This window comes from Oncorhynchus nerka, linkage group LG15 (genome assembly GCF_034236695.1).
Source record: "Oncorhynchus nerka isolate Pitt River linkage group LG15, Oner_Uvic_2.0, whole genome shotgun sequence".
Lineage (NCBI taxonomy): Eukaryota > Metazoa > Chordata > Actinopteri > Salmoniformes > Salmonidae > Oncorhynchus > Oncorhynchus nerka.
Genome location: NC_088410.1, coordinates 46,128,785 through 46,272,963, shown reverse-complemented (window position 1 = coordinate 46,272,963; position 144,179 = coordinate 46,128,785). Strand labels below are relative to the sequence as shown.

Below are 144,179 nucleotides of genomic sequence, written 5' to 3'. Positions count from 1 at the left end.
GAAATGTATTTATATTATATAATGATTGTGATATAGAGTGCCTTCAGAAAGTAATCACACCTCTTGACATATTCCACATTTTCAAAATTGATTAAATAGATGTTTTTCTCACCCATCTACACACAATACCCCATAATGACAAAGTGAAAACATGTTGAGACATTTTTTGTTAATTTATTGAAAATGAAATACAGAAATATCTCATTTACAAAAATATTCACACCCCTGAGTCAATACTTTGTAAAAGCACACCTGGATTGTACAACATTTGCCCATTGTTATTTTCAAAACTATTCAAGCTCTGTAAAATTGATTGTTGATCATCACTAGACAACCATATTCAGGTCTTGCCATAGATTTCCAAGAAGATTTAAGTCAAAACGGCCACTCAGGAATATTCCGTCTTCTTGGTAAGCAACTCCAGTGTAGATTTGGCCATGTGTTTTAGATTATTGTCCTGCTGAAAGGTGAATTCATCTCCCAGTGTCTGGAGGAAAGCAGACTGAACCAGGTTTTGCTCTAGGATTTTGCCTGTGCTTAGCGCCATTACGTAAATATATATTTTTTTTAATCGCCAATCCTTAACGATAAGGATGCATGTTTCGGAATATTTGTTTTATTGTGTACAGGCTTCCTTCTTTTCACTCTGTCAATTAGGTTAATATTGTGGAGTAACTACAATGTTGTTGATCCATTCTCAGTTTTCTCCCATTACAGCCATTAAACTCTTAACTGTTTTAAAGTCAACATTGGCCTCGTGGTGAAATTTCTGAGCGGTTTCCTTCATCTCCGGCAACTGAGTTAGGAAGGACGTCTGTATCTTTGTAGTGACTGGGTGTATTGATACAGCATCCAAAGTGTAATTAATAACTTCATCATGTTCAGAGGAATATTCAATGTCTGCTTTTTTATTTTTACCCATCTACCAATAGGTGGCCTTCTTCACGAGACATTGGAAAACCTCCCTGGTCTTTGTGTTTGAAATTCACTGCTCAACTGAGGGACCTTACAGATGTGTGTGGTACAGAGATGAGGGAGTCATTAAAAAATCATGTCAAACACTATTATTGCACACAGATTGAGTCCATGCAACTTATTATGTGACTTGTTAAGAAAGGTTTTACTCCTGAACTTATTTAGGTTTGCCATAACAAAGGTGTTGAATACTTATTGACTGAAGACATTTCAGGTTTTCTTTTCATTTTGTTGTGTTAATTTGTAAAAATTCTGCAAAACACAATTCCACTTTGACATTATGGGGTTTGTGTGTAGCCAAGTAACAAAATAATCTCAAATGAATCCATTTTCAATTCTGGCTGTAACACAACAAAATGTGGAAAATGTCAAGGGGTGTGAATACTTTGAAGGCAACGTATCACTTTTGCATCAAACTGTCAAAATGAAGACCAGAATTGACGTGTTTCACTATAACGAAGCCAAACAGTTTTTTCATGAAAGTTACACTTTAAAGGCCCAATGCAGTCAAAACCTTGACTTTCCTATGTTTTATATATATTTCCACACTATGAGTTTGGAAAAACACTATGAAATTGTGAACGCGATGATAATGCCATTTTACTGTAAGAGCTGTTTGAAAAGGCCGCCTGAAATGTCCCCATGCGGTAAATGAGTTAATAGACCAATAAGAAAGAGAATTCCAAACCTCTCTGGCAATAAAAGCTCATTTCTCATTTTCCCCTGCACTCTCAGACCACTTCTAGACAGTCCTAGCAAAATTCTTGCTTGAGGAATTGCTCTTTGCTAAGAAACTATTTTGGTTTCTTTTTGGCAATTTCTATTAAAAACAATCACAGTAAGGTACTTAATTGTTACCCAGAAATTATTTGATATTGACATAAAAAAAAACAGCTGCATTGAACCTTTAAAAACAGCTTATAACAAATTCCCAAAACACCATTCCTTGTGTTTCGATGTGTAACATATGCAAAACTTTCTAGCCTATTGTTTTTATTGTTTTTTACTTTCCTAAAACTATAATTTTCCACATCACGATTCAGCTGTCGGAGATTTGAGCACTAAATGTCCTAAATCAGGGGAATTGCATGCATAGGCCTATAGGCTTTCACTGTATGCTATTAACATTTAAAAAACCAATATAAAGGAAGAGAAGCTTAGGCTTTAGCCCCAGAGAGATAGAGAGAGAGATATGCCGGCAGATATGCATTTCCTCATCCTTGTCAGATAGGCTACTGCATCTGCTACACAGATATAGGCATACAGAAGAGGCTAATTCGTGAATTTCCTATCAGAATATATTTTTTTATAAAGATAAGCAATATATTGTTACGTTATAGGTGTAAGTCTGCTCGGCCTAAAACATTTTTTCCTCACCTCAAGTTCAACTGTCGGAGTCAGTTGGAGAGGCAGGGCGCACTGCCTTCACATCATAGCCCTGCAGTAGCTAAAGCTTAATAATTGCCACACCAAACCTTAACAAAAGTGTCTACACTTTATTAGGATAATGTAAAAATAAGTCAAGCCATTGATTATAGTGAAAATACAAACAGACTAAATATTGCGGCAAACACTTCACAAAAAATGTAAACAGGCTATATTGCAGAAATTACCAAGAAAGGCTAGTGCCTACCGTACCCAACAAATAACAGCAATAGGCTAATGATTTTTTTCCCCAGACACCTTGAAGGCCCTGAAAGAACTTCACTGGATTCAATGTAAACTGGAATCCATATATCCTGAGGCTGCATTTAGTGTAGCTGGCGATTTTAACAAAGCTAATCTGAGAACAAGGCTACCTCAATTCTACCAGCATGTTGATTGTTGTACCCACTCGAGCGAAACATTGGACCACTGCTACTCTAACTTCCGCGATGCATACAAGACCCTCCTCCGCCATCCCTTAACTCTATCCAACGCTGGTCTGACCAATCGGATTACACGCTTCAAGATTGCTTCGATCACGTGAACTGGGATATGTTCCGGGTAGCTTCAGACAATAACATTGACGTATACGCTGACTTGGTGAGTGAGTTTATTAGGAAGTGCATTGGAGATATTGTACCCACTGTGACTATTAAAACCTTCCCTAAGCAGAAACCATGGATTGATGGCAGCATTCGCGCAAAATTGAACGCACGAACCACCGCATTTAATCATGGCAAGGCGACTGGAAACATGACCGAATACAAATAGTGTAGCTAATCCTTCCACAAGGCAATGAAACAAGCAAAGCGTCAGTATAGAGACAAAGTAGAGTTGCAATTCAACGGCTCAAACCCGAGACGTGTGTGGCAGCGTCTACAGACAATCACGTATTACAAAAAGAAAACCAGCCCCGTTGCGGACATCGACGTCTTGCTCCCAGACAAATTAAACAACTTCTTTGCGTGCTTTGAGGACAATACAGTGCCACCGACATGGCCCGCAACCAAAGACTGTGGGCTCTCCTTCTCCGTGGCCAACGTGAGTAAAACATTTAAATGTGTTAGCCCTCGCAAGGCTGCCGGCCCAGATGGCATTCCTAGCCGCGTCATCAGAGCATGCGCAGACCAGCTGGCAAGTGTGTTTCTGGACATATTCAATCAATCCCTATCCCAGTGTGCTGTCCCCACATGCTTCAAGATGGCCACCATTGTTCCTGTTCCCAAGAAAGCTAAGGTAACTGAACTAAATGACTATCGCCCCGTAGCACTCACTTCTGTTATCATGAAGTGCTTTGAGTGCATTGAGAGACTAGTCAAGGATCCATTTGCTTACCAATAGGTCCACAGACGATGCAATCGCCATCACACTGCACAATCCCATCTGGACAAGAGGAATACCTATGTAAGAATGCTGTTCATTGACTACAGCTCAGCATTCAACACCATAGTACCCTCCAAACTCGTCATTAAGCTTGAGAATCTGGGTCTCGAACCCGTCCTGTGCAACTGGGTCCTGTGGTGAAGGTAGGAAACAACATCTTACACCCAGCTGATCCTCAACACTGGGGCCCCACAAGGGTGCATTCTCAGCCCTCTCCTGTACTCCCTGTTCACCCATGACTACGTGGCCAAGCACGCCTCCAACTCAATCATCAAGTTTGCAGACGACACTACAGTGGTAGTCTTGATTACCAACAACAACGAGACAGCTTACAGGGAGGAGGTGAGAGCCCTCAGAGTGTGGTGTCAGGAAAATAATCTCTCACTCAACGTCAACAATACAAAGGAGAGGATCGTGGACTTCAAGAAACAACAGAGGGAGCACCCCCCTATCCACATCGACGGGACAGCAGTGGAGAATGTGGAAAGTTTTAAATTCCTCGGCGTACACATCATGGACAAACTGAAATGGTCCACCGACACAGCCAGCATGGTGAAGAAGGCACAACAGTGCGAGCCTCAGGAGGCTGAAGAAATTTGTCTTGTCACCTAGAACCCTCACAAACTTTTACAGATGCACAATCGAGAGCATCCTGTCGGGCTGTATCACCTCCTGGTTAAGGCAACTGCACCACCCTCAACCACAAGGCTCTCCAGAGGGTAGTGCGGTCTGCCCAACGCATCACCGGGGGAAAACTACCTGCCCTCCAGGACACCTACAGCATCCGATGTCAAAGGAATGCCAAAAAGATCATCAAGGACAACAACAACCCGAGCCACTGTCTGTTCACCCCGCTATCATCCAGAAGGCAGTACAGGTGTATCAAAGATGAGATCGAGAGACTGAAAAACAGCTTCTATCTCAAAGCCATCAGACTGTTAAACAGCCATCACTAACATAGACAGTCGGCTGCCAACATACAGACTCAAATCACTGGCCAATTTTATAAATTGATTTAATAATGGTATCACTAGTCACTTTACATAATGCCACTTTAATAATGTTTACATATCCTACATTACTCATCTCATTTGTATTTACTGTATTCTATACCATCTACTGCATCTTGCCTATGCCGCACAGCCATCGCACATCCATATATTTATATGTACCTATTCTGATTCCATCCACTTACATTGCTTGTATAAGGTAGTCGTTGTGAATTTGTTAGATTACTTGTTAGATATCACTGCGCGGTCGGAACTAGAAGCACAAGCATTTAGCTACGCTCGCATTAACATCTGCTAACCACATGTATGTGACCAATACAATTTGAACTATCCCTTTAAAACTAATGCAATCCCTTTAAAATGGTGTACTAATATAATATAAGCTTGGTGTGGGATGAATGCACACGAAGACATTCGATGAAAGGGTACAGGTACATGCACTCCCACAATTCCATCCAACTCAACACAGTCAATAAATCAGGAGTACATGGTTAGAATTTTGTACCGAGGGTGTATACATTTCCACACTTTGTTGCGGTATGCTGTATCTCCTATCTTCTACCCACAGTCAGTTGGCACTGTTACAAGCTCTTATTGCAAAGAGGACAGAGGTGCAGTTGTGGTACGTCCACAAACTGACCTTGGCAGTGTTGCAACCCTCACAAAATACCTCCTTTCCTTGCTTCCTTTTTGTTACTGACCATATAATAGTGGACAGGTAGGGAAACTAACCATTGGTTTCACCTATCCAGTTGTTTCAGGCTTGTGGTGAGGCAGAAAAGGAGACAAGGAAACAGGGGGCCATGCAAAAAGTTTGGAACTCGACTTCCATGAACGCCAATAGAGGCCGGGCATCCCACCAACCTGATTAGGTGGTGATGTTAGAAACCTAGCATTACGGCTAAGTAAAGGGTGATTATGGAATACCGTAATAGAGGGAGGGGAAGAAGGTTAGGAGGGGGGAAGGAGGATGCAGACGGGATTTTCTAAAAGTGATCATTTGCCTTAACTGCGCACAGACACGCAGGAAAGTGGAAGAAAAAAAAAACGTCTCGGCATCATGCCTCAAGAATGTCAGCAATGAGCTTACAGACCACATCCCTGACACACAAGAGTCGGAGCCGGAATCACATCCAGACCTATAACAAAGCTGGAAAAATGAGAGGGGACGGAACATCGGTGGAGCGAGAGAGAAGGGGGCCTTCTCCAAAACGACAGAGCCCAATGAGCGGCTCCCTACCGCATCACATGACGCAATCCTAGAAATGGCTTGGAAATCACTCCCGACTGCCAAGATTTTCCCAAAAGGAAAAAAAAGAGAGAGAGAGGAGAAAACACAAGGCGATGTGTTTTACTGCATACCTCTGGCTGGGTCACTACGAGTACAGAACAGACATAAAACAAATCAGACCTGGAATGACCCTCGCCATAGAGAGAGAGAGAAAGAGGGATAGAGAGAGAAAGAGGGATAGAGAGAGAAAGAGGGATAGAGAGCGAGAGCGAGATAGAGAGAGGGGGGAGGTAGCGAGTGAGAGAGGGGGATAGAGAGGGAGAGAGAGAGCAAGAGAGAGAGCGAGAGAGAGCGAGAGAGAGAGCGAGAGAGAGAGCGAGAGCAAGAGAGAGAGCGAGAGAGAGAGCCAGAGAGAGAGAGAGAGAGAGGGATAGAGAGCGAGATAGAGAGAGAGGAGGGGGAGGTAGAGAGTGAGAGAGGGGGATAGAGGGAGAGAGAGAGCAAGAGTGAGAGTGTGAGAGAGAGAGAGGAGAGAGAGAGAGAGAGAGCAAGAGGGAGAGAGAGCGAGAGGGAACTAACTGGCCTATATGGAAATACACTGGCCATACACTCCACATCCACACACAGCGAGATCAACTCAAATCTGCAGAGAGGAGGAGGGAGGGAGAAACGAGCAACTTTACGAGGCGAAGAAAAGTGGGGGGAGGAGGGGGAGAAAGGGAGAGAAAGAAAGAGTCAGAAACACAGGCAAACAGAGCAAAAAATAAGAAAGGGATATAGAAAAACAGGGAGAGAAGTGTCAGAAGAGATAGGAAATGCAGTAATGAAACCCTTAAAAGACGGTGATCGACTGATGGAAAAAAAAAGAGAGCGAAAAGAACAATAGACAGAGAGACAATGGGAGAGAGAGAGAGAGAGAACGTGGAACAACAGAATAGGCCCCGATAGACAGGAGTGAGTAACTGACAGAGCAGACTAGTCCAGTCCTGTCATTCCATTTGCCCTTCTCTCTCTCCCGCTTTCTTTCCCTCCGTCTTACTCCCTGCCTCGTGTTCTATTTTCTTCCCTGCATTCACAGAGAAGCATGCAGCGGCAGCACATGACGAGGTGACCTGTGCCCCACAGGATGGGCTGGACTGGGGGGGGTAACCATGTTCTGTGACCAATCCCCATGGTCTCCACACAGAACACACACACACACACACACACCCCTCTCCAGGCCCCATTGCGAGGGGAGAGAGGCAGTAGCGGCCTGCCCTTTCGCTGGGCCCCTCGCTAGACTCTGGAGAGGGGAGAGAGGACGAGGCAGGGAGAGGCCCGCTTGGACACAAACAGACGAAACACACACAGACAGGCAGCCCCGTCTCTGCAGAGCTCGGCAGCAATTGAGTGCTCTCGCTCTCTCGCAAACACACACACACACAGTCACACACTCTGAACTAGCAAGGACAGGAACGGATAGACAACAGACATGTGGGTGATGTGGGTGCATAAGCACTTTAGCTCTGGTCCCAGTTACATAACCTCAACCCAAAAAGCACAAACCTCGGCGACGTGTACTATGCCCAAAGTCAATCGTCAAGTCATTCCAATTCCAGGAAATAATGCCATGCTGACTTTGTATCATCAGTATGGGTGGATAGTAAAGCATTCTATTTCCACACTACTAACTCATAGTAAATCATACCAACTCACTCATACTAACTAAATCATACTAACTCTTAAAGGTCATGAACAGTCAAAATCATGTTTTTTATTCAATTTGATGATATTTGAAGGAAAACAGATCAAAAAATGACTGTTGCTTATACATTGATAAAGTTACATTTTAGAGTTACTGGTCGCCTCCCCCATGTCTAACACTTGGATTATTTATTAAGGTGACAAGGTGGCATGACCTTAACTCTCATTTTAACACACCAATTGTAACATGATATTCTTTTACTTCATTTAAATATGTACCGCCTTCTAACCAACATCGGAGAAAGAGTGGTTTATATAGCTACAGTGCCTTCAGAAAGTATTTATACACAGGCTTTTTACAATTTTGTTACAAAAGTATTGATAATGAAATACAGAATTTACATAAGTATCCACACCCCTCAGTCAACACATGTTAGAATCACCTTTGACAGTGATATTTCTGGGTAAGTCTCAGAGCTTTGCACACCTGGATTGTACAATATTTGTACATCATTCTTTTCAGAAATTCTTCAAGCTCTGTCAAAGTTGATTGTTAATCGCTAGACAGTCATTTTCAAGTTTTGCCATAGATTTTCAAGCCGACTATAGTCAAAACTAGAACTACGCCACTCAGGAACATTCTATGTCGTCTTGGTAAGCAACACCAGTCTATATTTTCCTGCTGAAAGGTGAATTTGTCTCCCAGTGTCTGTTGGAAAGCAAACTGAACCAGGTTTTCCTCTAGGATTTTTCCTGTGCTTAGCTCTATTCCATTTATTTTTATCCTAAAAAACTCCCTAGTCCTTGACGATGACAAGCATACACATAACATGAGGCAACCACTATCGTGCTTGAAAATATGAGGAGAGGTGCTCAATGATGTGTTGTGTTGGATTTGCCACAAACATAACACTTTGTATTCAGGACAAAGTTCATGCCACATTTTTTTGCAGTTTTCCTTCAGTGCCTTATTACAAACATAATACATGTTTTGGAATATTTTTCATTGTGTACAGGCTTCCTTCTTTTCACTCTGTCAATTAGGTTAGTATTGTTGAGTAACTACAATGTTGTTGATCCATCCTCAGTTTTCTCCTATCACAGCCATTAAACTCTGTAACCGTTTTAATGTCACAATTGGCCTCATAGTGAAATGCCTGAGTGGTTTCCTTCCTCTCTGGCAACTGAGTTAGGAAGGACGCCTGTAACTTTGTAGTGACTGGGTGTATTGATACACCAACCAAAGTGGAGTTCATAATTTTGCCATGCTCAAAAGATGTTCAATGTCTGCTTTTTACCCATCTACCAATAGGTACCTTTCTTTGCTAGGCATTGGGAAATCTCCCTGGTGTTTGTGGTTGAATCTGTGTTTGAAATTCACTGCTCGGCCAATGAACTTAACAGATAATTGTATGTGTGTGTGTGTTATTTTTTAATTAATTTGTCAAAATTTCTAAAAACATAATTCCACTTTGACATTATGGGCTACTGTGTGTAGCAGGCCTGTAACACAAAATCTCAATTCAATCCATTTTAAATTCCAACTGTAACACAACAACATTTAGAAAAAGTCAAAGGGTGTGAATACTTGCTGAAGGCTCTGTAGATAGCTCTTCTACTGGTGCCAAAATTTGACTGGAGGGTGTCAGAAAATATATTTGACAGTTTACCATAATCATCTATGGCAAAGTCAACACATCCGTCAGTGCTGCTGTGAACCACATCACAAGAGACATGCCAAGATGTATAAAGATGTATAAAGATGTATAAAAAAAACATATCATTGTGCAATTTTAATGTTGTTTGAGTTTCTTTGTGTATCCCCACATTTGCTCGAGATGATTTTACTGCAACCCTGCTCACTGCATACAAGTTGCTTGACATGGGCGTTTCAAAGAGCTGTTTGTTAATTAAGGCGAGCTAAGCTCCCCGCCCAATCAGCCTGTCTTTTCAAGAGAAAAAAGTGCTTTTCAGAATATCTTTTCAGGACCTTTAACAACTCACTCATACCAACTCTGCCATACCAACTCCCTCCTACTAACTTATAGTAACTCATACAGGAACCAAACAAAGCCCACTGGGTTTCTCCTTTGCTCACGTTCCCAAGAAGTCGTATTATTCGACATGACTACTGCCTGCCTATACTTAAAACAGTAAAAAATTATATGTGACGCATCGAGCGTAAGAACCAGCAATCACTGGAAGTTTCAACTTGGACCCAACACTAAAGGGCTATTTATACCCTACGGTGCGTAGCGCAGTGTCACAATGTCGTTTTTTGACACAAAAGGGGTGGCTCTTTGTAGTGCGCTCCGACATTATATGTACTCTCTCGATTGTAACGCGCCGTATCATTCCTTGAGTAGTCATGCAGTGTAAGCAATGAAGTTCGCTTGGTTCCTTGATCTGATCTAGAGGCAATGCATCAAAGTAACCTATTTTGCATTGATAAGTAAATATACTCTCAGCGGCTGTTCAAATAACAAACCAAACAACATTGTAGCCTTATTAGAATCTCCACCAAAATGTATTTTGTTTGGAAGTAATAACTATTGATTCCAGGCTATTGGTTAAAACAGCTGTGAGATATGTGCTTTTTCTCTGTCCAAAACATGATGACAGTCAATTTGAAGCTGACATTTGAAGCAGCATATCAAAATTGGGATAATATTGAAGGTTACACTGGCCAGTATAAGAATATTTGCGAGGGCATATTATTTCATTATAAATCTAATTATTTCACATGGCGATGTGGGAAGCTAATCAACTTCAAAATCGCATTATTAGAATCTCTCCAAAAATGTGTTTTGTTTAGAAGTGACTATTGATTATTGATTCCAGGCTACTATTGATTCCAGGCTACTGGTAAAAACAGCTGTGAGATATTTGTTTAGAAGTGATAACGTTATTCTAGGCCATTTGGAAACGTAAAAAAATATAGACGCGCTTTTTTTGCCTGTGAATAAAAATTAAGACATTGTATTTTAAACTGATATGGGAACGAATACACTGAAGCAGCATATCAAATTGGGAACATGTTTTCAGGTAAACGAGCAAGTATAAGAATATTTGCCAGGGCATAATATTTAATTATAAATCTAATTATTTCACATGGCGATGTGGGAAGCGAAAAGGCTAGCTAGCTTGAAGTGTTTAGCCAACTTGCTAGCAAGGGAAGACAAGTGACTCTTCTTTTACTTTAACAACAAATGAGAAGACAACAAGAAAGCCTCTGTCGCCCCCTTGTGAATGTTGCTATTTGGGAGTCTGGATTGGCGCGGTATCTTGTTAACCCCCAAAAAATCTAACTCCCCCAGCGCACGCATGCACATAGGTTTACGCACGTTGAAACCTTAACAGGTGGAACTTAACACTCATTTTTTTTTTTTTAAATTGTACCTTTATTTAACTAGGCAAGTCAGTTAAGAACAAATTCTTATTTTCAATGACAGCCTAGGAACAGTGGGTTAACTGCCTGTTCAGGGGCAGAACAACAGAACAGAACAACAGATTTGTACCTTGTCAGCTCGGGGATTTGAACTTGCAACCTTTCGGTTACTAGTCCAATGCTCTAACCACTAGGCTACCCTGCCACTCCCAAAAACAACTTCAAATGAGCCCTATATACACCTATATGGCACACACTCACACAAAAGCCCATCTTGTGGTGCCTAGTAAAGACCAGCTCTATAGGAGGCCTATACTGTTACATGTGGGAGAGGAGGAAGCAACCAATTAGTGGTCACGGCAGAGGTGGGGTGGGTATGACGACTGTACTGCTGTCGCAGAGTGGACAAAAAGCTAATGGACTATACCAACACGACTGATTGGCCCTCGTACACAACCTGCCATTGTTGTAGCAGTGACTGGCCGGAGCTGAACATGAGCCTACATTACAATGCCCTCGGCTACTGTTCTAGGTTCAGCTCTTGTTGTGCAGCTCCTAGCGGGATAAGAGTTTGGAGTAATGCGGGAGGGCTGTTCCAAAGTCAGTTGTTAAGGGCACAAAGTAATCACTGTGTGTCAGTGAAGCTTGGTCTGAAATGAAAACAACCCCCTACGCCTCTGTTGTTTCAGATCGGAAGGAACTGGATAGGTGTAAGAAGAGGTAAGCAATAGGGGGGGGGAGCTCCACTGAGACCATTGAAAAAGACTAGGTGGAACCGTCACCATCACATTGCTGACTTACACTTATCCGCTCAGTCAGATATGAAATCACCGAAGAAGTGGGGGCTAGGGGAAGTGAATACGAGTTTGTTTTCTTTCAACCGAGAAGGACTTCTGCTTTCTTTAGATCGTATCACGTGTATCCAAGTTCTCCAAATCTCTCGACCCAGTGGTGGAAAAATACGTCTCTTTTGCAACTTGTGGATCAAATCTTTACAGCCCACAACAATGAATATGTTCTTGGCATCTTTTTAGTTTTATCCAAAGCTTTTGACACAGTTGATCATGAAATATTACTTTCTAAATTGCATTATTACGGTTTTCATGAATATACATATAAAATCGGCAGTGGTGAAAAAAGTACCCAATTGTCATACTTGAGTAAAAGAAAAGATATCTTAATAGAAAATTACTCAAGTAAAAGTCACCTAGTAAAATTCTACTTGATTAAAAGTCTAAGAGTATTTGGTTTAAAATATACTTAAGTATCAAAAGTAAAAGTGTAAATAAATTCAAATCCCTTATATTAAGCAAACCAGATTTTTCAGATTTTTTCGTTTTCTTGTTTTTTTTTAATGGATAGGCAGGGGTACACTCCAATACTCAGACATAATTTACAAACGAAGCATGTTTGTTTAGTGACTCCGCCAGATCGGAGGCAGTAGGGATGACCAGAGATGTTCTGTTGATAAGTGCGTGAATTGGACAATTGTCCTGCCTTTATTGAGTAAAAGTAGTTAAAAATATGAACATTAAAGTACGGATAACCCCCCAAAAATGACTTAAGTAGTATTTCAAAGTATTTTTACACCACTGACTAGACCAGTGGTTCTCAAACTTGGGCCTGGGGACCCAAATGGGGGCACATTTTAGTTTTTGCCTTAACACTACAGAGCTGGTTCAAATCATCAACTTATCATCAAGCTTTGGTGATTTGAATCAGCTGTGTAGTGTTAAGGCAAAAACAGAAATGTGCAGGACCAGGTTTGAGAACCACTGGTCTAGACTCTAGAGGTGAACGCGCTGTACGTCAATTTCTACGGGCCTCTAAACATGTCCCCTTGGCTAACTTGACTTCACCATTTCTCTCATCGTCCCCTCTTTGGCAGAGGAAGTGTGATTGAGCAAGGGAGTGTGTTGGGGAGAAATTTGGCACCCCGACCAGGTTCAGATAATCTTATTACACGGTCCTGTACATAGCAACCAGGAACTGCACGTTCCACAACAAGAGGGACTTAATTAGGGGTGCTGCAGTGTACACTGCAACTTATCAGTACATTGTCATCTGCTTATAAATGCTCTCGAGTCCCATCTGAGGTGATGGCAGCCGGTGGCAGGAGAACCGTAACATTAAGACAATAGCTCTTTATTGTCCCTAAGAAGGAAATTGTCTTGGACACACAGTACTGCTGTAGGCTATAAAACATAAACACTACACATTACAAACTTGACAAATACATAGTACAGGCCTACATTGCATTGCCCTGTCATATACATCATACAGATCTATCCTTAGTGGGTTACATAGTTCTTTTGTCCGCGGTAGGCCTATCCCTGGAATGACGCCACTATAATATTGTGTGTCAAGAAAACAAAGGGGGAGTTACACTTCACATTACAGTGCTCTTATGACTCTTATGTATTAATGTTCATAGTAAGTGTCCTCGAGTATCCTCAAGTACAGACTATTGTCATGACTTATTGTACTTACACTGTACGTAGGATTAGGATATGGGTTAAGGGTAGGGCTATAGTCTACAATTGTAAAACAGTAGAACACTGTGATATTTACACAGGAATAAGAACACTGTGGTGTAAAGTGTTAATTAAACAACACGGCTATTCTTTTTTTTTTTGCCCCTTTTTCTGCCCAATTTCGTGGTATCCAATTGCTAGTAGTTACTGTCTTGTCTCATCGCAACAACTCCCGTACGGGCTCGGGAGAGACGAAGGTCGAGAGCCATGCGACCTCCGAAACACAACCCAACCAAGCCGCACTGCTTCTTAACACAGGGCGCATACAACCTGGAAGCCAGCCGCACCAATGTGTCGGAGGAAACACCGTACACCTAGCGACCTGGTCAGCGCGCACTGCGTCCGGCACGCCACAGGAGTCGCTAGTGCGCGACTAGACAAGGATATCCCAACCAGCCAAACCCTCCCTAACCCGGACGACGCTGGGGCAATTGTGCGTGGCCCCATGGACCCCCCGGTCACGGCCGGCTGCGACAGAGCCTGGGCTCGAACCCAGAGTCTCTGGTGGCACAGCTAGGTGCGCCACCCGGGAGGCCACTGCGCCACCCGGGAGGCCCACAACAAGGCTATTCTAATGTAATTGAATGGTTTATTGGTTGAAACCTTTTCAATTCTTCAATCATCTAGGCCTGAGTAAAGATCTATCAGAGGCCGTATGAGAGGAATAACGTACCAATAACACAGAGAGCACTGATATCAATTCACAATTCTTAATAGCTCGAGGACTATCAAATGAACATTTTTGTTGGATTCATTAGAGCCAACCAAAGCATGATTCCTACAACAACATGACCAGTTGCCCCAGGTCACTTATGACTAATCAATGACATTTAACTCAGCATTGTGAGTAGCACTTAGAGAGGCAGTGTTTTGAATTCTCATCATTCCAAATAGTGAAATCTCATATGGAATCACTCATCAACACCTTCAGCTACAAAGGCTGCGAGGTAAAACAAAGGACACTCCCCAGTTCTAAATGGAAACCGGGTCATGTTCAGTAGGAGCAAATGGTAGACAAAATGTTGAAGCAGAGAAGGGGCTGCATGTGAACGTGTCTAACAAGAGCACTGATTTGTTTTCTGTTTGACATTGTGTCCTACACGCTTAGAAAAAAAGGGCTGTGAAAAGGTTCTTAGGCTGTCCCCATGGGAAAACCCTTTTTGGTTCCCAGTAGAACCCTTTTTTGTTTCGGGTAGAACCCTTTTGGGTTCCATGTAGAACCCTCTGTGGAAAGGGTTCTACATGGAACCAAAAAGGATTCTTCAAAGGGTTCTCCTTTTTTCCCAAAAGATGAACATAACTATTGACTAAAATAAGAATGTGAGGTAGCATAAGTTTACTTGCACGCAGAAAGTAAGGCGGTACCGTCCATTACAGCACCCCGGCAAAATAAAATAGTGGAGGTACGCCGTACCGTTAAAACATGATCCATTCACAATAATTAAAACCAAATGCCCCCCAAAAATGTCACTATTACACCACTATGTATCCTTAACGCATGTCAGAGGCATGAAAAATGAGCGAATTGACTCGAAAACAGGTGGTAGCCTATAGCCCACGCTCCAAAATGTGATGTGGTTCGATGAGAACATTGACATTTTGCCAAAGTAGAGATTAGTAGCCGAGACGCGCACTGACAGCAGTGGACACATCAATTCTGGCCTAATGACAATTGCCAAATGTCATTACACTTATTTTTATTTTGTGTAACAGATGTCTCTTTCAATTCACCACTGTTTGGAGGATGGAAATATATTGCGAGTTGATTAATGTGCGCGGGTAGCCTAGTAAAGGAAACCTTTGAAGTGATTGTTTGACAAGCGCGTGCACACATAGGTGGTCACACACCGGGAAAAATGTATTCTACTTTCATGTCACCTACTTCCATGATAGCTCACAGAACAGGCCCAACACTCACTACCAAGTTCCAAACGCCCTCCGGAAGCAACATCAGCACAAGAACTGTTCGTCGGGAGCTTCATGAAATGGATTACTTTGGCCAAGCAGCCACACACTGGTGTAGTGTACAGCTCGCCACCATTGGACTCTGGGTCAAGGGAAATCGTTCTCTGGAGTGATGAATCACGCTTCACCATCTGGCAGTCCGATGGGTGAATCTGGGTTTGGCTGATGCCAGGAGAACGCTACATGCCCAAATGCATGTTGCCAACTGTAAAGTTTGATGGAAGAGGAATAATGGTCTGGAGCGGTTTTCATTGGTTCGGACTAGACCCCCTTCCAGTGAAGGGAAATCTTAACACTACAGCATACAATGACATTCTAGGCGATTCTGTGCTTCCAACTTTGTGGCAACAGTTTGGGGAAGGCCCTTTTCTGTTTCAGCATGACAATGCCCCCGTGCAAAAAGCGAGGTCCATACAGAAATGGTTTGTCGAGATCAGAGTAGAAGAACTTGACTGGCCTGCACAGAGCCCTGACCTCAACCCCATCGAAAACCTTTGGGATGAATTGGAACGCCGACTGTTAGCCAGGCCTAATCGCCCGACCTCACTAATGCTCTTGTGGCTGAATGGAAGCAAGTCACCACAGCATTGTTCCAGTGGAAAGCCTTCCCAAAAGAGTGGAGGCTTAATGCCCATGATTGTGGAATGAGATGTTCGAGCAGGTGTGCACCTACTTTTGGTCATGTACTGTATATTTGATTTAACCTACGTATTGAACCCATTAAGACGAAAAGTTAATGTGAGACATCACAAGAGGCCTATTTTCATCCTTTTATGGTCTAGTAGCAGAAGCCTAAAATGTCATTCCTGTTATGTAAAATAGTAGTGGTCTGTCACATTTGGGGCAAGGGTGTCTGCAATTCACTCAAGCTTTTAATAAGCCTATCGGTCACACTTTCTTTGAATAGTCCGGATTATCCAAATAACAGATGGTCACACTATTAAACTATCTGTTGATAAGCAACTGCTTGCTAAGGTTACGGTTAGGTTTAGAATAAGGGTTAGAGTAGGGGATAAAGTTAGGGTTAAGTTTAGGGTTAGTAGATAGTTAGTTGAAATGTTATTCGATGGTCTGTAGAGATAAAATACCAGGAAAATATTCAACCATAGTCGGTAGAGTAGGGATTATCAACTAGATTCAGCCGCAGAATAATTTTTCTTGAGCGGATGGTTACGGGGCCAGAACATTAATTAACAATAATTTGTAGACTGCAAAAAGAAGGCCAAACAAATATATTTGATTAAAGTGTAATAATTTCAAACCTTGCTTCCATTTGTATTCGACCACATCTCTATTATGCCTGGGAATACTTTGGAACAAATTTCCAAAATGTATGTTTGAAAAAATTATAGTGAAGACATCAAAACTATGAAATAATGCATATGGAATCATGTAGTAACCACCAAAGTGAAGACAGCTTTGCACACTCCTGGCATTCTCTCAACCAGCTTCAAGAGGAATGCTTTTCCAACGGTCTTGAAGGAGTTCCCACACTTGTTGAGCACTTGTTAGCTACTTTTCCTTCACTCTGCGGTCCAATTCATCCCAAACCATCTCAATTGGGTTGTGGTCGGGTGATTTTGTAGACCAGGTCATCTGGTGCAGCACTCCATCACTGTCCTTCTTGGTCAAATAGCCCTTACACAGCCTAGAGGTGTGTTGGGTCATTGTCCTGTTGAAAAACAAATTATAGTCCCACTAAGCGCAAACCAGATGGGATGGCGTATCGCTGCAGAATGCTGTGGTAGCCATGCTAGTTAAGTGAGTCTTGAATTCTAAATAAATCACTGACAGTGTCACCAGCAAAGCACCCCCACACCATCACACCTCATCCTCCATGCTTCACGGTGGGAACCACACCTGCGGAGATCATCCATTCACCTACTCTGCATCTCACAAAGACGATTGGAACCAAAAATCTCAAATTTGGACTCATCAGACCCAAGCACAGATTTCCACCGGTCTAATGTACATTGCTTGAGTTTCTTGGCCCTAGCAAGTCTCTTCTTCTTATTGGTGTCATTTAGTAGTGGTTTCTTTGCAGCAATTTGGCATGAAAGTCTTGATTCTCGCAGTCTCCTCTGAACAGTTGATGTTGAGATGTGTCTGTTACTTGAACTCTATGAAGCATTTATTTGAACTGCAATTTCTGAGGCTGGTAACTCTAATGAACTTATCCTCTGCAGCAGAGGTAACTCTGGGTTCTTCCTTTCCTGTGGCGGTCCTCATGAGAGCCAGTTTCATCATAGCGCTTGATGGTTTTTGCGACGGCACTTGAAGAAAGTTTGAAAGTTCTTGACATTTTCCAGATTGACTGACCTTCATGTCTTAAAGTAATGATGGTTTGCTGATTTGAGCTGTTCTTGCTATAATATGGACTTTGGTGGTCCATATTATGGTCTTTTACCAAATAGGGCTATCTTCTGTATACCACCTCTACCTTGTCACAACACAACTGATTGGCTCAAACGCATTAAGGAAAGAAATTGAGTAAAACACTTTCTAGAAATCAAAAGTAATCTTATGGGTAGTTTGTGCACGCCTCCATGTTTGTTTTTTGCATCAACCAAATATAATAAGCAGAGACAAGATGAGTTTGGTCTTTTCGCAGTATGCATGTTGAAGGGGGTGTGTTGTCTACGATCATTCACTTCCCTTCATTCACTTCCGGAAGTTTACCCGAAAGAGGAGTGAACCATTCCTTCACCTCATTATAACATCTTTGGTCTGACAGACATTTACGTGACACCCAAAATGCATTGTATGATGTCAACAAACATGGCGCGACACATAGCTGGCAAATAGCATTAGCTCATTATATTCAGTACAACCTTCAAAAAGGTATTTTACACCCATCATAGGTGTCCATTACAATCTATGCAATAATCAGAATGCATTATTCGTCACCGGTACTTGAAAACATGTGAATAAAACTGTTAATACATTATGCTCCATACATACATACTTCATGCTACAGTAACAATGACAGCATGATATGCAGAAAATAAGGCACTTACTTTGATAGGAACGCACACATGTCCAAAGTCATTATTTGTATGGAAAACAACAATGGAGGCATTGGGTAAGGGCTCTCCTCGAAGAGGGAAGTTTGTCCGGCTCAGTAAAGCCTCAAACATAAATTGTCAGCAACACCGAAATGGGCTACTTCCATGTGAATTAACGAGGCGGAACACACCTCAATTCAAACTTTTGTTAGAAAATAAAACTTGTTGAAAAAATTATTTGAAATTGACAAGTTGAAACATAGATAATTAGCAGGCAGCGCATGTTAACTGCCCTGTTGTGTAACAATCACATTTTGGAACAACGAGTGCATTCTGACATCACGTGCATAAAACAACTCACGCTGGGCGACTGTTAGAGATATTTGTAACTCGCGTATGAAAAGGTTAATTGAAATGCATTCCAGGTGACAAACTCATGCAGCTGTTTGACAGAATGCCAAGAGTGTACAAAGCAGTCATCAAGGCAAAGGGTGGCTACTTTGAAGAATCTCAAATACAAAATATATTTTGATTTGTTTAACACTTTTTTGGTTATTACATGATTCCATATGTGTAATTTCATAGTTGTGAAGTCTTCGCTATTATTTTACAATGTAGAAAATTGTCAAAACAAAGGAAAACCCTGGAATGATTATGTGTGTCCAAACTTTTAACATATATATATATATATATACACTCAGAAAAAAAAGAAATGTCCCTTTTTCAGGACCCTGTCGTTCAAAGATCATTTGTAAAAATCAAAATAACTTAGCAGATCTTCATTGTAAAGGGTTTAAACACTGTTTCCCATACTTCAATGAACCATAAACAATGAACGAACATGCACCTGTGGAACAGTCGTTAAGACACTAACAGCTTACAGAGTAGGCAATTAAGGTCACAGTGATGAAAACTTAGGACACAAAAGAGGCCTTTCTACTGACTCTGAAAAACACCAAAAGAAAGATGCCCAGGGTCCCTGCTCATCTGCGTGAACGTGCCTGTGGGACAGGTACAGGATGGCAACAACAACTGCCCGAGTTACGCCAGGATTGCACAATCCCTCCGTCAGTGCTCAGACTGTCCTCAATAGGCTGAGAGAGGCTGGACTGAGGGCTTGTAGGCCTGTTGTAAGGCAGGTCCTCACCAAACATCACCGGCAACAACATCCCTTATGGGCACAAACCCACCGTCGCTGGACCAGACAGGACTGGCAAAAAGTGCTCTTCACTGATGAGTCGCGGATTTGTCTCACCAGGGATTATGGTCGGTTTCGTGTTCATCGTCGAAGGAATGGAGGGTCCGTCATGGTCTGGGGCGGTGTGTCACAGTATGATCGTACTGAGCTTGTTGTCATTGCAGACAATCTCAACACTGTGCATTACAGGGAAGACATCCTCTCCCCTCATGTGGTACCCTTCCTGCAGGCTCATCCTGACATGACCCTCCAGCATGACAATGCCACCAGCCATACTGCTCGTTCTGTGCGTAATTTCCTGAAAGACAGGAAAGTCAGTGTTCTGCCATGGCCAGCGAAGAGCCGGATCTCAATTCCATTGAGCACGTCTGGGACCTGTTGGATTGGATGGTGAGGGCTAGGGCCATTTCCCCCAGAAATGTCTGGGAACTTGCAGGTGCCTTGGTGGAAGAGAAGTGGTAACATCTAAAAGCAAGAACTGGCAAATCTGGTGCAGTCCATGAGGAGATGCACTGCAGTACTTAATGCAGCTGGTGGCCACACCAGATACTGACTGCTACTTTTGACCCCCCCCGCTTTGTTCAGGGACACATTGAATTTCTGTTAGTCACATGCCTGTGGAACTTGTTCAGTTTATGTCTGTTGTTGAATCTTATGTTCATACAAATATTTACACATGATAAGTTTGCTGAAAATAAATGCAGTTGACAACAAGATTACTTTCTTTTTTTTTGCTGAGATATATATATATATATATATATATTTATTACAATTGCTTGGAAAAATGGGAGGGCAAAATCCAGTCTGCTGGTTGGAGAATCCTGCTGTAGAGCATCTATAGATGGACTATCCAAATAAAGTCTATAATAAAGGCTATTATTTACAAATTGTGACAGATAATACATATTTGGAAATATCCAGTTGAGATTAAATGCATGCATTTTATACAGATGTAGATTGGCTATGAATGCAAGTATTTAAAACAGATCAAATTAATTTACCTGGGATTTTGGCATGCCCTTTTTTGTAGATGGGAGATAAGGACTTGGAAACTCTCTTCTTAACCATAAAGATATCTTTAATCCTGAAAAATAAGAAATATGCTTAATCAATTCTGACCTTGTTTCAAACAGTTTGGTTGTTTGAATAATAGTCTTATAATATATTCCCTTTAAAGAAAAGCATGACAATTATTTGAGCAACATGCGTGCAATGGTTTGATTGTAAAGATTATTTTGGTCAACTGACAGCCTTGTAACGCTGCGTTTGTTTTGAGCTCGAGCCGCAGAATAGTTTCAGCTTTCACATTCCTTCTCTGGATGCGAGTTTCATACCTGCGTACAACTTTTTCCAAGACCAAATTGCCCTTAATCCGTTTTATCGTCGTCAATCTCTTGAAAATAAAATCATTCCCATGTTGACTTGTGGTATGAGATACTGTGTAATAACTGCGTTATACAAATATCCGCATGTGACCGACTCGAAACGTCCAAACTATCACGCCCAAGGAAGGTTCTAAATGTTGGCTGGTGAGCTGATACTGATAGCTAGCGTGGCTAGATGGCTGGTTAACCCTAAATTGGTGTATCAAGTTCAGGCGATATATCAACTATATTCAGACCGAACGCGACTGCAATTAACGAATACGGCTAGTAATACTGGTTACGATGTTTACCTTGTTCGCTCTACAAACGGCGAATTCTATAGAATAGCTATGATAGACGAGAAATCCCCTGGCCAGACCCTAAATAGATGGCCATTACTTTTTGGTATGCCCCGCCCCCGGACTTCGACAAAATGGGATATTTTCTCCAAGCCTCTCCAATAACCAATCAAAGGTGTAATCTGCGTGTATCCCGTGTATCCCGTGTTTTGGTTGGTGACGGTTTACACCAGCCCTGCTTTGCTTGGTCAGATCCAATGCTCGTAACGTGTGTGAGCGACTCCCCTTCCCCCAAACACAGGGGTGTGTCATGACGTCAGAGGTAACGAAGAGGTAAACAACTTTGACCGCGTGAGGTTTAAAGCAACATTGTTTCTTCGCAGGCACTGATACAGTGCTTCAATAACACTGTAACAATATGACAATAGATGCGCTGAAAAGAAAAGTATAGTATTATATACCACAAGTATGTGCAGCGCACTCTCCTTTGTTATGTGGCCACACAGGTGGCAGCATTGCAATAAAATGTGGAGTTGCAGAGAGGCTCTGAATTAAACATTGCAGCGACATATTCACCGATATTCTCATAGTCTCAGAGTTCATATTATTACTATTATTTTAATTTTAGGATTGTGCGTATGCGGAAGCGCGTGTGTGAGAGAGACAGGGAGAAATAAAAGAACAGAGAGATAGAGGGGTGTGTCTGCGGTGTGCTGCAGATGGCGTGTCAGCTGCCTAACGTTGCATAAACGTGCTTTGTTGCTATGTTTGTTATGCAATGTACTTGTGGAACAAACTATAGAGTACCATGATCCTCCCTTCCTCTCCTTTTAGACACAGACCGGGATACCCACTGAAGAATGGTAAGTGGTGACATTAAGTGGTGATATATTGGTGATATTGATAGTTTACATAGGTGGTTTCAGTTCGGTTCACATGTTTTTGCATGATTTATTAAAGGATTAGTGCATATTGTATGTTGTGTCAGTGACATACACGTTGTGTTGGAATTCATGCCATGGTGTATGTGTGTGTGTGTGTGACAGGATTGGGGGATGGGGGTTCGGGTGAAGGGCAGGGGTGTGTCGACAGTGTAACCATAGTAAATGCGACAGAAATGAAGGAAAGATGGAGAGAGGGGCTCCATCCCTGCCCATACAAAGTCACAGGAAAGGGCATGGAATTTTGGAATGTTGATTATGTTGCCTTTCAATGACAATTACATTTCTTAAATGCCTGGTCAATGTCACAATAGTAATACATTGAAGCTTTCGTGGCCTAATCAATCTGGTTTAATCTTTCTATTCTGGGGGCTATTTTATTGACCTATTCACATATTCTGTTAAATAATCTAGTGTGTCTTCCTATTGTTTGTTTAGAAATAAAATTCAATTTATTTTAAGATGTACATTTTTTTTAAATGCTCAAATTCACTATGCTAGAAGCCAGTGGTAGGTTTTTTTTTCATCCAGAGAGAACAAAATGCAACGATATCTCCTTTCAAATCTACTCATACCATGTTGTGTTTATCAAACGTATATTGCAGTCTCATCACCTCTCCAGTTATCCCTGGATCGATCCAGCCATCAGCACAAGGTTAGCACAATGCTGGGGGCCGCTGTCTGTCCCCTCCTCTTCTTCTCCCCCTTGCTGTTTCAGCACCACTGACTGAAGGTTCCACTTCCACCCGGAACCTGGAACATTTTCTGCAACATAACAAATTCCATTAGGTTCCACAGTTTCAGCCCCTCGTCTGTGTGGTTTAAGTGATGAGACACCACATCAATTCAAATCATACAATAGAATAACTATATCGATAGATTCAATTTACCATATGCCACGTGCAAAATGCCTGTTACAAATAGGAACCGTGTCTAGGCTTACCTATGAATGCATTTTTTTTTTTTTACCTCATCCAAAACCCTAGAAATACTGCATTTGAGTGTGTTGATATATTGGATTTTATCTCATAATTAAGTGTGAGAGTTAACTTTAGAAGCCATGGCTGTGTGTAGTGGAGAGTTGATCCTTGTCCTGAGGCTTGGGTTGCCTTCAAACTGGCTCCAACTCAGGATCAAGCTGTTCTGTTAATGAGGATTTATTTGGCTCCATGACACCTCTGTCAGATCCGTTTTCCGGCGCGGCCATTTTGTGTCCTCAAATGCTCACCCAGTAGCCAGGTTGGACGGTAACCAGGTTGGCAGGGAGTGATGAAATAAGCACTAGCTGGCCAGAGTTGAGTGAGTGAGTGGGTGGGGATAGGGCCGGGGCACGTGTGTGGGGGGGGAATACAGGCAACGTCAAGAAGTCAGTTTCTTTAACTCACTTCAGACATCTACAAACATTTGTATAAATGATTCACAGAAAGTAGAAAAAAAGGTTTCAAAGAGTGGTAAGCATGTTATATCATGTTTTGTTTTCTTCTTATTTTAAAGCCCGTCTAGGTGCTGATGCTGGAAAGTAACATATGCTCATTTTAGAACGTCATTTTAATCTAGGGACTGAAAAATGTGTACAAAAGCTTGGTGATATGCTATGTTATTATTCAACGTGTCAATGTTTTAATTGTATCTGTTCCTATTCAAATACACGTTGTAAATAAATACAGTATTAGGCCTATAGAAGTCATAATATGACATAATAATATAGAGTTATTCGTTAACATAGGACATGGCAAGTATGAGAATATAGAGCTCTGTGATGTGTTGAGTCTCGTTTCTATAGGTTTACCAATCATACAGAATTGTAAAGCTACAGTACAACCTCGGTCTTGAATTGAACGTTGTCAGACCCTCGGAAGAGGGGAATAATTATCACATTGATGAACTGTATGATTTTAAGATCTCTATCCTCCTTGGCAAGAACATGTATATGTATTCATTGATCTGTCAACACTTGCAAAAAACATGAGCACATTACTAGGTATCCCTCCGGGCTAATATCATTATGATATATGGATATCTTTCGGGGGAAAATATTTAAAACGTGACATAGCAGAATGTTAAACACATACACTGTGTACAAAACATTAGGAACACCTGCTCTTTCCTTGACGTAGACTGGACAGTAGAGGTCGACCGATTAAGATTTTTCAACGCCAATACCGATTATTGGAGGACCCCCCCCAAAAAAAACGATACCGATTAATCGGCCGATTTAAAAAAAAAAGGTATTTGTAATAATGACAATTACAACAATACTGAATGAACACTTATTTTAACTTAATATAATACATCAATAAAATCAATTTAGCCTCAAATAAATAATGAAACATGTTCAATTTGGTTTAAATCATGCAAAAACAAAGTGTTGGAGAAGAAAGTAAAAGTGCAATATGTGCCATGTAAGAAAGCTAACGTTTAAGTTCCTTGCTTAGAACATGAGAACATATGAAAGCTGGTGGTTCCTTTTAACATGAGTCTTCAATATTCCCAGGTAAGAAGTTTTAGGTTGTAGTTATTATAGGAATTATAGGACAATTTTTCTCTATACCATTTGTATTTCATTAACCATTGACTATTGGATGTTCTTATAGGCACTTTAGTATTGCCAGTGTAACAGTATAGCTTCCGTCCCTCTCCTCACTCCTACCTGGGCTCAAACCAGGAACACGTCGACAACAGCCACCCTCGAAGCAGCGTTACCCATGCAGAGCAAGGGGAACAACCACTCCAAGTCTCAGAGCGAGTGATGTTTCAAACGCTATTAGCGCACATCGGTTCACATCGGTTACACCAGCCTAATCTCGGGAGTTGATAGGCTTGAAGTCATAAACAGCTGCTGGCAAACGCACGAAAGTGCTATTTGAATGAATGCTTACGAGCCTGCTGCTGCCTACCATCGCTCAGTCAGCCTGCTCTATCAAATCATAGACTTAGTTATAACATGATAACACACAGAAATACGAGCCTTAGGTCATTAATATGGTAGAATCCAGAAACTATCATCTCGAAAACAAGACGTTTATTCTTTCAGTGAAATACGGAACCGTTCTGTATTTTATCTAACGGGTGGCATCCGTAAATCTAAATATTCCTGTTACATTGCACAACCTTCAATGTTATGTCATAATTACGTAAAATTCTGGCAAATTAGGCAGCCCAAACTGTTGCATATACCCTGACTCTGCATGCAATGAACGCAAGAGAAGTGACAATTTCACCTGGTTAATATTGCCTGCTAACCTTTATTTTAGCTAAATATGCAGGTTTAAAAATATATACTTCTGTGTATTGATTTTAAGAAAGGCATTGATGTTTATGGTTAGGTACACATTGGAGCAACGATACGCACCGCATCGATTATATGCAATGCAGGACACGCTAGATAAACTAGTAATATCATCAACCATGTGTAGTTAACTAGTGATTATGACTGATTGATTGATTGTTTTTTATAAGATAAGTTTAATGCTAGCTAGCAGCTTACCTTGGCTTACTGCATTCACGTAACAGGCAGTCTCCTCGTGGAGTGCAATGTAAATCAGGTGGTTAGAGCGTTGGACTAGTTAACTGAAAGGTTGCAAGATTGAATCCCCCGAGCTGAATCCCCCAAGCTGACAAGGTAAAAATCTGTCGTTCTGCCCCTGAACGAGGCAGTTAACCCACTGTTCCTAGGCCGTCATTGAAAATAAGAATGTGTTTTTACATTTACATTTACATTTAAGTCATTTAGCAGACGCTCTTATCCAGAGCGACTTACAAATTGGTGCGTTCACCTTAAGACATCCAGTGGAACAGCCACTTTACAATAGTGCATCTAAATATTTTAAGGGGGGTGAGAAGGATTACTTTATCCTATCCTAGGTATTCCTGAAAGAGGTGGGGTTTCAGGTGTCTCCGGAAGGTGGTGATTGACTCCGCTGTCCTGGCGTCGTGAGGGAGTTTGTTCCACCATTGGGGGGCCAGAGCAGCGAACAGTTTTGACTGGGCTGCGCAGGAACTGTACTTCCTCAGTGGTAGGGAGGCGAGCAGGCCAGAGGTGGATGAACGCAGTGCCCTTGTTTGGGTGTAGGGCCTGATCAGAGCCTGGAGGTACTGAGGTGCCGTTCCCCTCACAGCTCCGTAGGCAAGCACCATGGTCTTGTAGCGGATGCGAGCTTCAACTGGAAGCCAGTGGAGAGAGCGGAGGAGCGGGGTGACGTGGAGAGAACTTGGGAAGGTTGAACACCAGACGGGCTGCGGCGTTCTGGATGAGTTGTAGGGGTTTAATGGCACAGGCAGGGAGCCCAGCCAACAGCGAGTTGCAGTAATCCAGACGGGAGATGACAAGTGCCTGGATTAGGACCTGCGCTGCTTCCTGTGTGAGGCAGGGTCGTACTCTGCGGATGTTGTAGAGCATGAACCTACAAGAACGGGCCACCGCCTTGATGTTAGTTGAGAACGACAGGGTGTTGTCCAGGATCACGCCAAGGTTCTTAGCGCTCTGGGAGGAGGACACAATGGAGTTGTCAACCGTGATGGCGAGATCATGGAATGGGCAGTCCTTCCCCGGGAGGAAGAGCAGCTCCGTCTTGCCGAGGTTCAGCTTGAGGTGGTGATCCGTCATCCACACTGATATGTCTGCCAGACATGCAGAGATGCGATTCGCCACCTGGTCATCAGAAGGGGGAAAGGAGAAGATTAATTGTGTGTTCTTAACTGACTTGCCTAGTTAAATAACGATTAAATAATGGTGTAAAAAAAATATTCACTTCAATCAGTGTAGATGAAGGGGAGGAGACAGGTTAAAGAAGGATTTTTAAATCTTGAGACAATTGAGACACGGATTGTGTATGTGTGCCATTCAGAGGGTGAATGGGCAAGACAAAATATTTAAGTGCTTTTGAACGGGGTACGGTAGTAGGTGCCAGGCGCACCGGTTTGAGTGAACTGCAATGCTAATGGGTTTTTCACATTCAAGGGTTTCCCATGTGTATCAAGAATGGTCCACCACCCAAAGGACATCCAGCAAACTTGACACAACTGTGGGAAGCACTGGAGTCAACATAGGCCAGCATCCCTTTTGAACACTTTCAACACTTTTTAGTCCACGACCCGATGAATTGAGGCTGTTCTGATGGCAAAACTCAATATTAGGAAGGTATTCCAACTATATCATCAACTATATTGAACAAAAATATAAATGCAACATGCAACAATTTAATTGATTTTACAGTTTATACGAGGAAATCAGTCAATTGAAATAAATTCATTAGATCCTAATCTATGGATTTCACATGACTGGGAGTACAGAAATTCATCTGTTGGTCATAGATACCTAAAAATAAAAGGGTCTCACAATGGGCCTCTGGATCACATCACAGCATTTTTGTTTATTCAAATTGCCATCGATAAAATGCAATTGTGTTCATTGTCCATAGCTCATGCCTACCCATATCATATTCCCACTGCCACCATGGGGAACTCTGTTCACAACGTTAACATCAGCAAATCGCTTGGCCACACGACGCCATACAGACGAACCATCAAACAGGAAAAGCGTCAATACAGGACTAAGATTGAATCCTACTACACCGGCTCTGACGCTCTATTACAGACTACAAAGAGAAACACAGCCTCGAGCTACCCAGTGGCACGAGCCTACCAGATGAGCTGAATACTTTTTATTGTCGCTTCGCGGCAAGCAACACTGAAGCATGCATGAGAGCACCAGCTGTTCCGGACAACTGTGTGAGCAAGACCTTTAAACATTCACAAAGCCGTAGGACCAGACAGATTACCAGCACGTGTACTCAAAGTATGCACGGACCAACTGGCAAGTGTCTTTACTGACATTTTCAACTTCTCCCTGATCGAGTCTGTAATACCTACATGTTTCAAGCAGACCACCATAGTCCCTGTGCCCAAGGAAGCGAAGGTAACCTGCCTAAAAGATTACCACCCCGTAGCACTCACATCGGTAGCCATGAAGTGCTTTGAAAGGCTGGTCATGGCTCACATTAACAGCATCATATCCTAGACCCACTCCAATTCGCATACCGCCTCAACAGATCCACAGATGACGTAATCTCAAACGCACTCCACACTGCCCTTTCCCACCTCGACAAAAGGAACACTTATGTGAGACTGCTGTTCATTGACTACAGCTCAGCGTTCAACACCATAGTGCCCACAAAGCTTATAACTAAGCTAAGGACCCTGGGACTAAACACCTCCCTCTGGATCCTGGACTTCCTGACGGGCATGTGGTAAGGGTAGGTGGTAAGAGTAGGCGGGTGGTAAGGGTAGGCGGTAAGGGTAGGTGACAACATGTCTGCCACGCTGATCCTCAACACTGGGACCTCTCAGGGGTGCGTGCTTAGTCCCCTCCTGTACTCCCTATTCACCCACGATTGCATGGCCAAATACAACTCCAACACCATCATTAAGTTTGCTGACGACACAACAGTGATCACCGACAACAATAAGACGGCCTATAGGGAGGAGGTCAGAGACCTGGCAGTGTTGTGCCAGGACAACAACTTCTTCCTCAATGTGAGCAAGACAAAGGTGATTGTGGACTACAGGAAAAAGCGGGCTGAACAGGCCACCATTAACATCGATGGGGCTGTAGTGGAGCGGGTCGAGAGTTTCAAGTTCCTTGGTGTCCACTTCAACAACAAACTAACATGGTTCAAGCACACTAGGACAGTCGTGAAGAGGGCACAACAAAACCGATTCCCCTTCAGGAGACAAACGTTTTGGCATGGGTCCTCAGATCCTCAAAAGGTTCTACAGCTGCACCATCGAGAGCATTGAATCCAGGCATCACTGCCTGGTATTGCAAATGCTCGGCCTCCATCCGCAAGGCACTACAGAGGGTAGTGCAAACGGCCGAGTACATCACTGGAGCCAAGCTTCCTGCCACCCAGGACCTATAAACTAGGCGGTGTCAGAGGAAAGCCCCAAAAATTGTCGAAGACTCCAGTCACACAAGACATTGACTGTTCTCTCTACTACCACACGGCAAGTGGTACCGGAGCGTGAAATCTAGGACCAAAAGGCCCCTTAACAGCTTCTACCCCCAAGCCATAAGACTGCTGAACAATTAATCAAATGGCCACCCGGACTATTTACATTGACCTCCCCCTCCCTCCTTGTTTTTACACTGCTGCTACCCGCTGTTTATTATCAATGCATAGTCACTTTACAAATTACCTCGCTTAACCTGTACCCTCGCACATTGACTCTGTACCGACTCTGTATTTGATTAGATTTTTTAAAACTTTTGTTTTTTTTTGTAAATATTTTCTTAACCCCATTTCCTGAACTGCATTGTTGGTTAAGGGCTTTTTGTATTTCGCGCATGTGACAAATACAATTTGATGGTCTGCGGTTGAGACCCGTTGGACGTACTGCCAAATTCTCTAAAACAACATTGCAGGTGGCTTAAGGTAGAAATTAACATTCAGTTCTCTGGCAACAGATCTGGTGGACATTCCTGCAGTCAGCATGCCAATTGCACGCTCCCTCAACTTGAGACATCTGTGGCATTGTGTTGTGTGACAAAACTGCACATTTTATAGTGGCCTTTTATTGTCCCCAGCAAAAGGTGCACCTGTTTAATCAGCTTCTTGATATGCCACACCTGTCAGGTGGATGGGTTATCTTGGCAAAGGTTAAATGCTCACTAACAGGGATATAAACAAATTTGTGTACAAAATTTGAGAGAAATAAGCTTTTTGTGCAATTTCAGAGAAATTTTGTTTCAGCTCATGAAACATGGCACCAACACTTTAAATGTTGCATTTATATATATGAAAACTTATATATAGGAAAACTTGAGGCCCCCCCCCAAAAAAAAAACTGCCAGTTGTGGAACCCTGACATGTAGACTTCACAGAAAGGCATAGTCTTCCCTTTCAAAACAAAGATGAATTAACACAGCCACAATATAATACCTCCTTTATTGTGTTGCATGTGTTAAGTGAACTTGGGAGTGAAGAAACTTCAACCGCAGATGGAGATAGGCAGGATGTATCTGTAGCCTATTAAGTTTCTCGTTAACTCCTTACATTGGACTTGAACTTGAATTTAGAGTGAAACCAAAGAGACATCTATTTTGTCATAAACTGTCATAACTTCTTTTTTTTTTTTTTTTTTTACCTCACTCCAGCAATATCATTAGATTTTTTTTACATTTAGCTGTTGAATTAATAATGATTCGTAATATGCAGTGGTGTAAAGTACTTAAGTAAAAATACTTCTTATGTAGTTTAAGGTATCTGTACTACTATCTATATTTTGGAAAAATTCTACTTTTACTTCATTACATTCCTAAAGAAAATAATGTACTTTTTACTCCATACATATTACCTGACACCCAAAAGTACTTGTTACATTTTGAATGCTTTGCAGGAATGGAAAATTGTCCAATTCAAGAGAACATCCCCTGTCATTCCTACTGCCTCTGATCTGGCGGACTCACTAAACACACATGCTTTGTTTGTAAATGATGTCTGAGTGTTGGAGTGTGTCCCTGGCTATCCATCTGTAATGATGTCTGAGTGTTGGAGTGTGTCCCTGGCTATCTATCTGTAATGATGTCTGAGTGTTGGAGTGTGTCCCTGGCTATCCATCTGTAATGATGTCTGAGTGTTGGAGTGTGTCCCTGGCTATCTATCTGTAATGATGTCTGAGTGTTGGAGTGTGTCCCTGGCTATCCATCTGTAATGATGTCTGAGTGTTGGAGTGTGTCCCTGGCTATCTATCTGTAATGATGTCTGAGTGTTGGAGTGTGTCCCTGGCTATCTATCTGTAATGATGTCTGAGTGTTGGAGTGTGTCCCTGGCTATCTATCTGTAATGATGTCTGAGTGTTGGAGTGTGTCCCTGGCTATCTATCTGTAATGATGTCTGAGTGTTGGAGTGTGTCCCTGGCTATCTGTAAAGATGTCTGAGTGTTGGAGTGTGTCCCTGGCTATCTATCTGTAATGATGTCTGAGTGTTGGAGTGTGTCCCTGGCTATCTATCTGTAATGATGTCTGAGTGTTGGAGTGTGTCCCTGGCTATCTATCTGTAATGATGTCTGAGTGTTGGAGTGTGTCCCTGGCTATCTATCTGTAATGATGTCTGAGTGTTGGAGTGTGTCCCTGGCTATCTATCTGTAATGATGTCTGAGTGTTGGAGTGTGTCCCTGGCTATCCGTACATTTGAAAAAAGACCAGAAAATGGTTCAGTCTGGCATGTTTAATATAAGGAATTTGAAATGATTTATAGTTTTTCTTTTGATACTTAAGTATATTTTAGCTATTAAATTTACTTTTGATGCTTAAGTATATTTAAAACAAAATACTTTGACTCAATTAGGATTTTACTGGGTGACTCACTTTTAATTGAGTAATTTTCTATCAAGTTATCTTTACTTTTACTCAAGTATGACAAATAAGTACTTTTTCAACCATTGGTAATATGATACAATTAGTAAATGTACTATCCATTTTCATACTAGAAAGACAGACCCTTATTGTCTTATGCAATTGTTTGCATCAAATCCTTAACACTTAACATTGTTGAGATTCTTCAACTTGGAGAATGTATATATTGACCACATGATAGAAAACCATAAGTGGGTTAAGCATTGATTACTGCTGGGCTATTGGCTCTGACCCCTGGCCTGCGACTCCATCTCCCCTCTACAGGCTCCATCTACATAATGTACCTACAACACAGCACTTCTGAAGAAACATCGTATGCTTGCAACAGTTCTGTTTCACTATTGAGAGAACATGAAATAATGGGGTTGTCATAGTGGGTTAGGATTGTAGGTTGATGTGATGCTTTGGTAAGACACATGACCATATACTGCTGTTCCATTGATAGGCAGAAGACATTTTAGCATGAAGTTCAAATGAATAAAACTAGTAAGAGACATTATCCACTCTTTGTGCTGTTATTTTATAGAGGCCATGGCAAGATCTTTAGAGGCTGGCATTCACAGACATGAGAAAAGCAGGGAAAGACAGTCTCGGTTAAAGTTTCTGTGAATGTGTGTTTTTAATAGGGTCTTTCTTCTGTCCCTGTCCAGCTGCACTCTGATCCTCTGTGGTGTCTGTCTGGCTTTGGTGGGGATTCTTCTGAGTAGTCAGAAAAAGCTCCATTATAATATAAACACGAATCTACTGGGTATGACTCCTTTCCTCGGGGCAGACTCTGTGATCACACCCAGGAACCAGCATAAACTGGCCCCAACCTCAACATCTCCGTTGTTTGTCCCGGAGTTAAAGCCCTCAGTGCCCAGAACCATTCTGCATTGTTAAGAAGCTGATATGTCCCATGCCCAAGTCTCACACTGGTCAAATCCTAAAACAAATTTAGAGATGGGTGGCCAGTCTTGGAGTCCAGAACAGTAGAGGTGTGTGGGTAAAATCACTGGGGAAGAAGAAAAAAAAGCCATATTACAACTTATGTGTTGTGATAATTGCGTCGTTTTCTCTATAACCTGTTAGTTCATATGCCTTGCAACCGGGATATATATATATAGTCCTCAAGCTGAGACAATAAGAAGACAGTGGCAGAATACATTCAACCATACTTTTGTTTTAGCACAAAACTGGATAGCAACCTCTGTCCAAAGCATATTGCATGTAACAAAGAACCGGACAAGCTTTGTTCAACTACAGTAGGTGTAATTGATACACACCCACTACTATAATACATGTTGAATGTGTTGGGTATTGGGTAACAACTGGTTTGGACAACAGCTAGTGAGCTAGTAAGTTCCCTCCATGTGTAACCAAGAACGAACAAATGGGGGGGATGGGGTTTTCACTGGAGCAACAAAGGGATGGAGCCCTTCTCAAAAGCATACTATAGTCCTTCTCCAGATTAAGACCTTTGGGGACTAAAATATCTAAGGGATGGAGCCCTTCTCAAAAGCATTACTATAGTCCTTCTCCAGATTAAGACCTTTGGGGACTAAAATATCTAAGGGATGGAGCCCTTCTCAAAAGCATTACTATAGTCCTTCTCCAGATTAAGACCTTTGGGGACTAAAATATCTAAGGGATGGAGCCCTTCTCAAAAGCATACTATAGTCCTTCTCCAGATTAAGACCTTTGGGGACTAAAATATCTAAGGAATGGATCCAGAACATCTCTCTGGATCTTTGGTGTTTGTAAACATCACCACCGCGTCAGTTGGCCCATTGCCACCGCATCAATACCACCACAAGTCAATTGGCCCTTTCCTAAATAAGCCATGGGTGGCGATAGGGATTTGGACTTGTGTTTTTACTGAATTCTCCTTACTGGCCAATGATAATAACAATGTTTACACATGGAGGGAACTTACTAGCTGTTGTCCAAACCAGTTGGTACCCAATACCCAACAAATTCAACATGTATTATAGTAGTGGGTGTGTATCAATTACACCTACTGTAGTTGAAAAAAAGCTTGTCCGGTTTTCCCCAATTGTTGTTTATTGGTTTCACTCCTGTATTTTATCACTAGGTGGAGACATTGACCACAGCACACCAGTACTATCCTGTATGGTCTCTCATTAGCACCACCAGCTGAAGAGTTTTATCCCCAATTATCTTCCCCATGCCCTATATGAACTTGTCCATTCCCTTTGATTATTCTGAAGAAGGCCATTGAAGGCCGAAACGTCAATCTTTTAAACTTGTCTAATAAAACAATGTATTTTTAATGTTGAGCGAGTTCTGCACCTTTTCCTGTCCAATGATGTCTACACATTTTTAGGTTGCACCTCTCACGTCTGGCGGACATTCCTGCAGTCAGCATTCCAATTGCACGCTCCCTCAAAACTTGAGACATCTGTGGAATTGTGTTGTGTGACAAAACTGTACATTTTAGTGGCCTTTTATTGTCCCCAGCACAAGGTGCACCTGTTTCATGATCACGCTGTTCAATCAGCTTCTTGATATGCCACACCTATCAGGTGGATGGATTGTCTTGGCAAAAGTGAAATGCTTACTAAGAGGGATGTAAACAAATGTGTCTATAACATTTGAGAAATAAGCTTTTTGTGCATATGAAAAATGTATGGGATCTTTTATTTCATCTCATGAAACATTGGTTCAACACTTCATATGTTGAGTTTGGAGTTGATTTGGCGATCACTCACATAGATTTTTAGCTAGCGGTGGCTAAAGTCAGTACATTTTATATACAAATGTATGTGGACACCCCTTTAAATGAATGGATCCGGCTATTTCAGCCACACCCATTGCTGATAGGTGTATTAAAGCTAACACACAGCCATGCAATCGCCATAGACAAACATTGGAAGTAGAATGGCCTTACTGAAAAGCTCAGTGACTTTCAATGTGGCACCGTTATAGGATGCCTCCTTTCCAACAAGTCAGTTCATCTAATTTCTGCCCTGCTAGAGCTGCCCCGGTCAACTGTAGGTGCTGTTATTGTGAAGTGGAAACGTCTAGGAGCAACAAGCTCACAGAACGGGACTGCAGAGTGCTGAAGCACATAGCGCATAACAATCTTCTGTCAATCTTCTGTCTTCAGTTGTAACACTTACTACAGAGTTCCAAATTTCCTCTGGAAGCAACATCAGCACAATAACTGTTTGTTAGGGGGCTTTATGAAATGGGTTTCCATGGCTGAGCAGCTGCACACAAGCCTAAGATCACCATGCGCAATGCCAAGTGTCGGCTGGAGTGGTTTAAAGCTCACCGCCATTGGACTCTGGAGCAGTGGAAACTAAAAATGATATACTTTTCACTCCATACATTTTCCCTGACACCCAAAAGTACTCGTTACATTTTGAATGCTAAGCAGGACAGGAAAATTGTCTGATTCACACTCTTATCAAGAGAACATCCCTGGTCATCCCTACTGCCTCTGATCTGGCGGACTCACTAAACACATGCTTTGTTTGTAAAGGATGTCTGAGTGTTGGTGTGCCCCTGGCAATCCGTAAATAAATAAATAAACACGAAAATGGTGCCGTCTGGTTTGCTTAATATAAGGAATTTGAAATTATTTATATTTTTACTTTTGATATTTAAGTATATTTTAAAACAAATACTTTTAGACTTATACTCAAGTAGGATTTTACTGGGTGACTTTCACTTTTACTTGAGTCATGACCATGATTTTGGAATGAGATGATCGACGAGCAGGTGTCCACACTTTTGGTCATTTAGTGTAAGTTATACTAACCCACTGGGCACAGACGTCAGTTCAACGCCTAGTTTTGATATGCATTTGGTTGTCGACTAACGTGAATTCAACGTGAAATCACCATGTCTTTGGATCTACTGTAGGTTAAAAGTTGGGTGAAAAAAAGACGAAATGCCCTTACATGTATGACTTTTTACAAATCCAATCAGTTTTCCACGTTGATTCAACATCACAGCTGTTTAAAGAAAACCGAGCCATGGATTACAGTTCCTCCTGGTCAATATACTACGTTCAGGGTGAGCAACCATCTAACATCATGTTGTCAAATTCTGAACTTACCCTTTAATGTTGTCATTTAACTATGCTCAATCAAACATTGAGGTCTGTTTATGCCCTTGTTTTTCGTTTTTTTTTGGTAAATGAATGTATTATCTTCAGTTAGTAAATTAACGTGTTTATTGATTCTTATGTCACTGTATTGAGCAAACACACACTTTTCCCACAGAATCAGGTTGTCAAGGTGCTTGGCCACATGGATCAGTGCTCCTGAAACTCTCTCTGGATCCGGCAGTGTGCACTGGACTCTGGAAGAATATTCAGGAGTCAGTTCAAATGTGGGGTTGGGTTAAGAATAACCTAGGTCAAAAACCAGGGATAAGAGACAGACAAGTGGCAGATCACTTACCTTGCTTTCACTGTAGGTGAAAGATTAGTGGAATCTGTGTGGGTAGCTGGACAGGTAGGATGACTGACAGTGAAGGTGAACAGGTGATCACGTGTCAGACTTCACAAAGGAAACAAATAACATGTATCCAATCAAATTCATAATCAAAGATCAAATCATATTATTCATTATTAACATAATTTAGGGAATTCAACAGTACAGTTCATTAAGAAGTCAATAGTAATCATCCGTGAGTTTTTTTAACCTTTATTTTACTAGGCAATCAGTTAAGAACACATTCTTATTTTCAATGACGGCCTAGGAACAGTGGCAGAACGACAGATTTGTACCATGTTAGCTCGGGGATTGAACTTGCAACCTTCCGGTTACTAGTCCAACGCTCTAACCACTAGGCTACCCTACCGAGTCATTTAGGCTCGTAACTATTTATCATAAATCATGAAATAATACAAACAGTGAATGGTTATTCAATCTATAGTCCCCATTAGTTTGATATCAAAGTCGATCAGTTCAGCAAACAATGACGTTAATCATTTCACCCTTTCAATTGTCTTCATGTGTACATATAATTAATTTCATTACATATTAACCATATCGATTGTATAATTGGCCTATGAGGATCCGTAGGGCCATGATCATTGACAATTCACATTACACAATATGTTTGAAGCGTGCGCTCCAAGCTCGCTACGCGGTAATAACTATAAGCAATAAATGATGGCCCACTCCCTCGATCGCCACAGATAGTTCAGATGAAAGGTAACAGAGTCGGTGGATTCATGGACCCACAAAACTTCTTGATCAGACGGAGTTAAGGAAGAGAAAGCAGTGAGATCAGGCGATGGCAATGTCCTCCTTTTATGGAGTTGAGATCTGTCGGACATTTCCACCTGACCTAATTAAAGCGCCCCTGGCCCAGCTGAGTAAGTGGCAATGAATTAAAGGATTATTCCACCAACTCCATGGGCCTTTTCTACAGTAGGTCTTATAGTTCTGTAGGAGCACAAAGACCAACTGAGTAATATATCCTCATAATACATGAGATGAAATCAGTTCATCGATAAATGTATCTCAAATAATATCTTCTTGTCACAGAACTGTTGGTTCTTACCTGCAAGAATGGGATCCCTTCTGCTTTCAGCTCCTCTACGGCTCTGACTGTGTCTGAAGGGAGCAGTATACTTCAGTCTTGTTTAGCCAGGTGTGCTTTCAAATCTCATATTGATGCAGTTTTATCTTTCTCTTGGGAGTTGCTATCTTGTAGTCATAAAACAAAAGTTAGAATAACTTTGATTCCTATATCGTATACAATGTCGAACACAGCAGGTAAATTACACCTGCAGCTGATACAAGCTGAATTCTACAGTGTGAGAGCCTTTACCCAGGACAGAATTCACAGTTCTACAAAGCCAGTCCCATGTATTGTTTAGTATTTTATGCCTTGATGACTTATCACTTGCCATATACAAACACATCAGAGGTGGAAATAAACGTTGGGACATTCCAATGCAACATCCTTGAATTCAGCACAGTTAGGTTGAGCCAAATATTCTTTATTTACTGAATATTCCTCTCTAACTGAGAGTTATTGGTGACCCTTGCCTGACCCTGGCCAGTGACTCTCCATCTCCCTCTGCAAGCTGTAGACTTTCCTACCACCACCGGTCTAAACTGGAAAAGCACATATTTCTGAAGAAACTTTGTGTCGATAAGTATGCTATACTAGTTTTGAGAAGATGGAATCGTGGAAGTGGGTTAGGCTAGTGGGTGAATGAAACGTTACGGTAAAACAGCATCAACTTTAACTGTGTTTATTCCACTCTCATAGACCAAACAAAACAAAACAATAGAATGTATTTGGTTGAATCATGTAATAGGGAATGACAGTTACAGTGTGGCTCTGTGTTTCCATGGAATTGGTCATATACTTAAAGGCAATAAGAGCAAATAATTAACAAATCAATCTTATAAAATACAAATAAGAAACGTGATTATACTCGACTACATTTGGGACTAGGTGTCAGTTTTAGTCTCGTGCTTTATCAACAGTTTAAGCATTAAGTTCAAATCAGTCAAGTCTTTGATAATATCAGTAGGCGCTCGATTTAAAGGCGCAAAGTGCAGAAATCGCTCTCCCATTTCCTAGTTGCCAAAATTCGAATATTTCGCCTAATTTCAGTTTATGTGACAAAACAAGCAATGTACAGTGTAGAGAATAATTGTACCATCTCAACCGCTGTGAAATATCTTTTCATAACCAAAGAGATTGTGTTTTCAGCTGTTTGAAGCTGGTGTACAAGACCGAAAGTAAAAGATACAAAAACGAAACTTAGGAACAGGAAGCATAGAAGTAGCGCACAAAGATCAGCTCTTCCGCTTCTTAGACTTTCCTTCAATGAGAATTGCAGATCTAACACTTACCATTCTATGTGAAGTTGGTCAGGTCGCCCAATAGGTTACATATTTCACCTTTAAAGTTGTGATATGAGACATTATAACTTCCTTATCAGCTCTAACTGTGCTGTTCCTAGACAAGAGGCCTATCAGCTCTAACTATGTTGTTCCACTGTTACAGAGGCCATGGCAAGGTCTTTAGAGGCTGGTGTTTACATTGATTACCAAGGCAGGGAAAAACTCTCTCAGCGAAAGTGTGTGTGAATGTGTGTAGGTGTGAGTTATTTAAAGGGTCATAGAATGACAGCTTTCCTCTTTCCCAGTCCAGCTGCACTGGATCCTCTAGGGTCTCTGGCCCAACGTGAATGGTTGAATTTGCTAGGGAATATGCCCTGTATTCGCCTGATTTATAATTTAGACCCCAGAGTCCACTGCGTATTCCTCCCTCCCTCCGGACAGTCTCTGTAAACACACCCAGGGTCCAGTCTACACTGTTCCCAACCTCAACATCCCAGATGTGTGTCCCTGAGTTAAAGCCGTCAGAGCCCAGGACCATTCTATTGTTATAAAACCTCTCTGGGTTGTCAGGATGCTTCTGCGTCCCATCACCAAGTCTCACAGTGGTCAGATCATCAGACAAGATGAGAGATGGGTGGGCAGTCTTGGGATCCAGAGTCACGGTAGCTAAACAATGAGAACAACAGAGATTTTGAATGGGGATTTGCAAACTGCACATTTGGGGCTTAGACCAGGGCCAAGCAACGTTTCACACTTGCATCAAGTAGCATTATGTATTAACTATGGCTAGTAACTGAACATCTTGTCAATTGCAGCAATACAATTATACTTACTATAGTGAGCAAACACTTCAACAATGTCCTGCATCTTCCCACAAAATCTGTGCAGGTTGTCAAGGTGCTTGGCCACATGGATCCGTGCTCCTGAAACCCTCTCTGGATCCGGCAGTGTGCACTGGGCTCTGGAAGAATATTCAGGAGTTAGTTCAACCGTGGGGTTGGGTTAAGAACATCCTTGGCACCCTAGGTTAAGAACCTCAGAGAAGAGAGAGCGAAGAGGCAGGTCACTTACCTTTTCACTGTGACCTTGTAGTTATGCAGAAGAATAAAATACCAAATAAAAAATAAATAATGATAATACATGACATGTAATCCAGCCTGGCCTCAGAGGCATTGCGTATGATACGTTACAAATGGTCGGATTACTTAAAACAGACCCGAAAGTGGCATCTTGTCTAATTAGCAACTTTAGCTAACCACCACCATAGCGTTTTGCAACTACTGAGCATGTTATCTAACCCTCACCCCTATCCCGTACACCTAACCTAGCTAACCTTAGTGACAAATGCTGAAGCATCAGTGACTGTTGTTTAAGACGTATTTTACTGTATCATATGGATTGGAAGGATGTAACAAATAATACATATTGGAGGGACCCCAAAATAAAGTGCCAAATCCTACATGTGATTGTGAGATGACATTGTGCAATCAGTTCATCAATAAATACACTCAGCAAAAAAATAAACGTCCTCTCACTGTCAACTGCATTTATTAAACTTAACATGTAAATATTTGTATGAACATAAGATTCAACAACTGAGACATAAACTAAACAGGTTCCACAGACATGTGACAAACAGAAATGGAATAATGTGTCCCTGAACAAAGGGGGGGGGGGGGTCTAAATCAAAAGTAACAGTCAGTATCTGGTGTGGCCACCAGCTGCATTAAGTACTGCAGTGCATCTCCTCCTCATGGACTGCACCAGGTTTGCCCGTTCTTGCTGAGAGATGTTAACCCACTCTTCCACCAAGGCACCTGCGAGTTCCCGGACATTTCTGGGGGGAATGGCCCTATTCCTCACCCTCAGATCCAACAGGTCCTAGACGTGCTCATTGGGATTGAGATCCAGGCTCTTTGCTGGCCATGGCAGAACACTGACATTCCACCTCCAAATCGATCAAGCTCCAGAGTACAGGCCTCGGTGTAACGCTCATTCCTTTGACAATAAATGCAAATCCGACCATCACCCCTGGTGAGGATCATTTTTTGCCAGTCCTGTCTGGTCCAGCGACGGTGGGTTTGTGCCCATAGGCGACGTTGTTGCCGGTGATGTCTGGTGAGGACCTGGTGAGGACCTGCCTTTACAACAGGCCTACAAGCCCTCAGTCCAGCCTCTCAGCCTATTGCAGACAGTCTGAGCAATGATGGAGGGATTGTGCGTTCCTGGTGTAACTTGGGCAGTTGTTGTTGCCATCCTGTAGCTGTCCCGCAGGTGTGATGTTCGGATGTACCGATCCTGTGCAAGTGTTGTTACACGTGGTCTGCCACTGCGAGGATGATCAGCTGTCTGTCCTGTCTCCCTGTAGCGCTGTCTTAGGCGTCTCACAGTACAGACATTGTAATTTATTGCCCTGGCCATATCTGCAGTCCTCATGCCTCCTTGCAGCATGCCTAAGTCACATTCACGCAGATGAGCACGGAACCTTTGCATCTTTCTTTTGGTGTTTTTCAGAGTCAGTAGAAAGGCCTCTTTAGTGTCCTAAGTTTTCATAACTGTAACCTTAATTGCCTACCGTCTGTAAGCTGTTAGTGCCTTAACGACCGTTCCATAGGTGCATGTTCATTAATTGTTTATGGTTCATTGAACAAGGGGAAACAGTGTTTAAACCCTTTACAATGAAGATCTGTTTATTTATTTGGATTTGTACGAATAATCTTTGAAAGACAGGGTCCTGAAAAAGGGACGTTTCTTTTTTTGCTGAGTTTATATCTCAAATCATTTCTGCTTATTATTGAGTTATTGGTTTTTCCTGAAGGAATGAGATATCTTCTGCTTTCAGCTCCTCCTCTATTGCTTTGATTGTGTCTGAAAGTGATGTAACCCTCCGATCATCTCATCAATCTTCTTCTTCATCAAGTCACTCTTCTGCTCCTCTTCTTCCTTCAGAGTAGCTAACCTGGCCTCCTCGTCCTCTCGAAGCAACTGGTGTATCTTCTCAAACTCCCCTTTAATCTGCCTTTCTGTGTCCTCTGCTTGTAGCTGCAGACAGCGGGAGGAATATGTAAAATACTATTATTACCACAGCAATTCTCACAATTAATCCACAAATGCACAAAGCCATTCAGCTACAGTTAAATTGCACTGTGGCATTAGACAACATAAGTCAACATTCTCACCTTTAATATGGGTTACTGTTTGATGGCAGGCTAGTTTCACTTTATGGAAGATCTCAAACTTCTTCTGTAAGGGCATCAATAAAGTCTTGAGTTCCTCCTAGAATATGAAAATTGACGCTGCATTGAAGACGGTCAACCTGCTATTATTATTTTGTATGAATCGGATTACTGATTATTAGTTTGTAGTTACTTTCAACAGCATTAAAAGTGACATAAGAGCTTAGAATAGACGTGCGATATACACCTACAGGAGTGGGGAATGAAACACTCACCAATTCTACAATGCAAACATGCTGTCCATAAGGACACCAGAGTTTGTAGGTATGATGAGAAAGTAAACACTAACATTTCTTTTTCTTCTGGTGTAAAATGTCAGCAGAATTATGTTGTGGTAATGTTATTATAAGCCCCCTACCTTCAAATCCTGTGCAGCTTCATCCATGGGACAGAAATTGTGGTTTGCATGTTTTTTTTTAGAAGTATGACACACAAAACACACTGGCTGTTTATCATTCAGACAGAAGAGTTTGAGTTTATCGTGGTGCAGAAAGCAGAGCCCCTCAGGCCCTGCTGAATCTCTCCGATTCTTCTCCTCTAAGAAGGCCTCACACAGTTCCTTTACAATTAGGTTACGATGAGGTTCTTCCTTTGAGGATATTCTGCTGCAAATTGGACATTCCAGAGAATCCTTTTGTTTCCAGATTTCACTGAGACAGACTTTACAAAAGCTGTGGCTACATGACAGGATTACAGGATCCCGGAAGATTACTGCACACGGGACAGGAGAAATCCTTTTCTCGGAGAGAATGTTTGGAAGCCATTTTCTTGAAGAAATCGCTGTCACGATCTTCTGTCATGGCTTCTGAAGGGAGCAGCATACTTCAGTTGTGTTTGGTCAGATGTGCTTTCAAAATCTGAGGATGCAGTTTCCTCCTGCTCTTTGGAGCTGCGATCTTGCAGTTGTAGAAAGTTAGAACAAGTTTGAGTCCTATATTGTATCCAATGTCGAACACAGCAGGTGAATTACACCTGTAGCTGATACAAGCAGAATACTAATGTGATGGACTTTACCCAAGACAGAGTTATAAAGAATCCAGTCTCTCACTCACTCACTCTCCCACACACACACAAAGGAGTGTTATCAAGTTCCATATTAGCCAGTGAGCTGGTCCTCTGTCCTGTTCAACCCCTTATGTATTTATACAAGGGCCAACAGCTTTTTTCACCCCAAATCCCAGCTTTAAAAAATATTTTCATACTGACCATATAAAAAAGAAGCACTGTATGTGGGCCTAGTTAGGTGCCAAAAAGTATTTATTTAATAAATATTCCTCTTTGGTTGAGCATTAAAGTAATTATTGGTGACCCTGGCCCTTGACTCTCTATCGCCCTCTGCAGGCTGTAACCACAACACCAGGATAAACTGGAAAAGTTTGTCGCCTATAGTGAGATTGATTGTCTATTTGAAAAAAGTAAAAGTAAATGCTACAGCCCACCTTTAGTGGTTTCATGTGACAGAGATGAAAATATGGACTTGAAATTTAGAGGAGAAATGTAATATTACTATTATGCCTTTGGCTACTGGACAATGAAAGGAAGTGGAATCGCAATAGAACATGAGAGAAATGCTGGTTTCAATGGCATATGAGGAAGTGTTTATAAAATAAATATGGTCAGATTTTTCTTAGGTAACGTTGAAACAAGGAAAGACTTGGCTCATAATTTTTTTTTTTAAAAAAAAAACCCATCTAGGTAAAAAATTAAATAAAACAATATTTGTTTACATGCTGACTGCCTCTGCTCAGATTGCAAGGTGTGCGATGTTAATGTTAATTATCCTACATTATATCTGTGAAATATGACTGGTGTTTGGCCTATATATATATATATATATAGGCCAAACACCATATATATATAATTAAACGTCTCATTAAAGTTTGGCTACATTTTCTATCGCCTCTCATGTCAGCATCGGTGTGGTATGGACATGAAAGGCTGTAGCTAATATACATAGTCTAGCACTTACACTTTGATAAGTATGCTAATTATTTATGTACATTTACATCGCTTGTGTTTTTCTAAACAAATAGCTTGTGTTTTTTGGTGTGTTTTTTGGTTTTTTAATCAATTTAATTGTCTATTTTAATTAATGGCCTTGGTGCCCTTGCAGATGATCTTGGTGCCCTGGCAGATGATCTTGGTGCCTGGCAGATGATCTTTGTGCCCATACCCCATTCTGTACATATCCCATTCTGTACATATCCCATTCTGTACACAACCCATTCTGTACATATCCCATTCTGTACATAACCCATTCTGTACATTTTTATTTTTTATTTTTTTTATTTCACCTTTATTTAACCAGGTAGGCTAGTTGAGAACAAGTTCTCATTTGCAACTGCGACCTGGCCAAGATAAAGCATAGCAAACAAAAGCTCAAACAGTAAGTACCAGTGAATCGCTCAGAATGGAAGTAGTCTGATGAAGTACAGAATGGGATGTGTACAGAATATGTACATATCCCATTCTGTACATATCCCATTCTGTACATAACCCATTCTGTACATATCCCATTCTGTACATATCCCATTCTGTACACAACCCATTCTGTACATATCCCATTCTGTACATAACCCATTCTGTACATATCCCATTCTGTACATATCCCATTCTGTACATATCCCATTCTGTACACATCCCATTCTGTACTTCATCAGACTACTTCCATTCTGAGCGATTCACTGGTACTTACTGTTTGAGCTTTTGTTTGTAATCAGGAAGCAGGAGGATAGAGTCTTGGTCTGATTTGCCGAAGGGAGGTCAAGGGAGGACCTTGTATGTGTTTCTGTGGGTAGAATAAAAGTGGTCCATAGTTTTGGCGCCCCTTGTGGCACATGGAGACATGTTGGTAGAAGTTAGGTAGAATGGATCTTAGTCTTTCCTCGTTAAAATTTCTGCCCACAAGAAACGCCACCTCTGGGTGTGCGGTTTCTTGTTTGTTTATGGGCCCATACAGTTCATTTAATGGCAGGTGGTGTTTGCTTTTTGTGGGATGTAGGCAACAGTGATAATTACAGATGAGATCGATCTTGGTAGATAAAAAGTTCTGCAGTTTACCATGAGGTATTCTATGTCAAGTGAGAAAAATCTTCAGATTTTCTTCTCACTGGAAGCCGCGCACCAGTTATTGTATACACCTCTCCCCCTTTGGACTTGCCCAAAGCCACCATCTGATCATGATGCTGCATGGAGAAACCACTGAGTTGTATATCCATAGATTCAGTCAGCTAAGACTCTGTAAAGCACAGAATATTGCAGCTTTCAAGCCTCTTTAATAGGAGACTCCCGAACGAAGCTCATCCATCTTATTCTCGAGTGACTGGACATTTGCCAATAAAACGTAGGGGAGTGCCGTTAGATTTTCTCTCCGTCTCAGTCTCACCAGGACGCCAGCATGCCTTCTGCATCTATGCCTACGGCGCTTAGGTATCCCAAACAACTGGGTAAGATCCGGTGTAAGTTTGTACTTCAGGAAGATCACAGGATGGACCACCGCCAGGTAGCGCTCGACAGATACAGGACTGGAACACGGGCCGGCCAGTGTAGATGAGACGTGATGAAAACTTAGTCATGTATCGAAGAACATGTCCCAGAACATAATGGTCCAGATAGTACAAGGCCGTACAGAGGCAGTAGAGGATTTCAGACACGGACAGATTGAGAGTGGAGAAGTTCTGAGGCCCCAAGGCCTTCCCCTCCTGTCACTACCGGCCACAGGAAATAGACATTGTTTGGGACACTTAGAATGATGTTGGATACTGCAGGCACAAGGTAGAGCAATGTGATTCATGCAAAAGCAGGATCCAAAGGGACAGGTGGAAGCAGTAGTGAAGTTATTTGCTTTGAATGTATTAATTTCCTTGATATGTCTGTGGTTTCAGTGGACACTGCAAAAAGAGACAAAATAAAAATAACAGTCGGGATTTTCCATTGTAGAGGGAGCAGTTTCGGTACCGGATGACCCAAAAACGAAATAGAAAATGTTCAATTAATTTCCCAAAGTGACTGAATCAGGCTGGAATTGACATCAACCCTTCAAAGCATACAAAAAGAGACCATAATGTTTGAAATCCCAAAATTGGACGTTTCTAAAATACAAAGTAGTCAGGCTAAAAGAACACTTCACTACATCTGATGGTTGATAACAAATGTTACAATTGCCTAACTTATAAAAAGCCACACCTTGGTTGAAGGAGTTCTGTCTGCATTCATGGGGTGGATGTTGCGTGTCAGTCTGAAGAATCAGTGCTTGATGAATCTAAACTTCCATAAACAAATTTTGCAAACAAATACAGCCCATCATCTGGAGCACGGTATGCACATGTAGAGGAAAATCAGCACTCATTGTTCCATCCCTGGTTAAAGGGAGCGGGTTATTTTTGCTCTAGGAAGGAAAACGACAGTGTATAGGAGTGCATCATGAATAAGACGGTTTATTTTAATATTGAAAGAGGAGAAGACATGGCTGTTTCCAGGGATCTCTCCATCTGCCTGCTCAAAGGGTAGTATTATTACACAGGCCATCCACCAACGAGGACCATCAATTGAGATGTTATTAACCAATGAGGAGGATGGATTATGTGATCAGTGCACGCACCTTTAAACAAAGGCATTGTGTACATAATAACATTCTGCTGTCTATTCTCATACACAACATTCATGACCACTCATCAGTCCATTATTGCATTTTACATTCTGTTCACACTCAGGTTGTACATTGTCTAGCTAAGGATTCTCCAACCCTGTTCCTGGAGAGCCACTGTCCTGTTGATTTTCACTCCAACCCTAATCTAGCGCACCTGATTCTAATAAATAGCTCGTTGATGAACTGAATCAAGTTAGTTACAACTGGGGTTGGAGCAAAAACCTATAGGAGGGTAATTCTCCTGGAACAGGGATGGAGAACCATCTAGCTCATCATGTTCTTATTAAATAGATTGCCAAGATACGTTGTAAGTAAACAAAAGTCTATGAGCTAAATTATATTGAAAATATACAAGGATAGTACAGCGGCCTCTGGTAAGACTAAGGGTGACGGTCTATGTATATTTGTAAACAACAGCTGGTGCACGAAATCTAAGGAAGTCTCAAGGTTTTGCTCGCCTGAGGTAGAGTATCTCATGATAAGCTGTAGACCACACTATTTACCAAGAGAGTTTTCATCTGTATTAGCTGGTGGTGATATGTAGCTGTCTACATACCACCAAAAAACGATGCTGGTACTAAGACCACATTCAATAAGCTGCATAGGGCCATAAGTAAACAGGAAAATGCTCACCCAGAGGCGGCGCTCCTAGTGGCCGGGGACTTTAATGCAGGAAAACTCAAATAAGTTTTACCTCATTTCTAACATCATGTTAAATGTGCAACCAGAGGGGAAAAAACTCTAGACAACCTTTACTCCACACACAGAGACACGGACAAAGCTCTCCCTCGCCCTACATTTGGCAAATCTGGCCATAATTATATCCTCCTTTATTCCAGCTTACAAGCAAAAACTAAAGCAGGAAGCACCAGTGACTCAGTCAGTAAAAAAGTGGTCAGATGAAGCAGATGCTAAACTACAGGACTGTTTTGCTAGCACAGACTGGAATATGTTCCAGGATTCTTCCGATGACGTTGAGGAGTACATCACATCAGTCACTGGCTTCATCAATAAGTGCATCAATGACGTTGTTCCCACAGTGACAGTACGTACATACCCCAACCAGAAGCCATGGATAAAGACAAAATCTACAATGAGCTAAAGGGTAGAGCTGCCACTTTCAAGGAGCGGGATTCTAACCCGGAAGCTTATAAGAAGTTCCGCTATGCCCTCCTGACGAACCATCAAACAGGCAATACATCAATACAGGACTAAGATTGAATCGTACTACACTGGCTCCGACACTTGTCGGATGTGGCATAGCTTTCAAACTATTACAGTCTACAAAGGGAAACAGCTGTGAGCTGCCCAGTGACACGAGCCTACCACACTAGCTAAATTACTTCTATGCTCGCTTTGAGACAAGCAACAATGAAGCATGCATGAGAGCACCAGCTGTTCTGGACAACTGTGTGATCACGCACTCCGCAGCCGATGTGAGTAAGGCCTTTGAACAGGTCAACATTCACAAGGCTGCAGGGTCAGTTGGATTACCAGGACGTGCACTCCGAGCATGCGCTGACCAACAGGCAAAGTGTCTTCACTGACATTTTCAACCTCTCCCTGTCTGAGTCTGTAATACCAACATGTTTCAAGCAGACAACCATAGTCCCTGTGCCCAAGAACACTAAGGTAACCTGCCTAAATGACTACCGACCCATAGCACTCACGTCTGTAGCCATGAAGTGCTTCCAAAAGCTGGTCATGGCTCACATCAACACCATCATCCAGGAAACCCTAGACCCACTACAATTTGCATACCGCCCCAACAGAGCCACAGATGATGCAATCTCTATTGCACTCCACACTGCCCTTTCACACCTGGACAAAAGGAACACCTATGTGAGAATGCTAGTCATTGACTACAGCTCAGCATTCAACACCATAGTGCCCTCAGCTCACCACTAAGCTAAGGACCCTGGGACTAAACACCTCCCTCTGCAACTGGATCCTGGACTTCCTGATGGGCCACCCCCAGGTGGTAAAGGTAGGTAACAACACATCCGCCACGCTGATCCTCAACACGGGGGCCCCTCAGGAGTGTGTGCTCAGTCCCCTCCTGTACTCCCTGTTCACTCATGACTGCATGGCCAGGCACGACCACGCCATCATTAAGTTTGCAGAGGACACAACAGTGGTAGACCTAATCACAGACAATGACGAGATAGCCTATGGGGAGGAGGTCAGAGACCTGGCTGTGTGGTGCCAGGACAACAACCTCTCCCTAAACATGATCAAGACAAAGGAGATGATTGTGGACTACAGGAAAAGTAGGATCGAACACGCCCCCATTTTAATTGACGGGGCTGTAGTGGAGCAGGTTGAGCACTTCAAGTTCCTTGGTGTCCACATCACCAACAAACTAACACGGTCCAAGAACACCAAGACAGTTGTGAAGAGGCCACTACATAACCTATACCCCCTCAGGAGACTGAAAATAGTAGTTATGGCGCCGACAGAGATGTTTGCCTCGCGTCAGGTCCTTAGGAAACTATGCAGTAATATGTTTTTGTATGTATTATTTCTTACATTGTTAGCCCAGAAAATCTCAAGTGTTATTAAATACAGCCGGGAAGAACTACTGGATATAAAAGTGATGTCAACTTTCCTGAAGCAAATCTTTGATCGGACCTCCACCCTGGACATGGGATCTTATTCCAGAGGCTGGCCCAAAACAATGTGGTCGCCGCAGGAGAGGCAGACGGAGTGGCCTCCTGGTCAGACTTAGAAGGCTAGCACACCATGCACCGCTTCCGAACAAATTACTTGCCAATGTCCAATCTCTAGACAACAAGGTGGACGAAATTAGGGCACGAGTTGCAATCCAGTGAGACATCCAAGATTGCAACATTCTGTTTCACTGAAACATGCACACTCGGAATATGTTGTCAGAATCGGTACAGCCAGCCGGTTTCTTCACGCATCACGCCAAGAGAAACTAACATCTCTCTGGTAAGAAGAAGGGCGGGTGTGTATCTCTCATGATTCCCCCCCCCCCCCCCAAGCAGACACCTTGAAAGCCCTGAAAGAACTTCACTGGATTCTATGTAAACTGGCAACAATTGATCCTGAGGCTGCATTTATTGTAGCTGGGGATTTTAACAAAGCTAATCTGAGAACGACTGAGAAGTCTTCGTAAATTCTAACAGCATATCGAATGCATGACACAAGCTGGTAGCATTCTGGACCATTGCTACTCCAATTTCCACAATGCATACAAAGTCCTCCCCCGCCCTCACTTCAGCATATCTGACCATGACTCCATTTTGTTGCTCCCAGCCTATAGACAGAAACTCAAACAGGAAACACCCGTGCTCAGGTCTATCCAATGTTGGTCTGACCAATCGCATTCCACGCTTCAAGATTGCTTTGATCACGTGGACTGGGATATGTTCCGGGTAGCCTCAGCCAACAACATTGACGTATATGCTGACTCAAGTGAGCGAGTTTATTAGCAAGTGCATCGGTGATATTGTACCCACTGTGACTATTAAAACCTTCCCTAACCATAAACCGTGGATTGATGGCAGCATTCGTGCAAAACTGAAAGCGCGAACCACCGCTTTTAATCATGGCAAGATGACTGGAAACATGACCGAATACAAACAGTGTAGCTATTCCCTCCACAAGGCAATCAAACAAGCAAAGCTTAAGTATAGAGACAAAGTAGAGTCGCAAATCAACGACACAAACACAAGACACATGTGGCAGGGTCTACAGTCAATCACGGATTGCAAATAGAAAACCAGCCCCGTCGCGGACATCGACGTCTTGGACATTCTGACAGGTTGCCCCCAGGTGGTGAGGGTAGAAAACATCATCACCACTCAGCTGATCCTCAACACTGTGGGGTCCCACAAGGGTGCATTCTCAGCCCCTTCCTGTACTCCCTGTTCACTCATGACTGCGTGGCCATGCACACCTCCAACTCAATCATCAAGTTTGCAGACGACACTACAGTGGTAGTCTTGATTACCAACAACGACGAGACGGCCAACAGGGAGGTGGTGAGGGCCCTCGGAGTGTGGTGTCAGGAAAACAACCTCTCACGCAATGTCAACAAAACAAAGGAGATGATCATGGACTTCAGGAATCAGTAGAGCAAACACCCCCCTATCCCCATTGACGGTATAGTACTAGAGAAGGTGAAAGTTTTAAGTTCCTCAGCGTACACATCACGGACAAACTAAAATAGTCCACCCACACAGACAGCATGGTGAAGAAGGTGCAATAGCGCCTCTTCAACCTCAGGAGGCTGAAGAAATGTGGCTTGTCACCTAAAACACTTACACTTTTACAGATGCACAATCGAGAGCATCCAGTCGGGCTATATCACCGCCTGGTACGGCAACTGCTCCACCCACAACCGCAAGGCTCTCCAGAGGGTAGTGCGGTCTACACAATGCATCACCGGGGGCAAACTACCTGCCCTCTAGGACACCTATAGCACCCGATGTCACAGGAAGGCCAAAAAGATCATCAAGGACAACAACCACCAGAGCCACTGCATGTTCACCCCGCTATCATCCAGAAGGCGAGGTCAGTACAGGTGCATCAAAGCTGGGACCAAGAGACAAAAAAAAAGCTTCTATCTCAAAGCCATCAGACGGTTAAACAGCCACCACTAACATTGAGTGGCTGCTGCCAACATACAGACTCAAATCTCTGGCCACTTTAATAAATGTAATAAACTGATTTAATAAAAGGTATCAATAGTCAATTTAAATAACGCCACTTTAATAATGTCTACATATCCTACATTACTCATCTCATTTGTATTTACTGTATTCTATACCATCTACTGCATCTTGCCTATGCCGCACGGTCGTCGCTCATCCATATATTTATATGCACATATTCTTATTCCTCCCTTTACATTTGTGTGTATAATGTAGTCATTGTGAATGTATTAGATTACTTGTTAGATATTACTGCACTGTCGGAACTAGAAGCACAAGCATTGCCACACTCGCAATAACATCTACTAATCATGTGTGTGTGACCAATAAAATTGGATTTGATTTGAAATATTTGGCATGAGTCCTCAGATTCTCAAAGGTTTCTACAGCTCCACCATCGAGAGCATCCTGACTGATTGCATCACTTCCTGGTATTGCAACTGCTCGGCCTCCGACCGTAAGGCACTACAGAGGGTTGTGTGTACAGCCCAGTACATCACTGGGGCCAACCTTTCTGTCATCCAGAATCTCTATACCAGGCGGTGTCAGAGGAAGGCCCTAAAAATTGTCAAAGACTCCAGCCACCCTAGTCATAGACTGTTCTCTCTGCTACTGCACAGCATACAGTACCAGAGCGCCAAGTCTATGTCCAAGAGACTTCTATTCAGCTTCTAATCCCAAGTCATAAGACTCCTGAACATCTAATCAAATGGCTACCCAGACTATTTGCATTGTCCCGCCCCCTTTTAACACTGCTGCTACTATCTGTTTGTTATCTTTGCATAGTCACTTCAATAACTCTACCTACATATACATATTACTTCAATTATCCCGACAAACTGGTGCCCCCGCACATTGACTCTGTACCAGTACCCCCTGTATATAGCCTCACTATTGTTATTTTACTGCTGCTCTTTAATTATTAGTAAAAATTTAAAAAAATGTTTTTAAGATATTGGTATTTATTTTTTTATGTATTTTTTCTTCACACCTTGTTGTTTAAGGGCTTGTAAGCATTTACCTGTTGTATTCAGCACATTTGACACATTTTTATTTGATTTGAAATCAAAGATATTCAGTGCCTGTCCGACAATGCAAATAGTCTGAGTAGCCATATGATTAGATGTTCAGGAGTCTTATAGCTTGGGGGTAGAAGATGTTGAATAAACAACAAGAGGTTAACTAAAAGGTTTCAGCATTCTATACATCATTTTGTAAACAAATACAGGCCATCACCTGGCATACGGCCCAGTATGAAAAATTAGAGTACATTGAGCTTTTATGCTCTTTTCACACTCAGGTTGTACAATGTATTTGACACAATGAGATACATCTGATATTTGTCTGCACAAACATGTTTATGCAACTGTTATTTATTGTCAGTTACAAAAACAATCTGTTAAAGTATCGAAAGAAGGCAACATCATAAGGAAGAAATACTTTTTCTTCCCACACACGACTGTATACAAAGGTGTATACAAAGACAACTTTCCTCTGCTCACTGATTGGACATTGCATAGTCAGTTGCGTGAAAAATGATTGATTTCTATCTCGTACTATGCAATGCAACTGAGATTCAGGCTATTTTTGGGGGTTGACATACAAATCAACTCAGAAAGAACTTTGTTGCGAGTAACTGAAACTGCATCCAGATCATTTCATTTGACGTCAGTTTAAGGGCTCCTTCAATGTAGCCTTGAGTTCCTCCATGGAATGAAACATGACACTTAAATTTGAGGAAAGTCTCTCTATTCCTGCTTTAATTACTTTTGATATTTATACTGCTGTAAAATGTATAAATTTCAGCAAAATTAGATCGTAGTCATATATTTATTACCGGTATGTCTTATAAGAGTGGGCTTTGCTTATACCTTATAATCCTGTGCAGCTTCATCTATGGGACATAACTTGTGGTTTGCATGTTTTTTTGTTGTTGTTTGACAACTCACAGGCTGTTTATCATTTGGACAGTACAGTTTGAGTTTTACTCTGTGCAGAATACAGAGCACCCCAGACCTGCTGAAGCTCTCTGACACCTCCCGTGAGAAAGCCTCACACAGTTTCTTTAAAATCAGATTACAAGGAGGTTGTCCTGCTGAGGATCTTCTAGAAATGGGAATGTCCAGAATTCATTGAGACAGGCTTTACATAAGCTATGGCTACACGCCAGGTGGTCAGGATCCCTTAAGATGTTACAGCACACAGGACAGGATAAATCCTTTTCTTGGAGAGAATGTTTGGAAGACATGAAAAAAAAAATTCTAGTCACAATCCTCTGTAATGGCCTCTGAAGGGAGGAGAAATGCCTAACATTAGGCTACTTCATGTTTGTTTAGTCAGACGTGCTTTCAAATTTCAGTATTGATGCCATTTCCTCCTACTCTTCGGGGGTTGATTTCTTGTAGTCGTTGGAGTACGTTTGAGTCCTGTATCGTATTATATGTCGAACATAGATAGCAGGTAAATTACACCTGTAGCTGATACAAGATTAATGTTAGTGTGAGCCGGGGGACTTTGTCCTGGAAAGTTGTCATGAGTTCACATGAGTCAGTCACATGAATTGTTAAGAATTTTATGTCTTGATGATGACTTATCACTGGCCAGAACCCTCCCCAAACACACACACATAAAGCACATACACATATTATGGGATTTTCCAGTCATAACATACTTTTCTGTCAATGGGAAAGGATGCAATTAACAAGTCTTTGTTTGGAATGTTCACAAGGCCCAACAAGTATTTTTATTCACAATTCCCAGCTTTAACAAATTCATAAATACTGCCCATATAAAACATAAGTAGTTTGTAAGCCTAATTAGACCCAAAGATGTATTATTTACTGAATATTCCTCTGGTTGAGCATTATATTACTGGTGACCCAGGCCTAACCCTGGGCCGTAACTCTCTTGCCCCCTCTACAGACTATTTACAATTTAAGCCGCAATATTATAGCCAGGGCTAAGAAAGCAATCCCATCATGTACATGCAGCAAAACCACACTTACAGCAGAGCTAGCTAGCTAAGCTAATGGGACGAAAAGGACGGCGATTAGAACGTTTTGCCTGCTATAGTATGTCATGCAGAATCTGAGATTCTTCTACATTTAGGGACCTGCTTGTGGGATTGCCTTTTTTGGTTACATTTAGCTAACAGCCAGCATAAATATGCTAGCGTTAGCTGGCTAGCTAATAGCTAGCTAGTGACTTTCGCTAGTTAGGACGAATATCAACACCCTCAGCTAGCTGTTGAAAGCAGAAGCGAAAACGACAAATACATGCCTATTATCGGACTTATTATTTGTTAGCAAGCTACGTAGGAAAGCACTTCGGGAAAAGCTAGCTGCCATGCTTCTCTAATATATGCAGTACGCTAGCTGTTCAACTAAGCTAGCTGATTAATTAGCTTGTTTGGTAGCAATGTCTTTCTTTTGCCTAGCATTTCGGCATGCATGTTTTTGCAATTCCACGTTTAATGTCTGTTGGCAAAATTGCTACTGAATTGCATTACCGACGCACGAGTAGTTATAACAGCATCTTGTAAAGAGTTTGACGGCACGTGCATGTACCGGATAAGAACCCAGGTTTTAGCTCTTTCTCTTGCGAGTGGTCCTATGGTGTAATGGTTAGCACTCTGGACTTTGAATCCAGCGATCCGAGTTCAAATCTCGGTAGGACCTCGTCATTTTGATTGAAAATATCCTACAGTTACACAAATATTATGGACAGTGAAATTATTGGTAGTTATCTCAGATGTGGATTTGTTGTCTCCTGTCAAAAGGTAAAATACAACAGTTGGTGGGTCTTCCGTACTAGGGCCCCCCAAGTTTTTTAAGCAAAAAAAATTGAATAAAAACTACTTTTTAGAATCATTTGTATTTTCATTGCTGGACATAATAGACTGTAAAACAGGCAATCTGCTCCAATTGATTTTATTTTAATAAATCTTCTAAAGTATTCCCAAACATAATAGACGTGATCGTATACAAACGTAAGCAAGGTTTGAAATTATGTTTTAGTCAAGCATATTTTGGTTTTGCGGTCAAATTTGCAGTCTCCAAATGATTTGTTATTATGTTCCAGCCCCCGTCCATCCCCTCAAGAAAAAAAATAGGCCCGCAGTTGAATCTAGTTGATGATCCCTGCCATAGATACAGTGCCTTCAGAAAGTATTCATACCCCTTGATTTATTTCACATTTTGTGTTACAGCCTGGATTCAATGTAGATTTTTTTCCTCACCCATCAACACACAATACCCCATAATGATTAAAGTAAAAAAGCATGTTTTAAGAAATCCTAAATACAGAAATATCTATTTTACGTAGGTATTCACACCCCAAGTCAATACATGTTAGAATCATCTTCGGCAGCAATTACAGCTGAGTTTCTGGGTAAGTCTAAGACATTTGCACATCTGGATTGTACAATATTTGTACATTATAATTTTTTTAATTCTAATGAGCCATTTTCAAGTCTTGCCATAGATTTTCAGGCTGATTTAAGTCAAAACTGTAACTAGGCCACTCTGGAACATTTAATGTCACCTGGGTAAGCAATTTCAGTGTATTTGGCCTCATTTTAAGTTATTGTCCTGCTGAAATGTGAATTTGTAACCGTGTCTGTTGGAAAGCAGACAACCACGTTTTCCTCTAGGATCTTGTCTGTGCTTGGCTCTATTCCATAGTTTTTGTAATCCTTAAAAACTCCCTAGTCCTTCCTGATGACAAGCATACCCATAACATTGTGGCCACCACCATGCTTGAAAATATGAAAAGTGGTACTCAGTTATGTGTACCCCCAACATAACTCTTTGTATTCAGGACAAAGTTCATTGCTTTGGCACATTTTATTCCCAGTTTTACTTTAGTGCCTTATTGCAAACAGGATGCATGTGTTGGAATATTTTTATTCTGTACAGGCTTCCTTCTTTTCACTGTCATTTAGGTTAGGATTGTGGAGTAAATACAATGTTGTTGATCCATCCTGTTTTTTCCTATCACAGCCATTAATCTTTGTAAATGTTTTAAAATCACCTTTGGCCTCATGGTGAATTCCCTGAACGGTTTCCTTCCTCTCTGGCAATTGAGTGAAGACGCCTGTATCTTTGATGGGACTGGATGTATTGATACACCATCCAACTTTAAGAATCCGCTATCTGAGCAGCTTACCGATCGCTGCAGCTGTACACATCCCATCTGTAAATAGCCCATCCAACTAAATAACTTATCCCCATATTGTTTAAAAAAAAATCATTTGCACACCAGTATTTCTATTTGCACATTATCATCTGCACATCTATCACTCGTGTTAATTTGACAAATTGTAATTACTTCGCTACTATTGACCTATTCATTGCCTTACCTCCTTACCACATTTGCATACACTGTATACAGATTTTTCTATTGTGTTGTTGACTATACTTTTGTTTATCCCATGTGTAACTGTGTTTTTTGTCGCACTGCTTTGCTTTATCTTGGCCAGGTCGCAGCTGTAAATGAGAACTTGTTCTCGACTGGCCTACCTGGTTAAATAAAAATGTTTAAAATGTGACTTGTTGAGCAAATCTCTACTCTTTAACATATTTAAGCTTTCCTTAACAAAGGGGTGAATACTTATTGACAAGACGTTTTTGATTAATTCGTCAACATTTCTAAAAACATAATTCCACCTTGACATTATGGGTTATTGTGTGTAGGACAGTGACACAAAATCTTGATTTAATCCATTTTAAATTCAGGCTGTAATAAAATGGGGGTGTGAATAGGGTGTGAATACTTTCTGTAGGCACTGTACATGGTTTACCACCACTAAACATAGCTCTAGTATGTTTTGATTGGTTCTGAAGGCCTATTAGTATTTAGGTGCATCTACTAAAATCGCTTGGAAATATCACAACATTTTTGTGAGGTAATTGCAATTAAGGCAGACAGAACACATTTTCCCCCAACCTTTTATTTACTACATTTCCAGTTTAAAATATCAATGTTTTTCATATACTGCTTTGTTATAAACTTTATCAGAGACTGAAAATATATCATAAACTCCATATGAAAAATACAAACAATAAATCATTAATCTAAATACTGCAACGATTGTCATGTAAAACACTCGATATCAAAACAGCACAAAAAAGTATACAGGAATCAAACCTCAATAATAAAATATTCCTTTACAAAACAAAATATGAGTGCTTGGTTGTCTATGGCTTCAGCGTTATATATGGCTATACAGTATGTTTGGTTTAATACAAAGCAAATTGCAGGTCCAGGAAATTGGATCATAAAACATGTGGCCCAAAATAATCTCTAGTTCAATCTATTCTGTCATGGGTTTCTTTTATCTTGCTGTAGGATGTTCAGCTACGACTCATCTTAAGTTACAGTTGACTGCAAGGTTCACTAGCAGGTTGATTTAGTTTACATACAGTATTAAATATATTTAGATGTTTGAAAAATACATTTTAGGGGGAAAATAAGAGTATTTTCTGATTCTTAATGTAAGGCCCATATCACTTTGGACATGGTGTGCTATGCTCACATTTATTAATTGCTACATTGAAGTGCATAACGCACCATTGTTAAATAAATACATAAACATAGTGTAGGAAAGTTCTTCTATGGTTTTGGAAAATATTCTTTGGGATATGGTGTGTAAATGTAATCTTTAATTAAAAAACATCAGAGTTCATATCAATATAGCATTTAATCAACTCTTCAAATAGCTCTCTTCATATTCCTCTCCATGGGATCACTTGCTTATCCTCTCTTTGGCATGACAGCCCAATGTAACCACCTCAGTACTGGCATGATAGAAAAAAACATAATAAAGGCCATGGTCATGTTCATAAGGGCACGCAGGGGAAAACATTTTAAAAAGGTTTCGTAACAGAAAATGAAAATGAGTAAGTCCATGGTTATCCTTTGTTTCAATACATAGTGAACACGACCCAGGATATGTTGCCATTCCAGGTCAACTATAAACGCAATAAAAATGACTCCGATTCCATTTCTGACATTCCATTACACTCACACATTTACTATAACCAGCTTCTGTGCTGTTTTGTCCAACTCGTCAAAGAGGTTGACTATACAGAAATTGGGTAACATAATACTGACCAATAAAAAGTGATCTTCCAAATCTGCTTGTGTGCAAACGGGGTAGTCATTGACATTGTACAGGCTTTTTTATAAGGCTAGCCTATTTAAAATTACACATACTTCATAGTCATACAAACATGATTAAATGAAAGGTGATGGCAAACAGTAACTGAATGGACCCCCCAAAATAATATATATAAAGCTCACCCGGTAGAGGTGGTGTTAATCGACTCACTTAACTGTAGAGGAAAAGCTTAACTCTGTATCACCTCAAAATATATTCTCTAACATACCGTCTTGATGGACATGATGCATGTCCAATCCTGTTCCTCTCCTGGACCAGTGGACAGCTATCTTCAATCATGAACACACACAAACACACACCAATTTGCAGACCCATACCCACCAATTTGTACACGCACTCACCAATTTGTACACACAAACATATCGACAAATTTGCAGAAACATATACCCAACCATTATCGCCCACCAATTTACACACTGTGAACCACACACTGTTATCCCCTGTTGTGGCTCTTGCTCTGGGGAGCCCTAGCTCATCTGCGTTGCTGCTGGGGGCCCTAGCTCATCTGCGTTGCTGCTGGGGCCCCAGCATGACCTTGTTGATAAAGTTGACGATGGCCACAGCTGGCTGCTCCGGGTCCATCTCAGCGAACAGGTGACACACGTTCTCGGATGCGCTGCCAGTCCGCCTGGCCACAAAACCAAACACCCTACAGGAGAGAGGGATGATGAGAGAGAAAGAGGGGGGGGGGGGGGGGGGGGGGGGGTGAAAAGAGGTGATGAAAGGGGACCAGAAAAAGGATGGCGTAGGAGATTAGTTCAACAGACAGGTGAATCAAAGAGAACAGGTTTTCTGGTTGTTGTTTTAAGATCTATGATGGTAGCAGAGTTCCCTTTTTCAGTGCACTCATTGTGTTCTTCTAATGAGAATCACAGATATGAGAAGAACCGTGGGGCATCACTTGACTTTAATTCACTTTAAATGATATTTTAAGGATCATTCAATGTAAGGATCAATTTGATAAAAAGTAATATTTTCTAAAAGATGATACTGTTGGATAAATTGCCATGCACACACACAATGCTATCCACACACACAGACAAGCAGAGACACACACATGCACTTACTTGCTTGACTTATCAAAATTAGTCCACCTGAAGCAGACAGACAGGCAGAGAGACAGGGACATAAAGACAAGGCTTAGATAATCACATGGATGCACGAGACAGATAGAGCTTCTCAAATACACCAAAAAAGCAGTCATACAGTTACAGCTGTTGTACTTAACCAGAAAAAAATTATACTATAGTTGCACATTGCACAAACAGGTTTATACTGTACCAGTATTTAGAAACATTAATAGAAGTCCCTTCAAGCTGTAGCAGTCATAATAGCTCAATACAGGGTTAATACTGTTATTAACCCTACAAGATTTAGCCAGGGTTGGGATCAATTAGATTTGAAATAACAATGAACGAGATGAATTGACCCCAACCCTAAACTACATTGCAATATCTGTTTACCAAATGAAGCAGTGTTTAGAAATGACAAAACACAAGGTCAACTTCGCTACATAGCTAAAGACCCTTATGGTCTGTATTTGCTCAAACACATAATTTGTTACTGTTCATTCGGTGGTATTCACATAGAAACACGATCTAGTGGTTGCATATAGGCATAAAGCCAGTGTCAGAACCTATCATTCCATGTGTTGTCTAAAGGTTACTCTAACGTTTGCCTGACGTTGGGCCCACCTCTGGTCCTGAGGCTCCACGCTGCTGAAGGTCACACTGTTGATGGGGTAGTGTCTCCTGAAAAATAGTCTGCATAGAGGAAAAGATAGGAAACGTGGGTAAAAAGAGATGGGGGGACAGTCAGAGGATGATAGTGTGCATACCTAAACAAGAAGATAGCTTTACGGAGGTAAAGTTACAATAAAAATAAATATAAAGAATTTGGTTAGTTATGGGAATAGGCGCCAGCAATGATAAACATAAGTTATTCTGTACACTCAAAGAAATTCCATGTGACAGAAATATATCATGTAAAAGTATTTTGACACTATGTTTAAAATCACTTTAAATTGTTTTAAACGTATAAAAAGTTGGATAAGATTTGAAACACAGGAAACAAGACATCTATCTACATACGATAGCCATAGGACCTGGAATGGTGTTGGATGGAATAGTGGTCGTTTTACAGGCTCGAGACTATCCTATCAACGTGATCTGAATAACTGTAACGTCAGGGAAACTCAAGGGAGGGTGTGTGTGTCACTTAATAACAAGCTGGTGCGCGATCTCTAATCTGAAGGATGTCTTGAGGCTCTGCTCTCCTGAGTTAGAATAGCTCATGATAAGCTGTAGACCATGCTATTTACCAAGAGAGTTTTCATCTATTTAACACCACAAACCGATTCTGGCACTAAGACCACACTCAACGAGCTGTATAGCGCTACATGCAAACAAGAAAATGCTCACGCAGAGGTGGCGCTCATACTGGCCGGTGATTTTAATGCAGGAAAAATGAAAAACGTTTGAGTTAGTTTCGACCAGCATGCCACCTGTGCAACAAGAGGTGAAAAAACTCTAGAACACCTTCACTCCACACAAAGAGACACATACAAAGTTCTCCCTCACCCTCCATTTGGCAAATCTGACAATAAATCTATCCTCCTGATTCCTGCTCACAAGCAAAAATTCAAACAGGAAGTAACAGTGACATGCTCAATAAGGAAGTGGTCCGATGAAGCGGATGCTAAGCTACAGGACTGTTTTTCTAGCACAGAATGGAATATGTTCCAGGATTCATCCTATGGCATTGAGGTTTGAGTTGAGTTTACCACATCAGTCACCGGTTAATAAGTGCATTGATGACGTTGTCCCCACAGTGACCATACGTACATATCCCAACTAGAAGCCATGGATTACAGGCAACATCCGCAATGAGCTAAAGGCTAGAGCTGCCGCTTTCAAGGAACAGGACACTAACACGGATGCTTATAAGAAATCCTGCTATGCCTTGCGACGAACCATCAAACGGGCAAAGCGTCAATACAGGACCAAGATTGAATCATACTACATCGGCTTTGACGCTCGTCGGATGTGGCAGGGCAAGCAAACTACCAGATTACAAAGGGAAACCCAGCCATGAGCTTTCCAGTGAAGGGAGCCTACAATACGAGCTAAATCCCTTCTATGCTCATTTCCAGGCTAGCAACACTGAACCATGCATGAGAGCACCAGCTGTTACGGACGACTGCATGATCAGCCAATGTGAGTAAGTCCTTTAAACGGGTTAACATTTACAAGCCCGCAGACGGATTACCAGGACACGTACTCAGAGCATGAGCTGGCCAGCTGGCAAGTGTCTTCAACATTTTCAACCTCTCACTGACCCAGTCTAATACCTACATGTTTCAAGCAGACCACCTTAGTCCCTGTGCCCAAGAATTCCAAAGTACCCTGTCTAAATGCCTATCGTCCCATAGCACTCACATCTGTAGCCATGAAATGCTTTGAAAGGCTGGCCATGGCTCACATCAACCCACTCCAATTTGCATACCGCCCCAACAGGTCCACAGATGACGCAATCTCTATTGCGTACCCTTTCCCACCTTGGACAAGAGGAACACCTACGTGATATTGCTGTTCACTGACTACAGTTCAGTGTTCAACACCAAAGTGCCCTCCAAACTCAACACTAAACTAAGGACACTTTCCTGCTACCACACGGAAAGTGATACTGATGCACCAAGTCTGGAACCAATGGGACCCTGAACAGCTTCTAACCCAAGTCATACGACTGCTAAATAGTTAGTTAAATAGTTAACCAATAGCTACCTGGAATATATGCATTGACCCTTTTCACTAACTCTTGACTCATCACATAATCTGCTGTTACTGTGGACACCCCATCAAATGAGTGGATTCGGCTATTTCAGCCACACCTGTGCAATCGCCATAGACAAACATTGGCAGTAGAATGGCCTTACTGAAGAGCTCAGTGACTTTCAATGTGGTACCGTCATAGGATGCCACCTTTCCAACAAGTTAGTTTGTCAAATTTCTGCCCTGCTAGAGCTGCTCTGGTCAACTGTAAGTGCTGTTGTTGTGAAGAGGAAACATCTAAGAGCAACAACAAGCTCACAGGACGGGATCGCAGAGTGCTGAAGCGCGCAGGACGTAAAAATTGTCCGTCCTCGGTTGCAACACTCACTACCAAGTTCCAAACTACCTCTGGAAGCAACGCCTGCACAATAAACTGTTCGTTGGGAGCTTCATGTTATGGGTTTCTATGGCCGAGCAGCCGCACACAAGCCTAAGATCACCATGTGCAATTTCAAGCGTCGGCTGGAGTGGTGTAAAGAACTCTACCATTGGACTCTGGAGCAGTGGACAAGTTCTCTCTGGAGTGATGAATGAAGCTTCATCCTCTGGCAGTCGGACGGGCGAATCTGGGTTTGGCAGATGCCAGGAGAATGCTACCTGCCCCAAAGCATAGTGCCAACTGTAAAGTTTGGTCGAGGAGGAATAATGGTCTGGAGCTGTTTTTCATGGTTCGGTCTAGTTCCCTTAATTCTATTGAAGGAAAAACGCTACAGCATACAATGAAATTCTAGACGATTCTGTGCTTCCAACTTTGTGGCAACAGTTTGGGGAAGGCCCTTTCCTGTTTCAGCATGACAATGCCCCCATGCACAAAGCGAGGTCCATACATAAATTGTTTGCCGAGATCGGTGTGGAAGACCTTGACTGGCCTGCAGAGCCCTGACCTCAACCCCAATGAACACCTTTGGGATGAATTGGAACGCCGACTGTGAGCCAGGCCCAATTACCCAACATCGGTGCCTGACCTCACTAATGCTCTAGTGGCTGAATGGAAGCAAGCCCCCACAGCAATACTCCATCTAGTGGAAAGCCTTCCCAGAAGAGTGGAGGCTGTTATGGCAGCAAAGAGGGGATCAACTCCATATTAATGCCCGTGATTTTGGAATGAGATGTTTGAGAAGCAGGTGCCCACTTACTTTTGGTCATGTAGTGTATGTACTTATCTACCTAAATTACTTCGTACCCCTGCACGTCGTTACTGGTCCCCCGTGTATATAGCAAAGTTATAGGTACTAATTTTGTATTTATTCCTTGTGTTATTCTTTTTCTAATTTTCTATTACTTATATATTTTTTTCTCTGCATTGCTGGTAAGGACGCCTTAGTAAGCATTTCCCTGTTAGTCTACATCTGTTGTTTCCAAAGCATGTGACACATTTTTTTAACTTGATTTTGGATGTAAACAGACTAGGTTAGGCAGGTGTAGGCCTAATCTTAAGCCAGGTAGTACACACCTTCTCTGGCTGTCGGTCAGCGTGATACCCTGAGTGGACACTTTGAAGTGGACCACTGTGGCTGTGGGCCGAGGACTCTGGGTCAGAGTGCACCTGGTCGCCTTGGAGACAGCTTGAGGCCCGGTCAGTGACTCTGTCTCCACAGAGTTCAGGTAGAGTACGTTACAGGCTGGAGGGAGATGGGGATGGAGAGGGGGAGAGAGAAAGAGAGGGAGAGTCAGAGAGATGGGGGGGGGGGGGGTGAGAGATGGAGGGAGGGAGAGGTTAGGGAGAGAGAAAGAGAGGGAGGGAGGGAGATTAGGAATGATGGATTTCCATGGATTAACATGAGCAGTATTTAGAGATGGAATTAGGTCGTGTCACACCTACACAAGGCAAACCTAATTTGAGAGGAGATTGCCGAGCTTAATGCAATGATAGACAGTGAGTGTGGATTGACGTAAATGGGGTGGGTATATTTGCTAAATCATGCTAGCATTCCACACTGTTTTCCTATCTCTCTGTGGTGATTCAGGTACCTAGAGCCACCACTACTGGCGAAAACCTGCATTGCAGCTGTATTTGACCCATGAACTTTTAACTCTCTCACCTGCGCCCTGTTTGAGGAGGTCTGCTGCAGTACTGGTGTTGCTGGCACTATGCATCTCCTGCAGCTCTCCAACCAGATCTGGAAAACAGTGATGTTAGGACAACATTGTCCCATGACTCACCTTAAAACCATGCAAACACTGTGTACATACATACACAACACAAACACACACATAACACACTCCCAATACACACTTCACATGCACTTTCTGTAAATTGTATATCGTGTATTGCACACATATAGCTTATGCACTATTGATATACACATGTAGTATCTGCCCCATATTGTTAGATAAAAAGTGACTCCTTTGAAACATATAGGGATTTACCTTTCTCTGGGATGCACAAGGCACATGGCAGGGAGATAGGAGTGATGGAGTGCTGGTACACTAAGGCAGATAAACTTCCTAAAACACATACGCATATCAGATCAGCACAGGTATAGGAGGCGAGGAAGGGAAGTTCCCATTTTCACAATAAATCAAATCAAATTTGTCACATGCTCCGAATACAGCAGGTGTAGACCTTACCGTGAAATGCATACTTACAAGCCCTTATCCAACCATGCAGTTCAAGAAAGAGTTAAGAAAATATTTACTAAAAAAACGAAAGTAAATATAAAATAAAAAGTGACAATAAAAATGAGCCTTTATACAGGGGGTACCGATACCGAGTCATTCTGCGGGGGTACAGGTTAGTTGAGTTATTTTGTACATTTAGGTAGGGGCAAAGTGACTATGCATAGATAATAAACAGCGAGTAGCAGCAGTGTAAAAACAAAGGGAGGAGGCGGGTGTCAATGTAAATGGACGGATGATCCATTTGATGAATTGTTCTGCAGTCTATTTGGCTTGGGGGAAGGAGCTGTTAAAATGGCTTGACGCACCCATCCCGTTAGCGGGATCATTTTCATCAATACCCGCTGAATTGCAGCGCACCAAATTCAAATTAAATTACTAAACATACTTAATTTTCATGAAATCACAAGTGCAATATAGCAAAACACAGCTTAGCTTGTTGTTAATCCACCTGGTGTGTCAGATTTCAATACAGCTTTTCCGCGAAAGCATAACAAGCGTTTATGTAAGAACATCTCTCTCAGTAGACAAAATATTACAAACACCTAGCAGGCAAGTAGATTGGTCACGAAAGTCAGAAAAGCAATAGATTAAATCGCTTAAATTTGATGATCTTCGGATGTTTGCACTCACGAGACTCCCAGTTACACAATAAATGTTCCTTTTGTTCCATAAAGATTATTTTTATATCCAAAATACCTCCATTTGTTTGGCGCATTATGTTCAGAAATCCACAGGCTCGAGCGGTCACGACATCGCAAACGAAAATTCCAAATAATATCCGTAATGTCCACAGAAACATGTCAAACGTTTTTTATAATCAATCCTCCGGTTGTTTTTAAAATATATAATCGATAATATATAAACCGTGACTGTCGCTTTTTCAATAGGAGAGGGAGAGACAATGCCTGCCCCACTCTGTTGCGCAAGCAAAACTCTGCGAACACCCAGGTATCCACTGACAGGATGTTATCTTTCTCGCTCATTTTTCAAAATAAAAGCCTGAAACTATGTTTAAAGACTGTTGACACCTTGAGGAAGCCATAGGAAAAGGAATCTGGTTGATATCCCTTTAAATGGAGGCAAGGCATCCAATGGAACAGAGAGCTTTCAGGAAATACAGCACTTCCTGGTTTGATTTTCCTCAGGTTTTCGCCTGCAATATCAGTTCTGATATACTCAGACAATATTTGGACCGTTTTGGAAACTTTAGGGTGTTTTCTATCCTAAGCTGACAATTATATGCATATTCTAGTTTCTGGGCCTGAGAAATAGGCAGTTTCAAATGGGTATGTTTTTTAGCCAAAAAATGAAAATCCTGCCCCCTACACTCAAGAAGTTTTTAAGGAGCCGGTACCGCTTGCCGTGCGGTAACTACATACTTAATGAGTATATATACTACATATCATTAGTTCATTTTAGTATACTGTAAACGGAACAGTATCCTTTCAGTTGAGCGTACTAGCTTTTCGCCAGTCTCACAGAAGTTGATGCTGTTGCTATGCAACATCTTGCTAGCTAATTAGCATAACACATTACTAGTTAGACATTTTACGACTTCGTGTGTGTTCTTAAATTCAATCTGGAGTGCCAGAGTGCGCTCGTTGTCAGATTGTCCGTTTGTAAATTCAGAGCGCACACTGGACACTCGGGCCGAGGAGTAGGGTTGATTTGAGCATTCTGACCTTACAACGGCAGTCAAGCACCCAAGCTAACGTTGGCTAGAGTGACCACTCTGACCATTTTACTCGCCTTAGCAGAGCTGGTTAGGCTGTTTTCATGTTATACAGAGCTTTACTGACTGTTGCTGGCAACAATTTAATTACGCATTTTTGCCGACGTTAACTAAACACCAGCCATATCCAACCGGTGTTGGGCACTCGTAAATTCATTAATCTGGCTCTGGTACACTCAGACAAGAGTGCTCTGAAATCGGAGAAGATAGCCAAAGCGAATTTATGAAAGCACCCGATTGTCCATTGAGAACCCACAACGACTTTACAATTTAGCTAAACTAAGAATGGAGGGAATAATAAAGTCAATAAACGTTGGATAGTTAGATAGCATGTAGTTTATATACTGGCAAGTTTGATTTTAAGTAGCCAATTTACGTTAGGTAACTAGCTAACATACCGGTACATACTGCTGTAATGATATGCTATGTGGTTCGTAAGGACAGCGTAGCTAAAAAATTGTCATCAAACATAATGTGCAAGGTAACTTATTTGAAAAGTAATAACTTGATTACATTGCTCAACATTTGGTTAACATTTGTCATAATGAGTTAAAGCAATGAATTTGTAAACACTATCGTTGGCTGCATTTTTACAGCTATTTTCTTAAAATCTGAAACGATGTGAAGCCACGCCCATTTCCTGAATAATTGCATTATTTATTTTTTGTATTTCACCTTTATTTAACCAGGTAGTCAAGTTGAGAACAAGTTGTCATTTACAAGTGCGATCTGGCCAAGATAAAGCAAAGCAGTTCGACACATACAACAACACAGAGTTACACATGGAGTAAAACAAACATACAGTCAATAATACAGTAGAAAAATAAGTCTATATACAATGTGAGCAAATTAGGTGAGATAAGGGAGTAAAAGGTCATGGTGGTGAAGTAAATACAATATAGCAAGTAAAACACTGGAATGGTAGATTTGCAGTGGAAGAATGTGCAAAGTAGAGATAGAAATAATGGGGTGCAAATGAGCTAAATAAATAAATACAGTAGTGGGAGAGGTAGTTGTTTGGGCTAAATTATAGATGGGCTATGTACAGGTGCAGTAATCTGTGAGCTGCTCTGACAGCTGGTGCTTAAAGCTAGTGAGGGAGAAAAGTGTTTCCAGTTTCAGAGATTTTTGTAGTTCGTTCCAGTCATTGGCAGCAGAGAACTGGAAGGAGAGGCGGCCAAAGGAAGAATTGGTTTTGGGGGTGACCAGAGAGAAATACCTACTGGAGCGCGTGATACAGGTGGGTGCTGCTATGGTGACCAGCGAGCTGAGATAATGGGGGACTTTACCTAGCAGGGTCTTGTAGATGACCTGGAGCCAGTGGGTTTGGCAACGAGTATGAAGCGAGGGCCAGCCAACGAGAGCGTACAGGTCGCAGTGGTGGGTAGTATATGGGGCTTTGGTGACAAAACGGATGGCACTGTGATAGACTGCATTAAATTTATTGAGTAGGGTATTGGAGGCTATTTTCTAAATGACATCGCCGAAGTCGAGGATCGGTAGGATGGTCAGTTTTACAAGTATATGTTTGGCAGCATTTTTTATTTAAAAAAAAAACATTTTACATTTTTTTATTCTATTTTTTTTTTTTTTTTTAACCTTTATTTAACCAGGCAAGTCAGTTAAGAACACATTCTTATTTTCAATGACGGCCTGGGAACAGTGGGTTAACTGCCTGTTCAGGGGCAGAACGACAGATTTGTACCTTGTCAGCTCGGGGGTTTGAACTCGCAACCGGTTACTAGTCCAACGCTCTAACCACTAGGCTACGCTGCCGCCCCATGAGTGAAGGGTGCTTTGTTGCGAAATATGAAACAAATTCTAGATTCAACTTTGGATTGGAGATGTTTGATGTGAGTCTGGAAGGAGAGTTTACAGTCTAAACAGACACCTAGGTAGTGATGTTAGACGGGCGGGCAGGTGCAGGCAGCGATCGGTTGAAGAGCTTGCATTTAATTTTACTTGTATTTAAGAGCAATTGGAGGCCACGGGAGGAGAGTTGTATGGCATTGAAGCTCATCTGGAGGGTTGTTAACACAGTGTCCAAAGAAGGGCCAGAAGTATACAGAATGGTGTCGTCTGCGTAGAGGTGGACTCACCAGCAGCAAGAGCGACATCATTGATGTATACAGAGAAGAGAGTCCGTCCAAGAATTGAACCCTGTGGCACCCCCATAGAGACTGCCAGAGACCTGGACAACAGGCCCTCCGATTTGACACACTGAACTCTATCAGAGAAGTAGTTGGTGAACTAGGCGAGGCAATCATTTGAGAAACCAAGGCTATCAGGTCTGCCGATGAGGATGTGGTGATTGACAGAGTCGAAATCCTTGGCCAGGTCAATGAATACGGCTGCACAGTATTGTTTCTTATCGATGGCGGTTAAGATATCATTTAAGACCTTGAGCGTGGCTGAGGTGCACCCATGACCAGCTCTGAAACCAGATTGCATAGTGGAGAAGGTATGGTGGGATTCGAAATGGTCTGTAATCTGTTTGTTGACTTGGCTTTCGAAGACCTTAGAAAGGCAGGGTAGGATGGATATAGGTCTGCAGCAGTTTGGGTCAAGAGTGTCTCCCCTTTTGAAGAGGGGGATGACCGCAGCTGCTTTCCAATCTTTGGGAATCTCAGACGACACGAGAGGTTGAACAAGCTAGTAATAGGGGTTGCAACAAATTTGGCAGATACTTTTAGAAAGAAAGGGTCCAGATTGTCTATAGCCCGGCTGATTTGTAGGGGTCCAGATTTTGCAGCTCTTTCAGATCATCAGCTGACTGGATTTGGGAGAAGGAGAAATGGGAAAGGCTTGGGAGAGTTGCTGTGGGGGGTGCAGTGCTGTTGACCGGGGTAGGGGTAACCAGGTGGAAAGCATGGCCAGCCGTAGAAAAATGCTTATTGAAAATTCTCAATTATAGTGGATTTATCGGTGGTGACAGTGTTTCCTATCCTCAGTGCAGTGGGCAGCTGGGAGGAGGTGTTCTTATTCTCCATGGACTTTAGTGTCCCAGAATTTTTTTGAGTTTTTGTTGCAGGAAGCAAATTTCTGCTTGAAAAAGCTAGCCTTGGTTTTTCTAACTGCCTGTGTATATTGGTTTCTAGCTTCCCTGAAAAGTTGCATATCAAGGGGGCTGTTCGATGCTAATGCAGAACGCCATAGGGTGTTTTTGTGTTGGTTAAGGGCAGTCAGGTCTGGAGAGAACCAAGGGATATCTGTTCCTGGTTCTAAATTTCTTGAATGCTCATTTAAGATGGGGAGGAAGGCATTTAAAAAAAAAAAAAAACAGGCATCCTCAATATTCTTCCAGGATACCCCGGCCAGGTCGATTAGATAGGCCTGCTCGCTGAAGTGTTTCAGGGAGCGTTCGACAGTGATGAGTGGAGGTCGTTTGACTGCTGACCCATTACGGATGCAGGCAATGAGGCAGTGATCGCTGAGATCTTGGTTGAAAACAGCAGAGGTGTATTTAGAGGGCAAGTTGGTTAGGATATCTATGAGGGTGCACGTGTTTACGGCTTTGGGGTGGTACCTGGTCATTGATCATTTGTGTGAGATTGAGGGCATCAAGCTTAGATTGTAGGATGGCTGGGGTGTTAAGCACGTTCCAGTTTAGGTCGCCTAGCTGCACGAGCTCTGAAGATAGATGGGGGGCAATCAGTTCACATATGGTATCCAGAGCACAGCTGGGGGCAGAGGCTGGTCTATAGCATTATGGGCCCTAAAGTATGGAAATCTGCGTGTGTACTTCATATTTTGCAGAATGACATCCAGGAACCTTTGGCATACTACATACATACATTTGGCATACTATATCCATACTATAACCAATAAGCATAATATATACTAAATTCACATCACAAATAGTATGGGTAATATGAGTATTCAAACACAGATTATGATTTGGTTTACAGAATTTTTTGGCCTTCCTCTGACATTGCCTAGTACATAGGTCCTGGATAGTAGGAAGCTTGGACCCAGTGATATACTGGGCCGTACGCACTACCCTCTGTATCGCCTTACGGTCAGATGCCGAGCAGTTTCCATACCAGGCGGTGATGCAACCGGTCAGGATGCTCTCGATGGTGCACGCTGTAGAACTTTTTGAGGATCTGGGGAGCCATGCCAAATCTTTTAAATCTCCCGAGGAGGAAAAGGTGTTGTCATGCCCTCTTCACGACTGTCTTGGGTTGTGGTTGGACCATGATAGTTCGTTGGTGGACACCAAGGAACTTGAAACCCCCTCCACTGCAGTCCGCCAATTTTAATGGGGGCCTGTTTGGCCCGCATTTTCCTGTAGTCCATGATCAGCTCTTTTGTCTTGCTCACATTGAGGGAGAGGTTGTTGTCCTGGCACCACTGCCAGGTCTCTGACCTCCTCCCTATAGGCTGTCTCATCGTTGTCGATGATCAGGCCTACCACTGTTGTGTCGTCAGAAAACGTATTGATGGTGTTGGCCACACAGTTGTGGGTGAAAAGGGAGTACAGGCGGGGACTAAGCACGCAACCCTGAGGGGTCCCGATGTTGAGGATCAGTGTGGCAGATGTGTTGTTGCCTACCTGTCAGGAAGTCCTGGATCCAGTTGCAGAGGGAGGTGTTTTGTCCCATGGTCCTTAGCTTAGTGATGAGCTTTGTGGGCACTATGGTGTTGAACGCTGAGCTTTAGTCAATGAATAGCATTCTCACGTAGGTATTCCTTTTGTCCAGGTGGGAAAGGGCAGTGTGGAGTGCAATTGAGATTGCATCATCTGTGGATCTGTTGGGGTGGTATGTGAATTGGAGTGGGTCTAGGGTTTCCTGGATGATGGTGTCAAAGCACTTCATGGCTACCGACGTGAGTGGTAGGCAGGTTACCTTGGGCACAGAGACTATGGTGGTCTGTTTGAAACATATAGGTATTACAGACTCGGTCAGGGAGATGTGGAAAATGTCGGTGAAGACACTTGCCAGTGGGTCCACGCATGCTTTGAGTACAAGTACCTGGTAGTTTGTCTGGTCCCGCGGCTTTGTGAATGTCTACCTGTTTAAAGGTCTTGCTCACATCGACTACCGAGAGCATGATCAAGCAGTCGTCCGGAAAGGCTGGTGCTCTCATGCATGCTTCAGCATTGCTTGCCTCGAAGCGAGCATAAAAGGCCTTTAGCTCGTCTGGTAGGCTCACGTCACTGGGCAGCTCGCGTCCCTTTGTAGTCTAATAATTTGCAAGTCCTGCCACATCCAACGAGCGTCAGAGCTCGTTTAGTGGGATTCAATCTTAGTCCTGTATTGATGCTTTGCATTTGATGGTGTAGTGGTATTTCTTCTATAAGCGCCCAGATTAGTGTCTCTAGCCTAAAGCTCGGAGCGGATGTTCCCTGTAATCGATGGCTTCTGGTTGGGATATGAACGTATGGTCACTGTGGGGACAATGTCGTCGATGCACTTATTAATGAAGCCGGTGACTGAGGTGGTATACTCCTCAATGCCATTGGATGAATCCCGGAACATATTCCAGTCTTGGTTAGCAAAACAGTCCTGTAGCGTAGCATCCTTGTCATCTGACCACTTCCGTATTGAGCGAGTCACTGGTACTTCCTGCTTTAGTTTTTGCTTGTAATCAGGAATAGGGGTGGATAGAATTATGGTCAGATTTGCCAAATGGAGGGTGAGGGAGAGCTTTGTATGTGTCTCGGTGTGTGGAGTAAAGGTAGTCTTGAGTTTTTTTCCCCCTCTGGTTGCACGTGACATGCTGGTAGAAATTTGGTAAAACGGATTTAAGTTTGCCTGCATTAAAGTCCCCGGCCACTAGGAGCGCAGCTTCTGGATGAGCATTTTCTTGTTTGCTTATGGCCTTATACAGCTCGTTGAGTGCTGTCTTAGTGCCAGCATCGGTTTGTGGTGGCAAATAGACGGCTACGAATAATAGATGATAACTCTCTGGTAGATAGTGTGGTCTACAGCTTATCATGAAGTACTCTACCTCAGGTGGGCAATATCGCAAGACTTCTTTTATTTTAGAAATAGCGCACCAGCTGTTATTTACAAATAGACACACACCCTACCCTGCCCCTCGTCTTACCAGACGTAGCTTCTCTGTCCGGCCGATGCACAGAATACCCAGTCAGCTCTATAGTGTCGTCGTTCAGGCACGACTCTGTGAAATTTAGGATATTCTTAAATCGTAGATTATCCATTTTATTTTCCAGTGATTGCATGTTGGACAATAGTACTGATGGTAGTGGAAGTTTACTCACTCGCCTGCGAATTCTCAGAAGGCAGCCCTACCTCCACCCCCCTTTTCTCCATTCTTCACGTAAATGACGGGGGTTTGAGCTTGGTCTCGAGAAAGCAGTATATCCTTTGCATCGGACTCGTTAAAGTAAAAATCTTTGTCCAGTTCGAGGTGAGTAATCGCTGTTCTGATGTCCAGAAGCTCTTTTTGGTCATAGGAAACGGTAGCAGCAACATTATGTACAAAATACATTTTAAAAATCAGTTTTCAAACAATGCAAAAAAAAACAAGCAAAATAGCACAGTTGGTTAGGAGCCCGTAAAACATCAGCCATCCCCTCCAGCGCCATTATACACTAGAGTCGAGTAGAGCTGTAATGCGCTGGCCTGGTTATGCAGCCACCATAGTTGCTGGAACCATGCTGTGAAGACAATGTCAACTAAAAATATCTGAGCCAGCTCAGTAGCTCTACGGTTTGGGTCTGCAGTGTATGATAGTGTGAAAAGGTCATTAGAGCAATGATTGACGTAAATGTGAGGCCAACAGCGACATCTGCAGGATGGAAATAGGACTCACCGAAATAGGACTCGTTCTGACAGCCCTTTATCTTGACCCCCCGCGAGCCCGTCTCTATGAGGAAATGTCTGACTAGCTGCGCCTGAGAATCGACTGAGACAGACAGAGAAAAGAAGGGAGGAAGAGAGACAGAATGCGAGGAGGGAGAGAGAAGAGAGAGAATGAGACCTCAATGAATTCTAGGTAGTTTTAGAAGACAACACCTTTCCATAGTATCAAGAAAAACTATGCTGGTCATAGTAGTGAACAATTGGCTTTTGCCCAATAAGAACGATCTCCCTTTCTTTTGCTTAATCTTCCAACAAAATTAAATGATGATAAAGCAAAACAGTACAAAGTTAGTAAACTGTTACATGAACCAAAATCATGACCTTTGCCTTTTGGGAACAATAAATATGAATTGAATTTACGGCAAGCGTTGTTGACGTTGTTTGAAGGATGGCTGGCCACCTTGAGGGCCAGGCCGTAGGCCCCTTGGAAGGAGTTACTGTCCCGGATCAGGAAGGACCCTGGCTCCTTGTCCTTCAACACAGCGATGGCTACATGGAGGGAGAAGAAACACGTATTATGGAAGAAATTTGTTACTAAGACTTATAAATATACACTACAACAGTGTTTCTCAACTCAATATAGTACCAGATGTTTCCATATAAACACAGTTGCAATTGACATTAGATCATGTGTTGGGGACTGTCCAAATTAAGTGAGACCCTTTAAAACCTCAGAAGAGGCCTGTGCCCTTACCTTGGTCTCTTGAGATGCTAGGCTTGTACCAGAACTTGGAGCTGTCCTGGACAAACTTGGCATTGACCTTGCTGCTCTCCACCACCTCCTCTCTGACACCAGGGTGTGCCAGTCCTCGTCTGACAGATGGGGGCAGCTAGCTCCCCACCGAGGGTGAGAAAGTGACCTGGAGGAGGCTGGACTGAGGAGAGACCCCCATGGGTCCTATAGCACCCAGAGAGGCCCTGAGAAGAGACTGTGAACCATAACCATTGGGGGACCCTGGCATGGACGACAGGCGCCTCTTTTCGGGGAGGGGGGGCTGGGCGGCGGGGATGGTGACGGCGGTGTAGCCCGTGTAGGGGACGTGTGGCACGTTGAGTAGAGGGTAGTAATAGGACGCCAGGGGAAAGGTTGGGGTGTTGTACCCATCTGGGACAGGCGATGGGGGTTTGGGGTCGCTGTCACTCACATGGGTCAGTCTTCGCCCAGCTGGGTCCGTGGCCAATGGAGAGGGCTGAGGGGAGGGGCGTCGCTCTGGGGAACCCATGTAAAGGTGCGGAGAGGGAGGGACAGAGCTGGGGCTGGAACAAGGGGTCAGGGATGTGCCACTGCCCTTTTCTGACAGGAGGGAGTCACTAGGGAGAGCGGTGCCATTGAGTTGCACTTGGACTGGGCCGAATGAATTCTTTGGGCTCGGGACGGAGGCAGCCTGAGTGGACATCTCAGTTCCGCTAGACCCCTTTGTTTCACTCTCTCCGACCTCCAATTCTCCGTCTTCAGCTGTAGTTGGAGGTGGATGTACACTTACAGTGTGCACTTGCGTTGAGCCAGTACGGTTTACGCGTTCATTCGGCATCTGTATGTTCTCTTTAGAAGAAGAGATGTCATCTTGGTTTTGTGTCTCCACCAACGTTGGTGGTGTCGAGGAGTGTCCATTCGGCAGTGTCCATTCGGTTTCTGGTGTGCTACTGTTGCTGTTAGGCTCCCGCGTGGTGGAGTGGGAGGCTGAGGCTTCAGACATTGGGGCCACACTGAGGGACTCTATCAGCTGGGGCCCATGACTTGGCTTCTGGGGGCCTGCTGGAGGACTCCGGGTGGAACCCTCGGTGGGGTCACACATCTTCTCTTCATCTGGTTTCTTCTCACTAGAGCAGAGACATTAGAATGTTAGTTTCTACTCATTGACACATTTAAAAAGTACTAAAGCCAACGTAGAAGAGGTACGTGATGACACAGTACAGGGAAATGCCAACAGTACAGGGAACATAGTATTTGTAAATACAAAAAATGTGTTTTGTGATAAAACCGAATTTAAAGAGAAAGACTGAAAAGGTTTGTATTCTTTAATTATTATATAAGGTGAAATGTATTTCAAGGACAAGTGGCATTGCCAGTTGTAATTGTATTGACTTCAAAGTCACAGTAATCATTAAATGCCCGTCCAGCATACAGTACATCACGTTATCACATAACAGTCAGTTCAAAATATATTGGCACCCTTGATAAAGATGAGCAAAACATACTGTATAAAATAAATAAAATACTGGCCTTTTTTGTATGGTCAAAAACATTTGGAAATGATGTTGTTTTATACTACTACAATTGCACAGAGAAAGAGATTGTGTTTAACAAGTAATATTTATTTCTCTCAAAAACATATGGGTAAAAATGATTGGCACCCCTGTTATCAACACCTCACCTTGAGAGGATAACACAGAGTATTTTTCTCAAATGTTATATGAGATTGGAGAACACGTTGGGAGGGATCTTAGACCATTCCTCCATACAGAATCTTCCCAGATCCTTGATATCTTCCATCTATGCTTATGGACTGCCCGCTTCAATTCAAACCACAGGGTTTCAATGGGGTTCCAGTCCAGAGACATTGCAAAATGTTTATTTTGTAGTCAATTTCTTTGTGGCTTTTGATGTGTGCTTGGGGCTATTGTCTTGCTGGAAGATCCACTTGCGGCCAAGTTTCAGCCTCTTGGCAGAGGCAACCAGATTTTTGGGCTAAAATGTCCTGGTACTGGACATGATTCCATTGACCTTAACAAGGGCCCCAGGACCAGTGAAGTCAATTAAAATAGAGCTCTTTAGCCACGTACACCAGTGGTGGGTTTTGCATCGAAAGAAAGATGCATATGCAGAAAAGAACCCAATCCCTACTGTAAAATATGGTGGTGGATCTTTGATGTTATGGGGCTATTTTTTCTTCCACTGTTCCTGGGGTCCTTGTTAACCCAGTATCAGACATTTTTGCTAAAAATCTCCCGCTACCATAACATTATTTATTTTTTGACAGCTGAAGAAAGCGCACACATTTCCTTCAGAAAATGTACTTGTTGTGGTTTAGTAATTTTTCTTAGATGTAAGTGTTCACTGCAGGCTGACTAGCATCTATTAAGTTACAAATGTCGAACAAATTAAATGCCCAAATCAACTTAAAAAAACAACAACAACCGTTTTGTAGATACTTTAAGCTGTAAAATAAAATGTTTTGGTTGTTGATTTTTTGAAAAATGTGAAGCGGGGCATCCGTTATACAGTAAATAAAATGTGTATGGCCTTTGTAGGGAAAATGCTAAATTGACCAAAGATCAGCAACTAGAGGCAACTTCAGCCTATACCTGGATACATAACAGGAGGTTAAGGGTTACCCACCTGTCTTCACTGTGTGCAGGGCTGCTGGTGATAGTTGTGTAGTCTGGATCAGAGTCTGATAAGGGGGTGGGGCAAGCGGGCTGTCCATCAATCTCTGCTTGCCCCAATGACCCCTGGGAAGAAGAGTCCTCCATGCCCACACTGTTCTGCACCACCTCTGACACACCTATAATGAGTGAGAGAGAGAAAATGAGGGAGGGAGAGTAAACGAGAGAGGGGAGAGTAAGAGAAAGAAGGTCCAGTTAGATCTGATCCATCTAGTGTAAACAGGTGCATAATACAGTACATGTATTATGCACTTACCAGTGTGTCCATCAGTCTGTTGCTGCCGGTCGGTGGGTGGTTCCGAGGGGGAGGCACCAGAGTTTGTGCCACCAGGGGGCAGGGGCGAGGCAGACCCGGACTGGTACCCCGAGGCGTACCCCCGGCTCCCGTGACTCTCCGAGGGGGAGACCTGCTGGTAGGGCTCGCAGGGGCAGGAGTGTAGGGGGGGTTGAGGGGTGTGGTACCCACTGCTGCCACGGGGGCTGTCCAGGAGGGGGTGGGGGCTGGGATACCTAGGCAGGTTAGGGCCTAGCAGGAAAACAGAAGGGTCGTGACCTTGACCCAGAGGGGAGTGATGGCCTCTATAGGACGACATCCCTCCCACTGAACGCTGCCAAATCTCTGCCTCTCGCTCCGCCTCCCATAGATTCTCCGCCTCCCAAAGCTGAGAAGGCCCCTCCCTCCCCCGCCTCAACCCGGCCTCCCTGTCCCACAGCTCAGAGTCCCGCCCTCGAGCCCAATGTGGGCTCTGTGGTTGGTCCGGGCGCAGCGGGTGGAAGGCTCTGGCTGAAGCCGATTGGTGCCCTCGCCTGCAGGTGCAGTCCCGACATGGGCAGCCACCAGGGGGAGGAGCCGCCGGTCTGAAAAACATCTCCCTATATGGACTGGAGGGCAGCGATTGGTGGGAGACACGAGGGGAAAGGGGGGCGTGGGCGGGGTAATGAAAGAGCTGACATTCCTCCCCGCCGCAGAAGACCCTATTGGAGGCTGGGAGAGTGTGGGCGTGTGGGTGGACGTGTTCAGGGGCGAGGTAGGGGTAGCAGGGGTGATGGAGACAGGGTAAGGGGGGCGGGGGTGGTTCCCACGGCAACTCGGGCAGGGGATGGGCGCTATGGCGATGGCACAAGTCCAGGTGGGGCGAGAGAGGGCGAGGAGACGCAGGCTGCTGGGAGGGTAAGGCGGGAAGCGTTCGGCTCTTTGGATTCCCCTTGGTTCTGTTACAGCGTTCCATGTAATGTCCATTTGCAAGGCATGGCTCCCTCTCTCTCACCCTCTCCCAACCCGGTGCCTCCCCACACCTCTGACATCTCGGACCGTGGCCAGCTTGAACACAACATGACCGCTGCTCCCGCCTTGACCCTCCATCCAGCACAGACTCTCTGTCATCCAAAATGGCCGTCTCCCTGTCCCTCTGCCTCACCCATTCCCTCTCTTCACCTTCCCCCTCTATCCTCCTCAGAAAACAGTCCATCTCTTCCTTCTCTTTCTCCAGACGGGGCAGGGGGCGAGGGGGGGGTTCCTCGAGGGTGGAGGAGTGCCCCGAGTCGGAGCTGAGGGAAAGGGGCTGGGTTTGAGGCTGGGCCTGGAAAGGGGGCTTGTTTGTGGGGTTGCTTGGGGGGCATCCGTTGGGAGAGGCCCCAGAGGCACCGACAGAGCCCGGGCCCCGACGCTTCTTCACCTGGGCGTACAGACTGCCATCCAGGGGGCCCCGCGTGTGGGAGATGTCTGACAATTAGAGAATGATACAGGGTTAGCTGTGAGTGTGTGTGTTCTCTCTGAGGTGTCCTGGTGGTATAGGTTTGTGTGTGTGTGTGTGATAAAGCGTGTGCACGCGTGTTTCACCCTTACCCTCAATGCTATCCTGGTGGTGAAGGTTGAAGTTCTCATATGAGTCCCAGCGCACCACAGGGTCTGAAGTGCTGTAGTCCACTGTAACAGAGGGGTCATTCTTACGGTACTCTCGCCCTGTGAAGAGAGAGACATAAGATATAACACACACGCACGCACGTATATAAAAACAATAAGTATGTTGTGTGCACACAAACGAGCAGAACCTTTCATTTTCTCTGGGCCGTAGGAGAAGATAAACTCCACTGTGGCATCTGGAGGGAACCGGTCATCTACAGAGAGATAAACATCACAGAAATCTCTCTCATTTCCGGGTTTTAGTGGCATGGGAAACATATGTTAACATTGTCAAAGCAAGTGAACTAGAAAATAAACAAAAGTGAAATTAACAAAAATGTACAGTAAACATTACACTCACAAAAGTTCCAAAAGAATGCAGACATTACAAATGTTATGGTATGTGCAAATAGTTAAAGTAGAAAAAGGAAAATAAATCAACATAAATATGCGTTGTATTTACAATGTTGTTTGTTCACTGGTTGCCCTTTTCTTGTGGCAACAGGTCACACATCTTGCTGCTGTGATGGCACACTGGTATTTCACCCAATAGATATGGGAGTTTATCTAAATTGGGTTTGTTTTCAAATTCGTTGTGGATCTGTGTAATCTGAGGGAAATGTGTCTCTGATATGGTCATACATTTGGCAGGAGGTTAGAAAGTGCATCTCAGTTTCCACTTCATTTTGTGGGCAGTGTGCACATAGCATGTCTTCTCTTGAGAGCCAGGTCTGCCTATGGCGGCCTTTCTCGATAGCAAGGCTATGCTCACTGAGTCTGTCCATAGTCAAAGCTTTCCTTAAGTTTGGGTCAGTCACAGTGGTCAGGTATTCTGTCACTGTGTGTTCTGTTTTTTTGTTAATTCTTTCCAATGTGTCAAGTAATTATCTTTTTGTTTTGTCATGATTTGGTTGGGTCTAATTGTGTTGCTGTCCTGGGGCTCTGTGGGGTCTGTTTGTGAACAGAGCCCCAGTACCAGCTTGCTTAGGGAACTCTTCTCAAGGTTCATCTCTCTGTAGGTGATGGCTTTGTTATGGAAGGTTTGAGAATCACTTCATTTTAGGTGGTTGTAGAATTTAACAGTCTCTTTTCTGGATTTTGATCATTAGTGGGTATCGGCTTACATTATTTGATGTTTTACACAGTCTCAATTTGGTGTTTGTCCCATTTTTTAAATTCTTCGTTTTAGCCAGATCCTGATTGGTATGTCAAATTTGATGTTCCTTTTGATGGCATAGAAGGCTCTTCTTGCCTTGTTTTTCAGCTCGTTGACAGCTTTGTGGAAGTTACCTGTGGCGCTGATGTTTAGGCCGAGGTATTTATAGTTTATGTGCTCTAGGGCAACGGTGTCTAGATAGAATTTGTATTTGTGGTCCTGTCAACTGGACCTTGTTTAGAACACCATTATTTTTTGTCTTACTGTGATTTACTGTCAGGGCCCAAGTCTGACAGAATCTGTGCAGAATATCTTGCTCCCAAGTGGCGCAGCGGTCTAAGGCACTGCATCTCAGTGCTAGCGGCGTCATTACACACCCTGGTTCGATCCCAGGCTGTATCACAACCGCCGTGATCGGGAGTTCTTAGTTTTGTTCTTAACTAACTTGCCTAGTTAGATAAAGTTAAATATAAAATAAAAAATCTAGATGCTGCTGTAGGCCCTCTTTGGTTGGGGACAGAAGCACCAGATCATCAGCAGACTTTTGACTTCAGATTCTAGTAGGGTGAGGCTCGGGTGCTGCAGACTGTTCTAGTGCCCTCGCCAATTTGTTGATTTATATGCTGACGAGGGTGGGGCTTAAGCTGCATCCCGGTCTCACCCCATGGCCCTGTTGAAAGAAATGTTGTTGTTTTTTTGCCAATTTTAACCGCACACTTGTTGTTCGTGTAGATGGATTTTATAATGTTGTATGTTTTTCCCCAACACCACTTTCCATCAATTTGTATAGCAGACCCTCAAGCCACATTGAGTCAAAAGCTTTTTTGAAATCAACAAATCATGAGAAGACTTTGCCTTTCTTTTGGTTTGTATGTTTTTTAATTCGAGTTTGCAGGGTGAATACATGGTCTGTCGTGTGGTAATTTGGTAAAAAGCCATTTGAAATTTGCCCAGTACATTGTTTTCACTGAGGAAATGTATGAGTCGGTTGTTAATGATAATGCAGAGGATTTTCCCAATGTTGCTGTTGACACATATTCCACGGTAGTTATTGGGGTCAAATATGTCTCCACTTTTGTGGATTGGGGTAATCAGTTCTTGGTTCCAAAAATTGGGGTAGATGCCAGAGCTAAAGGTTGATGTTAAAAGAGTTTAAGTATAGCCAACTGGCATTTGTGGTCTGTATATTTTATCATTTCATTTCGGATACCATCAACCCCACAGGCCATTTTGGGTTGGAGGGTTTGTATTTTGTCCTGTAGTTCATTCAATGTAATTCGATAATCCAGTGGTTCTGGTAGTCTTTAATAGTTGATTCTAAGATTTGTATTTGATCAGGCATATGTTTTTGCTGTTTGTTCTTTGTTATAGGGCCAAAAAGAATGGAGTAGTGGTTCATCCATACGTGTCCGTTTTGGATAGATAACGCTAACTGATAACTGTTCCATAAAGTGTCCAATGTTGTTAGTCGTGTGGTTTGGCCTCAGACCACTAAGTGTGAGCAGAGCCTGCTGAGCATCTGGTACATGCCATTGGCTTGGGCTAGTGGAAGAGTGGGGGTTGAGCCTGTAGGCCTGCTCACGGCCTGGGCTTCAGCAGGCTATAGCCTATGTCATGTATGCTTTTCTTTTCATCTTAAACGCATGTATGATGATTTCATTCACCTATGGCTATATTTCATGTGTATATCTATTTCTTAGTGCATTAGCGTGGCGGAGCTCTTGAATTATTTGGAGGTAGACGATGTGAATTGAACCATTTCAAGGAAACAGATTCTGGCGGAACGCAGATATTTATCATAATTTATTTTTTTAGAACAAGTAATTTTATCTGTTGGAATAAACAACATGTTACAAGATAAAACATGTTTTGAAATATGTACTCTTGAATTATATTTAAAATACGTCAACTTGAAATGAAAACAGGGCTTGCTTTTAAAAATCTGTAATGACTAATGACAAATTTAATTCTATTGTTAGAATGTTAAGACATCCTAATCGAAGATGGCAGCTCAAGCCATTTAATTTCGATTTGAAAGTCCATGCCCATTCTATTTCATTGAATCAATCATTTTTTCCCCCACATTTAATTTTCTCCATTTAGTTTTTCCATGCCTCCGTTTTTCCCAGTTTTCTCTCTTAAAATCACACATTTTTAACAGAAACTTTTAATTACCAGTCAAAGGTTTGGACACACCTACTCATTCAAGGGGTTTTCTTTATTTTTACTATTTTCTTTATTGTAGAATAATAGTGAAGATATTAAAATCATGAAACAACACAAATAGAATCATGTAGTAATAAAAATAAAATGTTAATCAAATCCAAATATATTTTATATTTTACATTCTTCAAAGTAGCCACCCTTTGCCTTGACATCTTTGCACACTCTTGGCATTCTCTCAACCAGCTTCAAGAGGAATGCTATTCCAACAGTCTTGAAGGAGTTCTCACATATGCTGAGCACTTGTTGGCTGCTTTTCCTTCACTCTGCGGTCCAACTCATCCTAAACCATTTCAATTGGGTTGAGATTGGGTGATTGTGGAGGCCAGGTCATCCGATGCAGCACTCCATCACTCTCTTTCTTGGTCAAATAGCCCTTACATAGCCTGGAAGTGTGTTGGGTCATTGCCCTGTTGAAAAACAAATAGACAGTCCCACTAAGTACAAACCAGATGGGTTGGCGCATCGCTGCAGAATGCTGTGGTAGCCATGCTGGTAAGTTGCCTTGAATTCTAAATATATCATTGACAGTGTCACCAGCAAAGCACCCCCACACCAACTCCTCCATGCTTCACGGTGGGAACTACACATGCAGAGATAATCCGTTCACCCACTCTGCGCCTCATAAAGACAGCGGTTGGAACCAAAAATCTCAAATTTGGACTGATCAGACCAAAAAGGACAGATTTTCACCGGTCTAACGTCCATTGCTCATCTTGGCCCAAGCAAGACTCTTTTTCTTATTGGTGTCCTTTAGTAGTGGTTTCATGGCAGCAATTCGACCATGAAGGACTGATTCACACAGTCTCCTCTGAACAGTTGATGTTGAGATGTGTCTGTACTTGAACTCTGTGAAGCATTTATTTTGGCTGCAATCTGAGTTGCAGTTAACTCTAATGAACTTATCCTCTGCAGTAGAGGTAACTCTGGGTCTTCCTTTTCTGTGGCGGTCCTCAAGAGAGCCAGTTTCATCATAGCGCTTGATGGTTTTTGTGACTGCACTTGAAGAAACTTTCAAAGTTCATGACATTTTCCAGATTGACTGACCTTCATGTCTTAAAGTAATGATGGACTGTCATTTCTCTTTGCTTATTTGTGCTGTTCTTGCCATAATATGGTCTTTTACCAAAAAAGGGCTATCTTCTGTATACCACCCCTACCTTGTCACAACATAACTGATTGGCTCAAATGCATTAATTTCACAAATACACTTTTTACAAGGCACACCTGTTATTTAATTGAAATGAATTCCAGGTGACTACCTCATGAAGGTGGTTGAGAGAATGCCAAGAGTGTGCAAAGCGATCATCAAGGCAAAGGGTGGCTACTTTGAAGAATCTAAAATATAACACTGTTTTGGTTGCTACATGATTCCATTTATGCCTTCTCTATTATTCGACATTGTAGAAAACAGTAAAAATAAAGAAAAACCCTTGAATGAGTAGGTATGTCCAAACTTTTGACTGGTACTGTACATTGGGATGATTCACCCGCCTGCTGCCTCAGATGTTGAGGAGGTCTCATATCTACAGTACAGACCTTCAGTCTCCCTTCTAGCCCCAGGCCCCCGCCGAGTCCAGTTCAGACAGTCTTTGCTGCATGGGAGGGAGACTGTTGTGCAACTCAGCACGTGTTCAACAGCTCAGTTAGTGCGTCCAGCTACCTCTCCCTTGCTCTATTCTGTACCAGTGCAGGCAGCCACCCCAGTCTCCCAGGGTTTTACATGGAGCAGTACCAGGACTTCTGGTACACATACAGTTGAAGTATGACTTTTACATACACTTAGGCGTGAGTCATTAAAACTCGTTTTTCAACCACTCCACAAATTTCTTGTTAACAAAGTTTTGGCAAGTCGGTTATGACATCTACTTTGTGCATGACACGTAATTTTTCAAACAGTTGTTTACAGACAGACTATTTCACTTATAATTGACTGTATCACAATTCCAGTGGGTCAGAAGTTTACATACACTAAGCTGACTGTGCCAATAAACAGCTTGGAAAATTCCAGAAAATTATGTCATGGCATTAGAAGGTTCTGATAGGCTAATTGACATAATTTTAGTCAATTGGAGGTGTACCTGTGGATGTATTTCAAGGCCTACCTTCAAACTCAGTGCCTCTTGCTTGACATCATGGGAAAATCAAAAGAAATCAGCCAAGACCAAGAATTGTAGACCTCCACAAGTCTGGTTCATCCTTGGGAGCAATTTCCAAATGCCTGAAGGTACCATGTACATCTGTACAAACAATAGTATGCAAGTATAAACACCATGGGACCATGCAGCTGTCATACCGCTCAGGAAGGAGACGCGTTCTGTCTCCTAGAGATGAACACACTACGGTGCGTAAAGTGCAAATGACTCCCAGAACAACAGCAAAGGACCTTGTGAAGATGCTTGAAGAAACAGGTACAAAATTATCTATATCCACAGTAAAACGAGTCCTATATCGACATAACCTGAAAGGCCGCTCAGCAAGGAAGAAGCCACTGCTCCAAAACCGCCATAAAAAAGCCAGACTACGGTTTGCAAGTGCACATGGGGACAAAGATCGTACTATTTGGAGAAATGTCCTCTTGTCTGATGAAACAAAAATAGAACTGTTTGGCCATAATGACCATCATACTGTTTGAAGGATAAAAGGGGAGGCTTGCAAGCCATAGAACACCATCCCAACCGTGAAGCACAGGGGTGGCTGCATCATGTTGTGGGGGTGCTTTGCTGCAGGAGGGACTGGTGCACTTCACAAAATAGATGGCATCATGAGGTAGGAAAATTATGTGGATATATTGAAGCAACATCTCAAGAAATCAGTCAGGAAGTTAAAGCTTAGTCGCAAATGGGACTTCCAAATGGACAATGACCCCAAGCATACTTCCAAAGTTGTGGCAAAATGAGGTTAAGGACAACAAAGTCAAGGTATTGGAGTGGCCATCACAAAGCTCTGACCTCAACCCTATAGAAAAGTTGTGGGCAGAACTGAAAAAATGTGTGCGAGCAAGGAGGCCTACAACCCTGATTCAGTTACACCAGCTCTGTCAGGAGGAATGGGCCAAAATTCACCCAATTTATTGTGGGAAGCATGTGGAAGGCTACCTGAAATGTTTGACCCATGTTAAACAATTTAAAGGCAATGCTACCAAATACTAATTGAGTGTATGTAAACTACTGACCCACTGGGAATGGGATGAAAGAAATAAAAGCTTAAATAAATGATTCTCTACTATTATTCTGACATTTCACATTCTTAAAATAAAGTGGTGATCCTAACTGACCTAAGCCAGGGATTTTTTTTTACAAGAATTCAATGTCAGGATTTGTGTAAAAAAAAATAGTTTAAATGTATTTGGCTAAGGTGTATGTAAACTTCCGACTTCAGCAGTATCCACATACTCCAGTACAACATCCAGTGCTTTTACGAGTACTTCTGACAGTGTCAATCCTTCTACTACAGGGAGCTGATGCCTGACTTGGAGAGAGGCCCCTTGTCTGACTGAGGAAGTAGTAGTGGAAGAGGCAGCATGGGAGCTTTGACGAGCAGTGGCTCTTTTCTGATGAGGAGATGGAGAAACTGGAGGCCATACCGGGAGTGTTGGAGTTGGCAGTGGAGATGGGCTTCCTCTCTGCTTCTGAGGTATAAGTTAGAATATTGGTAGGTATACGTTTGCTGATACATTGTTAATTTTTATGGCAATATGCAATAAGAAAATATTTGTTAATCCTAACAATTTCGCATTTTCTGAGTCAGATTTCTGTGTGGGTGTGTCTGTGTGAGTGTGCGAGCTAGTGAGAATTTGCGCTTGTGTGTGTCTGTCTGACTGCTTCAGATAATGAGCTATTGCACTTCGTCCTGAAACACAACCATTCCCTTCTCTCTAAACTCCCAGACATTCACCTCTTATTTTATTTACTTTTATTTCAATCTTATTTTACCAGGTAAGATGACTGAGACTACATTCTTATTTGCAGCAACAACCTGGGGAATAGTTACAGGGGAGAGGAAGGGGGATGAATGAGCCAAATGGAAGCTGGGGATGATTAAGTGGCCATGATGGTATGAGGGCCAGATTGGGAATTTAGCCAGGACACCCTACAAGTGCCATTGGAACTTTAGTGACCAGAGAGTCAGGACACCCGTTTAATGTCCCATCCGAAAGACGGCACCATACACAGGGCAATGTCCCCAATCACTGCCCTGGGGCATTGGTATATTTTTTTAGACCAGAGGAAAGATTGCCTCTTACTGGCCCCCCAACACCACTTCCAGGAGCATCTGGTCTTCCATCCAGGGACAGAGAACGACCAACCCTGCTTACCTTCAGAGGAAGGCCATCAGTGGGATTCTGGGTGGTATACTGCTGACCAATCCAACCCCTGGTACCTACCTGCACAGGCCAGGTCTAGCTCTCCCTTGCCGAACCACAGCTGAGCTCCGTGCACCGTACAGGTGTGGAACTGCAGCCTGAACACAACCTCCCTCTCTGAGCCACGCGGCCGCCGGTGATAGCACTTCACCTGGAGACAGAGACAAGGAAGAGAAACACAGAGAGCGATTAAGTGGCCACACTATTATTTACACAGACACTGTGTTTGAGACTTAGGCAATTACATTCTAGTTCAAATTACGTTATTGTCATGGAATATTTGGTGGCAACATGGAGGATAATATGCCTGAAAGTGGATCCATGGCTGAAGCTTTACAGATTCTAGCTGTTGAAAGGGTCAAAGAGAAAAGGAGACGGGACTGGTAGATGAAGACGGAGAGGAGTTGAGTTGGCTAGTTGACTAGTTGAGTGATGACTAGTGTGTCCATTTTGTTAAACACTCACCACGATGTCCCCCTTCAGCAGTAGCGCCGGCTCGAGTGTCACACACAGCTTTCTCGCCCTGGAGCCCTGGGGGTCGCTACACAGAGAGAGACGTGAACATAGTCAAAACACACCCCCAAGGTAGTAAAACACAGGCAAACAATGTTCAGTTGGAATAAACACAGACCAGCACACATGTAAACACAGGCGGTAGCACATATGAATAAAGTCCCAACAAAGGTACCCAAGTACCTACTGTGTCTGAAGGTGGAAAGGGAGCACAGTGAGAGATATACTGACCATATGGTATTAACAACATAATTAACTCACTAGATGCCTGATGTGTAGACCAGCTGTAGAGACTGGTAGATCTTCAGGAAAGGATAGTAACCTGCACAGAAAGCGAGTAGGCATAGGAATGAAGGATAGGAGAGACCGCAGGGGGAGAAAGATTATGCTGATGTGAGGTCATTAAAAGAAGAAGTGGAGGTAATCTATCCCCCCCCAAAGTGGTTTGAAGTGAAAGGAATTGTAGTTGCAAATTCTAAAAATACTAATGTTAGTACTCCTTAAAAGGCGTCCGCATGGTTCCCAACCGAAACAGTTCGGAAGAGATAGTGCATATATTATGACAACATTTGTTAAAGTTTTTGTTCGTTTTGGACTTCGGTAAGGGTTTTTCCAGCACAAAAAAATGTCTTGCCGAAGTCGGTAGCCGAAGTCAACGCCCCATCGTCGGTTGTTTAACATTAGGGATTTCATCAAAGTCTTTGTTGTCATTCAGTGAGAGACGACAAGTTCATGCACATTTCTTTTGTTGAGAAATAATGCACCCAACATCTTAGTTGGATGTAAAATCGCAGGACGGCAAAATGACCTCGGCAAAATTAATGACAGATTTCTTGAGTTTCTTAATCTTACATTAATTCTGACTATTTTGAGGAAGTGTATACTGGCTACAGACTTGAAACAACTCAGATTTGACAGTGTAGTGAACACTGCTACATCACATTGTACAGGAGGTGGGACACTGACCTCCTCCTGCTGCCTGGAAGTTGGGCAGGCTGGGGATGAGGACCTGGTGGAGGAACAGAGGTCTGCTGTTCATCCTGATCGCCCCCGACAGCAGACCCCCAAAGTAGTAGATATACCTGGGGAGGAGGAGAGAGAGCGAGATTGAGGCGTTTAGAATTAAGAGGGATGGTGCATACTCAAACAGGTGACAACCTAGCTGCAACATACAAAGAGAAGGAGAAAAGTTGGGAAGATGGCATGACATAAAAGTGGCATGACATTAAAAAAAAGAGCGATTCTCCTGCCTGTTTTGAGAGGGCTGCAGCGAGGACGACACTTTGTCTTCGCAGAACTTCCTCATGGCCAGAGTGGTCAGGGCCTGGTCCACCCTGCATAGACACAAACATAGCATCAAGAACTCTCTGTACAAGTGTACCCACGTGCGGCATCAACATGACTGACAGTATGCATGTGCACACAAACGCCCGCGCACACAGTCATCGCATACCCTGCGGAGATCTTGCTGTAGTGCATGTAGGCCGCCACGATGACCCCCGTCCTCCCCTTGTTTCCCTGTGAGAGAGAAGAGGAGGAAAGATAAAAAAAGAGAGCTATGTAGGGCAACTGGACATATTTGACCAGAACAAACAATACAAACAATGCAAACAGCAGCAACGCAACAGTACAGCCTCTCCCCTGACCTTGCAGTGCAGGACGACCACGTTGCAGGGGTCAGAGGTGAGCCAGGTCTCCATGGCCTTACACATGGCACAGATCTTGTCCAGGGGTGGGGCGTGCAGGTCTGGCCAACCAAAGTCTTCAACCTGAGTTTGGCACACACAGTGGAGTTATCCATCTCTGGATAAATCTTCTATGGGAAGCAGTGATCGTAACCAGGATTTGAGAGCACTTTACTAGTGGCACTCTGGAGTGCGGTCCTCACACACTCAATTACTGGTATATTGCACAATTATATTGCATCTCTATGGTGGTCATCCTACCTTGGGGTTGAGTCTGGTGATGTCATGACGCTTCTCAGAAAGGTTTAAGAGCTGGGAGAAGCAGACATTGAGACAAAGAGAAGGGGAAATCAACAATGTCACACCCAGTAAGCACACAACCGCCACACACCGTTGTCTCAACATTGACCGCAAGTTGTCTGACATAATATGCACAAAACATTACATGAAAGTGCTGGGTGGAACAAAACAATGACATTTTGTTACAAAAAAACAATATACCGTTTGTATTGCTTCTTTATAACACCATACAGTAACATAGTTAATATACCCAACCGGGCCCTAAGAATGAACAATCGTCACTTGCTAACTATATGAAAGAGTAATGGAAGATGGCGCAAGCTCAATGGTTAGTAATCGTTATGATAGAAAATAGCGTTGTTCACGGACCACGAACAAACATCTTTGTTTTCGTTTTATTAACATTTAGGGGAGAAACCAGTCTTGGCAACAGATATATATATTTTTTAACTTTATCATTCAACAAATTGTCTCCTTTCATCTCCATTCAGATCAGGGCCCATACTCAGAGCAGTGAGTGCTGATCTAGGATCAGTTTTGCCTTTTGGATCATAATGAATAAGATTACATGGACAGGGGGGCCCGGATCCTAGATCAGCACTCCTACTCTGAGACAGTCCGTGAATATGTGCCCGGATGTGGACAACCTTAACTTGTGAGGGCCAGTGTGGGTGCAGGCTTTTGCTCCAGTCCAGCAGTAACCTAATTTTAAAACTCAAAGCCTTGATTAAGGACTATGATAAGTGGTGTAAGGTGTGTTACTGTTTGGCTGGAGCAACAGCCTGCACCTACTGTACATCGAGCCCCGAAGGTTATGTCATCCCACCCCTGGCTGACCGACAATTAACTAACTTTTGGTAGCCACAATAATATACAGGCTTCTTGTTAGTCATATGTATCAATTGATGTACCCAGCACCAAAGTCATGTACATTAGTACACGCAATGGAAAAAGTACATTAGCACACGCAATGGAAAAAGTTTTAAAACGTTTTGTAATGGAAAATAAAAATGAGTGTTTCTCATTGGACAAATCCCCAGGTAGTCCTTACCTGTTTCGGTCTACTTTGTTATGTTTGGTGCCTGAACGTTCACATTTTGGACGTGTGAATTGCCTTTCTCCAAGTACAATACTCATTCCCCCCCCCAACTCACCAGGAACTTGTCTTGGTGTTTGGACTTGAGCATGGCAGCCACTTCCTGTAAGTTGCCGCGGTAACATTGTTCTTCCAGATCGGGCAGGAAGAAAACAGAGATGATCCTCTCAGTGATGTAGGTGAGGTCAAAGTCATAGTGCCTCGCCATCACTCTCTCCATCGCACACTCCCCACTCTTACTCCTGGAGGAGAGGAGAGGAGAAAAAAGAGAGAGAGAGAGAGAGAGAGAGAGAGAGAGAGAGAGGCAGTCAGTTCATCTCTATAATTGATTCTATTCTGTGGTCAAAGCAAAAACTTAATACGGTCTCAGATCAATTGTCTGGGGCCAAGTTAACCTCACCTTTCACGTTAAAATAACCATCATGCTTTTAGGGAATGAGGATCATTTTGTAAATGCGAATTTGACCAATTCCAGTCCCCTTTCTTAGTGGGTCCAGGGTCCATCCCAGAATCATTTCTACGTAGAAGGACTGAGGAGCTCACTTCTGGTGCCTTTTTTAAAAGAACTCCAAAATGAATGAAAATAAAATTTTGCTGAAACCATCTAAAATATAATATCCACCTCCATAATGACCCCAAAATTATTTTAACATATTGGACCATGCATATAGCCTATGCATGGTTTGCATTATCAGATGTGCCATTAGCAATAAGCATTATCACCTGTTGCACAACAGATGCAGCATAGGGGCTATAAATACATAGGTTGAAGCATGGTGCTTTTCCATCTGCATTTACCCCATTACCCCCATTGGACATCCTGATTGTTATTAGAATGAATCACGATTAAAACATATATTATTAATAATTATTGTATTACAAAGTATGTCATTGCCCTTTTAAGATGCCATTGCCCCTTCAAGAGCTCTGTTGCTCAGCTGCGCCTAAACCATGCTTGAAACTCCGGTTGTGTGGTTGTAACTGCATTTTTTAAAACGATGTCACGTGTGCAATTGTAGGCGTAAAGAAATAAACAAATTAGCAATGGAAAGCTGGGATCCCCCTCCAAAAGACAAAAGTGTTCTTCCTGTGATTACATTAAGAAATCTTGTGCATTGACTGCTTGCATAGGCAGAGCATTAGTTTCAAGTTAGGGGAAGCTAAACATTATTATTTTGTTTTTTTTTAAATCAAAAAATAAATAAATAATCACCTTTATGATAAAATATTGCATGCATCTCTCATTGCATTTGCAGATGAATGCAATATAGTCTACTATTCCTAACATGATGAGTAGATTGGAGAGTCATAAATTAGGTTAATAATATAACCCACTGAGCACACCACCCCCATTTCGACATGGATAACTGGGTAATATTTGGTAGAGACTTTGATCAATGAGATTAAAACCCATATACATCCACTCAAAAAGACAGCTAAAAGTTAGCTGAATTTCCAATGTGTTGTCACTATGCTTTCAACCATCTAAATGCACAACCAAATTCCACTGGAAAAACAATGTCGGATTTTTGGTTTGGCTGTCACCCAGATGTCTATCTCTGCACTTTCAACCATTTAAAAGCACAGCAAAGTTCAAATGGGACTACAATGTCAGATATTATGTTTATTTATACAACAGATGAATGGATGTATGATCACTGTGCTTCATCTAATAGCAGAACCAAATGACTTGGATTGCAGTTAAAATGACAGTGCTTTCAGAATGTATTCACACCCTTCTTCCATATGTTGTTGCGTTACAGCCTGTATTTAAAATGATTCAATTGAGTTTTTGTCGTCATTGGCCCCATCATGTCAAAGTGGAATGATGTTTTTTTTTTAATGACAAATTAATTCAATTATGAAAAGCTGAAATGTCTCGAGTCAATAGGTCTTCAACCCCCTTGATTTGGCAAGCCTAAATAAGTTCAGGAGTAAAGCCTTTGCTTAACAAGTCACTTAATAAATTACATGGACTCACCCGGTGTGCAATAATAGTGTTTTGAATGACTACCGCAATCTCTGTACCCCACACATACCACTATCTGTAAGGTCCCTCAGCCGAGCAGTGAATTTCAGACAGATTCAACCACAAATACCAGGGAGGTTTTCCAATGCCTAGCAAAGGGCACCTATTGGTAGATGGGTGAACACATTGAAAATCCCTTTTGAGCACGGTGAAGGTTTTAATTACACTTTGGACGGTGTATCAATACACCCAGTCACTGCAAAGATACAGGTGTCCTTCCTAACTCAGTTGCAAGAGGAATGACTTTAAAACAGTTAGAGTTTAGATGGCTGTGAAAGGGTCAAATGGAGGAAGTGCTGGTCTGGCCAACCAAAGTCTACAACCTAATACATCTCCTTCGAATGTTCAAATGTTGTTGCTTTGACAACCAAACACAATTCAATATCATTACATTTGAAATCAACCAGAGTTGGAAACCCTAGGCCTATTGTATTGTCTATTTTTAGTTGAATTCTGGGTTGAATTGGAACAATGGCTGTTGATGACTGCAAAAGATATCTAGGCCTAAAGAGAATTGTTAATGATATGAGTGTATGGTCACATTTCATTTGCACTGTTAAACCTACCCTTTGGAATGACTTCGATAACAACAGTGAATCTATTTTGTTTTTAAGAGGAGATCTCTTATGGTAGCACATTGGTAATAGTCAGTGACAAATATAATGGTTGGGCTTGTTTAAAACCCTGGGTGGGAGGCCAAAGGGTAGCTGTAGATAGATCAATTCTCCACTAGGAGGTACTTCCCAGTCTAGTTTTTTTTCTGACGTTGGATAGAACATTGAAGATCTGACGTTGTTTTGAAGGTACAAATCCACCATATTTCGTACAAGGTTTGTCTATGTTGAACTTTCACCCTCAAAACAACAGTTTATTTTAATGACACTTTTTCAAAATCCAATATATTTTGCACATAGATTCCACATCACAATACGTTGACAGATTACATCGAAACAACCTTGATTCAACCAGTTGTGCCCAGTGGGAACTGACTCACTGTTAGCAAAAAAAAATACCGTTCTGCTTTTCCTCTCCTTTCTTAGCACACATCCAAAGCTCAGCCCTAGCTCGAGGGAAATGTTTTAGGAGGAGCCAAGAGAAATATGAGAAAAAAATATGGCCTTTTATAAACATATTTCATGCAATTCCATGCCACTTTTATTCCATGACTGAAGACAATAGCAGAACTTTAATAGCACAAAAGTTACAGGGTAGGCTACTCTGCTAACACGGACAAACTAAGATCAACAAAAAACTGCCTGGTCTTTGAACGCAACCATCTAATCAAGGCCTATGAAAATGGGAGACTTGTTGTAGACTATGATGTCCATCCACCCTGGAGGAGGAAATTATTGTCCCAAAAAAAGCTTTCCAGGAGCACGGACTCACCCAATGATAGACAGTGAATATGCGCACTCACCGGTGATATGGCCGATGCCATCGGCTATAGTGCCAATACGATAAGCTACTGTTAGCTCAATAACCTATTGCGAGTTCAGGATTTTGATAGGCTAACTAAAAAAAAGAAGCTAATGATCTTCTGTGCCTAAATCATGCTCTCTGGTGGATTTAATGTATTTTTGTATAAACAGGAGTAATTATATGGCAAGTTCAATTCCATTTAGCCTATTGGACACGACACCTGTGACTGCTTGGACCTCAGAATACATGTTTCCCTTCCTATCCGGAGTGGTGACAGAAACATAACCTCTACCTCATCAAAACAAAGGAGCTGATCGTGGACTTCAGGAGACAGCAAAGGGAGCACGCCCCATACACAGACGAGGCCGCAGTGGAGAAAGTGAAAAGGTTCAAGTTCCTCGGCGTACACATCACTGATAATCTGAAATGGTCCACCCGCACAGACAGTGTGGTCAAGAAGGCGCCTCTTCAACCTCAGGAGGCTGAAGAAATTCGACTTGGCCCCTAAGACCCTAAGAAACTTTTACAGATGCACCATTGAGAGCATCCTGTCGGGCTGTATCACCGCTTGGTACGGCAACTGCACCGTCCGCAACCGCAGGGCTCTCCAGAGGGTGGTGCGGTCTGCCCAATGCTTCACTGGGGGCATACTGCCCTCCAGGACACCTACAGCACCCGGTGTCACGCCAAGGCCAAGAAGATCATCAACGACCTCAGCCACCCGAGGTCAGTATATGTGCATCAAATCTTGGACCGAGAGACTGAAAAACAGCTTCTATCTCAAGGCCATCAGACTGCTAAATAGTCACCACTAGCCGGCCTCCGCCCGGTACTCTGCCCACAACTTCAGTCATTGTCACTAGGCGGCTACCTCCTGGTTACTCTAACATGCACCTTAGAGGCTGCTACTCTATGTACATAGTCATGGAACACTGGTCCCTTAAACAATGTTTCCATACTGTTTTTACCCACTTCATACATATATACTGTATTCTAGTCAATGCCTATCCTATTTAACCATTGCAATACATACTACTCTTCAGATATACTACATATTCTATCCATATCCTGTCTATACATCCCTTCGCACACACACATACATACAGTACCAGTCAAAAGGTTGGACACATTCAAGGATTTTTCTTTCTTTTTCCTATTTTCTACTTTATAGAATAATAGTGAAGACATCAAAACTATGAAATAACACATGTAGTAACCAAGTGATGAACAATCAAAATATATTTTATATTTGAGATTCTTCAACGCATGTGTTATGGCTTTACACCACCTGCTAAAATGTGGATAAAGAGTTACTTGTCTTACAGAACACAGAGGGTGTTCTTTAATAGAAGCCTCTCAAACATAATCCAGGTAGAATCAGGAATTCCCCAGGGTAGCTGTTTAGGCCCCTTGTTTTTTAAATCTTTACTAACGACATGCCACTGGCTTTGAGTAAGGTCAGTGTGTCTATGTATGCGGACGACTCAACACTATACAGCTGCTACAGCGACAGAAATGACAGCAACACTTAAAGAGCTGCAGTTAGTATCGGAATGGGTAGCAAAGAATAAGATAGTCCTAAAAATTTACAAAACTAAAAGCATTGTATTTGGGATACATCATTCACTAAACCCTAAACCTCAACTACGTCTCGTAACGAATGATGTGGAAATTGAGCAAGTTGAGGTGACTAAACTGCTTGGCTGTGCTGGCTTGGCAGAAGCTAATGGGGATCCCTAATAAATACATTGCATCCGGGAAGTATTCAGACCCCTTCACTTTTTCCACATTTTGTTAATTTACAGCCTTACTATAAAATTGTTTTCCCTCCTTATCAATCTACACACAATACCCCATAATGACAAAGCAAAAACAAGTTCAAACTACATTTTTAACTGAAATATCACGTTTACGTAAGTATTCAGATCCTTTACTCCGTACTTTGTTTAAGCACTTTTGGCAGCGATTACAGCCTCGAGTCTTCAGGGGTATGCCTGGCAAACCTGCATTTGGGGAGTTTCTCCCATTCTTCTCTGCTGATCCTCTCAAGCTCCGTCAGGTTGGATGTGGAGCGTCGCTGCACAGGTGTTTCAGGTCTCTCCAGAGATGTTCGATCTGGTTCAAGTCCGGGCTCTTGCTGGGCCACTCAAGGACATTCAGAGACTTGTCCCCAAGCCACTCATGCATTGTCTTGGTTCATGCATTGTCATTGTCCTTGACCCCAGTCTGAGGTCCTGAGCGCTCTGGAGCAGGTTTTCATCAAGGATCTCTATATACGTTGATGACGGAGGCCACTGTTTTCTTGGGGACCTTCAATTCTTCAGAAATGTGTTGGTACCACAGGTAACACAATCCTGTCTCAGAGCTCTACGGATAATTTCTTTAACGCCATGGCTTGGTTTTGCTCTGACATGCGCTGTAAACTGTGGGACTGAGGTGGGTGCCTTTCCAATCAGTTGAATTTACCACAGGTGCACTCCAATCAAGTTGAAGAAACAATGGAAACAGGATGCACAAAATGGCAATTTCAAGTCTCATAGCAAAGGGTCTGAAGTTGCTTTGTCATTATAGGATATTGTGTTTAGATGGGGGGTTTTTTCTACCCCTTTTTTTCTCCCCAATTTCATGGTATCCAATTAGTAGTAGTTACAGTCTTTTCTCTTCGCTGCAACTCCCATACGAACTCGGGAGAGGCGAAGGTCGAGAGCCACGCTTTCTTCCGAAACACAACCCAACCTAGCCGCACTGCTTCTTGAAGCCAGCCACACCAATATGTCGGAGGAAACACCGTACACCTGGCGCCCTGGTCAGAGTGCACTGCGCCCGGCCCGCCACAGGAGTCGTGAGTGCGCGATGAGACAAGGATATCCCTGCCGGCCAAACCTGTGCTTCACCCCATGGGCGGCCAGCTGCGACAGAGCGTGGGCTCGAACCCAGAATCTCTGGTGGCACTGTATGTGCATGCGACCAATAAAACTGTATTTGATTTCATAGATCTGGTAAATTGAATGCGCCTCGAGATGAATATTGATCTCTCATAGAACACACAACAACAAGCTGTCTAGGTAAATAGGTAAACTATTCCACTATGGGGTTGTCTGATTTTGTTTTAATAACATTACAAAAATAGCAGCACTGGAAAGTTACATCTTAACTAATAAAGTATAAACTTTGAATTACTTTGCTAGTAGATACAGTAGGCTACACCGCTATTTGAGTTTTGCGCCCTAGTGGTGCGTGTTATATAATATTTAGTTCCCTTCAGCTGAACATCGGAGTGTCAGCATAAATCATGCATGTCAGTGCAGTACACACAATGTAACAGATATGTATTTATTTGAAAATACAATTATTTGGAAATTTATTTCGTAGAACAGACATGCATCTTCATATGATGGAAATCTGTCGGAGAGACAGACAACTTAAACCCGATTATATCACTGGCCTCATTTATCACTCTCTGCTATTGATTGAATCAAGTCCTTTACTACAGAATATAAAAAGTATTTGGTACCTGGGAAGGAAGATCCTCTTCTTATGGGACAGGGACTTAGTGGACCCCTGCTGAGAAAGAGGCATAAAGAGAGAGAACACATTACTGAAGTTGTACAGTTCAAAACCATAGAAATAAGAATGATACAGTGCATTCGGAAAGTATTCAGACCCTTTCACTTTTTCTACTTTGTTACATTATAGCCTTATTCTAAAATTTAGTAAATAGTCCCCCCTCTCATCAATCTACACACAATACCACATAATGACAAACCAAAAACAGGATGAGAAATGTAAAAAATTCAATGGAAATATCACATTTACATAATTATTCAGACCCTTCACTCAGCACTTTGTTGAAGCACCTTTGGCAGAGATTACAGCCTCGAGTCTTCTTGGGTATGACGCTACAAGCTTGGCACCCCTGTATTTGGGGCGTTTCTGCCATTTGTCTCTGCAAATCCTCTCAAGTTCTGTCAGGTTGGATGGGAAGCGTCGCTGCAGTTTTTATCAGGCCTCTCCAGAGATGTTCGATCTGGTTCAAGTCCGGGCTCTTGCTGGGCCACTCAAGGACATTTAGGGACTTGTCCCCAAGCCACTCCTGCATTGTCTTGGCTGTGTGCTTAGGGTCGTTGTCCTGTCGGCCTGAGCTCCTAAGCGCTCTGGAGCAGGTTTTCATCAAGGATCTCTCTGTTCTTTGCTCCGTTAGCTAATTTTAGCTAATTTTTCCGAACGTATTTTCTTCTTTTGTTGCTTGTTTTGTCTCCCATTCAGCCTTACAGTTTTCCTTTCTTTTCTTTTCAATGTAAAACATGTACAGTTAAATATTTGTAGGATACATTTTTTTCAGCAGCTTCTGCTAAATTTTGGAACTCTTTCTTACCCTTTTCAGACATGTGAAATGTGCCACCTTGAAAGAGCCTTGGTTAAGGCATGTTTGACCGTAAGGGTACACTACGGCATTTTAAATGCCGACACAAAACCTTCTCTGGAGCCAGTGAACAAGCATTTTACATGTCTGTAAAGGAATGCCGCTTCTGAAGTGGGACTAACATCCATCACCACCATAAACACAACACAGCACATCAATAAGCAACATGTATTGTGATCAGGGAAACAGTACAGAACCTTCTATGCTGTAGCAGAATTCTGCTGTCTGAAAGGGTACAGATGCGGGCGGCACTCATTAAAATTGTCTGAAGGTTATCAAATGTCACTATCGACACGTTACTGTAGTGGTGTTCTATGTCTGTAAAAGCAGTGGTCACCAACCGGTCGATCGCGATGACTAGAGAGAGATTCAATTAATACAGCAAAGAGCTGCTATGTTATGAGTTAAGGTTTAAGTTATTCAGCACTGTCAACACTTTGTTCAACCCTTTTATAAGCCACAAAATGCACGTTCTCCCTACTTCCACTCACGCCACAACCAGCGCTGCGACTGCAATAAATGAGTATAGCAAAGTGTTTTTATAAGCTTGTTTTTTTTTTATATCGAGGAATATTTCACTTTCTTTGGTCATAGGAGTAACAACATGAATTGGTGCACGTGGCAGAAATGATGCAAAACGACTTGAGTTTTTTAAAAATCAACCGGAAGACTGCCCCCTTTTTCTCAGAGGAGGGAGAGTGGAGAAACAGTGAGTCGGGTGCAGAGCATGTGAGCGGTGTGGTTGGAAATTACGCTCATGGAGCAGTGAGTCCATTCCTACCTCTCTGCTAAAAACCTTTCTGCGCTCACAGGAAAGAAATATGCCTTCGATCCATTCATTAAAATCACAATTTAACCAACGCCCATATAAACTCATGAAAAAAAAAGAGAAACGTCCTCTCACTGTGAGCTGCGTTTAGTTTCAGCAAACTTAACGTGTAAATATTTGTATGAACATAAGATTAAACGACAGACAAACTGAACAAGTTCCACAGACATGTGACAAACAGAAATTGAATAATGTGTCCCTGAACAAAGGGGGGGAGGGTCAAAATCAAAAGCTCCCACGTGGCGCAGTGGTCTAAGGCACTGCATCTCAGCTAGAGGCGTCACTACAGACAACCTGATTCGAATCCAGACTGTATCACAACCGGCTGTGATTGGGAGTTCCATAGGGCGGCGCACAATTGGCCCAGCGTCGTCTGAGCTTGGCCGGTGTAGGCCGTCATTGTAAATAAAAATTTGTTCTCAACTGACTTGTCTAGTTAAAGGTTAAATAAATGCAATTTTTTTAAAGTAACAGTCAGTATCTTGTGTGGCCACCAGCTGCATTAAGTACTGCAGTGCATCTCCTCCTCATGGACTGAACCAGATTTGCCAGTTCTTGCTGTGAGATGTTACCCCACTCTTCCAACAAGGCACATGCAAGTTCCCGGACATTTCTGGGGGGAATGTCCCTAGCCCTCACCCTCCGATCCAACAGACGTGCTCAATGGGATTGAAATCAGTGCTCTTCACTGGCCATGGCAGAACACTGACATTCCTGTCTTACAGAAAATCAGCCATACTGCTCGATCTGTGCATGGTGGCATTGTCATGCTGGAGGGTCATGTCAGGATGAGCCTGCAGGAAGGGTACCACATGAGGGAGGAGGATGTCTTCCCTGTAACGCACAGCGTTGAGATTGCCTGCATTGACAACAAGCTCAGTCCGATGATGACCTGACACACTGCCCCAGACCACGACGGACCCTCCACCTCGATCCCGCTCCAGAGTACAGGCCTCAGTGTAACGCTCATTCCTTCGACGATAAACGCGAATCCGACCATCACCCCTGGTGAGACAAAACCGTGACTCGTCAGTGAGGAACACTTTTTGCCAGTCCTGTCTGGTCCAGCGACGGTGTTTTTTTCCCCATAGGCTACGTTGTTGCCAGTGATGTCTGGTGAGGACCTGCCTTACAACAGGCCTACAAGCCCTCAGTCCAGCATCTCTCCGCCTATTGCAGACAGTCGGAGCACTGATGGAGGAATTGTGCGTTCCTGGTGTAACTCAGGCAGTTGTTGTTGCCATCTGTACCTGTCCCGCAGGTGTGATGTTCGGATGTACCGATCCTGTGCAGGTGTTGTTACACGTGGTCTGCCACTGTGAGGACGATCCGCTGTCCGTCCTGTCTCCCTGTAGCGCTGTCTTAGGCGTCTCACAGTAAGGACATCACAATTTATTGCCCTGGCCACATCTGCAGTGCTCATGCCTCCTTGCAGCATGCCTAAGGCATGTTCACGCAGATGAGCAGGGACTCTGGTCAACTTTCTTTCTGTGTTTTTCGGAGTCAGTAGAAAGGCCTCTTTAGTGTCCTAAGTTGGTAGCATCAAAGCTATCACCGCTGCTCTTTCCCTCCCTCTGACTGACCATCAGATGCAGGCCCTCAGCTAATTATGCTCACTCAACTGTGCCTCACTAGTAATAAAACAAATGTATATTTTTTTTAATGGTCTGAGAAGAATAACAGACAGGGCAATTCAGTCATAGCCAATATGCAGTGATAATGTATTGGGCCTATAGCCTACTGCACAAACCTCATTGCTTCAGAACTATTAAGGCCTAGGCTTACGTTTTTTAAGTCATGTTTAAAATTAAATCTGAGTGGTAAATCTCGGGCTTGGATTTTGACTCAAAGTAATCTCGACTCAGAAAAGGTTGGTGACCACTGCTGAAAAGGGTATCTCTCTCTCTCGATCTCGCTCAACAGCTGGACAGGAAATACTGCTGCAGTCATGCTGTCATCACAGATTTCAGCTTCCACATGACAGACCAGTGGGGCATGACGCCAGACTGTCACACACACAGATACATGCACTGCACGGATATACAAACTGCATCATGTCCCAGAGAGGCAGAAATTAATCTGTCTAAACTGCTTTGTAGTCCTACACTGAAATGTGCCGTATACTATACTTCACAACCTGTGATAATACAGAATGTATGTAGTCATCGATGTTCAATGAACGAGGCGCAGTAAGTGAGCAAGTGCGCACTGCACACATTGGAGAGAATTACAGCCCTTATGTCATAATTGATTCTGTTTGGTATTTCACACTTGTTAAGCCTGTTTATGACTAACAATCTATTAACATTTTTCAATTCGATCTGTTTACTGTTACAACTAGAGGGTACACTGCCACACCATCCCTCCTCATCTGAGAAAGGGAGGGAGGGAGGAGTAGAGGGGTAGAGTTGGGCCAAAATAAACACCAGATTACGTCTCCCTCCCTAGCTGGCAATTAGACAGGCGTTTACTGAATGCACAAAGGCCTCCTCTTCATTCCATATACTTATGAACAAATGTGAAGATAGAAAACACAAGCCAATATACATTTACAAAAGCAGCAAACACAAAATGCACACTGTCCCATACAGACACACAGACACACAATACCAGTACACTGGTATTGTACTGGACCCCCTTTTGCCTCCAGAACAGCCTAAATTCTACAAGGTGTGGCATTTAAACATTGTTCAATTAGTCTCAAGGGACCTAACGTGTACTAGGAAAACATTCCCCACACCATTACACCACCAGGATGGGGCCATGGATTCATGCTGCTTAAGCCAAATCCTGACTCTGCCATCAGCATGACACAACAGGAACAGGGAATTGTCAAACCAGGCAATGTTTTTCCACTCCTCAGTTGTCCAGTGTTGGTGATCGTGTGCCCACTGGAGACGCTTCTTCTTGTTTTTAGCTGATAGGAGTGGAACCCAGGGTGGTCGTCTGCTGCAATAGCCCATCCGTGACAATGGCCTATGAGTTGTGCGTTCAGATGCCGCTATTTGCCTGTTTGTAGGCAACCTGTTAGCTTGCACGATTCTTGCCATTCTCCATCAACAAGCTGTTTTCGCCCACAGTACTCCCACTGACTAGATCTCAACCCTAATCACTTGTTTTGCCCATTCTAACATTCAAACAGTATCTGAATGCATCAATGCATGTCTGCCTGCTTTATATAGCAAGCCACTGCCACGTGACTCACTGTCTGTAGAAGCGAACCATTTTTGTGAACGGGTTGCGTACCTAATCAACTGGGCACTGAATGTATGTTCATGTGTGTACAGTCTTCGTCTTTGTCATCTTTGTGTGTGTGTGTTTTCTTCTGTGTGTGTGTCCTTGTGAGTCTGGAATGAAGAGGCCTCAGTCACACGCACATAAGCTGTGTACCAGTTTTAAGAAATCAATACCATATGGTTAAGCGCTGTTGTTTTACAGACTACTGCACACACGTCAATATCAGTGGACCACAATGTACAGTAAAAAGGAGCCACAGTAACATACTGACCCTAACTGAGTACAGGGGAATGATATTATACCCATATAAACTCATCTCTGCCGTTTTGTGATTAGACTAAATCTAAATTAGACTAACTCTAATCTTAGTTTTAGACACAATGCAGATGACTGGAATGAAAACATGTCAGGGAAAAATGTGAAGAGGGGTGATATGAAACTAAACGGAAAGAGTCGGAAAGAGAAGACCAGAAACAAGAACAGGGAGGGGGACAGGGAGGGAGGGATGGACAGAGAGATGGAGGGGAAGGTAGAGAAAGAGAACGCAATAGAGGATATGGATATATATATAAAGAGATGTATACAGTGCATTCGAAAAGTATTCAGACACCTTGACTTTCCCCCCCATTTTGTTACGTTACAGCCTTATTGTAAAATAAATTAAATGTATTTTTTCCCTCATCAATCTACACACAATACCTCACAATGACAAAGCGAAAACAGGTTTAGACATTTTTGTATTTAGACCCTTTGCTATGAAACTCGAAATTTGATCATCCTTGAGATGTTTCTACAACTTGGAGTCCACCTGTGGTAAATTAAATTGATTGGACATGATTTGGAAAGGCACAAACTTGTCTATATAAGGTCCCACAGTTGACAATGCACATCAGAGCACTTCAACCCTACAGTACCCTCCAAGCTCATCATTAAGTTCCGAGCCCTGGGTCTGAACCCCGCCCCTGTGCAACTGGGTCCTGGACTTCCTGACGGGCCGTCCCCAGGTGGTGAAGGTAGGTAACACCTCCACTGATCCTCAACACAGGGGCACCACAAGGGTCCGTGCTTAGCCTCCTCCTCTACTCCCTGTTCACCCATGACTGCGTGGCCACGCACGCCTCCAATTCAATCAAAGACGACACAACAGTAATAGGCCTGATTATCAACAATGACGATATAGCTTACAGGGAGGAGGTGAGGGCCCTGGGAGAGTGGTGTCAGGAAAATAACCTCTCACTCAACGTCAACAAAACAAAGCAGCTGATTTTGGACTTCAGGAAACAGCAGAGGGAGCACTTGCCTATCCACATCGATGGGAATGCAGTGGAGAAGGTGGAACGCTTCAAGTTCCTCGGCGTACACATCACTGACGATCTGAAATTGTCCACCTACACAGATAGTGTGGTGAAGAAGGCGCAACCATACCTCTTCAACCTCAGCAAGCTGAAGAAATATGGCTTGGCCTTTAAAACCCTCACAAACCTTTAAAGATGCACCATTGAGAACATCCTGTCGGGCTGTATCACAACCTGGCACAGCAATTGCACAGCTCGCAACTGCAGGGCTCTCCAGAGGGTGGTGCGGTCTGCCCAACACATCCGGGTGCAAACTACCTACCCTCCAGGACACCTACAACACCGGATGTCACAGGAAGGCCTTCCACCCGGCTAGCAATATATGGCAGCACAATAGAGGCTGCTGCGCTATATACCTAGACTTGGAATCACTGACCACTTGAATAATGGAACACTAGTCACTTTAACAATGTATAAATATTGTTTACATACTGCTTTACTCATCTCATATGTATATACTGTATTCTAATCAACTGTATTTTAGTCAATGCCTCTATGACATTGCACAATCTAATATTTATATATTTATTTGACTTTTATTGTTGTTAATTGTTAGATACCAATGCACTATTGGAGCTAGGAACACAAGCATTTCGCTACACCCGCAATAACATCTGCTAAATATGTGTTTGTGACCAATAAAATGTGATTTGTCCATAGCGCTCCAAGACAGGATTTTGTCGAGGCACATATCTGGGGAAGGGTACCAAAACATTTCTGCAGCATTGACGGTCCCCAAGAACACAGTGGCCTCCATCATTCTTACCTGGAAGAAGTTTGGAAACACCAAGTATCTTTCTAGAGCTGGCCGCCCGGCCAAACTGAGCAATCGGGGTAGAAGGGCCTTGTTCAGGGAGGTGACCAAGAACCTGATGGTCACTCTGACAGAGCTCCAGAGTTCCTATGTGGAGATGGGAAAACCTTCCAGAAGGACAACCATATCTGCAGCACTCCACCAATTAGGCCTGTATCGTAGAGTGACCAGACAGAAGGCTCTCCTCAGTAAAAGGCACAGGACAGCCCGCTTGGAGTTTGCCAAAACGGCACCTAATAACTCTCAGACCATAAGAAACATTCTCTGTTCTGATGAAACCAAGATTGAACTGTTTGGCCTGAATGCCAGGTGTCATGTCTGGAGGAAACATGGCACCATCCCCACAGTGAAGCATTGGCATCATCACACAGCAGCATGCTGTGTGGATGTTTTTCAGAGGCAGGGACTGGGAGACTTGTCAGGATCGAGGGAAAGATGAACAGAGCAAAGTACAGACAGATCCTTGATGAAAACCTGCTCCAGAGTGCTCAGGAATTCAGACCGGGGCGAAGGTTCACCTTCCAACAGGACAACGACCCTAAGCACACAGCCAAGACAACGCAGGAGTGCCTTTGGGACAAGTCTATGAATGTCCGGACTTGATCCCGATCGAACATCTCTGGAGAGACCTGAAGAAAGCTGTGCAGCGACACTCCCCATCCAACCTGTCAGAGGATTTTTTATTTTATTTAATCTTTATTTAACTAGGCAAGTCAGTTAAGAGCAAATTCTTATTTACAATGACGGCCTACCCCAGCCAAACTCCGACAACGCTGGGCCAATTGTGTGCCCCCCTATGGGACTCCCAATCACGGCCGGATGTGATACAGCCTGGATTCGAACCAAGGACTGTAGTGATGAATCTTGCACGGAGATGCAGTGGCTTAGACTGCTGTGCCACTTGGGAACTTGAGAAGATCTGCAGAGAAGAATGGGAGAAACTCCCCAAATACAGGTGTGCCAAGCTTGTAGTGTCATACCCAAGAAGACTTCGAGGCTGTAATCGCTGCCAAAGGTGCTTCAACAAAGTACTGAGTAAAAGGTCTGAAAACTTTTGTAAATGTAATATTTCAGCTTTTTCTTTTTAATAACCATTTTTGGCTTTGTCATTATGGGGTATTGTCTGTAGAATGATGAGGGGAAAACATATTTTATCCATTATACACTGCCTTCAGAAAGTATTCTTACTCCTTGAGGTTTTCACATTTTGTTGTGTAACAGTCTGAATTCAACATGGATGATTTTTCTCACCCATCTACACACAATACCCCATAAGGGCAAAGTGAAAACACGTTTTAATGTTTTGCACATTTATTGAAAATGAAATGTATTTACGTAAGTATTCACATTCCTGAGTTAATACTTTGTAGAAGTACCTTTGGCAGCAATTACAGCTGTGAGTCTTTCTGGGTAAGTCTCAGAGCTTTTCACACCCGGGTTGGTTGTCAAATTGGTTGTTGGATCATTGTTCGACAACCACTTTCAGGTCTTGCCATAGACTTTCAAGTAGATTAGTGTCAAACTAACTCGGCCACTCAGGTACATTTCACTGTCTTCTTGGTAAGCAACTCCAAGGTTGATTTGGACTTGTGTTTTAGGTTATTGTCCTGTTGAAAGCTGAATTCATCTCCCAGTGTCTGGTGGAAAGCAGACAACCACGTTTTCCTCTAGGATTTTGCCTGTGCTTAGCGCCATTCTGTTTCTTTTTTTTTTTACACTGAAAAACTCCCCAGTCCTTAATAATTACAAGCATACCCAAAACTTAAAATAAACTAAAAATGTTATTTGTCACATGCTACCGAATAAAACAGGTGTAGACCTTAGTGAAATGCTTACATACAAGCCCTTAACCAACAATGCAGTTAAGAAAAAATACCTAAAAAAAGAAGAAATAAAACAAATAATTAAAGAGCAGCTGTAAAATAAAAATAGCGAAACTATATACAGGGAGTACCGGTCCAGAGTCAATGTGCAGGGGCACTGGTTAGTCGAGGTAACTGAGGTAATATGTACATGTAGGTAGAGTTATTAAAGTGACTTTGCATAGATAATAAACAGAGCATAGCAACAGCGTAAAATATGGGGGGGGGGGGGGGGCAATGCAAATAGTCTGGGTAGCCATTGGATAAGAAGTTCAGGAGTCTATGGCTTGGGGGTAGAAGCTGTTTAGAACCCCCTTGGACCTAGACTTGGCACTCCGGTACCGCATGATGTGGACACCTAGGAACTTAAAGCTCTCAACCTGTTCCTCCACAGCCTCGTCGATGAGAATGGGGGCGTGCTCGGCCCTCCTTTTCCTGTAGTCCACAATCATCTCCTTTGTCTTGATCTGACTTCCTCCCTATAGGCTGTCCCGTCATTGTCGGTGATCAGGCCTACCACTGTTGTGTCATCGGCAAACTTAATGACGGTGTTGGAGTCGTGCCTGGCCATGTAGTCATGAGTGAACAGGGAGTACAGGAGGGGATTGAGCACGCACCCCTGAGGGGCCCCCGTGTTGAGGATCAGCGTGGCGGATGTGTTGTTACCTACCCTTACCACCTGGGGGCTTCCCGTCAGGAATTCCAGCATCCAGTTGCAGAGGGAGGTGTTTAGTCCCAGGGTCCTTAGCTTAGTGATGAGTTTTCAGGGCACTATGGTGTTGAATGCTGAGCTGTAGTCAATGAATGGCATTCTCACATAGGTGTTCCTTTTGTCCATGTGTGAAAGGACAGTGTGGGAGTGCATTAGAGATTGCATCATCTGTGGATCTGTTGGGGCGGTATGCAAATTGGAGTGGGTCTTGGGTTTCTGGGATAGTGGTGTTGATGTGAGCCATGACCAGCCTTTCAAAGCACTTCATGGCTACAGGTGTGAGTGCTACCTTAGTGTTCTTGGGCACAGGGACTATGGTGGTCTGCTTGGAACATGTTGGTATTACAGACTCGGACAGGTTGAAAATGTCAGTGAAGACACTTGCCAGTTGGTCAGCGCATGCTCGGAGTACATGTTTTGGTAATCTGTCGGGCCCTGAGGCCTTGTTAATGTTGACCTGTTTAAAGGTCTTACTCACATCGGCTACGATTCAATCTTAGTCCTGTATTGACGCTTTGCCTGTTTGATGGTTCGTCGGAGGGCATAACAGGATTTCATATAAGCTTTCGGGTTAGAATCCTGCTCCTTGAAAGCAGAAGCTCTAACCTTTAGCTCAGTGTGGATGTTGCCTGTAATCCATGGCTTCTGGTTGGGGTTTGTACAGTTGAAGTCAGAAGTTTACATACACTTAGGTTGGAGTCATTAAAACTATTTTTTCAACCACTCCCCAAATCTCTTGTTAATTAACATACTATAGTTTTGGCAAGTCGGTTAGGACATCTACAGTGGGTTCCAAAATTACTGGCACCACTGACTGGCAATGCACAAATACTTAAAAAAATATCAACAATATAAATTATAGAGATAAATTCAAAATACCAACATGTGAGAAATATTGTACTTCATTAATGTTTCAATGGAACCCACCAAAATCATACAATTATTTAATACAAAATACATTTCACCAAAATCAAGTTTCATAATTATAGGCACTCCTCATTTAGTACTTGGTGCCACCACCTCTGGCAAGGATAACAGCATGGTCTTTTTCTGTAATGTTTTACAAGGTTAAGGAACACACTTGGAGGGATTTTGGACCATTCCTCTATGCAGATCCTTTCAAGATCCTTCACATTCTTGGGATTGCGCTTATCAACTGCCCTCTTTAACTCAGCCCACAGGTTTTTGATTGGATTTAGGTCCGGCGACTGAGATGGCCATGGCAGAACATTGATTTTGTTGTCACATAACCATTTCTGTGTGGATCTTGAGGTATGTTTTTGGTCATTGTCTTGTTGGAAAGTCCACATATGGCCAAATCCCAGCCTTCTGGCAAAGGCAACCAGATTGTCAGCCAAAATTGCCTGGTACTTGGTGGAATTCTTTACGCCATCAATCTTAACCAGTGCCTCTGGACCTCTGGAATTAAATCAGCCCCACACATCACTGACCCACCACCATATTTCACCGTGAGTATGAGGTGCCTGTCCCTGTATGCATCTGTTTCGATGCCAAACATGCCGATGCTGTATCGTTCAATTTTGGTCTCCTCTGACCAGAGCACCTTCTTCCAATCATAATTTAAATTACGTTTGGCAAACTCCAAGTGCTTGAGTCTGTGTCTTGGGGTCATTAAGGGCTTTCTTTTGGCAACCCTTCCAAAGAGCCTGTGGTTGTGGAGGTGGCCACCAAGGCCTGGAATTCTTTCACAGTGTATTCTTGTGGATTTTGTTGCTTCTCACCATCCTCCTCCCTATCCTGGGGGGCAAAATGCATTTGCGTCCTCTACCCGTGAGGTTTTCAACTGTTCCATATCTTTTGAATGTATTTTTATTTGCCCTGACAGTGCAATCGTTTGTGGATCTTCTTGTAGCCATTACCAGATTTATGAAGGATTACGACCATCTGTCCCTTCTGAATTGCCAGTTCTTTTCTTTTCTTCATGGTGTTGGATGACAAAGGGATATTGCATTCGTGTTACGCCATTTTTATACCCTAGTGGAAAAGGAAGTGATGTAATGGCTCAATATAGTTCCTTGACATTTAGATAAACTTTAGTGGAATTTAATTCCTAGTTTAATTTTGGTAGATGTTATTTACAATAATATTTAAGGATGCCATTAATTGTGAAAACTTGATATGGAGGACATTGCTTTTTTTTTGGGGGGGGGGGGTTCCATTTAAACATTAATAAAGCAAGGTATTTTTCACATGTTGGTATTTTGAGTTCATCTCCATAATTATATTGTTTATATATTTGTAAGTATTGTTTGTGCATTACCAGTCAGGGGTGCCAGTAATTTTAGAGCCCACTGTACTTTGTGCATGACAGGTAAAACAATTGTTTACAGATTATTTCACTTATATGTCACTATAATCACTATTCCAGTGGGTCAGAATATTACATATGCTAAGTTGACTGTGCCTTTAAACGGATTGGAAAATTCCAGAAAATGTCATGGCTTAAAGAAGCTAATGATAGGCTAATTGACCTCATTTGAGTCAATTTGAGGTGTTCCTATGAATGTATTTCAAGGCCTACCTTCAAACCCAGTGCCTCTTTACTTGACATCATGGGAAAATCAAAAGAAATCAGCCAAGACCTTAGAAAAAAAAAGTGTAGACCCCACAAGTCTGGTTCCTCCTTGGGAGCAATTTTGAAACGCCTGAAGGTACCATGTTCATCTGTAAAAACAATAGTACTCAAGTATAAACACCATGGGACCATGCAGCCGTCATACCGCTCAGGAAGGAGATGCGTTCTGTCTCCAAGAGATGAATGTACTTTGGTGCGAAAAGTGCAAATCAATCCCAGAACAGCAGCAAAGGACCTTGCGAAGATGCTGGAGGAAAAAGGTACAAAAATATATATATACACAGTAAAACGAGTCCTATATCGACATAACCTGAAAGGCCGCTCAGCAAGAAAGAAGCCACTGCTCCAAAACTACCATAATAAAGCCAGACTACAGTTTGTCACTGCACATGAGGACAAAAATCATACTTTTTTGGAGAAATGCCCTCTGGTCTGATGAAACAAAAATATAACTGTTTGGCCATAATAACCATCGTTATGTTTGGAGGAAAAATGGGGAGGCTAGCAAGCCAAGGAATACCATCCAAACCGTGAAGCACGGGGTGGCAGCATCATGTTGTGGGGGTGCTTTGCTGCAGGAGGGACTGGTGCACTTCACAAAATAGATGGCATCATGAGGCAGGGAAATTATGTGGATATATAGAAGCAACATCTCAAGACATCAGTCAGGAAGTTAAAGCTTGGTCGCAAATGGGTCTTCCAAATGGACAATGACCCCAAGCATACTTCCAAAGTTGTGGCAAAATGGCTTAGGGACAACAAAGACAAGGTATTGTAGTGGCCATCACAAAGCCCTGACCTCAATCCTATAGAAGAGTTGTGGGCAGAACTGAAAAAGCGAGTGCGAGCAAGGAGGCTTACAAACCAGACTCCGTTACACCAGTTCTGTCAGGAGGAACGGGCCAAAATTCACCCAACTTATTGTGGGAAGATTGTGGAGGGCTACCCAAAATGTTTGACCCAAGTTAAACAATTTAAAGGCAATTCTACCAAATACTAATTGAGTGTATGTAAACTTCTGACCCACTGGGAATGTGATGAAAGAAATAAAAGCTGAAATAAATAATTCTCTACTATTATTCTTACATTCTTAAAATAAAGTGGTGATCTAACGGACTTAAGACAGGGGATTTTTACAAGGATTAAATGTCAGGAATTGTGAAAAACTGAGTTTAAATGTATTAGGCTAAGGTGTATGTAAACCTCCTACTTCAACTGTACATACGGTCACTGTGGGGACGACGTCATCGATGCACTTATTGATGAAGCCAGTGACTGATGTGGTGTACTCCTCAATGTCATCAGAAGAATCCCGGAACATATTCCAGTCTGTGTTAGCAAAACTGTCCTGTAGCTTAGCATCTGCTTCATCTGACCACTTTCTTACTGACCGAGTCACTGGTGCTTCCTGCTTTAGTTTTTGTTTGTGATCATAGTCCGTCTATTTTATTATCGGTTGACTGTACGATGGCGAATAGGACTGATGGTAAAGGTAGATTACCCTCCCTGCGACGGATCCTAACAAGGCACCCGGATCTTGGTCCACGATACCTCAGTCTCTTTCTCCTGCGAATTACGGGGATGAGGGCCTTGTCGGGCGTCTGAAGTAAATCCTTCCCATCCGACTAGTTGATGAAAAAGTATTCCTCCAGTATGGGGTGAGTAATCTCGGTCCTAATATGTAGAAGCTCTTTTCGGTCATAAGACACGGTGGTAGAAACATTATGTACAAAATAACGCAAAGAAAAATACACAATGGGTTATACGGGATCGTAAAACGGCAGCCAGAGAGAGAGGAGAGAGGACTGTGCCTGATTGTTTACTGCTGGGCTGAGGGAGCCGCTGCAGCTCTTTCAAACACCATCATTAGACACTAACAGCCCTAGCCACAGCACTTCACCCACTCCACTTCTCCAGGATGAAAAGAGAGAAACAGAGATGAACGGAAGATGAGAGCGATAGAGAGAGGTCGGGAAAGTGAGAAAGTCAAAGACGAGAGAAAAAAAGGGAAGAGAGGGTGTGTGGGGGTTGAACATGATACAATGGGGTAAAAAAGTATTTAGCCAGCCACCAATTGTGCAAGTACTCCCACTTAAAAATATGAGAGAGGCCCGTAATTTTCATCATAGGTACACTTCAACTATGACAGACAAAATGAGGGAAAAAATGAATTTATTTGCAAATTATGGTGGAAAATAGGTATTTGGTCACCTACAAACAAGCAAGATTTCTGGCTCTCACAGACCTGTAACAACTTCTTTAAGAGGCTCCTCTGTCCTCCACTCGTTACCTGTATTAATGGCACCGGTTTGAACTTGTTATCAGTATAAAAGACACCTGTCCACAACCTCAAACAGTCACACTCCACACTCCACTATGGCCAAGACCAAAGAGCTGTCAAAGGACACCAGAAACAAAATTGTAGACCTGCACCAGGCTGGGAAGACTGAATCTGCAATAGGTAAGCAGCTTGGTTTGAAGAAATCAACTGTGGGAGCAATTATTAGGAAATGGAAGACATACAAGACCACTGATAATCTCCCTCGATCTGGGGCTCCACGCAAGATCTCACCCCGTGGGGTCAAAATGATCACAAGAACGGTGAGCAAAAATCCCAGAACCACACGGGGGGGCCTAGTGAATGACCTGCAGAGAGCTGGGACCAAAGTAACAAAGCCTACCATCAGCAAGGGCAAGCATGACAATGATCCCAAACACACCGCCCGGGCAATGAAGGAGTGGCTTCGTAAGAAGCATTTCAAGGTCCTGGAGTGGCCTAGCCAGTCTCCAGATCTCAACCCCATAGAAAATATTTGGAGGGAGTTGAATGTCCGTGTTGCCCAGCAACAGCCCCAAAACATCACTGCTCTAGAGGAGATCTGCATGGAGGAATGGGCCAAAATACCATCAACAGTGTGTGAAAACCTTGTGAAGACTTTGACCTGTCATTGCCAACAAAGGGTATATAACAAAGTATTGAGATAAACTTTTGTTATTGACCAAATACTTATTTTCCACCATAATTTGCAAATAAATTCATAAAAAATCCTACAATGTGATTTTCTGGATTTTTTTGGTCATTTTTTCTGTCATAGTTGAAGTGTACCTATAATGAAAATTACAGGCTTCTCTCATCTTTTTAAGTGGGATAACTTGCACAATTGGTGGCTGACTAAATACTTTTTTGCCCCACTGTATAAGAGAGAAATGAAACACTATGAGATAAATGGAAATGTAATAGAATGAGAGATTAAAAAACAAATATTTCCTCATTTACATTTCTATGTGTTCTACTGAGAGACATCAACTAACCATGCGCCAAGATGCCATTATAAAAGTGATGGTAGAGATTAGGAGTGTGAACATTAAAATATATATATATATATATTTTTTAGATTCTTAACAATTAAGTAAACATTTTAATCCCCCACAAAATTTCAATCACAGTGAAGTTATCACAAAACATATGTTCTGTGTTATAGCCAACTAGACATAGTAGGTCAATTTCCACAACAACTAAGAGTGGTGAAGCGCCAGGCCCTGGTGCACTGGCTACCACGCTGTGAACAGTGTGAAGCAAACCTGTGATTGTATGAGAGCAAAGTGCTGCTCACTCATCTCAATATCCTAGCCTATAGAGCCCCACAGTTGAGGTGTCATCATTTCAATCACCCACGTGGGTATATGCTCCTAAAAACCAATGAGGAGATGGGAGAGGCAGGACTTACAGCGTGTCGAGCGTCACAAATAGAACCAAGTTCTATTTTAGCGCCTGGCTACGCAGACGCTCGTTGACGCGCGCGAGCAGTGTGGGTGCAATGATTGAATAACATGTATGTGTACATTTATTTTTGCAACGCGAGCAGTGTGGTCCGTATGTAAGCCTGTAACGTGAAAAAGTGAAGGGGTCTGAATACTTTCCGAATGCACTGTAAGACCGCTGACATTTTCAGGATAATGCCATGTTGCTCGAATTGACACCAAGCTTCAAACTAACTAGATGTTGGGGATGGCTAATTGCTACTGCCTTCCTGAGCTCTAGAGGAACTGTTACCCCCAGATCCAGATGCCTTGGCTGTCAGGGAGGAATTTCCACTGTCACATTTGAGTGACCCTTTTTTTGGGGTAAATGGACTATAATGGTCATTGGCTGTGACTTTATGTGGTGCTTTTTTTGGATCAGGTCTCTCAGTAGCAGGAGGGCGAAGGGCAAAATCAAGAAAGTGGCTGGGAATTCAGTGGGAGAAAACTAATTCTGACTGTTTGAGTCAGAGGTTACACTCTGACTGTCATCCAAGACAGAACCGACAACTTCCAGTTGCCAAGGTAAAAAGAGAGAGAGGGAAGAGAGAGGAGGAAGAAGTGAATAACCAGCCAAAACCCTGAGAATATTGAGCTGAGAATATTCTTTATGACAGCAGTTCAGAAAAATGACACTTGGTAACCCTCTCAAGCATCTTCACTTCTCTAACCAATGTCTTAACGAGTTAAAGAGACTTTGGTTTCAGACAACGCCAACATTTCATCAAGAACACAGGCTAGATTTAGGAGCTGTGTTGCTGTGGCTAAGTAAGTATTAATCTCCGCCTGTCTGTCTGTCTGTCCGCCTGTCCCGTAGGATCTTATGTACAGGGGCTACAGTAAAATTTAGACTAACCACAGTCTTGCCCGGCATGTACCCCTACCCCCACAACCCTTGCCCCAAATAAACACTACTATAATGAGATGACAAAAGACAGAGATTAAGATAATGCACAAGAGGTCGGGGGTATTAAGAGGCATGGGGGAGGAGAGAGATTGGAGAGGGAACTGGGCACACAGAGCTGGGAGGGAGAGAAAGCTTGGGGGAGAAGGCAAGAGAGCAAGATTGGGTAAAAGTAGAGGGGAGACCTCGGGGTCTAGCCAGAGAGAAATAATGAGAGAAAATGAGAGGGGGAGAGAGAAAGAGCGAGACAGGGAGTGAGCTAGTGAGTGAGCACTGGGGGAGGGGGGGGGGGGGGTGGATCAACAGCTGATAATGTCCGTCCAACCATCGAGAGCAGACAGATTTCGCAAGCTATTTTGATAGACCTCATTTTAGATCCCCGCTCTGAGCGCTCATCGGGTCATTTGTTTGTTTGTTCATCCGTCAACTCCGATCTCCACTTGCCTTTCTCGTAACGGCTATGACAAAGTGTGCAGACCGTGCTATGTCATGTCCGTTGCGCACAAACATGTCACTCTTTAACCCTTTTATGCTTCTGGATATTCCCATAACTCGCGTAGTCAACTTCACAGGCAAAAAAGCTACTATGCAGGATTCATGGAAATGAATGAAACCCTACAAAACCCCATAAGCCTCAGTGTTACCAGAGGCACTGACATGGCCACAGCACAGAAAATAAAAACCCTACCATCCCTGTAACATTAGATAGCTATTGTTGTCTGTATCTTCCAGCTCAGCTACACAGGAAATTTAAAAAAACACTAGGTAAATATATAACACACAGACTTGTGTGTGCGCGCGGCGCATGCACGCATTCTGCCTTTATTGCTTCCGTACTCAGCGGGTAGAGAGCTTAAGCCATTAACCCACTATGGTGCATGCAGCATCCACCACAGTGTACACCCTAAGGCGTACACGCAGCGGCTGCAGCTGGAACGGTGGCAGAGGCGACAGTGACAATTCTGTGATGGTGACGACTTCGCACTGTTACAAATAAGCTCAACACCGTGACATTTGTCCTTTCAAATGAAACCAATCCACTTCACCTCCTCTGCTATTGAGCTCGAGCACTAGAGAGCTGTATCTGTATTGACAGAACTATTTCTGTCTCGTAATCGATATAACCTTAAATACACTTCGAGCTTGCAATCAAGGGACAGGATGTGTCGCTTGTAGTGGTCGCGATAACATCCACTCATCTCCGTGTCTTTGACATGCTGCCGAAGGTACAGTATTCCACATGAGCGAATTTCACCCCAACCAAGACACTCTGCTACTACTTATATGTCGCCCTGGTATTTTTCTTAAATAATACATCAAAATGTATTGTATAATACATGAAAGCAGGTCATTGCACGGTGAAATCCACATTCATAGTGCACAAAGTACTTAAGTATGAAAAATGGAACCAACTCCAAAACTAGGTGATGTTTTTGACTCTTCTATAAACCCCCCCCAAAAATCCATCCATCCATTATCACATAATAGAGTAACATATCACTGTAATCTCTACCTCAATTCATTTGTCAACAGAGCAGTGCATTATTTGAACAGCTGACAAAGTGTGTGCATCATGATAATCTGTAGCTCGCATGACCAGAAGCAGTTGGTTCACAGATGTTAGGGCAGCTGACTGTTTCCCAGCCATTCTGTTCTTCTGTGTCCTCTCAAACAGAACCTTCCACACACACATCTGAGGTGCGCTTCCCACAGTTTTGCTGTGTGATGTACAGCAATGCTCAATCTATATACTCAATGGTCCATACTCTCTTCTAGTCATGTCTCCCAGCCTTCATATCGAATAGCTAATCTATTGCTCTATCAACAACAAACATCGAGAGGGGAAGACTCAGAGTATAATATTTCCCTTCAGTGCCCACTATAAACTCCAGACTACTCTATAGCATGAATGAACCACTGAAATAGTTTTACCTTTCAGCAAGGCGCTTCAGTTCCCCCTCGCTCTTTCTCTTCAACCTCTGTCACCGACAAGCCTCTCTGTAGAGAGATGGTGATACAGTCCCGCTTTCTCTCTATCCCTCTCTCTCTGACTGCAACACACGCGATACAGTACTTTTCTACCTCCCTCTTTAACACACACAGTCCAGCTGTGACAGTACAGCCACACACACAGACACACCCTGGGCACCAGTCCAGAGTCAAAGGGCTCTGGTTTCTGACGCTCTCTTCACTGCCCTGGGACGAGACACTGATAGAGGGAGGGAAAGATGAAGAGGCAGAGTTGATGAGAGAGAGCCCGAGAGAGAGAGAGAAAGAGAGAGAGAACTTAGGGGAGAGCTTAATGCCTCACATCAGAAAAACATCCCCATTCGAAATGGCAACATCTGGAAAAACTACTTAGAAACCGATACGAAAATCCAGAATGGACGAAATGTAACGAGACTCAGATCAAATTAGTTGATCAATTTAAAAAAATGAAACAATTAAAAGACCAACAAAACCTATTAGACATACCCATCACAATAACAGAGCTGAAAGAGAAAACCAAAGTGCGGTGAAGCCTGTGGGCCAGACACCATCTGCAATAAGATGAAGAAAAGCTGCAGGAAGCCATGCTCAAGCTCTTCAACCCAGTGTTGAATGTAGGATACTTTCCAGAAATATAGAATAAAGGCATAACACACACATTGAAAAGTAGACCAATTCTACCCTAATAATTATTGCAGTATCTGCAAGATCAGTAATCTAGGGAAGGTTTTCTGCAGCATAATAAATATGAGAATTACAGACCTTCCTCACAAAAAAAAAGTGTTTTAAGTGCATGTCAAATTGGCTTCTTACCAAAACAAACACCTGACAACATCTACACCCGCTTTAAAAAATATCTTTATCAGTCCACAAAGGGTAAAATATTTGCCTGCTTTATTGACTTCAAAAAGGCATTCAATTCCATCCAGCATAAAGGACTCTTCCTCAAACTCATCCAAAGTGGAATTGGAGGAAGAACCTGTGAGGTTATTAAATCATAACACAACACTGAAAATAAATGTTGTGTTCAAATGTTTTTTTCTTTTCACACAGTGGCGAGGGGGTCAATCAGGGCAGCAATCTGAGCCCAACACGGTTTAATATCTACAGTGGGGTCTGGAATTATTGGATCCCTTGATAAAGATGAGTCTTTTTTGCTATATGCATTTAGCTGCTAAATCGTGGCCACCACAACATTAATAATCTTCGGGATGGTAAAACATTCTTGGTGCAAACTTAAACCAGATATAAAGTATGTATAAAAGATAGTGGGGCAAAATATTTTGAAATAAGATCATCCTTGAGAATAATCACCCCCAATGATTTTATGTTTGAGTCAGTCAGATAGCATAAAAACAATTGAAGGAAATTTGCTTTAAAACTGTACATTTTCTCAACCCCATGGCAAAGTGTGTATAATTGAAGGAAATTTTCTTTGAAACTGCAATTTTTCTCTCAGCCCAATGGCAAAATGTGTAGAATTTGGGGATATTAACTTTAAAACAGCTAAATGTTGTCCCCGAGGCCAAGAGGGCCTCTAAAACCACACCATTGGCCACTCCTAAAAGGTTTTATGAGATTGGACAACAAATTAGGATGGACCTTACACCATTTCCGTATACAATCTTTCCAGATCCTTGATATCCATCATCTGTGCCTCTTCAATTCAAACCACAGGTTTTCAATGGGGTTCATGTCCGGAGACATTTCTTTGTGGATTTTGGGGTTTACCGTCTTGCTGGAAGATTCACTCAGCCTCCTGACAGAGGCAACCAGGTTTTTGGCTAAAATCCCCTGGTACTTGGTAAAGTTCATGATGCCATTTACCTTACCAATGGCCCCAGGACCAGTGGAAGTATAAATTCAAATAAATAATACTTTAACTAGCATGATCATAATAACTGTGTCTCCCATAGGTAGGGTACCCCTACATTCAGTTATGCCTATAATTTTTTTATTTTATTGACAGGTACAGAGAGCAATGGTGAGAGAGGAGAGAGAGTGAAAGAGAGAGGAGCAGAGAGATAGCGTGCTGTGAAGCTTTTAAACAACATTTGTAGCCTTGTCTCATGTCCCTCATGTATTTATGTATACTCCCAGATTGGCGCTGTCAAATCATTCTCTCTCTCTCTCACACCCTCTGTCTCCAGCTGCCACACACTTATTTGCACTCGCCTTCAATCGCTCCCTCACCGGCATCCCGAGAACGCCCGTTATTTCTATATTTACCTACTTAGTGTCCTTTTCATATTGATCATTACTCACCGTGATGCGCACTCCACTCCTCTCCGTGTCACAAGCCGCTGTTGTTTTTGGTCATGCTACCGTTACTATAATACCACAGAGGAGGAGTACCAAAATATATAATCCTCTTTTAATGCATGGTGAGTTAGACACAACAGCTGGTGTGGAGTCACACTCCATTATATTTTGAGTGTGTGTGTGTGTGTGCGTGCGGGGAGCGGCACACGATTATGTTTGAGTGCGTGTGCGTGTGTCGGTCTGTGCGCGTGTGACAGAGAGAGAGTGAAATGTGCTGGTATGTGGTAGCATGTCAAATACAAGGTTGCAAGCCAACAGAATGGGATTTGATGCTGTACTAGTTCGTGTGCAGGAGTGCTGGCTGTCTTAACTAATTAGAGAAGAGGGGCATTTTCAAAACAATGTGGCATAAGCTGGGGACCCGGGACAAGACGATGAGGGACGGACACACACCTGTTCTCTCTAGCATGGTCACCTTGCTGCTTAGTGTGCTTCTTGTCCCTCAATGTCACACCAAGCCATGGTGGTGTTGCTAGGTGGCAATTTCAGTGTAGTGTTATGGTTAGAGTAAGTGGTTAAAAGGTAGAGTCCACAATATTACATCATACAAAGCAGGGCAACTTCCTACACTAATGCTCATCCCACTTTGTGCTCCTCCTCGCAGCTTGAGGCTTGCCCACACTGGGAAAAAGCCAATAGTGGCAGTCTTGGCCGATCTGAATTCCCAATTTTATTCAGGGCGGAAAACAACATTTCTTACTGGACAAGTTCCTGTAGTACTCCCTGTTTAAGTCCATTGTCTCCCGTTTGCCAAATTAATACAATCCTGTTGAGGATTTCTGTAAACAGGAAGTCGCCCAGGTATGTGTGATAATGTCATCATGCAGAGTGTAACTTTCAAATCCCATGTGGTCAGAAATCTTACCGTCCTTTCTGGCATTGCACTACCTGATAATCCCAACCAGCCCCCCTAGTGAGCTACTACTAAGCCAAAGAGAGACAGGCAATAAAGTAGTCTCATTAAAGAGCGGAAGCCAGCAGTAATATGTCCTTTCTATGCTTTCTTGTCCTATCTAACCTGACTGCTGCAAGTGAACCTGAACACTTGTGTTGACTGTCTGACCACCCAGTCAGTCAACAACTCACCACAACTGCCCCACTCTGATATTTTAGTTCTAACTGCTGTGTGTGTGTGTGTGTGTGTGTGTGTGTGTGCGTGCGTGCGTGCGTGCGTGCGTGCGTGCGTGTACGAAGTCTGTAAATCGGAAGGAACTTTTGGCAACCTCAGCCCATAATCCAATGTCATTTTGGGCCACATGGCATGTAATAGTCAGTACTGTATCACAACATGCCCTTTGCTCACGAAGCATGCCAAGAGGTAATAACATTTCTTGGCATCCTTCAAAAACATAGCCAGTAGTTTTTAACAGCTTCCCTCTTATAGATACATCTAGATCATGCTAGCCTTGTCCTAGGTTTGTCTAGTCCTTGCCAATTTCTATGGTGATAATAACCATAGTAGATGGCGAGACAGCGCAAACAGATCTAGGACCAGGCTAGAATCCCTTCAAAATGTTAACATTTTAGGAGGTTTCTATGGTGAACCTTGTAGACCACAAAAAAAAAGATTTACTCTAGACAAGCCATTTTTATTTTAAAGATGGATCAAGACCTACCTTGGCGTCACATTTTTTATGAACGGCTGTCTTGCACTCTGCAATGAGACAAAAGAGACCGTGTAAGAGTTGGTTGTGTGTGTGTGTGTGTGTGTACGAATTGTGTGACACTCGGTACTCACCCTTACAGAAAGCACCAGGGATGTTGATGGTCTGTCTACACACTTCGCACGGTCGTTTCTTCCTACAGCTCTTCTCTGTGAAGGCGTGGGACACGGCTCCTTTACCAAGCTGTAACAGAACACAGAGTAAGATAGCATGACACACACAATGAGATGGACTGCTGGCATTTCTGCACCCAAAATATACCAACTGTGTCAAATGTAATAGTACAAAAGGTCATTGGTATACTGAGAACATCTGGGAATGTTTGTGCTCAAAACTGACACCCAGAAGAGTCTGTCCGGTAACGGACAATGTGACAGATAGAGACTGTGATTCAAAAGTGCTTAAGTCACATACACAGGGTTGTAGGTGAAGTACAGTGAAAATCTAAGGCTTCGAGCTCCAACAAGCAGGACAAAGTGAAATAGAAATAGCACTATTTTCATAACAACAACGATGGGAGTGATTAATAAATACATGCCCATTGGTGTGGAGGCAGAGTAAAGACTGTTGAGAGGGTGGGGGTGACCATAGGGGGGAGCAGCACCATGACCATTGAGCGGCAAAAACAAACATTTCAATAAAAAATATAAAAAAACATCAAAAAGTGCTGAGTGTCGTTGGGATGTCGCCCTGGTAGTGTCGTTGGGATGTCGCCCTGGTAGTGTCGTTGGGATGTCGCCCTGGTAGTGTCGTTGGGCAGAGTAAAAGTCTGTTGGGGGGGGGGGGAATGTCCATAGTGGGAGCAGCAGGAGAAAGAACGTCCATAGTAAGGTGGGGGGTTCATAGGGGGAGGGGGAGCAGGTAGCTGACTAGTGGTGGCTATTCAGCAGCCCGATGGTCTGAGGGTAGAAACTATTGGCCAGTCTTTCAATTTTTTGCCATGATGCTCCTGCACTGCCCACATCTGAGTGATTGAAGCGGGGAGGACAGGTCTTGGCTCGGGTGGCTGGTGTCCCTGATGATCTTCTTGGCCTTCCTGCGACACATGGTGTTGTAGGTGTCCTGTAGGGCAGACAGTGTGCACCCAATGGTGCGTTCGGCTGCACATATCACCCTCTGAAGAGCCTTGAGGTCCTCGGCAGAGTTTCTGTACCAGGCTGTGATGCAGCCCGACAGTATGCTCTCGATGGTGCTCCTGTAGAACATTGAGGGCCATCGGGGACAGGCCAAATTTCTTCGGCATCCTGAGGTCTTCACTACGGTGTCCGTGTGGTTGGCTTCTCTGAGATGTGTACGCTGAGGAATTTGAAGTTATTGTCTCCATGGCAGCCCCGTTGATGATATATAGTTTGATAGATAGTGTGAGGGTGGTGTGTGCTGCTGTACTCACCCGTGCTTGAGGTGAATATATGTGTGTGTGTGTCTATATGTCTGTCTTCACTCTTTGTGTTACAGGTTGAAGGGATGGAGGGATTCAGACTAGAGAGAGAGACACCACTACCATTTTCCTTAATACAGGGAGAGAGGTGGATGTTTGCACAGCTGCCTAGACTGGCACAGTGCAGTACAGGCACCCTTTCAGTGGAAACCTATGCTATGCAACAGGCACCAGAGACAAACTAGAACACCCCAAAAATGTTGCTCAAATGATAATCTAATCTGTTAAATGGCGGATCAAAACCCACAGTTTGTGGCTAAAGCTTAGCAGTTACTGGCTAGAAATATGGCTTTGTTCATTTGTGGGTCGCAATAACTTGAAAAGCTTTGTGAGTCACGTCGCAAAGAAGTTTGGGAGCCACCGAGCAAAGCCGAGAGGGGCAGAGAGAAGAGAAGTAGAGACAAGAATGGCTTGGTTCATTGAGAGAACATCATTTGTCAGAAAACTAAAATGGGAATGGATGTCGGGTTTCATTCCATTGCTGCTGCTCATTTTACAAGTGGACATTTGCACAAACAAGCCTTGACATTGGAAGATTGATGGCTAGTCCAATAAGCAAGATCAAAACCTCCAGGAACATTGAATGGACTACATAAAAACAGCTGCTTACGCATGCATACATGCAAGCACAGGATTCAGACTCACCTGCCTACAAGATACAACACTTATTTTAAGCAACACAGTTACACGTATACACATATTTCAACAGAAACCAAAACCTACATTCATACACAAATGTATGCACAGTCCCTGTGACGGTGTAACTAGAAAATCTACATCTTCTACTGACTCAAAATCCATGCTTTTTATGCACTCTCAGAGGACAAAGGCATGGCAAAAGTCTGAGAACATCAGAAAGCGGTGTCACCTGATTGCGCGTGAACCTCATTGAGTCATTCATCTATCCTCCCCAGAAGGGAGGGGGGAGAGTGTGGTCTGGGTCAACAACTAACACCAACTCCAGTAACAAACACCTTTATTTATTCACTCACTCCATCACCTTTATTTTTTCACTCACTCCATCACCTTTATTTTTTCACTCACTCCATCACCTTTACTTTTTCACTCACTCCATCACCTTTACTTATTCACTCACTCCATCACACGGCACACCTCTTTGGTTGGCCGCCCTTCCCTCCCTCCCTCTCCCTCCATCCATCCATCCCACGGCACACCTCTCCGTTGGCCGCCCCTCCCTCCCTCTCCCTCCATCCATCCATCCCACGGCACACCTCTCCGTTGGCCGCCCCTCCCTCCCTCCCTCTCCCTCCATCCATCCATCCCACGGCACACCTCTCCGTTGGCCGCCCCTCCCTCCCTCCCTCCCTCTCCCTCCATCCATCCATCCCACGGCACACCTCTCCGTTGGCCGCCCCCCTCCCTCCCTCCCTCCCTCCCTCCCTCCCTCTCCCTCCATCCATCCATCCCACGGCACACCTCTCCGTTGGCCGCCCCTCCCTCCCTCCCTCTCCCTCCATCCATCCATCCCACGGCACACCTCTCCGTTGGCCGCCCCTCCCTCCCTCCCTCTCCCTCCATCCATCCATCCCACGGCACACCTCTCCGTTGGCCGCCCCCTCCCCCCCTCCCTCTCCCTCCATCCATCCATCCCACGGCACACCTCTCCGTTGGCCGCCCCTCCCTCCCTCCCTCCCTCCCTCTCCCTCCATCCATCCATCCCACGGCACACCTCTCCGTTGGCCGCCCCTCCCTCCCTCCCTCCCTCCCTCCCTCCCTCCCTCCCTCCCTCCCTCCCTCCCTCCCTCCCTCCCTCTCCCTCCATCCATCCATCCCACGGCACACCTCTCCGTTGGCCGCCCCTCCCTCCCTCCCTCCTCCCTCCCTCCCCTCCCTCCCTCCCTCCCTCTCCCTCCATCCATCCATCCCACGGCACACCTCTCCGTTGGCCGCCCCTCCCTCCCTCCCTCCCTCTCCCTCCATCCATCCATCCCACGGCACACCTCTCCGTTGGCCGCCCCCTCCCTCCCTCCCTCCCTCTCCCTCCATCCATCCATCCCACGGCACACCTCTCCGTTGGCCGCCCCTCCCTCCCTCCCTCCCTCTCCCTCCATCCATCCATCCATCCCACGGCACACCTCTCCGTTGGCCGCCCCTCCCTCTCTCCCTCCCTCTCCCTCCATCCATCCATCCCACGGCACACCTCTACGTTGGCCACCCCTCCCTCCCTCCCTCCCTCTCCCTCCCTCTCCCTCCCTCCCTCCCTCTCCCTCCATCCCACATTCTAAGAGGAAGTATATGTAGCTTTGCTGTGATTTAAAAGGTTGCTTTAAAGTATATGTCTGTGTGTGTGTGTGTGTGTGTGTGTGTGTGTGTGTGTTCTATCAAGATCAATAGAGTTCATGTAGACCACTGAAGTTGCCCCTGGCTTGTTTTTAACACGCAATGATGTTAAAATAGCATGTTCAACAGCATAGTGGTAATCCTACAGACATTCAGATGGCCAGAGCACAGTGTGAAAACACATACAATGATGTATATATATATATATTTATATATACACACGTGTCCAGACTGTTATATTTGGGGTAACTTTGCATGTTTACTAAACTGCCACTGGACTCATCAGAATGGATGGATCTGCCATTATGACTGTGTTTGTTACCGGGAGAGATGACTAATCTGTAAATTTCACTCTCTTTTTCTCACTCTCTGTCTTTCACTCCCTCGCTCCGCACCCATCCCTGTCTCTCGTTAGATACTAGGCATACATCTTTTATTAGATCCATCGGCTGGTATACTGTTATATAACTCATGATTAGGGCTGCCTCCTAGAATCAATTTGAGTTAAGCAATTCAGTGCCCAACCATTTAAAAAGAATGGTCAATGGCAAGGGAAATTATCTGATGAATCTGGAAAAAGAAACACTGAAGAAACTATTTGAGTGGCGTACACACAATGTGAACTCGCCTACACCCTTGGCAAAGACCAGTGACTTAACTGGTTTCTTTTGTAACTAATACTTTCCATCCAAGGAACATTTGACTATTACATAAGACATCTAGGAAGCCATCCAGGAAGCTCAAGTGACACAAACTCAAATGAAATCAACTGTTGGGTGAAACTGGACAAAGTTAAGTGGGATGATATACATTATATTTCACAAGCATAGCATATAGAGTTGAAGTCAGAAGTTTACATACACCTTAGCCTAATACATTTAAACTCAGTTTTTCAATTCAAGGAATTTACAATTCCTGAAATTTAATCCTAGTAAAAATGACCTGTTTTAGGTCAGTTAGGATCACCAATTTATTTTAAGAATGTGAAATGTCAGAATAATAGTAGAGAGAATGATTGATTTCAGCTTTTATTTATTTCATCACATTCCCAGTGGGTCAGAAGTTTACATACACTCAATTAGTATTTGGCAGCATTGCCTTTAAATTGTTCACCTTGGGTCAAACGTTTCGGGTAGCCTTCCACATGCTTCCCACAATAAGTTGGGTGAATTTTGGCCCATTCCTCCTGACAGAGCTGGTGTAACTGAGCCTCCTTGCTCGCACACACTTCTTCAGTTCTGCACACACATTTTCTATAGGGTTGAGGTCAGGGCTTTGTGATGGCCACTCCAATACCTTGACTTTGTTGTCCTTAAGCCATTTCGCCACAACTTTGGAAGTATGCTTGGGGTCATTGTCCATTTGGAAGAACCATTTGCGACCAAGCTTTAACTTCCTGACTGATGTCTTGAGATGTTGCTTCAATATATCCACAATTTTCCTACCTCATGATGCCATCTATTTTGTGAAGTGCACCAGTCCCTCCTGCAGCAAAGCACCCCCACAACATGATGCTGCCACCCCCATGCTTCACGGTTGGGATGGAGTTCTTCAGCTTGCAAGCCTCCCCCTTTTTCCTCCAAACATAACGGATGGTTATTATGGCCAAACAGTTCTATTTTTGTTTCATCAGACCAGAAAGAACGATCTTTGTCCCCTTGTGCAGTTGCAAACCGTAGTCTGGCTTTTTTAATGGCGGTTTTGGAACAGAGGCTTCTTCCTTGCTGAGCGGCCTTTCAGGTTATGTCGATATAGAAGGAGACAGAACGTGTCTCCTTGCTGAGCGGTATGACGCCGGTCTGGTCCCATAGTGTTTATACTTGAGTACTATTGTTTGTACAGATGAATGTGGTACCTTCAGACGTTTGGAAATTGCTCCCAAAGATGAACAAGACTTGGAGGTGTACACTTTTTCCCTGAGGTCTTGACTGATTTCTTCTGATTTTCCCATGTTGTCAAGCAAAGAGGCACTGAGTTTGAAAGTAGGCCTTGAAATATATCCACAGGTACACCTCCAATTGACTCAAATGGATGTCAATAAGCCTAATCAGAAGCTTTTAAAGCCATGACATAATTTTCTGGAATTTTCCAAGCTGTTTCAAGGCACAGTCAATTTAGCGTATGTAAGCTTCTGACCCACTGGAATTGTGACACAGTGAGCTATAAGTGAAATAATCTGTCTGTAAACAATTGTTGGAACAATTACTTGTGTCATGCACAAAGTAGGTGTCCTAACCGACTTGCCAAATCTATAGTTTGTTAACAAGAAATTTGTGGAGTGGTTGAAAAACAAGTTAATGATTCCAACCTAAGTGTATGTAAACTTCCGACTTCAACTGTACTGGTATTCTACAATTCATATTGAAGTATGATAGCCTATAGTATAGTCTAGTGGAGTATAGTATGGTATAGTAAAAATGTTGAATGGAGTCGAGGTTCGTGGTTGTTAAAGAGCATTTGGTTAACCGTTAAGAGTACAATAATGAGTAAAACCGGTAGAAATTAGAGTCATGTTGTCTTCACTCGCTTTTGCAAGCAGGTAATAAGAAACTGAAACCCAGATAAATAATCCATAATAATCTAACACAGAAGTGTTTACTAGTGACATGTTTTGCAGACATCCACACCCAAGTACACGTTTTTCAATTAAATTGTCGAGATAAATAATAGTTGGCTGATGGTGATTACAACAAGTCCTTACCTTAATCATCTCACAATTTGGTCACCTTTTAGAACCTGTGCAATTATTAATATATCATTAATGACATCAAATATACAGCGGTAAAGTTGGTTTTATATTCACACATTTGGACATTCAACAGACATTTGCCAAATGCCATTTAAAATGGTAAAAATCATTAACGTTTTCACTGATTATGACAGAATCATCAAGCTAGGTTATGATTTATTCTATAAATGTCTAGCATCATTTTTGTTTTGAGTAAACATTACAGATTGGATTTGATTTAAATACATCAAATCTATAAGATGCCATTTAAAGCGGTACGAATCAATAACTAATTCACAGTTTGTCACAGAAACCTCAAACTAGCCATCATTTTTTATATAGATGTCTAGCATACTCTTACAACTTCTGTCTTGAGTAAAAGTTCCAGTTTTGATTTGATAGAGGGCATGTGGTCAAAGTTCTAACGAGTCTGTTAAACCCTATTAGAAGGGGCCTGGCATAAAAGTCTGCATCTTCAGTCATATTAAATTAGATTACAGGAAAAAACTACAGGATGAAGGGGTCAGGCCTTCTTTAACATTAGAAGCCTCCTCCCTAAGTTTGTTTTATTCACTGCTTTAGCACACTCTGCCAACCCGGATGTTCTAGCTGTGTCTGAATCCTGGCTTAGGAAGACCACCAAAAATTCTGACATTTTAATTCCAAACTACAACATTTTCAGACAAGATAGAACTGCCAAAGGGGGCTGTGTTGCAATCTACTGCAAAGATAGCCTGCAGAGTTCTGTCCTACTATCCAGGTCTGTACCCAAACAATTTGAACTTCTACTTTTAAAAATCCACCTCTCTAAAAACAAGTCTCTCACCGTTGCCGCCTGCTATAGACCACCCTCTGCCCCCAGCTGTGCTCTGGACACCATATGTGAACTGATTGCCCCCCATCTATCTTCAGAGCTCGTGCTGCTAGGCGACCTAAACTGGAACATGCTTAACACCCCAGCCATCCTACAATCTAAACTTGATGCCCTCAATCTCACAAAAATTATCAATGAACCTACCAGGTACCTCCCCAAAGCCTTAAACACGGGCACCCTCATAGATATCATCCTAACCAACTTCCCCTCTAAATACACCTCTGCTGTCTTCAACCAAGATCTCAGCGATCATTGCCTGCATCCGTAATGGGTCAGCAGTCAAACGACCTCCACTCATCACTGTAAAACGCTCCCTGAAACACTTCAGCGAGCAGGCCTTTCTAATCGACCTGGCCGGGGTATCCTGGAAGGATATTGATCTCATCCCGTCAGTAGAGGATGCCTGGATATATTTTTTAAATGCCTTCCTAACCATCTTAAATAAACATGCCCCATTCAAGAAATTTAGAACCAGGAACAGATATAGCCCATGGTTCTCCCCAGACCTGACTGCCCTTAACCAACACAAAAACATCCTATGGCGTTCTGCATTAGCATCGAACAGCCCCCGTGATATGCAGCTGTTCAGGGAAGCTAGAAACCATTATACACAGGGAGTTAGAAAAGCCAAGGCTAGCTTTTTCAAGCAGAAATTTGCTTCCTGCAACACTAACTCAAAAAAGTTCTGGGACACTGTAAAGTCCATGGAGAATAAGAACACCTCCTCCCAGCTGCCCACTGCACTGAAGATAGGAAACACTGTCACCACTGATAAATCCACCATAATTGAGAATTTCAATAAGCATTTTTCTACGGCTGGCCATGCTTTCCACCTGGCTACTCCTACCCCGGTCAACAGCACTGCACCCCCAACAGCAACTCGCCCAAGCCTTCCCCATTTCTCCTTCTCCCAAATCCGTTCAGCTGATGTTCTGAAAGAGCTGAAAAATCTGGACCCCTACAAATCAAAAAAGCTAGCCTTGGCTTTTCTAACTCCCTGTGTATAATGGTTTCTAGCTTCCCTGAACAGCTGCATATCACGTCAAGAGTGTCCCCCCCCTTTGAAAAGGGGGATGACCGCAGCTGCTTTCCAATCTTTATGAATCTCAGCCACGCTCAAGGTCCTAAACGATATCTTAACCGCCATCGATAAGAAACATTACTGTGCAGCCGTATTCATTGATCTGGCCAAGGCTTTCGACTCTGTCAATCACCACATCCTCATCGGCAGACCTGATAGCCTTGGTTTCTCAAATGATTGCTTCGCCTGGTTCACCAACTACTTCTCTGATAGAGTTCAGTGTGTCAAATCGGAGGGTCTGCTGTCGGGACCTCTGGCAGTCTCTATGGGGGTGCCACAGGGTTAAATTCTTGGACCGACTCTCTTCTCTGTATACATCAATGAGGTCGCTCTTGCTGCTGGTGAGTCTCTGATCCACCTCTACGCAGACGACACCATTCTGTATACTTCTGGCCCTTCTTTGGACACTGTGTTAACAACCCTCCAGGAAAGCTTCAATGCCATACAACTCTCCTTCCGTGGCCTCCAATTGCTCTTAAATACAAGTAAAACTAAATGCATGCTCTTCAACCGATCGCTACCTGCACCTACCCTCCTGTCCAACATCACTACTCTGGACGGCTCTGACTTAGAATACGTGGACAACTACAAATACTTAGGTGTCTGGGTAGACTGTAAACTCTCCTTCCAGACCCATATCAAACATCTCCAATCCAAAGTTAAATCTAGAATTGGCTTCCTATTTCGCAACAAAGCATCCTTCACTCATGCTGCCAAACATACCCTTGTAAAACTGACCATCCTACCAATCCTCGACTTTGGCGATGTCATTTACAAAATAGCCTCCAATACCCTACTCAACAAATTGGATGCAGTCTATCACAGTGCAATCCGTTTTGTCACCAAAGCCCCATATACTACCCACCATTGCGACCTGTACGCTCTCGTTGGCTGGCCCTCGCTTCATACTCGTCGCCAAACCCACTGGCTCCATGTCATCTACAAGACCCTGCTAGGTAAAGTCCCCCATTATCTCACCTCGCTGGTCACCATAGCATCTCCCACCTGTAGCACACGCTCCAGCAGGTATATCTCTCTAGTCACCCCCAAAACCAATTCTTTCTTTGGCCGCCTCTCCTTCCAGTTCTCTGCTGCCAATGACTGGAACGAACTACAAAAATCTCTGAAACTGGAAACACTTATCTCCCTCACTAGCTTTAAGCACCAACTGTCAGAGCAGCTCACAGATTACAGGCACCTGTACATAGCCCACCTATAATTTAGCCCAAACAACTACCTTTTTCCCAACTATATTTTATTTATTTATTTATTTTGCTCCTTTACACCCCATTATTTTTTATTTCTACTTTGCACATTCTTCCATTGCAAAACTACCATTCCAGAGTTTTACTTGCTATATTGTATTCACCATGGCCTTTTTTGCCTTTACCTCCCTTCTCACCTCATTTGCTCACATTGTATATAGACTTGTTTATACTGTATTATTGACTGTATGTTTGTTTTACTCCATGTGTAACTCTGTGTCGTTGTATCTGTCGAACTGCTTTGCTTTATCTTGGCCGGGTCGCAATTGTAAATGAGAACTTGTTCTCAACTAGCCTACCTGGTTAAATAAAGGTGAAATAAAATAAAGAAAAATAAAGGCCTGACTAACAAAGAAGTGGATGGATCAAGAGGACCAAGACAACCAAGAGGATCAACATGGACATTCCACAGTGGAGATCAGGAAAACTCAGAGTGAACCATAACATACACTACTGTTCAAAGGTTTGGGGTCACGAAATTTCAATTAAAAAAAATTTAAAAAAAGAAAAGCAACGTTTGTGTCCATTATAATAACATCAAATGGATCAGAAATACAGTCTAGACATTGTTGTAAATCACTATTGTAGCTGATTTTTATTGGGATATCTACATAGGCATACAGAGGCCCATTATGAGCAACCACCACTCCTGTTTTCCAATGGCACGTTGTTAGCTAATCCAAGTGTATCATTTTATAAGGCTAGTTGATCATTAGAAAACCCTTTTGTAATTATGTTAGCACAGCTGAAAACTGTTCTGATTAAAGAAGCAATAAAACTGGCCTTCTTTAGACGAGTTGAGTATCTGGAGCATCAGCATTTGTGGGTTCGAACCCCCAAGCTGACAAGGTACAAATCTGTCGTTCTGCCCCTGAACAGGCAGTTAACCCACTGTTCCCAGGCTGTCATTGAAAATAAGAATTTGTTCTTAACTGACTTGCCTGGTTAAATAAAGGTACAATTTAAAAAAAAATTAAAACAAATAATAGACAGACACTGCTCACAATGAGTTGTTTGTGATATCTACACTTAGTTGCCACTTTATTAGGTTCACTACCCTATACACGAAAATACATTGCTCCTATATACACCAAGTCCAGTGGTCTTGGCTTGCTAGACACTAAAGCATGCAGAGAAGTATTCAGGTATTCTGTTACTGTTTGAACTTTAGAATGTGCAAAATGACAGCAGTCTGATGGTCTTTTCTAACTCAGAAAAGTTCCAAAACTTGTTCTGACTGTAATAAACTCCAACTGGACTTAAAAACTTGAACAGTCCATCTCCTTTCCCAGTTTCATCAACAATTTTGAATTCACGCTGTTCCAGATGCAAAAGGGGTTGTACCTAATAAAAGGGACCACTGAATCTATAGACTTTCCAGAATGTTTTCTGGGAATACGCGGGGTATTAAGCATTTGGCTGTAAGTGTTGAATCTATTACCTCAGGAGATGGTACCGTTCAGCTTGTCTGGGGATGACAAAGTACTTCAACAAAGCCAAAATAGAAAATGATTGGAAGGGGCCTCTTTGCTGTTAAATTAGAGACATATAAATCAATGACTGTTGTGCCTTGTAATTACTTTAAAAATATGGAACTGTTGCACTAAAAATGCAATCTTTCAGATCTATTCCCGACGTAGGTGGATTTAGGGCCACAACAAACCCCAGAGGATTGTTTTACAGATTTGACTAAATCTATTGGCCAGGTCATACTAATAAGGGAGTTGCCAAAAATGTGTGTTTGATTGACGATGTAGATTTATATGAACCAATGTGAATAATATTACCGCATTCATCGTGTACATTTTTAAAACATAAAAAATACGATCAATTATTCACACTATATCTATCATCTCTGCACGTCATGTCACTGTTTTCCACAAGACTACGAGTACAAAATATTAGACAATAGCGGCACCTAGTGGTGAGAAAGGAGAAGAGAACCAGAGAAGCCACATTGCATACCAAACAATGTAGAGAAAACCTCTCTCCATGGGATTCAAACTTTCAATTATATTGATCGATTTGACTGGTTTTGCATGAGGAAGATGTATTGAATCCCCCACAAAAGAGTACAATTAGGGCCTTTCGTGAATGTGGTTCCAATCAAATCGTATGTCACACTCGCCGAATACAACTGCTGAATACTTCACAGTGAAAAGCTAGCCTACGAGCCCAAAGCAACAATGCAGAGTTTAAAAAATGAAATAGTAACAAGAGAGGAATATGATACACAAGAATGGAGCTCTATACAGGGAGTACCAGTACCAGATCAATGTGCAGAGGTACGAGGTATTTGAGCTAGATATGTACATGAAGGCAGGGTAAAGTGACTATGCATCAGGATTGCTAATATTAAGAGTTGAATAAGGAACGCAGCACTAGTGACAATGAGTGTATTTATGTTAGTGTATTCGTATGTTTGTGTGCGTATGTAGTGTATGCGAATATGTGAGGGTTTTGTGTGGGCATGTCAACGTAGTGTGTTTGAATATTTATGCAATCAAGAGTAGCTTTACATTTAATTTCAAATTTTTCTTCCACTTTGAGAGAGTTTTTTGTGTTTTGTGTAGATCGTTGACACAGAAAGACAATTACATTCATTTTAATCCCACCTTGTAACACAACAACATGTGGAAAAAGTGAAGGGGTGTGAATACTTTCTATAGGAACTGTACACCCCTGTTGTCCCAGTAGACTTGCATGACTGTTTGTGAAATTTCTGGATTTGAGCACCCCACCCCTTTCGTCATACTCCAGCCAAAGGCTAGCTCATTCCCAAGGCATCTCCAACCATTACAGCCTCAAAGCACACAGCCTCTAATATGGAGATGGGAGAGGAGCGGCTGGTGCCAGTGATTCATACATAGTGGATGTCCTTATTACCTTCTGGTAGATGTGGGTTTTTTTTGGTGTGTGAACAGCAAGCCAGCATCCACATCTCTCCCACACACACTTGGATATTTACTCTTGCATGCACACAAACACACTGCAGCACACATACTACGCTACACTGTAGTCACACACCATATGCACACACAGGCCGACATAAACCTCTCCAAATACACTACCAGAGACTCCCCCTTTCTACAAAGTGTCTGTGTGTGTGTTCTCAGTGACAGCCTGTTGCTGACGACATGCTGAAGTATGGGTCCTGGCTTTGGGTAACACACACGGAAGGGACAGGAGCAGGTGGGGAAACCAGAGGTATGATCCTACGATGTGTATTTATATCCCCACATTCCATGAGCAGAAGAGTGACACCTCGAAAAGAGCCATGAAACTCCCAGAATAGGTACAGGAACACGGGGGTGTGAATCCGCCTGGTCAACGAGCACCTTATTTTTGGCTGGGGTTAAATACGCATGGCACCAAAAGAAAAATGTCAATGGCATTCAAGAGAGCAATGTGCATTGGACACAATGCAATACCTGCGGATTGGAGTAATGCAATGTCAACTTTGCCAACAAACATGACACATTATACAAACAAATGATTATACAAACAAATGATGCATGTATAAACCCATTTCTTTCTCTAGGGCAGGGATATACTGCTGTTTCTCTGTTAGCTGTACCCACCTGGTTTCCCAAGTCTAAATCAGTCCCTGATTAGAAGGGAAGAATAAAAGCAAAGCAGTTGAACTGGCATCAAGGTCCAGATTTGAATTTGAGAGCTGTAGAGCATCAGCCAGGTATTGATACAAGTATTAACAGCACGCGCAGCGCTGAGCTGGTCAACTGTCACAACCACACCCTCATACCATAGTATTTTCACTGTACTGCTATCAGGAAAACAAAAACAATAGAACAGCACTCACACAGACGATCGAATTCAATGATTGAATTCTGATTTATGACACGGGCCTTAGTCATGTAAAGAAATCGTACATACATGCACTTCACATTTTTGGAACAGACTAGTAAAGACACACTTGGAGCCATATTGCAATGTGGCTGCTCCTAAATACGGCTACAGCAGACATGCAGACGACACGACGCATAGGAGAGTAACGGACACCACTTCCCCTTCAACTTTGATCACCAGGGAACAGACATGATTAACCCCCTTCGATCCCCTCCAACTATCATCCCCCGCTCTCTCTCTCTTGACCTCTAATCCTGACCGGTATATGACCCCATCTGAAAGTGAACTAAATGGGACTACTGACATTGCGTGCGGCGAATACTGGGGATACTTTAATACCCTTGACTAAACACGGCAGGGCTAACATTTTCCCCTGGTGGCACTGGTGCCTCTAACCTTTTCAGTTGGTGGCACCAGCCCATGATTTGGTGGCAATCACCCCCCCCCCCCCCCCCCCAAATGTGCACAGCGTCACACAACAAACAATTTGAGTAGACCTAATAATTTTATAAAGCAATTATCAATGCTTTATTAAGAAGTGCAATAGACTACGGAGATTCAATGAAGACATTTTTACATCTAACATGTTCAAGCAGAAATGCATGATTCAAATATATTTTGATAAGCAACCTAATCCAGGGTTGTCATGAATTTTGGGTTGACAATTAAAAAGGGAAAGGGGGATACCTCGTCAGTTGTACAACTGAATGCTTTCAACTGAAATGTGCCTTCCGCATTTAACCCAACCCCTCTGAATCAGAGCAGTGCAGGGTGCCTTAATCCACATTGCTCAGGGGCAGAACACCACATCAGGCCATATTAGTTATATTTTACTGTCACAATAGGGCTCCAGAATTTGTGCCAATTCACCACCTGAGGAAGTGCCAACTCAAAACATAGTAGCTAGATCACCAACTCTAAATATAACACCTACTGCTAGTAGCCATGTATAAATCTAACAGTTAATGTAATGTCATACAAAAAACAAAAATAAAACGTGGCAATGAGGCCTAGTGCACCTTCATTGACCGATGCACATTTTCACACTCCACATTTCTAAGCCATTTCAAATATCTTGATTGTAAAAAAGAAAAAGTGTGCTTTGAGCTTATTGATCATTGAGAAATGATAGATTATACCTACAGAAAGCTGAGACCATCCTCTCTTTGGTGTGGACAAGTAGTTGCTTCCAAAGTTGTAATCTTTCCCCGAAATCGCATTTTAAAATGTTATATCATCACAAAAAAACGTGGGGGAGGTTCTCTTCTGCACTGTTCAAACCAATCCAGTAAATGTGGAGGAGGAGTTAAGATGGAGTGTCGCCATTGTTAACGTCTAAAAGCAGAAGTCACGTCACAGGCTGTCTTTCCATTTTCACTGAAAACGGGAACATCCGGTTGGTCGGAAGTCAGCAGAGGGTATTGATTGAGGTGACCAGGTAGAATGTACCAGACCTCTGCCAAACTAGGATCATAGTGTCTACGGTGTAGAACTGTTGCTGTTTTTTTAGGCCAACAGGTGTACGTACATTTGGAAAGTATTCAGACCTTCACTTTTTCCACATTATGTTACAGCGTTATTCAAAAAACGGATTAAATATGTTTTTCTATATTTAATCCATCTCCACACAGTACCCCATAACGATAAAGCATTTACATAAGTAGAACATTTACTAAGAACTTTGGCAGCGTGTGGCAGCGTGTACAGCCTCGAGTCTTCTTGGGTATGACGCTACAAGCTTGGCACACTGTATTTGGGGAGTTTCTCCCATTCTTCTCTGCAGATCCTCTCAAGCGCTGTCAGGTTGGATGGGGAGTGTCACTGCACAGCTATTTTCAGGTCTCTCCAGAGATGTTTGATCTTGTTCAAGTCCGGGTTCTGGCTGGGCCAGCTCTAGGAAGAGTCTTGGCGATTCCAAACTTCTTCCATTTAAGAATGATGGAGGCCACTGTTTTTGGGGATCTGTGCCTTGACACAATCCTGTCTCGGAGCTCTACGGACAATTCCTTTGACCTCATGGCTTGGTTTTTGCTCTGATATGCACTGTCAACTCTGGGACCTAATTGAATTTACCACAGGTGGACTTCCATCAAGTTGTAGAAACAGCTCAAGAATGATCAATGGAAAACAGGATGCACCTGAGCTCAATTTTAAGTCTCATAGCAAAGGGTCTGAATACTTATGTAAATAAGATGTTTTATATTTGTAATACACTAGCAACATTTCTAAAAACCCGTTTTCGCTTTGTCATTATGGTGTATTGTGTGTAGATTGATTAATTTAAAAAATGTCCTCAATTTTAGAATAAGGCAATTTAAAATGTTGGAAAAGTCAAGGGGCCTGAATACTTTCCAAATGCACTCTAGGTTTTTGTTCCAGCCCAGAACTAACAATATCAGATTAAACTAATCAGGGTGTTGATTGAGGACCCATGATAAGTTAGATCAAGTGTGGTACCCATGGGCTGGAACAACACACTATTGCACACGCTCCTAAGCCTCCAGGATCTGACTTTGAGACCACTGATTTGAATTTCAATCCAAACCATTTGAGAGTGAGTTTCTGTTATATCACACACCATGACACTATCCACATGCCCCATTTCCATAGGGTAGGTTTCAGGTGACACCTTATGGGCTGAGACTCCGGGTCCTGGCTAGAAATATTGATTCTGTTTACATATGATGGGTCACCAGACAACTCCAAAAAGCAGTAGGCGAGTCACTCACGTTACAATCAATCAAGAACTTGGAAGTTTTGTACTTTTTATTCATCCCCAAAATATTGTCTCCTGAGGGGGATATACATCAGCAGGCGCCTAAAACAACTAACAGTATTGTATGCATACATCTTTAGATGAGTGGCCCCAGCGTGAATAGAACCCACAACCCTGACGTATGTAGCATGCTCTACCAACTGAGCCACAGAAGGGTTACACTTTTAGAGTGTTGCAGACAGAGATGTCAACAAGTGCCGCGCTTACCTCAGCCAGCTGTAGGATTTCAATGGGGATATTGTGGACTGCTACTTTCGGGGATCCCTCAGGTTCCGGAGCGCATCTCTTTCTGCTGCAATGCTGGATACTGTGAATGCACCCCATTGATCCTCTGGTTCTGTCTTCTCCTTTTTTCAGATTTGATCCACAAGTCAGTTGTCCGGATATCCCAAGGACCTGCTTTCTGTCTCTTACTCCTTAGGCTCCCCTCATTTTTTCAATAGGGAATCACTCTTTTCCTCCTTTTCACGCTAGTACAGGGAAGCTTGGTCCTTCCTTGCTTCTTTGACACCCCAAAACCCCTTTCCTCCCCGTGAGCCCTCACACCCCTGTCCAAGTTGATCTCTCTCTACTTAGCCAGGACTGGAACCGTCACAACATTCACTCAGTCCAGCCCCCGTCTTTCCTTCACCACACGTCTCTCCCTCTTCTTTCAGAAAGCACAGGGACCGCTCTCTCGCACCCTCCTGCCGTCGTTCTTGCCGTTCCTGCACCCTTCTTTCTTCTGTCAGCCTGTACTTTTACACCATTCTCTCTCCCTCGCTAGCGGTTGTCCCTTCCCTCCCAGTATGCACGGACCCTTCACTCTCTGCACTTACACTCTTCTCTGGTTGCCCTCTTTCTCCCCTTTCCGCCTTCAAAGAAACACCCTGCTCTATCATTCCCCCTCTCCTCTTTACAACCCTCTCACTAGCTGTTCACCCTGCCAGCCTGCTGCACAAACAGTACTCTTCCCCCCTCTCTCATTTCTCCACTCCCCCCCCTTTCCAAACAGCTGTTTAGGTCAGGCTGACTTCAGGCCCTTCCCTTTTTCTTGCTGTGTTCAGCCTCTCTCCCTCTTTTCCTCCATCGTTCCCCCTGAGATTAGATGGCGCCGCTCAGTGCGACACCCTGTCGACCCACCGGACTCTGCAACTTAGCACATGAGGGGCGGGCATACACAGTGCAATGGTTCGATCCTATTATTTTTCCTCTCATGTCATGGGTAAGCGACTAGATAGTACCTCACAAGCCAAAACCGTGTGCACCAACCCAGCAACTCTGCATGAGGAGAGAAGACACACTTTGCCTTAACATCCCTCTCAACTGAAAACAATAATAGGCTCTGTTCCTTTAGATCTGTGTAGAGTAACACGGGGATTTAGGACCTCCTCGGAGAGCCAGCTGGTATTCCGCCAAGCCATCAGGAATAACACCCCACAGCAGAGCAGGAGAACAAACACAGTTAACACACGATCAGCCCCCCCCCCCCCCCCCCCATACACACACACACTGACTTGCATCTGCTGCAGTAGAGAACTACTCAAACTGTGGGATACACAAACAGACTAGTCTCAAATTAGTCCAATAAACACCCGTACATACACACAGCCACGCAGGGTACGGAGCAACAAGAGGTTGAAATACAAAATGATTGCATCCGACTGCAAGAGAACATACAAAACACACACACACACACACCTCCCCCTGGAGTGATGATACACACACACAACCTATTGCCTGTCAGCATTCCTAAGGTAAAACATAAACACGCTGAAGGTTGTTTTAAGCAGATGGGTCTGGGACCCTCCTGTCACTGTCGAGACAGGCCAGAGGGAAGGGGACGGGGACACAGCAGGACCCTCCACACCTGCCACCAAGAGTCCTGTACACAGCAGGGGGCGAAAAGTGTTCTCCACAAAATAAAAATCATGTTCAGGACTAGAGGTCGACCGATTATGATTTTTCAATGCCGATACCGATACCAATTATTGGAGGACCAAAAAAAAGCAGATACCGATTAAATCGGCAGCTTATTTTTCATTTATTTGTGTTAATGACAATTACAACAATACTGAATGAACACTTATTTTAACTTAGTATAATACATCAATAAAATCAATTTAGCCTCAAATAAAATGAAACCTGTTCAATTTGGTTTAAATAATGCAAAAACAAAAGTGTTGGAGAAGAAAGTAAAAGTGCAATATGTGCAATGTAAGAAGGCTAACGTTTAAGTTCCTTGCTTAGAACATGAGAACATATGAAAGCTGGTGGTTCATTTTAACATCAGTCTTCAATATTCCCAGGTAAGAAGTTTTAGGTTGTAGTTATTTTATAGGACTATTTCTCTCTATACCATTTGTATTTCATTAACCTTTGACTATTGGATGTTCTTATAGGCACTTTAGTATTGCCAGTGTAACAGTATAGCTTCCGTCCCTCTCCTCGCTCCTACCTGGGCTCAAACCAGAAACACATCGACAACAGCCACCCTCGAAGCAGCGTTACCCATGCAGAGCAAGGGGAACAACCACTCCAAGTCTCAGAGCGAGTGACGTTTCAAACGCTATTAGCGCACATCGGTTCACATCGGTTACACCAGCCTAATCTCAGGAGTTGATAGGCTTGAAGTCATAAACAGCTGCTGGCAAATGCACAAAAGTGCTGTTTGAATGAATGCTTACGAGGCTCCTGCTGCCTACCAGCGCTCAGTCAGCCTGCTCTATCAGATCATAGACTTAGTTATAACATGATAACACACAGAAATACAAGCCTTAGGTCATTAATATGGTCGAATCCGGAAACTCATCTCGAAAACAAGACATTTATTCTTTCAGTGAAATACGGAACCATTCTGTATTTTATCTAACGGGTGGCGTCCATAAGTCTAAATATTCCTGTTGCATTGTACAACCTTCAATGTTAATTCATAATTACGTAAAATTCTGGCAAATTAGGCGGCCCAAACTGTTGCATATACCCCGACTCTGCGTACAATGAACGCAAGAGAAGTGACAATTTCACCTGGTTAATATTGCCTAACCTTTCTTTTAGCTAAATATGCAGGTTTAAAAATATATACTTCTGTGTATTGATTTTAAGAAAGGCATTGATGTTTATGGTTAGGTACACATTGGAGCAACGATACGCACCGCATCGATTATATGCAACGCAGGACACGCTAGATAAACTAGTAATATCATCAACCATGTGTAGTTAACTAGTGATTATGATTGATTGATTGTTTTTATTAAGATAAGTTTAATGCTAGCTAGCAACTTTCCTTGGCTTACTGCATTCGCGTAACAGGCAGTCTCCTCGTGGAGTGCAACGTAATCAGGTGGTTAGAGCATTGGACGAGTTAACTGTAAGGTTGCAAGATTGAATCCCCCGAGCTGACAAGGTAAAAAAAAAAATCTGTCGTTCTGCCCCTGAACGAGGCAGTTAATCCACCATTCCTAGGCCGTCATTGAAAGTAAGAATGTGTTCTTAACTGACTTGCCTAGTTAAATAAAGATTAAATAATGGTATAAAAAATAAATAAAATCGGCCAAATCGGTGTCCAAAAATACAGATTTTCGATTGTTATGAAAACTTGAAATCGACCCTAATTAATCGGCCATTCCAATGAATCGGTCAACCTCTGTTCAGGACCACACCTGAGGGGTAGCTAGCTAATTTTGATAAGTAACTAGAGGGTTATTCTACAAATCAGGTTTAAGGAGCTCTAGCGAGGCAACTTTGGTCAACTCGGAGTTCAACTCGGGATAACCAGTCATACAAATGTGGTTCACTTTTTAGTCAGGTAAATTTCTATGGCAACAAATCCTTCAGAACTAACTTGCTCCCGAGCAGGCTCAGTCAACACTAACTCCATTTATTCTGAGTCTGACCTGCAAGTTGAGAACAAATTAAATCAGATTCCCTCTCTCTCGCAACGATTGCATCACTATCCCCTTCATTTCAGGAATACCGATTAAATATTTGATTAATATTATTCTTTTTTTAAATTAAAATGTTTAAAATACCTAGTACATTATTTATCAATAACAGAATGCATTTGAAACTTCATACAGGTAACACTTAACAATATTCTCTAGGAGCAGTAGTGTCTGGGCTAGAATCTATTGTAGGTTCACTATAGTAGAATTTGACACAGGCACAAGGGTTGTATTAAAACATTTTTTTCAAACTGCACATTTACTGCATAGACACAAATTCATCAACACACATACAGTATAATAGCACAGTAAAAAAATGGTCTCAGTCCTAAATTGAAAAGTATCTGTGTGTGTTCAGTTTGTAGGCCTACTACCCGGGTAGAGCACATGTGCATGTTGGAGCTCTTATAGATACCAAGATTGATCCAATTAATAAGTGTGTCCTCAATGAGATGGATTGAAGGAAATACATGCTAGCTCAATGGCTTCAAAAACAAATAAAACTTGGCTTCTCACTCAAGGGCTGATAAATGATATAATATACAATATATTACGCCCTCTAGGGGAATTACAATATATTGAATCAGGAATACCCAAATTCTATACGGGTGTAAATTGTCTGGGTTATATCCTCTCCTTCCCGAATCTGAATGCGTCCCTGCATGTACTAGACGTCTTAAGTCGGATTCAACTGGCTTATGTCGGGGGAATGTGTAAACTCAAGGGCTTGGGAGAAAGCTTTGTCTAAACCATTTAGAATAGAATTCATAACTAAGAGTAAGGGGTTACCAAGGGATATGTAAGTCAGCTCTTCGAGAGGATTCATCTCAGCATGGTCATCTTCTGGAGTAGGGTTGACTCTTGCTCGAGGAATTTCATGGACAATGAAGATTGTCGGGTAGCTGATCTCTTTCTGAGCAGACTGAGGGTTGTAGTACTCCACCTCTTCGTAATTTCCACATTGTTGTTCTGCTCATCTTCCTCTTCAGATACTGGACTTTGCTGAGGAGTTGTTAGTTTGGGTCTCTGTTCCAGGTCTTGGTCCTCTTCAACTTAAGCAGACGGTGCAAAGAATCCACAGGGCAAGAGCAGATTGCAGTGTAGCTTCATCTCCGCAACAGCTTTTCATACCAGACCTGCTGGCTTTCTGTCCTACTCCTACCAGCATGAACTGGTCCTGAACCCAACTGCAGTCCCACAATGTTATTTTAGGGAGTATGTGAACATTTTCTAAATAGTCTGGGTGGCCATTTGATGAATTCATCAGCAGTCTCATGGCTTATGGCTGTTAAGGATCCTTTTGAACCTAGACTTGGCACACCGGTACAGCTTGCCGTGCGGTAGCGAAGAGAACAGTCTTTGACTTGGGTAACTCGTCTTTTACAATTTTTTGGGCCTTCCTCTGACACCGCCTAGTATATTGATCCTTGATGTCAGGACGCTTGGCCCCAGTGATATACTGGGCTTTACGCACTACCCTCTGTAGCACCTTCAGATCGGATGCCGAGCAGTTGCCATACCAGGCGGTGATGCAATCGGTCAGGATACTCTTGATGGTGCAGCTGTAGAACTTTGAGGATCTGGGGATGCATGCCAAATATTTTCAGTCCCTTAAAGGGGGAAAAGGTGTTGTAATCATATCTATAGCCAAGCATAGGCTATAGCCTAGTCTATTTAATTGAGACCACACCTGATCTCACATATGGCGACAAGAATGATGAGAGCAGACACTTGTACTTTCTATTAGGCTATATCCTGTATGCAAAACATAGCACATCTTTAAGCATGACAATTTGCAGGCAGAAACAAATAAATGGGTAATCAATATTTATTCGAAATGAAAAGGTGCAACGCTCGCTCACCATGGTAGCCTATGTGCACATTGCGGATTTTTCTTACAATGATCACATCTTCTAAATGCCCTCCACTTCTTTCCATTACCAATATTTACTTAGGGACACTGTAGCCAACAATCTAATCATAATTAATTACATTTCCTTGGAAAGATAACTGCCACGTGACTCTCCTCCCACGCCTATCCAGCCTACATTATTTCATTGAGACTACACATATACCAGGCACACTTGATCTTGCACGCCCAACTAGGAGAGGTAGGCTACTTAGCTTGAAGCAACTAATTGTGTGTGTGTGAATAATGCGCCAAAGAGCTGCTTTTAATACAATACGTAGGCTAAAGCATACAAAGCAGAAAAGACTACCGTTTCCAAATAATCTGTGGGACAAAAATATTTTCACCCCAAAATTGTTTATCTGACTGAACACTCCCAACTGCAGCATGAAAAATGCAGTTTCCCCCAAAAAAAGGGCTTTATTAGAGACAGAAATACTCCCTTTCATCAGCTGTCTGGTTGGCTGGTCTCAGACAATCCCGCAGGTGAAGAAGCCGGATGTGGAGGTCCTGGGCATGGTTATACGTGGTCTGCGGTTGTGAGGCCGGTTGGAAGTACTGCTAAATTCTCTAAAATGACTGTTTGAGGCGGCTCATGGTAAAGAAATGAACATAAAATGCTCAGGCAACAGCTCTGGTGGCCATTCATGCAGTGAGCATGCCAATTGCTCCCTCAACTTGAGACATCTGACATTGCGGTGTGACAAAACGTCACATTTTAGAGTGGCCTTTTATTGTCCCCAGCACAAAGTGCACCTTGGCAAAGGAGAAAATGCTCACAAACAGGGTTGTAAACAAGTGTGTGTTTAACATTTGAGAGAAATAAGCTTTTTCTGCGTATGGAACCTTACGTATATATATTTTTTCAGTATACTTCTCCATGACATGCTGAAAAGTGTTGGGTGCATTTGTGACTCCTTGAGGCATCTGATTGAACCCCCAGAATCCAATGGATGTGAAAAGAAGTGTTTGCCTTGCACCTCCATTTCAACTTGATAGTGTCCCGACTGCAAGTCCATGACAGAGAATCACTTCGAGCCCGTCAGAGCTGATAAGTTTTCCTCTATGTTTGGTAAGGTGAATACGTCTGATGGTCTGGTAGTTCAACCTGTAGTTGATGTCAGAGCTCTTTCAGGTGAAGTCGTACGGCTTGGTAGTCAGACGGATGGATCTGGGTCTCTGCTTGAAGTTGGATTAGAGAGACCAATGCGGTGCCTGACTGCAGTTGTGTGACTATAGTCAAGGTCACCCATGGCAAACAATTCGAGGATGGAGCTCAGCTTGCTTGTCGAAAGTGATGGTGCTCTCAGAACCTGTCAGATTCAGTGTTGCACTCAGCAGTGGTGGGAGTGTGAGACACTGTTCTTGAGCTTTGTTTCTGGGTGTTAACAGTGAGGCGAGGGACAAGGGGATGGAGAGTTCTGCAATGTTGCGGTTTGCTGACACTGATGTCATGAGCAGTCTCGTTCTTGAGTAGGATTGGTACTTTAAACAATGACGTTCTTGGACTTGACAGGATGTAGCTACAGAAGAGCAGACCACCTGGCATGAGTGGGAGGCTCCACCAGCAGTGGGTACTTTTCTTGTGCAGTCATTCAACACCATCTTCTGTGCTGTTGGAACAGTGACACTCTTCTTGCATTGCAATTGGACTTTCCCCACTTTGCTGTTGTCTTGCATCTTCTGTACAGGCTATTGGAGTGGCGCGCGTAAGTGCTCGTCTCTGGCTTGGTACGAGCTCTGCCATCTTTGTCGGCTGTACATGCTTGTACAGGATGTTGGGATGACTAGATCTAATGTGTTGGTTTTTCCAGGGATGTTCTCGGGAAAGAGGATGTTGACCTCGACGTAGCCTAGGTAGGGCACAGCTTGACCTCTAGCACCAACCTCTGTTGTTGTCCAGGGGGAGAATAGGCTGGGATAGAAGGACTTAGTGAATGTTGTCACTTGTAAGCCTGAATCGAAAAGGGAATTGCTCTGGTTTCCTTTGATAATGACGAGTCGTCCATCTTGGCCCTACTAAGCCAATGAA

At 43.0% G+C, this 144,179-nt stretch overlaps 2 protein-coding genes, 1 long non-coding RNA gene, 1 other non-coding gene and 1 pseudogene across 6 annotated transcripts in view; 1 reads left to right on the top strand and 4 right to left on the bottom strand.

The window, feature by feature from the left end:
- The window catches only part of LOC115142795 (vitamin D3 receptor B), a 75,647-nt gene extending 53,904 nt beyond the window's left edge, over positions 1 to 21,743 (bottom strand). For 2 of the 3 annotated variants that reach the window (XM_029682538.2, XM_029682540.2), the window contains exons 1-2: positions 21,132 to 21,743; positions 20,799 to 20,881 (exon numbers count right to left, since the gene is read on the bottom strand). In XM_029682538.2, coding sequence (XP_029538398.1) covers positions 20,799 to 20,865 — 67 coding nt within the window. In that variant the 5' untranslated portion in view covers positions 20,866 to 20,881; positions 21,132 to 21,743. The remainder of the gene's footprint in view (positions 1 to 20,798; positions 20,882 to 21,131) is intronic. The other variant, XM_029682539.2, reaches the window with a different exon arrangement.
- Positions 21,744 to 36,043: 14,300 nt separating this feature from the next.
- On the bottom strand, positions 36,044 to 40,235 carry LOC115143732 (erythroid membrane-associated protein-like; annotated as a pseudogene).
- Positions 40,236 to 40,547: 312 nt separating this feature from the next.
- LOC115142794 (uncharacterized) lies at positions 40,548 to 42,908 on the bottom strand. The gene is made up of 3 exons (XR_003865561.2): positions 42,235 to 42,908; positions 41,820 to 41,883; positions 40,548 to 41,682 (listed from the first exon to the last, which is right to left on the bottom strand). It is a non-coding gene; the product is annotated as an uncharacterized LOC115142794 (long non-coding RNA).
- Positions 42,909 to 54,808: 11,900 nt separating this feature from the next.
- Positions 54,809 to 54,880, top strand: trnaq-uug (transfer RNA glutamine (anticodon UUG)). Its single transcript has one exon. It is a non-coding gene; the product is annotated as a tRNA-Gln (tRNA).
- A 2,263-nt stretch (positions 54,881 to 57,143) lies between these two features.
- Positions 57,144 to 137,219, bottom strand: LOC115142792 (tensin-1-like). Its single transcript, XM_029682534.2, has 25 exons — positions 136,523 to 137,219; positions 120,060 to 120,168; positions 119,938 to 119,975; positions 96,992 to 97,041; positions 90,088 to 90,271; positions 88,895 to 88,945; positions 88,595 to 88,717; positions 88,402 to 88,466; positions 88,199 to 88,282; positions 87,915 to 88,030; positions 87,210 to 87,270; positions 86,901 to 86,976; positions 86,457 to 86,586; positions 78,840 to 78,905; positions 78,634 to 78,750; positions 77,044 to 78,510; positions 76,741 to 76,906; positions 74,095 to 75,221; positions 73,761 to 73,889; positions 73,351 to 73,443; positions 64,584 to 64,661; positions 64,256 to 64,333; positions 63,667 to 63,835; positions 60,078 to 60,146; positions 57,144 to 59,032 (listed from the first exon to the last, which is right to left on the bottom strand). The coding sequence occupies exons 1-18, from the start codon at positions 136,637 to 136,639 to the stop codon at positions 74,231 to 74,233; spliced, it is 4,011 nt and encodes a 1,336-aa protein (XP_029538394.2). The 5' UTR covers positions 136,640 to 137,219; the 3' UTR covers positions 57,144 to 59,032; positions 60,078 to 60,146; positions 63,667 to 63,835; positions 64,256 to 64,333; positions 64,584 to 64,661; positions 73,351 to 73,443; positions 73,761 to 73,889; positions 74,095 to 74,230.
- Between the last annotated feature and the right edge of the window lie 6,960 nt (positions 137,220 to 144,179).

Coding starts and splice junctions, on each gene's coding strand:
- LOC115142792 (XM_029682534.2), bottom strand. CDS start 136,639: ATGGGGTGCATTCACAGTATCCAGCATTGCAGCAGAAAGAGATGCGCT. Junction 88,031..88,198: donor CTGCAGCCCTCTCAAAACAG/GCAGGAGAATCG, acceptor CCTCCTCCCCAG/GTATATCTACTACTTTGGGG. Junction 76,907..77,043: donor ACAGACTGATGGACACACTG/GTAAGTGCATAA, acceptor CACTCATTATAG/GTGTGTCAGAGGTGGTGCAG.